The sequence below is a fragment of the Myodes glareolus genome, chromosome 6 (genome assembly GCF_982192425.1).
Source record: "Myodes glareolus chromosome 6, mMyoGla1.1, whole genome shotgun sequence".
NCBI lineage: Eukaryota > Metazoa > Chordata > Mammalia > Rodentia > Cricetidae > Myodes > Myodes glareolus.
The window spans coordinates 63523203-63667381 of record NC_142031.1 but is presented as its reverse complement, the minus strand read 5'-3'; positions in this window follow the sequence as shown (position 1 = coordinate 63667381).

Here is a 144179-nt window from a genome sequence, read left to right as displayed (position 1 = left end):
ATATGTACATAGATTTACAAAGGTTTGCTACGAGTAGCAAACTGTTTACATTTCTATTGTCTTTAGATCAGAGGCCCCTTTCAGACAGAACTTGGGTAGTGCAATGAGGCTGTCTCATCGGTGGAAGAAAAAGGAGATGCTGACCAAAACTGCGATGGTAGACCATTTGGAAACAGGAGACTAAAAGAAGTGATAGCTGGGTCACCGAGAATGGGTTAAGTTATATTTTCAATGAGCAAATACTACGGAGGAGGGGTCAGACAGTCTCAAGAATGGTTTCTATCATATGGATTTCTAGCTACACTTTCTTGCTTAGCAAGTTACCTTTCTTCATTGCCGGAAACATGACTATCTTTGTACCATTTGCATCAGAGAAAGAAGAACCAGAACAGATGTTTTTCTAGCATCTAAGAGCTCAAAGTTGGGTGTTTGGTTTAAGGCAAGTAGTTTTTTTTTTTAAGTTTATTAAATTATAAAAGTTTCCACTTCCGCCCCTCCTCCCAACACCCCCCCACTTCCCCCACTCCCTCTCCTCCTCCCTCTCCATCCCCAAGAGCAGTCAGGGTTTCCTGCCCTGTGGGAAGTTCAAGCTCCTCCCCCCTCCCTCCAGGTCCAGGAAGGTGAGTATCCAAACAGACTGGATCCCAAAAATCCAGTATATGCAGAGGAAACAAGTCCCATTGTCATTGTCAATGGCTTTTCAGAAAGACTCCGGGCCCGCCACATCTAGGGAATCCGGCCACATTCAGAGAATCTGGTTAGATCACGTGCTCATTCAGTTCCAGTCCAGCTGGCCTTGGTGAACTCTCAGTCTCCTTGTATCAGTGGGTGATGGCGCGTGTCGCAGTCCTGATTTCTTTTTTATCGCCATCCAACGTCGGACGAAGGTTTCCTCTGCTCTTGCCCTCCTTGTTCACGTTCTCCTTCCTTCAGCCTCTCGTTTGGACCTAGGGAGCAAAATGTTCATCAGTATGGTTGTGGGCCAAGGCCGGTTCAGGCACCCTCTCCTCTGTCCAGAGAACAATCTGGGGATCTCTCCTTGGACCTGGGATCCCCTTTATACTCAAGTCTCTTGTAAACCGTCAAAATGACTCCCTTAGTTGAGTTATATACTTCCCTGATCCCATATCTATCCATTCACCCTCCCCCCCATCCCAGTCCCCCGATCTTTCCCCATTCCTCCCCTACTCCCTTCTCTCTAACCCTCTCCCCTTCCAAAAGCACCGCCACCCCCCCATGCACCCGAGGTTACCTGGCACTCTTGTCTATTTCCGATCTCCAGGAGGATAGCTACATGATTTTCGTCAGGTTCACCTTCTTATTTAGCTTCTCTAGGATCACGAATAATAGGCTCAAAGACCTTTAATTACGGTTAGAATCCACTTATGAGTGAATACATACCATAATCCTCTTTTTGGGTCTGGCTTACCTCACTCAGTAAAGCGTTTTCTATTTCCATCCATTTGCATGCAAAAGTCAAGATGTCATTGTTTTTTACCGCTGAGTAAAATTCTAATGTATATATGCTACACACCTTTTTTAACCATTCTTCTATTGAGGGGCACCTAGGCTGTTTCCAGGTTCTGGCTATTACAAATAGTGCTGCTATGAACATAGTTGAACAAATGCTTTTGTAGTATGTTAGGGCATCTCTTGGGTATATTCCCAAGAGTGGAATTGCTGGGTCCTGAGGGAGGCTGACTCCCAGTTTCCTGAGAAACCGCCACACTGATTTCCACAGTGGCTGCACAAGTTTGCATTCCCACCAACAATGGATGAGTGTTCCCCTCATTCCACATCCTCTCCAGCATAGGCTATCATTGGTGTTTTTGAGTTTGGCTATTCTGACAGGTGTAAGATGATACCTCAAAGTTGTTTTGATTTGCATTTCCCTGATCGCTAAGGAGGTTGAGCATGACCTTAAGTGCTTTTTAGCCATTCGAAGTTCATCTGTTGTGAATTCTCTGTTCAGTTCAGTACCCCATTTTTTAATTGGGTTAATTAGAGTTTTAGTGTCTAGTTTCTTGAGTTGTTTGTATATTTTGGAGATCAGACCTTTGTCTGTTGAGGGGTTTGTGAAGATCTTCTCCCAGTCAGAAGGTAGCCTTTTTGTCTTACTGACAGTGTCCTTTGCTTTACAGAAGCTTCTCAGTTTCAGTAGGTCTCATTTATTTATTGTTTCTCTTATTGTCTACGCTCCTGGGGATCTGCTTAGGAAGTGGTCTCCTGTGCCATTTGATAAGAACTTTAAGTCTTTGAAGAAAGAAATTGAGGAGGATACCAGAAAATGGAAAGACCTCCCCTGCTCTTGGATTGGGAGAATCAACATAGTAAAAATGGCAATTCTACCAAAAGCAATCTATAGATTCAATGCAATTCCCATCAAAATCCCATCAAACTTCTTCACAGACCTGGAGAGAACAATAATCAAGTTTATATGGAAAAACAAAAAACCCAGGATAGCCAAAACAATCTTATACAATAAAGGAACTTCTGGAGGCATTACCATCCCTGACTTCAAACTCTATTACAGAGCAACAGTATTGAAAACAGCTTGGTATTGGCATAACAACAGAGAAGTAGACCTATGGAATCGAATAGAAGACCCAGGTATTAACCCACAAATGTATGAACACCTGATTTTTGACAAGGGAGCTAAAGCTATACAATGGAAGAAGGATAGCATCTTTAACAAATGGTGCTGGCATAACTGGATGTCAACCTGTAGAAGAATGAAAATAGATCCATATCTATCACTATGCACAAAACTCAGGTCCAAATGGATTAAAGACATTAACGCAAGTAGTTTTATGTATCACCAAATGGAGACTTGCTTCTCAAAGGGAGCCTCATCCAACACAATTCATTTGGAAAGAACAGGGGTTGCCTTCATCTTTACAGTGGTTGCTATTGCATTAATTGATGCTTCAGTTTCAGTTGGTGCATTTGGCATGTGGAACTCAATTATCTTTCTGGGAGCCTGGGGGGCCTTGAAATAATTTGAAAAATTAAATCTATTTAATGTAGACAGAATTAAATAGCTGTTTGGAATAAGATTCCCCCCCAAGGGGCTTTTGAGAAATTTAAAATGATAATTGTAGTCTTCTTCCTCCCGCATTTGGAAAACACAGGGAAATATATTCACTGAATAAATAGTAAACAAACTATGTCAGCATGAATCTAAGAGAGGTGGCTACATAATACTAGAGTTTATTTGAAATGCACTAGACCTCTGTAGAGCAGAATGGACTGTGTCCGTCTGTTGCCTTCCTGCTCTGTATTCCTAACTTAAGAGACTTGGTAGATGCTAAAAGGATGTTATTAAAAAGCAAAGATGAGTCTCCCTTATAGAGTAAGTTGAGAAAAATTTATGTAAACAGCATGAATCTTCTGTACAGTGAGTATTTTCCTACAGAGACATGAGCTATAAAGAAGTTAGAAAACTCATAGATGGGGTCATGCAATGTAGGGATCACTTGGCCCACAAATTAGATCATGGAGCATTGGTCCTCCCGTCAACACTTCTTGGGGACCATGTTCTAAAAGACAATACATTAGGAAACAAAGATGCTGAGGCCACACTGAGGGGAAGCCTGTTCTCAAAGGAGATGGTAAAGCAAAGACTCAAACCCTCTACAAAGGAATTCTACATTTACAAGATTTGGACAAAGTTCTAAGGCTATCTCTCAAGAACATTATTAAGTGTAAGCTTAAATATACTAAGTTGGTCTCTTAAATTTGGACTTTCTTTTTTTTTTATTAAAATGATATCTCAGGGCTGGGTTGCTGCCCAGGTTCTCAAATTGTATCCCCGCACTACCAAGAAAAAAAATTAATACAAAGAAGTTTAAAAACATTTTATAATTATAATCTCATTAGAAACTATCTGTGGAAGAAATTCCCTTCTATATGCCTTCAGATACTGAGGGGTAGAGGGTAACACTTTCTTGAACCGTCTTAGACATGAATCTCTCTCAATGCCTGAGAGTTGTTGTCTGCTCTTGCCAGGTTCCAGAAGTGGAACTCTTACCACGCACAGCAGTCAAAATGTTTAAAAAGCCTTTCCTTTCAATGACACCTGTGGAATAACTGAGGAATGGCAGAGTAAACGATGAGGATGGAGCAGATAAGAGCTCTGACTCTTCTTTGAGAGGGCCTCAGTTCAATTCCCAGAAACCCACATGGTAGCTCACAACCATCTGTAACTATAATCTAAGACAGATGACAGGAGAATGAGCAGAATCCAAGGCAGAAAACAATGAACATTCAGACACATATCCAGTCTGTAACCCTTGCTAATCATGAGCAATTCCCTTTGCTTTTCTTCATTCCCATGGTGTTTGCTTTTCAGTTCACCCGCATCATGCTGGAGTTAGCCATGCATCCATTTCAAGCTTATTTTTAAAGAGAATAATTTATAATCTGACCTTATGCATAGAATCAGGTGTGGATGATGCCCACTTCCCTCACCAAGTCAGAATTCCAATAGCTTTGTTCATCAAGAGACTGAAAATATAAAATTTAAATATCTCATCCACTCCAAGGTCATGCCTCAGTTTCCATGAAAATGTCACTCCTGTTTTTTTTATTAAGTTCAGAATAAAAGGGAAGGAAATAAAATATTTTGACATAGAAAGATTAATAGTATTTTGATGGTAGAAGATACAAAATAACCCTACACTAGTTCAGAATTACATATGATGAAGGTTTATTTATTTAGGGGAGACTTACAGATCTCTGTCCTAGATCAGAATCCTTTGCACGAACATGGAACAGGAACAGTCTAGCAGCTGGAAGGGAGAGCAAGATACAAGAGAGCAAGCGCAGGCTTTCCAGCTGCATTTATAGTGTAAGAGACTATGCCCAAGTGGGCTGGTATCTTAAACACTAATGGCTGAAGAAGCAAAAGGAACTTCCACAGTGGTATTTTAATATTCTCTGTTTTAATTGTGTGTGTTTGCATATGTGTATGTAGGTGTGTATCTATGTGTGTATGTGTGTGGGTCTACGTATGCATGTGTATATGTCTGTGTGTATGTGTGTATGCCTATATGTCTAAATGTGTGTGTGTGTGTGTGTGTGGTGTGTGTGTGTGTGTGTGTGTGTGTACATGCTGCCATATGAGTACAATGATTGTGAATATCTAGACATGGATATTGGGAACTGGGAACTAAACTTGCATCCTCTGGAAAATCAGCAAACATATTTAACTACTTAGCCATCTCTCCAGCCCAGAAGTCTGTATTGAATGTCTTTGTTAAATGAAGTGGGATTATGAATGCCAACTCAAAGCTAATTCTATAGATTCTACCAAAGTATTAATATCTCCACTGGGAATGTGTAACAAAATGATAGCGATATAATGATCATGGGTTAACAGTTCCTTATTCAGTGTTTAACACAAAAATATGCATACTCACGGGCAAACAAAATCCTTTTAAAGATGTCAACCAGATTTTAAATTTTATACCACAGCCAAGAATGTTTTTGTGTTCTCTTAAGTAGCTAAATGCAAATATCAAAACCAAAAATCAATTCTAAAAATCTGGCACACAAAACACAAAAGCTCACCAGTATTCTCAAAGCCATCAGTCCTCAGTCTGCAGTCTCACAGATCGGTCCTTTCACAGAGCCAGGGCCTGCTGTTAATGCAAGGTTGGGGACAAGAAAGGAAATGAATTTAGTCTGCAGTTTTGTGAGACAACCAAGTCCTATCGTCTCCAGAAATTTCAGGGATAATTAGCATTCTGTCGCTGATCCGGGAAAGACACGCCATCGCAGCTTCCTTATCCACATACGTATCTTGTCCCGGAAATATATGTGAGGTCCTTCAAATCTGCCCATGCAATGTTGGCAAACATCCCCCCTTATTTCAGATGTAAGCGTTAATAGAAAATTGAAACAAACTTCAGCTTCGCCATAGGAGATCATTCACCAGCCCCAGTCTCTAATGGTACTTTAGCCTTACCTGCAGGTTTACAATCCCTGTTTCAACCAGGGATTTCACGACCGGATGGCGTCATGTGGCCTGCAACTGTGCAGATGAAAAATCATCCAGAAAAACAACAGACTGGTTGCTTTGTTTTGCTTTCTGCTGTTCAATTCATATGGTTTATATGTAAATATTTAAAGCACTGGACAGAAGTGTGCTCCTAGGCGCATCCCAACTTTATCTATTTTAAGAAGTCGCTTTCTTTTTCCTTTAAAGCTTTGTCAAGCTTTCCTAAAAATTCTTCAGTCTCTCTTCCTCAAGACTGATTCATGTTTAGTGTCTGCTTCTCAAAGCATGTCTGACTGTTAATTGTACCTTCTCACCTTAACGGGACATTCAAAGTCTTACCATCATAACTGTGCACCTTCTAAGCCGCCCACCATGGCTGATACACCCAGGTCTAGGTAAGGACAAATCATTGCCGATTGATTCACTACACACAAATCCCTACCAACAGTGGGGAGCCCCGTGAGTTGGACTCCATCTGCTCTGCAGCCTTTAGTAGCCCGCCATAATATTTACACAGTGCTAATTACTGGCCAGTCAGCATTTCAAGGGCTGCACATCTATTATCTTGTTTATATTCCTCATTATCAGTCTTTGAGGAAGGCAGTGTCACATCTGGGGAAAACTGAAGCACAGAAAGCTGAGCTGTGCTTCTAAAGCACCAATGGCGCCTGACAGAGGGAAAACACCAGAGCCCGGCCCCTAACTACAATTGTGGTTGGAATATAAAGAGTTCCCCAAAGGATCGTGTGTTTGAAAGCTTGTTCCCCAGCTGGTGGTCCTCTTTTGAAAGGCTATGAAGCTATTAGGATTTGAAGCCTTGCTGGAGGAAGTGAGTCACCGAGGCTGGGCCTTGAGATTTGAGAGCCCAGCCCTACATCCTGTCTGCTCTCTGTCTCTTGGCCAGTGATATTAATGTGACCAGCCACCTCAGCTCCTCTGTGGGCTTTTCCCTCCTTGATGGAGCATATCATGTCAAACTGTGAGCCTAAAGAAACCCTTCCACCTTTAAGTTGCTTTTGCTCAAGCATTTGATCACAGCAGTGTGAAAAGTCACTAGCATAAACACACTCTACGAGAAGGGTGGATTGGTGTGATCTGGGAAGGGGAATGCATTATTTAGGGTTTCCATTGCTGTGAAGAGACACCACGACCATGGCAACTCTTATAAAGAAAGCATTGAATTGGGATGGCTCACCTACAGTTTCAGAGGTTCCGTCCATTATCGTCATTGTGGGGAGCATGGCAGCATACAGGCAGATGTGGTGCTGGCTCGAAGGGAACAGGAAGTCAACTGACTCACTGGGTGGTATCCTGAGCATAGGAAACCTCGAATTCCCCACTGTTAGAATTCAGGCATTATGCTGCCCCTGTCACCTGGGCAGTATGTACTCAGGCAGCACCCTGGCCAGCCCAGGGTCCTATTGCTGCTATGACACTAACAAGTCTGTATGCAGATGCAAAAGATCACTTTAAGAGACAAGCTCCGCCCATTCCCACTTTCTTCCTGTTGTTCTTCTGAAGAGGCAAGTAGGTCTCTCTCTCTCTCTCTCTCTCTCTCTCTCTCTCTCTCTCTCTCTTTGCCTATCTCTCACTTTTTTCTCTCTGTCTGTCTCTTTCTCTCTTTCTCTCTTCCTTCCCCCATTTCCTTTGTCTCAATAAATCTCCCAAGTATGCTCTGCCTGCATGGTGTGTTTGTCTCTCACCCGCCATGAGGCCTCTGGCTTTCACCTGCCAAAGTCCCTCTAGCACGGAAATTATTACACCCCCAGTAACACTTTTTCTAATAAGGCCATACCCACACCAAAAAAGCCATACTCCTAACAGTGCCACTCCCTGTGAGCTTATGGGGGCCAAATACTTCAAAAACTACTACAAGGAAGATAGCCATTCATCACCACCTGCATCAAATCATACCTCAACCACACGATGCAGTGTGATCATAGAAAGCTGAGTTGTATTTGTCTGATATGTTTCATTGACCAAGACAAAGACCTGCTCTTCTCACTTGGAAAGCCAAAGCAATGGCTGAGGAGAAAGTGCATGACAGCAGCGGACACAGCGGACTGCTCTGTAGGTAGGGGAGCCGGGAATGTAGGTGCATACAATCATCTTAGGAAGAAGACTTTGAATATTCATGCATCTTTCCTCCAAAGGTTTTAAATATTCATGATATTTCTGCAACAGAGGGCAGACGTTCAGTATACATCTGCCACTGGGTACATGGCTCAAAATGTGCCTAGATTTGTGCCAACTCTCCCTTGGGACATGTCTTTTGCTATGTTAAAAAAGCAAAGGTTTATTTCCAGGCAAGAGTGTCTTCCTGTGTGTTCAAGGTTAGGGGAAGATCGGCGAATCTTAGAGCTCGAAGGTCAGCGGTGGGAGGCTTAGGTAAAAACCCTCTCTCTGTTCTTCATACCCTAGAAACAGATGGATATTTTTAATGCCTCAGGAAGCTGGCGATTGCTATACGCTCAGTCTAGTGATTTAGGTCTCGGTCACTGCTTCTTTTAAACACCACGCTCTCAATTAACCCCAAACACAGTTTACACCCTCCCTGAGTCCTGTGGCTTTGCTTTCTTGACTTCCACAGGCCAGAACCTAACTGAACAGTGCTGGGTTCCTTCTCTTAAGATATAGTTTCAAAATCTACCGAATAGCCCAAATAAAACAGCTGGTCCCGACTGAAGTATGCTGGTTCCTTTCTGCCCATGCCACCAAAGTGTCATCAAGTGAAGACAGTCTTCCAGCTTTCTCATTAGGCCCATCCCCTCTGCTTCCGTAGCTGCTGCCCTGGGGTGGTTGCTCATCATCCGTCATTCACACGGCTATGGCTGAAGCAGCCTCTTTCTTCATCACCACCATCCCACCCCCCAGCCTCAGCTCAACCACTCTGGACCATTCTCCATTAAGCATTAGGAGACCTTTTTAAAATGCAGACCAAACCTTCTAACTCTAGGAAAAGAAAGTACCCAAGTGGCTTTCCAAGACATACAGGAAGAAAATAAAAGGGAAAACGCATTAGCATAGGAGCGCATAGCATAACATCTTTAGTTAGTAAACAGCGTGCTGGCATTTGTACGGTCTGCAAAACATCTTCACAGATATTTCCTCCTTTAATCTTCCCAAGAAAATCTGACGCACCAATAAGCCCTTTAGCCCTTTCCTACATTCTCTTTACTCCAATTGCACCAACATGCTTGGTTTTTCCACCTTTACCCTGCTCTTTCATAGACTACTCTATTTTTCAGTAGCAAATACTTTCTTCTATACTCTACATCTTTCAAAAACTACTGTTTTCCCCCTCGGCTCTGCCCCTTTGTCTTTTTATTTTTACATCAGCCCATAGCAGCAGTCATTCCCCAGCTTTATTGGAGCATCACCACACTCCCTAATTTAAAATTGTCTTCGGCTACCATCACACACTATCAAATCATCAACAGAGTTGGAGAACTATGTCAGAGGGATCACTCTAAAATATTTCATATCTGATCCTTTACAGAAAACACTTGACCGTTTTGCTTCATTTTTAGGTCAACTACATCCTTGAGGCACGCCAAGACACTAGATTATGAGATCTTACTAAGATGCTATGACCAGGCTCTGGTTCCTTGAGAGAATCTTGACAAGCAGGCCGCTGTACAGGTTATAATTCTTTCATGAAATTAAGCTGCTTAAATGTTCCCAAGACACTGGTTCTGGGGTGACTCTCTCACAACAGACAATGACTTCACGGTTCCAAATTAGCACCAGTCCACCCTTTGGGGTGCAGCTATGAGTCAAGTGTGAGCGCCCCACAGCACCTCCCACGTCGCTGCCCAACACTCACACCACCCAGGAGTAGAGATGCTGGGAGTGGCGCTTTCCTTCCTGTATTCAGTGTGTAGGGTCATATTATATGGTCCATATTTCTACATTGTGGTGGCCAGACTTTCAGGCCACAGTTTGCACCTGCCACGCAGGAGGTGGTCACCTAGCCTTTTGAGACAAACTGATGGCATCCTAAACAAGGGGTCAGGATATGCTAATGTCGCTCTGCTCCTTCTTTGTGATTTGGAGGATGCCTGGGAAAGAGATGTTAATTCAATCTATGTGACAGAGCAGGCACAGAGAGCATCCACTGTCGCAGACATGACCTAAGGACCACGGCCCCAGAAAGAGAATGCTAATAAACTTCCTCCTCAGTTTACATTTTGGTATAAAAGCTGTTTGGAGAATAAACACGGGTGAATTTTCAGGACGCGAATTTAGGATTTCATGAGGGATCCTTGAAAACTTCCTCCCAATAAAGCCATGTGAGTTGTGTCTTTATTCCCATGCCTCCCTGCTGGTCCGAGAAATAATTTATAGTCCGGGCTGGTCCCGGACCTTGATACCAGTGTGTCCCCTTTATGTGACAACAGCGGAGTGTACCATTCCCTCCATGGCCTCTGCATCTCATCCTGCGGCGTCCCCTGGGAGTGCCATGTTCAATTCTTCTCAAGAATTTACCCAGCAGTGACTTTTAAACAACTTTGTTTCTTGCCTTAGAATGTTGGAGTTACAGTGTGCTCCCCAAGACTGCTCTTGATTAGTTTCCTAAGCCAGTAAGAGGACTCCTTGTATGAATGGACCCTCTTCTTGTTCTTCCCCCCCACTTGGGTCCCCTTATCTACTTTCTCCGATGGTGTCCATGTGTGGAAGACAAGCAGAGGGACACACTGAAAGAGGGATCATAATCTAGGAGGGCAGTGGTAAGAACACGCATCATTCTACATTTATGCTATGAAATCCTTTATCATGACTACAAAGCAAATGAACAGTCACATTGCTCAACAGTATATGAGAGAGCTCACTACACTGATGACCACTAAGCTTTAAGCCAGCCGGTGGTAGTACAGGCCTTTAATCCCAGCACTTAAGAGGCAGAGGCAGGTGGATCTCTGTGAGTTCAAGGCCAACCTGGTCTACAAAACAAGTTCCAGGACAACCAGGACTGTTACACACAGAAACCTGTCTCAAAGAGAGAGAGAGAGAGAGAGAGAAAGAGAGAGAGAGAGAGAGAGAGAGAGAGAGTCACTGAGAGCCAAGGTTCAGAACAGCACAATGGATACTGTGAGTGATGGTGTTGGCTCATCACTTAATGGGATTAGAAAACCACCATGATAAGAGGCTTCAACATGAGCAGATTGTGAAAAATATCATCACAGTGAGTGACAAGGCTCACCTACTTTTTGCTTGTGGTTAGAAGATGTGAAATTAGCCTGGGATGGCACACCCAACAAAGAACTTAACAAGCTTTCTCCTGAACTGGACCAGAAAGAGGGGTTGCCTGGAAATGAATACAGAATCTTCTAACATGCTGGTTGGAAAATAACAAAACAGCCAGGAGCTCTTCTCTGCCCTGATCTCAAATTTGCAATGATCTGCTTTATCTAGCCTGAGCCCATTAACTTTTTAATATATTTTTTAATCAAGTTGTTTATACACACAAGATCCTTACCTAAAGCATTTGTATGTGTTCATTATTAAACAATCCCCCATGACTGTTTGGCTAGATCACCTGCATTTGGCAACCACTGATCAAATTCAGGGCTTTAAACCTGGCCAGGGCTGCTTGCCAACAGAAGCCTGGGAGTGATTCTGGCCCCTTCCTCTGCCAGCTGTGTCATGCTAAGCAATTCCTCCTCTCGGCATCTGTCATTTCAGGTATTAAATTTTCTACGCTAACAATTTCCTTGCAACGCTGATGCTAGTGTTTAAAGACAGTGTGCAAGAAGGACTAAGCCTAGTTAGCTATGAGGAGTTATAGGAGATTTAAAGGACCCAGAAGTTTATTTTATATTATTTTATTTACTTATTTTGAACAGGCTTCACAATAGCATTTACTACAGAAAGACAATGTGCCAAGCCTATCAATATGTAATATCAATATAAATATTCCCTCATTTAATTAGAAAGCAGAGTCTAATCTGATGAATTAAAAAAATTAAGGCCCACAGGTTTTCGATACTTCATGCAAGGTCACAAGCTAATAAAGCAAACTGTGCCAGGATTCAAACCCATCTTTACTATGCTCTACTGCCTCTTGGGGGGGGGAGGCTGGAGAGAAGCTATTAATATCACTCAGTAAGTGGTAATATTTTATTGTGATTATTATCACAAAGGAGAAAATTGAAACCAAAATAGAAGCAGAGCTAAAAATAAAGCATTATTCTAATGCTTCCCAGCTTCTCATCTTATCCACTCATCTGAACCATACCCTACTGAGAGGAAATTTGTGTGAGAAGTAATACAATTGAGCCTCTTCTGGTAAATGAGAATGTTCATTCGTCCAAAATACCAGGTGTTGGAACTGAAAAGGGGGAACTTTTATCCATAGTAGATTTTCATTGCAAATAAAGCTGACCGGGAAGCCAGCCATCTAGATAAAAATGAGAGACCATCCTACACCCAAACATTAGTTTTGAGAGCTGCTGCATCAGGTTATGCAAATAGCAATTCCATGACTCTTCATCTATAAAGCACATGACCCCGCTGGGTGTCAATGTCTGAGAGGATTGGAAAATGTGCTATGGAGAAGACCCTGCAGGGATGAGAGTTAGGGTTGGTCCTAAACCGTTGAAACTACAGGCAAAATCCCAAGGCAGAGAGTGGATTCCACCTTTTCCTTGAATTCCTCTTATCCCTGTTGTTAAGAAACCTACCTTTCTCTTTTGTGATTTACTGAGACCGTTGCAGAAAAGACCCAGACAGGAGCCAATGGCATGGCTCAGGAGACAAAAGCACTTAGTTCCCAACTGGATGACTTCAGTTCTGTCCTGGAACTCACAAAAAGCTAGATACGCTAGGAGTGATAGCTCACGTCCAGCACTCCTAAGGCAGCATTGGAGGTGAAGATAAGAGGACCACCCAGAAGCTTTAGAGTCAGCTAACTCAGAGTGCAGAGCAGCAGAGACTGTCTGAACAAGGTCAAAGGAGAAAAGTGATTGCTGAGTTACCTTCTGATATACACACAACATGCACACACTAAATAAAGAGGTCAACACAGTGACAGTCACACGCACACACACTCACACGCACACACACTCACACGCACACACAATAAAAAGACCCACATAGTGACAGTCACATAATTACTTTGAGAATTCTGAGGTTGGTCACAATTACTCAGCAGCTACAGTGAACATCCCATGGAACATCGGTGGCTACATCCCAATAAACCTATTCATAAACACAGCCAGAACTCAGTTTGATCTGTTGTCTCTGACCCCTGGAACAAATCCTTCGCCCATGTGGACTCAACCCACTAAAGCCGACACCTCCTCTGCACTCACCAAAGACTTTAGTCTGAGCTCACGATAAGTGTCAGGATCTAGACATTCCTTTTCTGCCGAGCTTGCGATTAACACCTTGATGGGTCCATGTCAATTGCATCATGTCTTTGCATGCTTGGACCTCAAAACCTACTTTCATTTTCAATTCATGTGAGACATTCAGACCCCTCTTGAGGTCAGCCCGATATTTGGTCTCCATCTTCTAAGCCTCTCTATATTTCTAATACCTTCCTTTCTCACTTCCTCTTCCCATTTCCAGAACAATCCTCAGGCCTGCACCTTGTAATACAGTAACCATGGGCCACATATGGCTGTGTGTTCTACGTCTTTAACAATGAACGCGTCTAATGCTTGCCACAGAGCTAGAAGTAAATTTTCAAAGATTATGTAGCATCAAGCCTAAACCCAAGCCATGTCAAATATTTCAGCATAGAGTGATGGTAGAATTAATCGTGAGTTTTTAGTTCCAGGAAAGCACAGTTCTTAAATCGTCTATAGCCAATGATCCATAAAAATAAGTCTGTGATCTCCCAGAGGTTTTGTCATTTCATTTGAGCACGGTAAACAATAAATGGGTAAGAAAACAGAATTTAAAATGAAAAAAACCCTCTGTTTTATTTCCAATAAATAAAGAAGAGTCAAGAAAGAGCAGGGACCTCTGCTCTTGGCAGTTGCTAAACTCAGCAAGCTCTAATCAGCCCACTGCTGCCCATGACCTACAGGCACCCTCTTCTCTCTCTTGGCCAGAGTGGGTGGGGACCCCTAGACAAGTAGACAGGGTGTGCTTCAATCCTGATTGTTCTGCTCACACGCTTCTCCGGACAGGAAGAGCCAAGCTACATGAGAAGCTGAAGACAGACCCAGAAAGGGAGTCCTGGGATGGCATGATAAGGGTTTGAGCTGTTCTAAGTTCCATCTTTTGCTCTCAAAGAAGCTGTGAAAGCAATGCTTGATGCCCAGACAAGTGATAACAGTGTTGTCAGTGAATTTTCTAGAAGTACAAATAATTTGGGGGCCCCATTGCAGACATGCAGAATTCCGAAGTCCAGGGTAGAACCCAGTCATTGTGTTTTAACTACTAACCCATGGGATTCTAAGACTCACTGAAGGCTGAGAGCCACTGACCCCACTCCTCTCAGCATCGACTCTTTCCCTGACAAGTTAACAAAACTTAAAGGCCCTGTGAGGGTTGGCGAGAAGATGAATGGAAAGGACCCTGCAGTAAAGTGTACACAAGGGATCACACACACCACTGTATTCTTCCTCAAAATGTGTTAGGAGAAACAGGAATGTAACTCAGGCGGTAGACGGCTTGCTTAGTGTGAGCAAAGCCCTGTGTTCAGTCCCTAGCACCAAATAAACCAGGGACGGTGGCACAAGATCTGATCTCAGCTCTAGGAGTGCAAGCAGGGGGATCAGAAGTTCAAAGTCACCCTAGCTATGCTATTTCTGATTACATACCCATAGGACTCTATATCCCACTAACTACAGAGATACTTCGGTGCACGGACGTGTTCTGAGGCTCCACTTATAATCGCTAGCAAATGGAATCTGTCTAAACACCCATCAGCTGATGAGTGAGTGAAATGGAAAATGTGGTGCATATACAAATTAAACTTTCAGTCAGCTGTCTTCTGAGATTTAGTAGCCAGTGGTGATACTTATTCTCCAGTGGATGGCTTCACTCCCATGGCCACCTGAGGGGCCCTATTTGAACCCTCTGGCACACAAAGAAAAATACAAGAATAAATGTAAGAAAGTAAGACAGGGGCTTGGCAGAAAGAGGGAAGTTAGTGGACATGGGAGGTAGAGAAGATGTGGGGAAACATTTGACTAGAATGCATAGTGTATATATATGAAATTGTCAAAAATAAATTAATTTTTAAAACTAAAATGAAAAAAAGAAGCACCATGTTATCCTCATACCCTCATCTACTTAGCAAGTGTTGCTGAAATTCTTTCCCAAAGGCAAATGGAAACATCTACCTTCCTTACTAAGGTTCCAGTGACAAAACCAGGTATGTTTCTGTCAAAGTTCAGTCTGGAGAACCAGTGGGTTTATCAGGTTTACTTTCAGAGCAATGGGTAGGGGACTACAGGCTGGAAGGAGACTGCATGGCCTTGAAGCAGCCACATTGGAAGGTCTACACTCATCAGAGACGCTGACTCCCTATGGCTCTGTAGATAGAGCCTCTCCCTGGGGCTTCCCAGCCTATATACTTCTAGGCCCTCCCTGAGACCACATCAGTTAAGACAGAACTGCACATAACTGGTTGGGAGGAGTGGATGGACACTCATGTGAGGGTCTCATGACCCTTTCCATGACTCTCTTCTATGAGGGGATCAACAAGCACAGGTGTGATGATCGTTTGCATAGCCAGCTTCTCATATACAAAACTTTGTCCCTAAAATAAAGAAGTAAATAAAACTTGACACTTTCTATTTGGAATAAGTGTCCTTTCTCTCTTTAATGCATTTCGCTATTACCCTCCAAGAAACAACAGATAAGCATCTGTTTGAGGTGAAAAAAATGATATATTTGACAGAGATTAAGCAAGAGATCACCTTGAGGAATAATGGGGTGCTGTGCCCACACGCCTCTCTTTTCTAGTCGATGTCTTCACTTTGAAATCCCCTATAAACATCCACACATATCCACACATGCACACACAGAGAGACACACAGACACACACATGCATATATGTATACTATATATTATAATATATATCAGCTTATCATGTCACTCAACCTTCCAAATTCTCCCTCACTCAAACCCAGACAATAGGGTATCATTGCCACTATTCACCAGATTCTCCGATTCAGTGGTCAAAACCATAACCAGAGATCCCCACTTTAAGTGGTATTTCACTGCCCTGGGGATGCTTGATGACAGTAACGTGCCACCATAACAGATATAATTGCTCTGCACTGAAAATGCATAAGAACATGTGTTTAGTGAGACTCTGCTGTCCTTGTGACCTGGAAGTCCATCTTCTCTGCACACTTGCTTCCCTGGGCCTCTGGAGGTGGTGGATCAATAACCCATGTTCTGGGGTCAGGAATCTAGAATATGCTCTACCAGACAGAAACCAAGGCACCTACAGTTATGAACCTTATGGAGGCTCCAAAGGAGAATGAATTCTTTGCCTTTTCTAGGGTCCAGACTGTGTCCCTTATGTAGCTTTAGCTGCTCCTACTAAAGTCACACGGTTAGCAGTGGTGTCAGATTTGTCCTCTGCAGCCAAGCTCCCCTCAGTGTCACCCTCATGAAGACACTGTGCGCACAGTTAGGACCTGACTGACTAGTCCAGGACATTCACCCAGCCTTAATAAGCTTAATAAATCACATCTACAGAGATCTTTCACCACGCAGGCAGTATTTACAGATCGCAGCAAGTAGGACTTGGATGGCATTGGAGGCCTGAGTCAACTTGTCATTCAATAAAAGACATCTTTTTCTGTTACTGTGATAAATCTTTTATCCAATACGTGAGAAGTCTTTTGGCATGCTACTTTTCCTAGCACTTGGTTTGTAAAGATGAAAAATAACCCTCCTGAGTTAGCGTGGTGAAGAACATTTCATGGTATCTGAGCAGGTTTGAGTGGGACGGTAGATAGGGTTTCTTCCCATCTGTACCCTCAGGTCTGGGATTCTGCCTGGAGAAACAGGAATAATGAAATCTCCTTGTAAAGACAAAGTGAGTCGGTGTGTGGCAAGGGGTAGTGCTACCTTGTAGAACAATAGCTATCCGTCTCAATTTCTTCCTTAGTCTGTAGTCACTGTCTGCAAGAAACGGGTTGCTGGGGAATAAGTTCAATAGACCCAATGAACCTTGGCATTCTGTCACAGGTACCCTAGGTAAACCAGAGTGCCTCTTCATTCTTCATGCTCCCATGGGCGCCAGTCATCCCTCAGGACTCCTTTGCCAGCCTTCCATCTTCTAGGTCTTTCTTAATGAGCCTAGGATGACAATATTTCCAAGAATACAGGCTGACTTCCAAGTTTCCTGTTTCCACTCTTATTTCTCTCTTTCTCCTTCACACTCAAGTCTTCTAGTTCCTGAAATACGTGAACTAAGAAGAGAAAGGTACTCTATTCCCCTTCTTGTGCGACTGAAAACAAAGCTTCCTTAAAAAGCAAGCAGCTTGCAGAGCTAGATTAGCTGACTGGAAATTTGGGTTTTGCTGTGTCGTTCTCTTTTCTCCCCTTTCTGCTGACACGACTTTGTCTATTCATAGTTTGGAAGCTGACAAGCACATTCGAGGGTTGGAGGGAATGGACAGCTTATATGGTTACACCACAAAGATGCCGCACCCACTCCAGGCATTTCAGTCTCCAGAATACTATGCTGGAATGTCCTTAGAGCACTAAGATACTGAGCGCCTCTGGGCGCTAAGAGGGAATCAGGGTGTTAACCCATAATTCCTGGCATCTTCAATCTTTACTGAACAAATGAAGACCAAGACTTGGGGATAGTCAAAGATTTCTTCAAGACCTTGCAGCTTGATAGATGTGAAGCTACACTCTAGCAGGTTAAAATGCATCCGATGGAGATCACAAGACCAAGGCTTCACTGGGTCAGTGCATGGCTATCAACAAAGCCCTCTCCTTCTGAGGCGCAGTTTCCAAGCGCTGATGCTGACTTGGGCGGAGATGGTGTTCAGGTCTCCTCTGTAATCACCTCCCCACAGCTGGCATTTGATATTGATGCACACATGCAAACACATCCGCATCCTATGGGCATGAAAACCACTGCTCTAGGCACATCTCATCTCTTTGCCAGGGGCCCGTGAGATAAATGATTAGCCAGTATCTTCTTCCTACGCACAAAGGGACACTGGAGATATTTGAAGCCCCATTGGAAAAGAAATCAGGGAAGATGTGGGCTGCCTGTTGAGAACAGATAGAACAAGATGGCTACCAGGGACAAAGAAGGGAACTTACAAAGTGAGGAACCATTAGCAGCACCAATAACTCAGATCTTTCCCCTTGAGAGCACTGTTCTGATCATTGAACCGAAGTCAAAAAGACCCTCTAATGCTTGTGAAACATTTTGTGTGCACATCTGTACATGCATGACTATGAATACACATGTATACACACAGTCACAGAGGCTAGCATTGATCCTTATTAGCAGATGCCGTGTCCTCTCAATGGCAGCATTCCCTACTAGAGGGATGTTCCTTAAGACTCAGGGAGTAAAGAAAACTCACAAGTCTCAGGAGACTACTAAAACTTACAAGATGCAAAAATATCCCATTCCAAGGTTGTATAAGCACTAACAGTCACTGGACAGAGGAGACACTCTGACTGAACATGTCAACTGAAAGTCCTACAGAGAGATCTAAGGATGCAGTTTTTGTAAGATGTTACCCACATTAGGGTGGACTATTCAGAGATGCAATTGCCTTTGACATGCCATGCTCTTAAAGTAGTCTGCAAACAGAGGCTGCTTATTCATTTCCCGACTGCTCAGACCCAAATAATCACACAGAAACTGTATTAATTACAACACGGCTTGGCCTATTAGCTCAGGCTTCTCATTAACTAGCTTTTACATCCTTTTCTTATTTTTATTGAGCTATATATTTTTCTCCACTCCCGTCCCTTCCTCTCTCCTCTCCTTCTATTCTTCCCTGTAATCCCCATACTCCCATTTTACTCACGATATCTTGTCCTTTTTTCTCCTTCCAATGAAGATTAGATCCATTTATGTCTCTGTTAGGGTCTTCATTGTTGTCTGGGTTCTCTGGGATTGTGAATTGTAGGCTGGTTTTCTTTGCTTTATGTCTAAAAGCCACTTATAAGTAAGTACATATGATATTTGTGTTTCTGGGTCTGTGTTACCTCACTCAGCATAATTTTTTCTAAATCCATCCATTTGCCTGCAAATTTCAAGATGTCATTATTATTTTCTGCTGTGTAGTACTCCATTGTGTAAATGTATCACATTTTCCTTATCCATTTTTCGGTCAAGGGACATTTAGGTTGTTTCCAGGTTGTGGTTATGACAAACAATGCTGCTATGAACATAGTTGAGCACATGTCCTTGTGGTACGATCGAGCAACCTTTGGGTATATACTCAAAAGTGGCATTGCTGGGTCTTGAGGTAGGTTGTTTCCTAATTTTCTGAGAGACCACCATACTGATATCCAAAGGGCCTGTACCAGTTTGCACTCCCACCAGCAATGCAGAAGTGTTCCCTTTACCCCACAACCTCTTGAGCATAAGTTTTCATCAGTGGTTTTGATCTTGGCCATTCTTACAGGTAAAAAACAAAATCTCAGAGTTATTTTGATTTTCATTTCTCTGGTGGCTAGGGATGTTGAGCATTTCCTTAAGTGTCTTTCAGCCATTTTAGATTCCTCTGTTGAAAGTTCTCTGTTTAGTTCTGTACCCCATTTTTTATTGGATTGTTTGTTCTTTTGATGAACAATTTCTTGAGTTCTTTGTATATTTTGGAGATCAGCCCTCTATCCAATGTAGGGTTGGAAAATACATTTTCCCATTCTGTAGGCTACCATTTTGTCTTGTTGACCATGTTCTTTGCTTTACAGGGCTTCTCAATTTCAGGAGGTCCCATTTATTAACTGTTTCTCTCAGTGTCTGTGCTACTATGGTTATGTTTAGGAAGTGGTCTCCTGTACCGATGCATTCAAGTGTACTTCCCACTTTCTTTTCTCTGAGGTTCAGTATGGCTGGTTCCATTTGGACTTGAGTATTAGCGAATCAATCCCACACCAGTTATGTTTTAAGGGGTTATTTATTTGGCGGGGGTAAAACTTACATACACCATAAACCGTCAGGAAGGGAGCCTAGTCGCTGGAGCAGGAGCCGGGAGCAGCAGCCGAGACCGAGCACCGGAACCAAGAACCGGAACCAAGAGGGCCTTATCCGGAACTGCTTCTCTTTTTAAAAGAGAAATATACCACGCCCCAGTGGGCTGGTATTTCAGCAGCTATTGGCTGACGGAGTGGAAGTCGCTCCCCGCTGCACTGTGGGCTCCTGCTTCAGTGATTATTGGTTGAGGCAGCGGAAGTTACTCCCACAACACCTCCCCCTTTTGTTTAAGTAAGAGGCCTTTACCCAAAGGCCAGTTCTACCAAGAAGAAAGGCTCCAGGTGGAGTGTCTTTGGTGCTCAACATTCTCTCGGGAATAGATCAGTGTTGCCAGGAAGGATTGTGTCTCCCTACTCTGCTCCGATTGTGTCTCCCTACTAGTTTTGTGAATAGCAAAAGATATGGATCTATTTTCATTCTTCTACATGTTGACATCCAGTTATGCCAGCACTATTTGTTAAATATGTTTTTTCAATTTGATATTTTTTGCTTTTTGTCAAAAATTAGGTGTTTGTAGATTTGTGGATTGATACCTGGGTCTTCTATTTGGTTCCATTGGTCCTCTGTCTGTTTTTATGCCAATATCAGACTGTTTTCAGTACAGTAGCTCTGTAGTAGAGTTTGAAATCAGTGATTGTGATGCCTCCAGAAGTTTCTTTATTGTACAGGAGAGTTTTAGCTATCCTGGGTTTTTTGTTTTTCCATATGAAGTTGAATATTACTCTTTTGATGCCTGTGAAGAATTTTGCTGGGATTTTGATGGGCTTTGGATTGCCATTTTTACTATGTTACCTCTACCTACCGAAAAGCATGGGAGATCTTTCCATTTTCTGGTGTCATCTTTAATTTATTTCTTTAAAGATTTAAAATTCTTGTTATACAGGTCTTCCACTTGGTTTGTTAGAGTTACTCTGAGATATTTTATGCTATTTGTGGCTATTTAAGGATGATGTTTCTCTGATTTCTTTCTTAACTCATTTATCATTTGTGAAGGAGGGCTACTGATTTTTATGCTAACTCTTACATCTTAAATTAACCTATTTCTATTAATATGTCGATTGCTATGAGACCAACTGGTAAGTTTCCTGTGTGTTTTTCTTCTTCAGTAACTACATGGCATCCCTTTGACTCTGCCTAGTCTCTCCCTATCTCTATTTCAGTCTGGCTATATTCTGCACTGTCCTAGGTCAATGCAGCTGTATTCATTAACCAATAAAAAGCAACACATATACAGAAGGACCTCCCACATCAGTAGTCCTTCACTCATCCAACTGTTAGTAAACCCAATAAACTCAAATGTTCACTATGATAGATCTGGGTAGCCATTTCTTTGGTATGTCATTGATTCTTTATCTAGGATAAAAAAGATCTATGCTCATGGTCCCTCAAGAAAAGCAATATAACTGAAGACATATTAAGCATCAACCTAATTTTAGACATGCTTTAAAAGTAATAACAAAGTGTACTTCTGGATCCTCAGACAATCCTCTGTCCCTGGCTGCAACAAAATGAATCAAATTGGTTACCATGGGCATCAGTCATGCAGAGTAGTTCTAGATGTCTGTGTTTTCCGGGCAATGTCATGGAGTGGGGATATGAGAATGGGGGCAGAAGACTCTTATAAACATAGAATGAAAAACATGATCATATCCTGAAAACCCAGAAATGAGTACAAGATGATAGAAACCCTTATGTAAGAATTTTTATAACTGCCCAGCTTCTTTGTCTTTCAAAACATGGGTACAAATAACATAGGATAGGTGTTTCGGTACACTAAAATAAAGAGATACTTTTCACATTTAATTTGTATTAATTTATTGAGTCCATGACTATTCATAGACTAACTTTTACATCCCATGCATGGCAGTTTGGAGAAAAGTTAAAGTTGTCTTTACCCATTAGAAAATTTCTTCCTAATGTACAAGAAAAATATGTTAAATGGTAATTATGTAAGATAGGATGTAACTACTACAGTACATGTTCTGTCCAATAAAATGTGAAACTAAGTTAAAATAGAAAGAATAGTCAAAATAGGGGAATAGTGATATTCTAGTATATGTCTCCCAGAAAGTCAAGTTTTGATAATTAGGTATATGGAGAAAGACATAGCAAATGGACATAAAAAAAAAAAAACAAGGCGTGGATAGCCTTAAGAATGGAAACTGGTGTAGCATGGGAACATTAGCCAACCAAGTTTCCTGAAGTATAGGGAATACCTAGTTGTATGATGATAAGAAAAGCTCTAATCAGATTTCTTGACTACTTGTGATGTTAGTGCCGAATCTGAAGACAACCATTAGCCACAGGAAAGGCTTAAAGACTACAGCAATACCCTAGCAGGATTTGCCACCCTAAAAAGAAAGTATAAGCTGGACAAAGGGAAGGCTGAAAACAGATAAACAAGTGTGAAAGATGACTCTGTTGTGTTGCAGACAAAAAAATGGAGGCACAATGATGGGCCAGGGGCACAGGGACCTGGTGGGCATCTCCTGTCTACGGTAACTTTGGAGTCCAATATTTCTCTCCCCATCTCAGATATTCCCCCATAATCATATGTTCTGTATGAGCAAAGAGAATTGAAGAGAAAACACATCAACAATAACAGGAAAAAGCCAACCACCTAGAAAATGTTTGTAATTAAGATCCTACTGCTTAAGATTCCAATCATAACAAGAAAGCCAGCAACATGCAAAGGGAAGATCAAGGCACACAGACAGAATCATTCATTCCTCACAAATGAAGACTATTTGAGATATGAAAGGACTGCTTGAAATAATATTCTGAAAGAAATTCTACAAATTAAGAGAATGTCATATAAATATGACAGATAAAAAGAAAAGTTCTTCAAAATTAACTATAAAGTCAAGGCTGACAGTATAATGCTTAGTGGCACAGGGCTTGCCTGACATGTTCAAGGCCCCGAGTCTAATATTGATCGTCACTAAACAAATAAACCAACAAACAAAAATAATGTCTAGAAAATATAGCAGAAAAAAAGTGAATTTGAGCAAAATTTAAGAGCCGTAGATGATTTTAGGAGGTTGTTACCACTAAGGGCTTCACTAGATAAAAGGAAGAAATATAGTAAGTTGTGGGATTGAAATCTGTCTTAGGTATTAAATCTTACAGAGTCAGGTCCTGAAGGAAAGGTTTGAAAATCAGAGCAGCCAATATCCAGGCAGGCAACCTGAGGAGCTGTCTATGTTAAGGGTCTACAATGGGACTGCAAAGAGAAGGCTGTTGGAGAGATCTCTCAGGAGCTGGGCCACTTAGAATCTTCTCAGCTCTGCCTGCTCTGATTTGCTGACATGTGGTTGTTGTGTGGTAGTGGGCTTGATTGCTATGGTCAACAGCAATAATAGGGAGAGACCTAGACACATAGTGGAAGACAACAAGGATGGGTTAGAACCCACAGTCGCTCTGATTGTGACTGTCAACACCAGTCAACCACAGCAACACTCAGGGAGCTGTAGTCAACAGTCCACTCTGACCTTCCAGTTTCTCACATCTCTATTGGCCAGACCCAACCCAGCCACAAGGAAGTTCCCACTTAACCATGTGGGTCGAGCACAAATCACCAGAATGGTCCAAAGTCTGGCTGATAAAATCTTGAAAGAACAGAAACAAACACACACACACACACACACACACACACACACACACACACAATGGAGAAAATCATCACCAAAATAAAGTCTTTAGATTAAAACAACACAATAAAGAGTGGATAATAGTTTTATAAACATCCACACTTAACACATCTTGGTGGAATTTCCAAGCATGTGATCATAATTAGATGTTCGTATGTGCTCTCAGAAACAATAAATCACATGAAAACAATGATGGCTGTCTCGAAGCACTTTGTCAGAAGTAATACAGTGGATCCACGCCTTCACAGCTCTCATGCAAAATGACAGAGTAGCTCAATTCTCTACCCCAGTGCAAGGGCAAAATAAAGTCATTTAGAAATGCAAATGGAAAGGTACCTAGAAGCTTGTTTTCAATGTAGGCTTTCAGTAAAAGGCAGAGGAGATTTTCGAATATCATAGAAAGCCTAAAAAACAAACAAGCAAAAAAAAAAGAAATATGTGAGACACTTGAAATGTGCCATCTACCCATGTATCAGAGAAGAATGGCTGCCAGTAGGACTTACTTGACAAATTGGAATGACCTGTTCAGATGTGAACAGGAAGGCAGTGGATACCACAATTCCGTCTTTACAAGGTGCAGGCACACTCTGAGCTGAGAAAAATGGTCAGCAACTGCTGCGGGAGTGCATTCTGCTCCATCAGCCAATAGCCGCTGAAATACCAGCTCACTGGGGCATGGTCTCTTTCTCTTTAAAAAAAGAGCGGCAGTTCTCTGCTCGCTTTCTTGGTTCCGGCTCTTGGTCCAGCGACTAGACTCCTTTCCTTACTGTCGGTATTCTGTAAGTTTTTCCCCTAAAATAAATACCCTTTTGAATCCAAACTGGTGTGGGATTGTTTCACGCATTAAGCAACAGAAGTTAAAAAAAATTATAAATATGTATTCAGAAAATCTTTTAAAAGCCATTGCTAAAACATAAAACCAACTGAAATCAGCAAATGGTAATAAAAGAAGCATTTGATCTAGATGTTGAAAATATTCTGTTAAATAATGAATAGACAAGAAAAATTCAACCCCGGTGTATTATTGAGTCTTCATTGAATAAATTAAGGTTAAAAATATTAGTCCATATTCATTTTTGTTTATTTTCTGCTTTTATTATGTACAGGCACATCAAGTAAAATGACTAAAATAACAATTATCAAAAGTCATGGAGAAAATATGTGTGTGTGTATCATATATATATGTATATATATGTGTGTGTGTATATGTATGTATGTGTGTGTCTGTGTGTGTGTGCTTATTGATACCTTGACAGTTGCATTTCTAAACTATGTATTTTTCCTAGCAAAAGGAAAATAAATATTGCTTAAATAAAATTTATGTATAGTATAAAATCATATACAGACATATTTAATACAGAGCCGGGGCAGACAAAGATAAGCAACTCCACAAATGCTTATCAGAATTAGCGGAAGAAGAAACTTGTTTAGAATTAGGGACAAAACTCATCAAAATGAGGACGAGCAGAAACAATGAATGTTTAATGTCTCTTAGACCTAGGAAGTAGAACTGAGGTGTAGGAGGTTTTGTTTTCATTCTAAGCACTTCTATGTCATCACATTTTCATCACATCTGTGCATTATTTTGATTTTTTAAAATGAAAGCAAATGATCTTGATTACTGTAGCATAGCTGTGCGAGAGAATTATTTAGTTGCTTTTAGGAAACACATTTAATAATTCAGTCACAAAGAAAATCATATCTGTGACTTATTCTTAAATGCTTAAGAAAAATATAGTGTATGAATGTGAAGACAGCTTAAAAAGAGAACCTTAAAGGATTCTGGGTGGAATCTTTTATGCAAGAATGCCTTGTACTGCTCTTGCAACCTCCCACAAACTTGAAATGATTTCTAAGTATATAGTAGTAAATAAAATAAAAGCAAAATTTTAAATCATTCAAAACATATTAACAAGACATAGCGACATCTTAACTTGTCAAGAATATAACTTAGAAAACCATCCACCATCTTTGTATAGTCTTCACTCCTTAACTATAATAAAACCAGGAACTTAAGGCATGATCAGCAACAATTAAAACTGTGACTATAAAGAAGAATGATGAAAGGGAGATCAGAGAGGGAAGGGGGCTGAGAGAAAAAGCATGTGTCCCCTGGGGTATGGAAGAGAAAGAAATAGTGATAATGGGGAAAAGAAACTTAAGTGTGGCATTGGTTCCCACAGTTGTAGAAAGAGTCTAGGATAGGAGGGAGGAAAAAAATGGAAAACATCACTGTGCTGGGCGGTTTTGTAAATTTGGCACAAACCTAGACATAGCAAGGAATCTTAATTGAGAAAATGTCTCCATAATATTATTTTGTAGGCAAAAATATAGGGCATTTTCTTACTTAATGATTGATATTGGAGTACCCAGCCAGATGTGGATGGTGTTAGCTCTGAATCTGTGTGACTCTGACCACTGCAAGAAAGCAAGCTAAGAAAGTCACCAGGAATGAACCAATAAGCACCATTTCCTCCAGCGAGTCTGCTTCAGTTCTTGCCTCTAGATTATTGCCTTGAGTTCTTTCCCTAACTTCCCTTCCTGATGGACTGTGAACTGAAGTACAAGCCAAATAAATAAATCCTTTCCTCCCCAAATTGTTTCTGGCATAGTGTCTTATCACGGAAACAGAAACCCTAACTAACAAAGACCACTACAAAGAGACACAGAATCCCAGAACATAGTAAGGGAAGTTGGTTTTAACAAAGAGAAATCTATAGTCAACGTTTAACTAAAGTGTAAGAGTGGGAGGTTGTCAGCCAGGCTATAAACTAGGAATGAGGAAAGGTAGAGAAGTGACGGTGGGACAGATACAAAAAAATTATTAAAGACAAAGGGACCTTTGTCACTGGCTATTTTTCTCCTCGCTATGACAGAGTACCTGACAAGAAATGACTTCAGGGACTCACAGGTCTGTAGCATGGGAGGTGTGTAGGAGAAGCTTGTAGCAGTGGCCGCAGCAGTTGAAGGCTGCTTGCTCACATTGTGGCAGACCAAGAAGCAGAGACAGAACTGAAATCAGAGCTAACCTTCGAGGTCCACCTCCCATCAATGCACTTCTTCTAGTTAGGCCCCATCACTAAAAGGTTCCAAAACTTCCCCCAAAAAAGCACTACTAGCCAGGGACCATTTGTTCAAACATATGAGCTCATGGGGACTTTCGTACATATGGTAACATGTTCTTTCATGAGAATCCTCCAGAATGGAATGGTTGTATGTGTTTGTTATAGATGAAAAATGAAACCTTGGTTTCTGAACATCCTTCTTAAGTCTCTTCTACTCTAATCCACCTCAGCTGTGGGCCTTATTTGCAACACTGACTATGATGGAGTCAAAGATTTTAAGGCCCATTCTTCTTGTCTTCCCTCCTTTGAAACCAAATCTGCATACACAGCATCAAGGTCTCAACAATGAACCAGGAGACAGAGATTTATATGAAAACTGAACACAATTCTTAGAAGAGATTGTAAGCTTCGTTTAAATCTGTTTCTCCAAATGGAAAACAACTCATTTAATATGGAAAATATTTTCACCAGGATTATTTTCTCTGACCTTCTAGTTAGAGGTCTAACTCATTATTTTGTTTGTCTTTCCTTTTAAAACTCTTGGAACTTTTCTAAGAAGGTTTGGATTATTCACTGCATGAAACAGTAAACAAAAACATAGTCAGTGAAAGATAAAGAAAAATATTGTTGAATTAAAACATGTACGTTACTTTATTCTTAAAGACTGTTCCCAAACAAGTAGAGTTTTCTTATCCATTTTCTAATATAATTCATGACAATGATCTTTGACTTTGGATCTTCAAGGCATAAAAGATAGCAAAAGCAAGAGAAATTTCAAAGCATGCCCAATCAGTAGAAAACGTAATCCCAGTATTGCAAAATACTTCATCAGTTCTATAAATGAGGTCCTAGCCAAGCCACGTTCGTAAGCTGTTCCAAACTGACTTAAGACAATCAATGTTGCTCTTAAGAAAGTCCTGTATAATTTGAATTCTACCCTTAAAAGATCCTTTACTCAATTTCAGAAGGGGTGATAGATATAAAGAATACAACTGACAATCGCTAGACAAAAAAATCATGTCACACATTTCAAGATTTATTTTTTTATCCTAGAGCAAAATATCTCTCTCTCCTTCCCTCTTTCCCTCCCTCTCTTCCCTCCTTCCCCTCCCTCCCTCTCCTCCCTTCTTTCTTCCCTCCCTATCAGCATCTGGCTCAGCAAGAGTCATAGAACAAAATATTCTTTATCAGGATGTCTTCTCAATCTTCTTTTCTATCTCAGGTTTAGTCCTGGGGAAATAAAAGCAAGCTACAGCTATACCATTTCTAAGCCTAGAGCTATTTCATTTTTATTCAAATACTTTAAGCTCCATAAAGTATATGAAGCTATATTTTCAGACTTCAAAAAATATAGCAAGTAGGTCTTTTCTCAGCATCATTTAATATTCGACAACTTGTTCCTAAATGATTTTGCCATCTGAATATACTCTTTATCATAGAGTTTCTCTCCAGTTGGGCGGGGTTCTTTGAGTTTGCTTTCACTACATAATTTTAAACTCATTCTTTGAAGCACAGAAGATGACTTTTTTGTTGCTGACAAGATAGGAAATAATTCTTTCAGATCCATTATGTTCAAGAACCATATATTTGTTCCAATACCCAGGAGTGAAATGCTTTTGAGAAATAGCATGTTTGGTAATAGCACATTTCAGAAGTAATAGGAGAGACAGCACTTGGAATGCTATTACATGACTGCTTATATCTTTTAGTCAAGTACACGTTCACAGTTTGAAAGTCTGTCCTTCCATGACTTCTTCCTCAAACTGACACTTTCCCACTGCCTTTGGTCTATTTTGCTATCTGGCATAGTGTTTTATAATGTTTTCTATGCACTTAGATTATTCCAAGAATATCTAATTCATCCTGATGCTCCCCGAGCCAAGTTCAGTATCTGGATTCTTAAAAACATAGGGAAAATCCTATTTTTTTCCAACACCAGCTCTGGCTAATCTGGGTGCCATTTACGTGAAGGTATGAGAGCATGGGGACAGTGGTTCTCAACATTCTCCAATACCCACCAGGCAGAAAGCAATTGCCAGGCTTACTTCCACCCACATTCCTTGGACACAGATTTGTGTGGCCAACATGACTTACTGTGGAGAATTTAAAATGTAGCGGTACTTCAGATGCAGGCTTCACATCCACTCAACCTTCTCAGTTCAGAAAATCTAGGCTGTAGAGAAAGGAAAGTCAGATCACCCAGCATTCTGTGGTCAAACAAGATGTCATGGCAGGTGTTCTGTTCAGCCTACTAGGTGTGATATATAAAATCAAGGATTTGGTTCACATAAATCAAACTGTTAATATCTAAGACACTTGATGCGACCATTTTTGCAAGGCTTAATTAAGCAGCTTTCTTTATGACGTCAAATTTGTCTCTTGCTATCCATGTTTGTTGGCTTATGTTTTTGAGACAGGGTCTTATATATCCCCGACTGACCTTATTGTTAAGGACCTTGAACCTCCAATTCTTCTGCCTCATTTCTCAGGTGCTGGGATTCTAGGCAGGCACCACCATGTCCATTTTATGGTGTGCTGGGGATAAATTCCAGGTCTTCACGGCGGTTGACAAGCACCCCAGTAACTGAGCTATAGCCGCAGCATTCCCACTTGCTATTTGTATTTGCCTTTAACTGGCATGCTTCTCCGCTAAGGCCTCTTCACTCAAGCTCTCACGAACTAGAAACAGCCTCCTCAGATGAGTTTTGACAGAGGAAGACTTGCCACATCTATCTATTGTTTGAAATTCACTTCCTTTAATCAGTTATAGGCTCATCAGGTTAAATCCGCTCTTTATTTAGCATATATTGAATATCTACTACACACCATGCAAACTGTGCACACTGTGCCTTAGCAAAGATCCGGGAGCTTTCCTGCAGTTCACAGTCCAGCGGTCCTCAACCTACGGGTCATGATCCCTGTGGGAGTCACATATCAAATTTTCTGAATATCAGATATTTACATTACAATTTAAAGCAATAGCAAAATTACAGTTATTAAGTAGCAGTGAAATAACTTTATGATTGGGAAGTGGCCACAACATGAGGAACTGTACTAAAGTGTCAGAGCATCTGGAAGGCTGAGAACTGCGGCTCTCCACCCTTCTCTTGCTTCCTTTCTTTGGCCTCCTTCCAGCTCTTAGTCACCCTCCAAGGCATCAATTCAAGCCTGCTTCCCCCACGATTCTGCCTCACCACCTACCCCAAGACTACGGTGGGTTCTCATCTCCTGATTTCCTGGAATCAGTGTACCCTGCTCGACCAGGGAACCTATAACATCAACTGAATTAAACCAAACTATAAGAAAACATTTTTCATAGGTCAAAACTTAACACAGTAGCCATCATGCATGCTACTCTCAACTAAGGAGGTAGAAAATGAAGCAGTATGGACTTCCTGCTGATGCTTTGGAAATGGCAATGCTGACTTGACTGCCAAAGAAATTTAAAATAGTTAGGTGCCAGTTTTGAAGCAGGTCTCTGGTTATGGTTCATGGGACGCTGCCATTGTTCCTTCAGTAGTCTTCATCAATACCTTAGGAGAAGTCATGGGGGCTGACAGAGTGCAAAGCCACAAAGTTGGAAAATAGGGTGGCAATATTGTATTATCTTGATATTAAAATTAATATTAAAATATCTTGACCAAAATTCCATCTTGTCAGATAGAATTCAAGAAAACATGCATACCACGCTCCAGGTCCATTTAATGGGGTAAGAATAATGGGTTCCAAGGGAAGTAGTAGTTTTGTAAGTTGAGGGTGGTTACTAAAAAGTTTAAAGAATAATTGGAGTAATTCCACTGCTGTTGGGGAAGGCAGGCAACAGGGAAGGTGACCAGACAGGTTTCCAATCCAGCCTGCAGCGCCAACCATGTAGGTGAGATCAAGGAGTAGACTGTGCAGGAGGTGGGCAAGGACCACGCTGCTTCAGTGCCTCCATGTGAGTTCGGTACTGCTGGGACCACTCTGAAAGGGACCCCTGGACTGCAGGCAGTCTTAAGGATTGAGAGCAACATAAATAAATGGTGAGGTTTCTCCCTAGGGTTTTTAAAAAATATATATGAATTGTATAAACAAGCACAAGGAAGGGGATCAATCTCCCAGACTCCAGGGATGGACCTCCTAGTGCTATGCTGCGGAAGCCTGCATCATATCAGACTGCGCTCTAAATGCTTATGTCTCTACCCGTGGATTAGTGCAGCTCTCAGACCTCATCAGAGAAGTGTCTTCAAGCATTGAGCAGTGGTTTACATGGGAACTTGCACCTGATCAAAGGACAGAGAGTGAGTGCCGGTGGAGTGCTCATCCACAAATAGACGTTGAACATCACTCCTACCCTGGGGGACAAAAAGATCATAAGAGCCAGAAGTCGGGAAGGACCAGAGTACTACAGTGCTTTCTGGAAACGCCAGGACAGTGGCATTCGGGAGCTCATAGCAATTATGGTTGCCTGCACCAGACTTGCACAATATAAAGGCAACCAGAGTCCCATCATGAAGCAGGGAGGGTGTTCAGAAGGCCCAGCTCCAGCCAAGAAGCTATTGACAGTTGATGACTTCCAAGAGAGTCAGTTATCTTTATGGGTGTGGTCTCTGGTAGGCTGACCACCATGCTCCAGTTAGTGAGCTCACACACAAAAGTATATGGTTGGTATAACTTGGACTTTATCGGTTATCTAAAAATAAATGCAAATAAATAGGATACAAAGTTTGAAGGGGGTAGAGTATAGATTGTGGCTCTGGGAATAATTAGGGGGAGGATTAGGGGAGTATGATCAAAATACCACATTTTATGGGATAGGTAAAGAACTGATGAAAATGCTATACTAAAAATAAAAAAGAAGGGCGACATATATTGACAGGATTTTAAATGTTGTTTATATTGAGAGTTATGAAAAATTTCAATTATTGACTGACCACAAGCATTATCTTGAGACAGCAGTAGTCTGTGGCTAAACTATAGCTGGCAGAGTCCTTAGGCAATAAAAGAAGTCAAGTGTCAACTCTAGGGAAACCATAGAACCCCGGAATCACCCTGCATGAGACGCCTCGAGAAGCCTTGACAACAGAGCAGTGAGGCATGACGCTCTAAGGACAAGGATGTAGGCTGAAATACTGGAGGATCGGTATCTGCATTATGTGGGGTATGCTTGAAGGAGTTGAGGCTGTTTAATCTGAAGGAAATGAGGCTCAGGGGAGCTGTGGGAGCTTTCTCACCGTGATTGAAGGTCTGTCATGGGCACAAATGGAATTGACTTATTCTCGTGGATAGAAGGCTTATAAAGATCAAAGAACAAAGTCATAAGAGAAAGTAGAATGTAGTACAGAGTAGGGAACTTCTAAAGATAAGAGCTGACCAGAAATAGTGTGAGCCGCTAGACCAATGGTTTTCAACTTGTGGGTCTCATTTGGACTCATAAGAGTAACAAAATTACAGTTATGAAGTAGTAACAAAATAATTTCTGGTTTGGGGTCACCACAACATGAGAAACTATATTAAAAGGATGCAGCATTAGGAAGGTTGAGAACCACTGGACTAGAGAAAGTAAATGTCATGCCTATGAAGGGCCAGTGATCTATCAGTTGCTGCCCCCTAGAGGTGATGTGTGAATTCTTAACTCTAAGGAGAACATTGGGATAGATACCCTTAAGAGTTCTAAGTAGCCCTATTGTTTCTTGATCCTGACAAACTATAAACCTGAGTGATCAGTCTAAAACAAACCATTCTTTCTCAAGCCCCATTTTATGGATGAGAAAACCAAGATGACTATAGATGAGTGGAAAGACTACAGGAATAGTAGAGTCTAGACCAAACCTCAGACCTCCTTGGACATTGCTAATTTTGCTTCCCCTTTGAACTCAATATTTCCAAAACTGATCCTGACCCATTGCCCAACTCTATCTTTTAAAACAGTTGAGTCAATGTGAAAAATAAGTCTACAATGCATTTGAATACATTTCCCATATGCATGATTGAGAAAATACATTCTACTGGAAAATAAAAAGGGTGTGTGTGTGTGTGTGTGTGTGTGTGTGTGTGTGTGTGTGTGAGCTATCCTCTGGCTGCCATTGTTCACATTTCCCAATATCCATGCACCATTCTCTGAACTACCCTTACAACGACAAAAATAAACAAAACACTACCTTGTTCCAGGAGGTTCACTGATCAATTGTCCAGGAGAGAAGCAAAGAATGCCCACAACAATGCAGTGAATGAATGTTTGATAGAGACAAGCTTTATAAAGTGCTGTTTTATAAAAAGAACATGCAGGAAAACTAGAGAAGGAATCACGGAACCTGTGACACTTGACTCTCAACCTGAGGTATGTAAAAAGGAGGCCTGGGAGAATAGGACATACCATGATAGAGATGGGAAAGATTAGATGGGGCTTGGGGAGTCCCATGGGACTGAAACCTTTTCATGGACATGATGGGGGACTAGGACCGTGTTAAAAACCTGTGCGTAAGAGTTCAGAATTGACTGCATACATAAATACTTGGTTACATGCTTGTTTTTAAAGGATCACTGTGAAAGTTCTACTCAAAATGGGCATCATCCTGATCATGTTAGACAAGGCTAACGTGTCTATGACTAACATATGACTAACATGTTAGACAAGGCTAACAGTAGTATGACTGATACTCACTTGCTTATTGGTGGACTGAGTCTCTTTCCCACCTTACTAACAGCATGACATTCATATTTCTTGGAAAAATCATAAAAGGAGAAAAGCAAAAACATCATAAATGTCTAAATCTCCCTTTCTTCCTTATTTCAAATGACAACCAGTATTTCCTTCCAGGGACAATGTCAGTATAACTTTCATGTCCATCACTGGTCTAGGCCATGGGAGACCTCAGCTAAGGTCGAATAAATTTACACTTTTAAAAAAATCATTTTTGAGAACTACAGATGAGCTACTACAAAGGAAGATTATATTTTAACTTTAAAACAATTGGAGAAAAAATTATGTATTGGTAAATGATAATTACACATATACTTATGGACGACAATGTTTATTTGTATGTGTGTGCAAACATGTTACAAGATTATTAAATTAAACCAATTAACGTATTTATCCCCTCTCAAAATCATCTTTCTATGGCATGAATAGTTAAAATCTACTTCCCTAGCAATTTCCAAATCAAAGTTACATCATTATGAATACGATCGCCTTTCTATGATCTCAAGAGCCTCATATATCCATTTGATGGAAACTTTATACCATTACCCAGATTCTCCTCCTTCTCACTCACCTGCCCATCCCTGTCTCCAACTCATCACCACTCCACTATCTATATACATAAGATCATGGGATATTTTAATTTTAGTGTCTGGCTTATTTCGCTTGGCATAATGCCCTAATTTTTCTCTAGCCACTACCCTTAGAAAAATCTTCACCAATGGCTCTTCCTAGGTGAATGTAGTCTGTTCTTTTTTTCCATGCTAACTTGTTTAGATATCTTTGGTGACATATATTGAGTTGTTTCACCTTCTAGCTTAGCTTAGCATGGATATAGTTTGATCAATTTCTACTCTAGATGCTGATCCTTGTTGGCGAGTACTCATCAATACAGTGCATCCCTTTGGTCACAATAAGTTATTTTGAGATAGCTGCCACTCCTAGTGAAGGACACGAGACACTAGGAAATGCTTGCAGAAGAGAGAGCTGCAGCCTCATCCATGGATTTGAAGGGGAAGAAAGGGAGTGCAATGCCAGGAACTCAGGCAGCCTTTCTCTGATCATGAAGCAAAGACTTTGCTAAGAATTAGCCCTTGTCAGAGCCAATCGGTAGAGAAAAGCCACCACCAAAGGCCAGGTGTGAGTCAAGTTCACCAAGGGCACTTCCATCACCTGCTTTAGCCACACACCTTCTCTTACCTCAACTAATCTGAATAAGATTCTCAGTCACCCACAACCCAAATCTCCTAAGAGATGTGACTTCGGGAGAAACTGATAAGATGAAGTTATGACTTTACCCCATATGCCGATGTAAAAGGTATTTGGGAGTTCAATTTTTCCCCCAAAATCACACCTGTATGATACCTTCCTAGATCTGTAAAGAGACCTTCAAAGCCCATTCCCCAGTCTCTGTACTTCCAATTTCCAGTGTACTGTGCAGTGTCTCTGGCATTGGCTGCAGCCCACAGAATAGACATTCGCTCCCTGACTTCGTGTGTTACAGGTTTGTAGGTTTCTGGTAAGCAGCTGTAGTTTCGTGCTTCTCTGTGGGTTTCCCACCGGCCCCACCTCAGGTCCTGTCTCAGAGTAGCTGTCAATTCAACTACTTAACATGTTATCTGAATTGATGAGCATTTGTTCTCTCCGTTCCCGTGAGATACCCTCCCAGGCTGAACATCAAGCTTGCAGTTGTCTGGCTCTGTTGTGCTTCTCAAAACCCAATTTAAAAATCATGAACTTAGTGAGATGTTTTCTTCGGAATCACTCAAACACATGTGATAGGAATGAGGATCCCAGGAGGAGCAGAAACCAGGCACATATTTTGGAGAACAAGGTTAATATTTGTCTAAGTGGTATTTTTAGGAACAAGACAGTATTAAAAAAATCCTTCCGTCTTATTTTTATAGACATACAGAATAATGTCTTGTCAAGAGTGAAATACAAAGGCAAACACAGAAAAACTCAACTGCTAGGGTCAAATTTCTTCATACGTAACAACAATAATTCACTTTCTCTGATTTAAAAGACCAAGGCAAAGACTATTGAATCAATTAACAGACACTATCTCCTTTTGCTCGACAATCATTTTAGCTGTCATCAGAGAAAATCATGTCAATCAATTAGTCTGACTTCACATTGTCATCTTGAAAATGGTTTGCAATGAGGAGAACAGAAGGAGAAGAAAGAAATGAACTTTCTGCAGTGTTTCCTGTGTGGCAATCCATTTTTAAACTCGTTTGCCATTCCACTTAATGGCCACTCTCCATTTATCACTCGGTGGGGGCTCTTCAGTGATGGACCCTGTATAGTGGGAAGCAATATAGGACTACAGAGGGGCAAATGACAAGAAGAATTGATGAGTCTTTGCAGAATATTGGTGGCAGGAAAGTGAGAACTAAAATGCTAAGGTCACTAGGTGAAACTCCTCTAGAGAGGAGCTATTTTAAAGGCTGGACTACGGAAGAGAAGCATCCACGGAGCAAAGATGATGATGTCAGCAGAAAGAAGAATGGTATTGAAGGTGCTGAGGTTGTCATGGGCTGAGATGAGATCCAACAAGGTAGGATATTCTTCATTCCCTTTACAGACAAGGGCATTTAAGAACACAGAGCTTCAGTGAATTATGGTCCCAGAGCTGGAGTGCTCTAGGTGTAAGATTTAAGTTCAGACTTAAGAGTCCATGCTTTTTCCAGTGATAGTTCTACAGTGCTGAAGAGGACAAACTCAAGAGCATAGATCTTCAGCCAAATATTTGACTACCTTGGCATTTATGTTAGTCATCAAAGCAGCACCTGAATAAAGGAAATAACGAAAATAGCAATAAATAATGTAGGGAGCAGTGATCACCTAGTTTTTCTACAGGCTGAGGGAAAGGGGCTGCTAAATTTTAATAGGAAACCAAAAATGTGGGAGCATCAGTAGCAACCTGTTATATCTGCATAGTATTCTTCAGGTTGTAGATTCGGCTCTTTCTCCAAACAACCTGGGTAGGCAGAACAAACAAAACCACCAGATGAACATTTGGGGGTTTTGCTATAAGCGAAAAATTTAAAAACTTGAGGAAGAGGATGCTGTTTGGGGAGGGGCGTTGTTTTTGCTTGTTTGTTTTGTTTTTTGTTTTCTGGTTTTTTTGGCAAAGTTACAAGTCAGGGAGAAACAAAGACTGATCCAGACTGTCCTAGCTCTGAAATCTCTATCCTTTCCTCCCTACCTGTGGATTCGCTGTTCTGAAACAAGAAGCCGAGAATGGTGATCTGTTACTGACAGAGGAGAGAAGAGGAGTAAAGGGGCAGGAGACAGAGGAGGAGAGGAGAGGGTGGAGAGAGAATACAAGGGGAGTGGAAAGGAGAGGAGGGGGAGGAGGAGAGGAGGAAGGGAGGGGAGAGGGGCAGGGAAGGGAGGAGAGGAAAGAGGAGGAGAGGAGAGAAGAGTAAAGAGGAGGGAAGGAGAGGGAAATAGAGAGGATGGCAGAGGAGAGGAGAGGACAGGAGAGGAGAGGACAGGAGAGGAGAGGACAGGAGAGGAGGGCAGAGGAGAGGACAGGAGAGGAGGGCAGAGGAGAGGACAGGAGAGGAGAGGACAGGAGAGGAGGGCAGAGGAGAGGACAGGAGAGGAGGGCAGAGGAGAGGACAGGAGAGGAGGGGAAAGGAGAGGAGAGATGAGAGGACAGGAGAGGAGATGAGAGGACAGGAGAAGAGGGCAGAGGAGAGGAGAGGAGGGCAGAAGAGAGGAGGGCAGAGGAGAGGAGGGCAGAGGAGAGGAGGGCAGAAGAGAGGAAAGGAGGGCAGAGAAGAGGAGAGGAGAGGATGGCAGAGGAGAGGAGAGGAGGGTAGAGGAGGGCAGAGGAGGGGAGAGGAGAGGAGAGGAGAGGAGAGGAGAGGAGAGGAGAGGAGAGGAGAGGAGAGGAGAGGAGAGGAGAGGAGAGGAGAGGAGAGAAGAAGACAGCAGAGGTCTTGTGTCAGAAGAATGGGATCCCCTTTGCAAGGGTGACTGATGATAGTGAGCTGGGGAATGAATAACCAACATCCTGAAGCTCGACTTCCAGAATTGTTAATGCCTGTATAACTCCCAAGTTTTCTATTGGCATAAAACAATAACATTAATGGGGGGTTATCTATTTGGTCTTTAACTTCTAAGGTCTTTCTAAAGCAGATTTGTGTATTCTTATTTTAGGTGTGTGAGTGTCTGCCTGTGTGAACGTCTTTGTATTGTGTGTGCCTGGTGTCCAGGGAGGACAGGAGATAGCGTCCCACTCCTTGGAACTGAGTCACGGATGGTTCAAACCTTTACATGGCTGCTGGACAGCTTCTTCCCTGCCAGAGCAGCAAGCGCTCTTAACCAATGGGCCTTCTCACCAGCGCCACTGCTTAGGCCTCTATCTACCAATTTAAAGAAGTAAGATAATTTCAACTTATTTTTGTTGTTTTGTCAAATGTAAATATTTTCAAACAATGGCAGAGGTTGCCTTTTGTGGTATTGGTGATACGCCTGGAACTGTGTAAGCAATCTTCTCAAATCCTAGCAATATTGCTATCTACACTTTATATATTATAAAGATGTATACAGATGAGAAAACTGAAACTTTATATTAAAAGTACATTTCTGGATACCCAATGGAAAAAGACAAATGAGAAGCCAGTCAAGGTTTTGATGCACTGTCATTTCGGCCTCTGTCAAGGCTCATGCCTCCATGCCAGGATGGCTGGGTTTAGGTTTTGTTTTGTTTTTGGATGGGGGAAGGTATTTTTTTTAAACAGTCCTACACTGTAATCCATGCTGGCCTAAAACTTACTCTGTAACCCAGACTTATTCCATCCTCCTCCTTCACATTAAGTATTGGGATTATAAATGTAACTCAGTGTGCTTAGATATTTCTGGAGAAAGACTAAATCAGGATCTGAGTGTGGTGATGCATACCTATAATCTCAGAACTTTTGAGACCAAGGCAAGAGAATTCAAATTTCAGTGCTACCCTTGGACAACATAGGGAGATTCCATCTCAAAACAGACAACAACAAAAAAAAATTTCAAAATTCACTTTGTCTCTCGGACACAGAAGAAGTCTTTTTTCCCCTCACAAGCACTCATCACAGAAAATTATGTATTTTAAATAAGTGAAAGGAACACTGAAACAGAGTTGTTGACTTCAGAGATCGAGACTCACTTTTGCAAGTTCCATCCTACTCCCTCCATCTTCACCTTCATCCACAGCCCTGCCTGGCCGATCTGGACCACTCCACATCATCACCTTCATCCACAGCCCCGCCTGGCCGATCTGGACCACTCCACATCATCACCTTCATCCACAGCCCCGCCTGGCCGATCTGGACCACTCCACATCATCACCTTCATCCACAGCCCCGCCTGGCCGATCTGGACCACTCCACATCATCACCTTCATCCACAGCCCTGCCTGGACGATCTGGACCACTCCAGCACATTCCCAATGAGTTTCTTGGCCTCTGAGTCTCCTTTTCCTGTCTACATTTAAATCACAACCAGAGTGAAATGTTCAGAGACCTAATTAATCACATCAATCCCCCATTTAAAACCCCACAGTGGTTTTTAATTTTTCCTTTGACAATGACCAAAATTCTTTACATTCAGTTTTCAAGACCCAGTGTGCCTCTGTGTCAGATGGGTACTCATTGACAAGTTCTCTCAGTCTCCCGACACTCTCCCTTGCAACACTTACTAGAGATGTAATTAAATATGTAACTATGAAATTATTTTCCCTGAGTGTCTCAGGTCTATTGAGGCTATGAGTGCTGACCTTCCGTATAGAACAAAGCTTGTAACACTCTTAGCTGTCTGGTCTGTAAATGTCTGGAGGCAGAAGGACGTAAGGCTGCCAGGTTAGGAATCTTAATTTTTCTAGTATTATAAGACTTTGAAGATTTCTAACCAATTTCTCCTGGAAAATTATTGAGAGAATTTAGCTCCAACTTGTCCATTTTTTTCTTCTGAAGGGCTCCAGTATATGTTGGAAGTTTCTAGAATGAAAGCCCCCTAGTGGCCATAAAAGTTCACTGAAAGAGTTAGCTTTACAGGGGCATTTCTAAGAACCCCTATGACGCCAGCTTTCTGAGGCAGAAGTAAAAACAGCTGAGTCATGCACACTCTGTGCCTCCCTAGGCCAAGAAAGATGCAAGGTTTCTAACACTCAAGTTGCAGAAGCTCCAGAATATCAGCTGGGCCTCGGGCCATAGCTCAGAAAGATTTAGCAGCACTGAAGCAAAATCCAGGCAGAGCCTGGGATTTATTTCTAGAGACTGTCACAATACATAACCAGCTAGTGGATTTGCATAAACATCCATTTATAAGTTGTCAATATAAATATAATGGATGGGTACGTGAGAGTCCGTTTGCCCATTCATCTTGAGAAGTCCTAGGCAGCTGCAAGGAACACAGAGAGTGCTGTGTCCGCTCATGGAATTTAGACAGGGAAGAGGGAAAGTAACCAAATTCGGTCCAAAATACTGGTTTTTTTCAAGGCCATCTGTGCACGACACACCCCTAAGGCAGTGTTTTTAAAAAGTGCACGTTCCAATATTGTCCTGAAATACTTCTCTAACTTCAATAAAAGAGCCATGATTTTGTAGATGAAAAAGGGCAAAGTTCCCTGGAATAGTGGACTAACTCACTTTTGAAAAATAAATTAATTTTGTCCATGAATAAACTTGGCTGCATAATTCAACCTTTTATTGTTTACTTGAAGCTAATATTCTAGTCCACTGAGTTCTGCTTCTGAATAAAGCTTTGGTTTCTGTGTTGGACTTACTTGTTGTGTATGTGGGGGGCATGTAGATGGGAGGGTGGGTGAGTGTGGGCGGGTGTGTTCCCGTGGGTGGATGGGTGAAGGTGGAGGCCAGAGGTCACTCACGATTTTGAGGACAGGACCTTTCAGTGCCTAGAGCACACCTCCATGTCTAGACTGGCAGGAGAGGATCTTACTGTTTGCACTTCTCCAACACTGGGATTACATGAACACACCGCTGCACCTGCACTTTCTATGTGGGTGCCGGGGATTAAAGCCATGTCCTCAAGCTTGCATGGCAAACACACTAGCAACTACGCTATTGCTCCAACACCCACACGTGTATGCTTGATAGTTTTTCAAAGTCACATTTGGTTATATTGTGGGAGACTGTTTCCTTCTTTACAAAACAATCTTGGGACTAATTTTCCCCGTGTACACAATACTGTCAAGTAAGTGAAGGGAGGGGGTCATTTGCTTGGCTTTAAGGGTGTTCACACGGCTTGTCCTCCATTAGAGACGAAGTGAGCATACAGCCTCTTTTACAGTTTCACTAAAGCACTACCATTTCTGTCCCTCATGCCAGAGGGCATCATGGGTTAACATTTGTTTTAGTTTGGAATCTAGGTACCCAGTTTCAACTTTGCATAGCTTTGGGGGTGTAGAGAAATCCAAATGTTTAAATTTCCGTCTCTGACACTAACCATAAGGCCCATTTTGATTTTTCATAGACCCGTGTGATAAGGACGAGTGAAAACCACAGAGCCCTGCCTGCTGCAGCCCACCCTTATGTGACAGAAGCTACACCCAGGTTCCTCCAGGCTGACTTTTACTCGCAGAGGGATGTGGATGTGACTGGAGGTCAAGTTATTGGTGGGAAGGGCCACCCTAACAGTCAATCCATTAAGTGAGTTAGAAAGAGGTGGGACTAAGGGGCAATATACCAGAGTTTGTAATCAACTTAGTGAGAGCTCTCTGGGGAGCCATTTGACCTGACTAAGTCCAGAGTTTATTCATTGGGAAATGAACATAGTTTTGCATGCGAAATTGGTTGCCAGTACCATTGAGAAGCATGATGTGCTCACACACGGCACATGACAAAGCTTGATTGTGAAGTTGCAATTATGTGGCTGGGCTACACCAGACCTTGATTCCTTGATCGCAAGGACTTTCACATTCAGCTGGGATCTCCAGTACTCCCCCGAGCCAGCAACCAGCACATGGGAAGCTATAGAGGAGTAGGTGGTAAATACTGTCTCTAGGAATGAGTGACCTCACTGTGTGCTTCAAATTCTAATAGTCTCCCTTCTTCTCCCTTCTTCTTAAGGTATTTGATACCATAAGTTTTCTAGATATATTACTTAAACATATTGTGTAAACATGAAGACCTGAGTTTGATCCCCAGACTTATAGAAAAAGGCTAGTAGCTGAACATCACACCATGTGTTTATAAATCTCAGCCTTAAGAAAACAGATGCTGGAAGATCCCTAGCCTGTCGAACTAGCCCACTTTGTAAGTGAGAGACCCTACCTCACAACATCAATGTTACCAAGAAATGGTATCCATGGTGACCATCTGGCTTAAATGTACCAACATAAATGCACAGACACACACACACACACACACACACACACACACACACACACACATAAAGGCACTAGAGTTCTGCCATTGAGTTAACATGAATGAAATTATTGCGGTTTGTTCTCTTATTCGCCAGTGCACCCCTATATCTCTGGTTTCAATTAGCCCCAAACTAGAAAGTAGAATTCAGAGAAGCAATTGATGGGGAAGGCTTATTGAATCTGGTGATGCAGTTGACCTAGAGGATTGGTTGCCAGGGCCATGTGAGCAGAATAAAGAGAGAGAGTAGAGGCAAGGTGAAGCTATGGAGAATGGTTGTCATGGATGATGAATCCTGGGCTGCAGTTCCCTTACCTAACTAAGATCAACTGTAAAGCACAGCCTCAAAGAGCAGAGGAGAGCAACAAGGGCTTGATGCAAAGAAGAAGGACAAACAAAAGCAAGCAGAATGAACTGTCTTCTTGATGCTACTGCAACTCCAATCATGTCTCCAGAGAAGGACTTGTGTTCATTGGATCCACCAGGATTCATTCCTTGGAGTGTATCTTAGGGTGCTGTGTGTTACTGTGATAGAATGCCTGAGACTGGCTATGTTTAAATGAGCAGAAATTTATTTCTTGAGCCAGCAAGATCGCTTAGTGGATAAAGACACCTGAGTTCAGTCACAAATCGACACAGTGGAAGGAGAGAACCCACCACCCTAGGGAAGTCATGTTTAGATACAGGATAGATAGGTATATGATAAAAGATGATTGATAGATAGATGATAAATAGATAGATAGATAGATAGATAGATAGATAGATAGATAGATAGATAGATAGATAGATAGATGGATGGATGGATGGATGGATGGATGGATGGATGGATGGATGGATGGATGGATAGACAGATAGACAAACAGACAGATAGATAGACATGGACAGACTGATGGACAGATACAGGTGTGCGCCTACTATGGACACAAGCACAAATGTATGCTTAGTAAATTCTGCTGAAGTTTGACTGTAAATCAGACTTTTGGTTCTCTGGGGTTCCATTCTGAGAAGACTCTTCTGGTGCTTCCCACTGCACTGAGAGCAGAACAAAACCTGTCCCCAGCTGTCGTGTTTCCTCTGGTTCAGCCCATCTCAGGCCTCGGCTCAGATCCAGCTTTTTAGATCATTGAGCCTACTTAGTACCTGATCCGCTCCAGAGCTCTTGATACTGCTATGCTTTCTACGCAGCATCTCTTACCCTTGTGAGTTCCCCTCTCATCAATCAGATTTCAAATGAAATGTCACTCCTCTGAGAGGCCCTCACTGACCAGTCTGCTTGAGGTGGTTTCCTCATCGGCACACCTTTTCTCGGTTTCTTGTTTGTTATCTGTGTGGCTCCTTCGCAGGGAGGCTCTCTCACAGCAGCCTACATTGTTCCCTGATCTAGGAGCTCAGAGCAATCGATGCTCTGTGCAGATTTGTCACACACAGCTCATGTAACAATTCATGCAGCCAATCAAATTCTCCCCAGGTCAATGGCTGCGGTTACTACCCAGGACCTCAGGAACCAGGCTACAGTTTACATTAACTCCAGCCCGATAGCAGCTCCCAGTGGAGATGGCTACAAGATTCAAAGCAAGGATGATCACTCCGTGGCTGAGCTGTGATCTTTGGATCACAACAGCTCAGCTGGAATAGCTAATGACCCTGAGCAATATCTGAAATTTTTGACATTTTTGGAGTGCTTACAGAGGTTGCAAAGATGGCTCAGTCAGCAAAGTTCTGCCACCCGGGCATGAAGCCGTGAGTTTCATTCCTGTGCACCCACGTAGCGGTTCTGTATCTGTGATCACAGCATCAACGGGACAGAGGGAGGAAAGCTCCAGGAGCTCACTGGTCTGCCAGCCCTGTCCAATCAGTGAGCTCCAAGTCCATGAGCAATCCTGCCCGCTAAAAAACAAGGCGAGGGTGATGGGGGATGATTCCTGAGATCATTTCTAATCCCCATCACTTGTGAGCCAACACTCACACCTACTCATATGTGTGCACCACAGGCCTGAATACTCATGTATGGATACACAGTAAAGAAATCCTTAAATTATTTTAACTGATGACAACAGCATGTTCAATGCCTAGACAATAGATGTGATCTAGATAGTCCCTTTTCCTGTAATGGCTTCTGCTTTGTTTTGTTTTCCCCGCCTTGATTTCCAAAGTGCTGGAGTTACATCCATGACCTCACTCCCAGGCTGTTTTCTTTGTAATGTGTTGTTAAAAATCAACTCATTTGATATTATGAACCATGATTCATAAATGTGTCCAACCCTGTTCTTAGTTTAGCCTCACAGTCTCCATGAAATTGTCAGTTACTTTGGACATAGTCCCTGACAATAGAACCTGGTTATATGGTCCTAAGACTTTGCTTCTGAGGGTGACTACTTCTGATGCCATGTATAAGATCTTACAACATTTTCCTACACCTAGCTTGTTTCATTTAACATAATACTCCTCAGCTTCCCCTCCACTATTGTAACTTAGGGGATTTCTTTCTTTCTAACCTATATTAATACTTTGCCATATATCTATATGACATTTCTTTATCCATCCTTTAATAGACATTTAGGTTGTGTCTACATGTTGGCTGTTGTAAACAATGCTGCCATTCACAAAAGAAACATACACTTCTTTAAAATCTATATTTCAATTCCTTTGGTCCATGTGCTGCAGCTACCCTGCTGGGTCCTTTCACAGTTCTTTCTTTAAGTTATGAGGACCCTCCATACTGTTCTCTATAGTGCCCATAGACCATCATCAGGCATCCATGTCACAAAATAAAATATTTAAATGAGAACGAAGTACAAGAGCTATATGTTCTTCCCTTGTCCACCCCTCCAGGATTGCATGATCCCATATGATCAGGAGCTCTCATTTGTCCCCAAAGTTTTAGCGTGTATGCCCCACCCCTAGCTTCTTGTCCTAAATGACTAATCACCCTGTGAATCCCTGAGTTTACCAGTCTCCAGCTCTGCCTTGAGCATTCTCCTGGGAGCAAAGCCAGACAGACACATTGGGTATAAGCTAGTGAGGATGCTTGTTGAGCTCTGCGGGATCTCGTTCCCTGCCTGCATAATTGCTAGCAAGGACTTTGCTAGTACCCAGCTACCTTGAGCCTCATCATCTCTAAACAGCATCACTGGAAGAGGTTACCTTGGTTTCTCCCAACAACGGGCAACTTCCAAACACACCAGCTAACCTCAGCTGGGCTGTCATCGGGAAGGAAGTGCATGTGAATTTCCATTCAGGAAATTCAATTTACCTTTACTGAGCCTGTGATGACTTTCACGTAGGAGCCAACGGTACATAAATAGTGGCTCTGATCCTCAAGGAGTTTGCAGTCTGTCAGGAAGAGAAATCCACAGAACCTAACCCTGACATGCACCTAAGAAAAACCTAATGAGAATGTTTCAAACCTATGAAGCTGTCACAGACAGGCAAAATTTGTAAGAGACTGTTGTCCATCTGAATGAAATATACACAAAAAGGTAGAGGTAAATTGTGATGGCTGTAGTGAGCAAAAGAAGAAAGACTATATATATAGCAGGAGAGAAGAGGGAGAGAAACCTGGAAAATGCAGAGGGGACAGAGGAATGGATGGAGGACTAGGACTGAGTTACTGTCAGAACTATACACAGCCATTCATGTGTAGACACAGTCAGTGGGGTGCACAGTCAGAGCTGCACACAGCCATTCATGTGTAGACACAGTCAGTGGGGTGCACAGTCAGAGCTGCACACAGTCACTCAAGTGTAGGCACAGTCGGTGGGGTACACAGCCAGAGTTACACACTGCTGTTCATGTAGGCACAGTTGATGGGGTACATAGCCAGAGTCAGTCACTCAGGTGTAGGCACAGTCAGTGAGGCACACAGTCAGTGATGCACACAGTCACTCAGGTGCAGATACAGTCAGTGAGGTGCACAGTCAGAGCTATACTCAGTGACTCAGGTACAGATACAGTCAGTGGGGTGCACAGTCAGTGATGCACACAGTCACTCAGGTGCAGATACAGTCAGTGGGGTGCACAGTCAGAGCTTCACACAGTCACTTAGCCGCAGGTACAGTCAGATGTGCACACTCAGAGCTGCACACAGTCACTCAGCCGCAGGTACAGTCAGGTTTCAGCTCTGGAGAGTGGGAAAAGTGAGCTAGGAGGAGGAGGTGGATCAGGTGTGGGCTACGGAGACTTTGGGAGCTTTGCTAAAAAGTTTCGTGACTTTGTTGTTGTTGTTGTGGCTGTGATTGAGGCTCATGTTGTTTGGGGCGGTTGTGTCTGACAAAGACCATTGAATGTTCCCAGCTGTTTTAGAAACTGCACTACAGTGGTTAATTGGAAAGAAGCATGTGGAGCCCATGGCAGGGGAAAACGGCGGTTCTGTACTGCTGAGCCTTGGTGAACCCCACTGGAAGGCTCTGTGGACAGGAGAGATGGTTTCCTTAAAGCTACAGGTTTTGTGTGCAGCCAGCCATTCCCTTGGGAATGGGCTACCTGGCAGTTGTCTGAGCCTCCATCTGCATCCCAGTTCGTATGCATAAACACGTCTCTGGGCTGCACACCCCACAGCCACACATCAGTGGGTGTCTCATTCAGGACCCAGCTGAGTTTCTGCATTGCTGCTCCCACCACCCAGTTCCAAGCTGCCCAGCCATCCACAAGCCCTCCTGCCTGTGAGGAGCCCTAGCGCACGGAAGCACCCTCAAGCTGACTTTTATTGGCTGCACAAATATTTGTGTTCACCCCAGTGATTAAATCCTTTCGACAAAGGGAGCAGACTTTACGGTGCTCTTTATTAGTTATTGGATTTTCCATCTCTCACGGTGGGGGAGTGGAAGAAAAGATGCAACGAAGGCAAACAGTCTGAAATGGATTGTTTGCTTCCCTCCAGGGCAATTTCCTGGCAACCGAACAAAATACACGGACTAGGAGAAGCAGTCACCAACTTATTGTAAGATCATTTTCTTTACATTTTTTTTTTAGATCTAAAAGATCTCCAAAGACCCAATTTCCTTACTTTTAAAATGAGAACAGCAGCGCTAACCTCGTAAGACAGGGGTGAGCAGGTGCACCACCATCTGGCAGTGGGCAGCAGCACACTGAAAGAGCTGGGAGAGGGGCTGCCCAAAGACTGCAGTGTGGATGGCACCTGCTTGCGCTTGACAGGGTACCACCTGTGCCACCATATGTGGCAGCGCCAGCGCTGAGAGAGGGCAAGGGAGAGTAGGGAAGGCTCATTCTAAACTATCCAACGTTGCTGCCGCGGCCTCGGCAAAGTCAGGCCTCGACCCCAGAGGTGGTGACTCACCTCTAGCCAGGAGTGTGACTAAGCTGTGAGTGCCTTGAACTGAAATGCACACAACACCAATAAAGATCATTATTGTGAGAATGGGAACTCTGCCCGGCCGTTTGACCTGGAAAGGGAAGTCAATTTAGGAACTACGGAAAGATGGACCACATACTAATAATAGCAGATGTATGCTATGGGTTCATTCCACAAGTCCGTGTGCACATGCAGCCCATGATTATCAACTAGATTATAGTCTAGGCCTCCTTACCACCCTGTGAGGTGACTGCTGATATCATTCCCTTGTTTATATTAGAACATTGTACCCAGGGACATTAGGTACCATGGGAAGATGACAGCTCTTCCAGAGGCCAGGCTTTCTACCACTGGTGCGGGAGAATTGTCTGTATTCTGTCAATCATGTTTTAAATAAACGCTGATTGGCCAGGCAGGAGGTATAGGCGGAAAAACCCAGACAGGATGTGGAAATGATACAAGTAGAGCAGGAGAATTCTGGGGAGGAGGAAGTTGATTCCTCCCACTCCTGCCCAGATCACCGAAGCAGCAGGATGTGAGCTGCCTCACTAAAAAAGGTACCGAGCCACATGGCTAACATAGATTAAAAAAAAAAATGGGTTAATCAAGATATGAGAGTTAGCCAATAAGAGGCTAGACCTAATGGGCCAATCAGCATTATAACTTATAGAAATCTCTGTATGGTTGATTTTCTCTGGGGCCTGCCGGTTGTGGGGTACCAGGTGGGGACAGAAAACACAAACAAGCAGGCTCGGCCCTCATGTTACATACCACCTCCTTAGTGTCAGCAGAGAACAAAGGAACTTATGCAAGTCTGAGCATCACAACTCCCACTGTATCAGAAACCTATAGTACCCACAGCTCGTCAAAGACTGTTCAGTGGATCTGAGGTAGCTGTTCTGTGACCTCCCTGGGTCTCAGAAGGACAGAAAGCATACATGAGCAGGCTATATCCACCAGAGGCATGTACTGAGTCCAGGACAACTCAAGAACAAAAACAACAGAAAAGACAAGGGATAAATCAGGAAGCGCATCAGCCACGTGGACCTGCACAGCGGGGGTACTTAGCAGAAGAGGATAATTCCCAACAGCTCTATCTGAAGGGGCTAGAATCCTACTGGAGTCTTAGATGGGAGATACTGAAAGGAAATGGTAGAGGGAGGTGTCTGTCCACGAATTTCCCTCTTGGGACTAGAGTGGGCATGTAAAAATGAGAGATTGACCTGGTTATGATAACAGAGTTACTACTTGTCAAAGTCAGCTGGAGGGGGTAATATAAATATTCTAGTCGAGGCACCTGCTACAGCTGAAACGTGGGTTTTTCTTGTTTCATCTTACTGCTTCTTTGATGAGGAATATGTGTTATACCATCTTAAAGCAATTAGGACCATGACTTACATTGCATAGCATATGTAACTCCTTTCATGTGCTCATGAAACCCGATAACTTCCAAAGAATTCCTTCTTCCCCAGGAACATTGTGCTACCATTGGGTGCTACAGTCTCCACTCTCTTCTTTCATTCTTGTGGCATGTCTGTGGCCGATGGCACCAGAAGTGTGAGTGTCCTGAAGGACGGCCAGCATGTGGAATGCTGAGGGGAGCAGAAGTCGAGAGCCAAGAAAAAAGTCTATCCACTCAGACAGCGCAAAGAGTGATACCCAAAGTTCCTGGAAGCAAATGTGCAAGACCCAACACTGAGATCAGATATCCGTTGCTGGAGCACAGACATACATCTGCCCTTCTATAACAGGCATTATTATTGAGAGTTTAAAGCCTGGGGTGTTAGTCTTGGTATGTTCAATGCATATAAATTGCAATAGAAGGGACAGGTCAGAACATCCCAGCTGATAAGGAAAGAGATCAATAGGCACAGAGAAGATACTGAACATGAATGCATTTGTTCAAAACATGTGCTTGTGTGTGTGTATGTATTCATGCATGCACATGTGTGTGTAGGTGGTATTGTGTATACATATGTAAAAGGAGTAGAGCACTCATGTCTATACATGTTTGTGTATACATATGTAAAGACAGGTGTGTTTGTGTGTGTGTGTGTGTGTGTGTGTGTGTGTGTGTGTGTGTGTGTAGTCCAGAGGCCAACATTGGGTATCTTCTTTAGTCACTTTTCTCATTATTTTTAAATATTTATTTACTTTACATCCAGAACAAAGTTTCCCTTCCCTCCTCTCCTCCCAGTCCCCCTACCTCTTTTCTGCTCCTCCCCAATCCACTCCTCCTCCTTTTCTATTCAGAAAAGGGCAGACCTCCCGTGGATATTAGCAAAATAAGGTGTATCAAGTTGCAGTAAGAATAAGCATCTCCCCTTATATTAAGGCTGGGTCCACATTAGTTTTAAGGCAGAGTATCTCATTCATCCTGAAGCTCGCCAATTTGGTGAGGTTGGATGAGCAGTAAACTTCTGGAATTGGCCTATCTCTACCACCCCATCCCAACCCTGGGACTATGGAGTCCCACCAAGGCCAGACTTCACATGGAATCTGGCTATCCAAACTCAGGTCTTCCTGATTGCACAACAAACAATTTATCAACTAAGTCACGTACTCAGACCCCCAAAACATTTTTTATAAAACCTTGACTTCAAAATATTACTGCTCACTCAACTTGGATTATTTCTGTCTTTTGAGGAACCATTGGGTGTTTCATAGTGTCCCCAGAAGCAAATAGGAAAGCGAGTGATGATTAACTTGGTTTTTTGTGTGATCCATGGTTCCTTTCCCCCTGCTAAATCACTCCACTCACTTAGGAGAGACAGAAGAAAGAATGTCTTCCTTTAATCATAGGAAGGTTCTTGCCCACAGCTCTTTCTGCCTGCCTTGAAAATAGACTTCACGGTTCTCTGTTCTTATTTAGAACTTCACTCCTGTGGCAATTTGGATGCAATTGGCCCCCACAATCTCATTAGTAGGTGTGGCTTTGTTGGACTGGATGTGGCCTTGTTGGAAGACAGTGTCACTGTGGGGGTGGACTTTGAGGTTTTCTAGACTCAAGATACCACCCAGTGTGTCAGCTGACTTCCTGTTGCTGAAAACCAGGATGTAGGACTCTCAGCTCGGGTACCACATCTGCCTGCACGCCTCCATGCTTCCCATCATGATAATAATGGACCGAACCTCTGAAACCAAAAGCAAGCCACCCCTTATAAGAATGGTCATGGTGTCTCTTCACAGTGACAAAAACTCAAAGACAACTCCTGTCCCATCTCTTGATTTAATAGGCTTCCCAGGCACGATGCTCCCTGTGACTCTGTCTCCTCCTGTGTCCTGGCTTTCTTCCACTTCCTTCCTCACCTGGGTCATGCATTTATGCTTGCAACACTTGGATCCTTCCCAGTCTTTATTCTTGACCCCTTTCTGTCCCATCACTGTCCTTTGCTCCTCCCTTCCTCTAATGTTTTCGGTCATCTCTCACCCACGTTCTGTGCCCCCATCAGGATCTTCTCGTGGCTTCTCCTCTTTCCCATTTCTCCATCCCTTCTGCACCCAATGTACATACTATGACTCATCATTTTAACTCTCCCACTCCCTTCTCCCCCTCACTCAATCCACTTTTTTCTTCTGAAATTAGGGGATGGGTGTCTGGAAAGCCATATACTCTGCCTCTAGTCTTCCTGATTCTGTACAATGGTTGAATGGGATCAGTATGTCCGCTAATCCTGAATTCAGGGTGGAGAAAAGCTCACTGCCCTTCTGACCAGTATCCCTTGGAGTTCAGGTTTACAAATGATTAATTCATGGCCAGCATTTCATACTGCCTGGCAATCTTTCTCACTTCCGCTTATTCTCCCATGCTGCTCAAGAGATCTTTGGTACCTTTGCTCTCGCCTCCTAGCTCCAGCCATTTTTCCAGCTCCACTCTTACCTGATTACTCTGCTTTTTGGTTCACGGAGCAGCAATCAGCACAGGCATGTCACAAGCTCCAATCAGGACGCTTGCACCCATGAGGTCTTCCAGTGACTACAGATTTGTAATCTATGCAATTCCAGAGGCAAAAGGCAAAATGTAAGTCTTGCTCAAAATTCCAATAACCTCAGGTAGAGGTACGTGTGTGTATGCAATGTGTGTAAGCACATGTGCATATGGGTTCATGTGTAAATGCATGCTTGCAGAGGCCAGAGGTTAACGTCAAGTACCTTCCTCAGCTATTCTCCACGTTTATTTTTGTTTTTGAGATGCAGTCTTTCACTGAACCTAGAACTTTCCATTTGGCTGGACTAGCAGGTCAGTGAGCCCTAGGCATCTGCCTGTCTTCACTCCCCAGCTGAGGTTACCGGCACACACTTCTGCACCCAGCTTTAATTTTTTTTAAATATATTTTTATTGGTCTATTGTGTGCACAATATGGCAGTGCAAGGGTAGAGGAAGTCGGCTGTTAGAGGGGCCACAGCATCAAGTGGACGTCAGGGGACAATTGCAGGAATTGGTTCTCTCCTTCCACCACATGGGTACCAGGAATGGAACTTGGTTTATCAGACTTTGTAACGGACACCTTCATCTGCTGAGCACCTCACTACTCTGCTTTTTACATGGTACTCAGGTCCAAATCCAAGGCCTCATGCTTGCAATGCAAGTATTCCCCTGACGGAATCCTCTCTCCAGACTCTTCACTTGGGATTATTTTTTAAGTCCAGAAGTCCTTACTCAGGAATCATGTTTTCTTCAGACTCTTCAGTGTCTCTCACACTTCCTTTTCCTTTGCACTCTCCATTTGCAGAGCTGGCTGGCCTGTTATTCCTGAACCTCTGCTTGTACTTCCCCACCTCAGACCCTTGCAAGTGCCTTCCTGCCTACTGCGCTTCTCTCCCTGATATACTAAAGCTTCCTTCCTCACAACTTATCAAAGAAATCTTTCCTAATCAATCAACATTTGACATAATTCCAGTCTTGATCTTCTTTCCCCTATTTCCCAGTTTTTTGATCCCTACACATGGCTTTGGCCCTTGTTGCCCCTGCTGCTATTTACTAAGTCACGTTGGATGGAAACTCTTTGAGAGTCAGACTTTGTTTCCTTTGGCTCACTGCTGTGCACAAAAGTCCCCAGTACAGTGTGTGGCATTTGATGGGTGCTCGAGAAACATTTGAACAAATGAGCTAATTTGGCTTACAACTTTGGCTTTCGCATAAGGTTTCATTCCAATCGAAAGTGTCTCTCCTAAAAATAAAGTCCAAAACCACTGCTCTAGATTACAAAAGCTATTACTTGGACAATCCATTCTGCTGTTTCAAAACATTTTGAAATAATAGCCCTATTTTAGGCATCCCAGGCTCTGAACTTGTCAGAGATGGGATTAAACCCCAAACGGAGACCCTGATTCGGAGAGTGAGCCATCACAACTCTTGTTTCTGCCATTTGGGGTTTTAAATTCTCCTTTTCTGCAACCCAGACTCTAAGTTCTCACTGTAGGACTGAGACACAATGATAAGGACCTCCCCGTGCAGGACTGTCAACATGACAGGATTGTGTGGTCATGCTCCTGACATCGTGACAGCAGCCACAGAGTGGTGCCCCGAAATGAAGAACCCTGGGTCCGTTGCCCACTTGTGAAAGGCTCTCAGTGTAGTCTCCCTGTCTGATTAGTTTTAAGCCAGCCTGGCTGCCTTTGGTTGATTCATCCTGCCAGCACCTGGGGAAGCTGCTCTGGGATGATAAAGCCAGGGAGATGCATTAGCGACTTGCCGAGAGCTTTGATTTATTTTTTTCAAATCCTCTCTGGGCACCAATTTCCTAACCCATTCATTCTTACCCGGGAGAATGCGAGTGGAAAGAGAATGGGGATTGAATGGGTCTGAGCCACTGCAGGGCCGCACCATCTTCAACAGTACCTCGCATGTATCTGACACTCAAAATTAGTTGTTGGGCAAGGAAATTAATCTACACACTGTCGTAGTTAGGGTTTCTGTGGCTGTGAAGGGACACCATGACCCTGACAACTCTTATAAAGGAAAGCATTTAATTGGGGTTAGCTTATAGTTCAAAGGTTTAGTTCATGATCATCATGGCAGAAGCATGGTTGCAGGCATACACAGTGTAGGAGAAGGAACCGAGAGTTCTACATCTTGAGCTACAGGCAGCAGGAAGAAACTGAATCACACTGGGCCTGGCTTGAGCTTCTGAGACCTCACACCCTGCCCTCAGGTGACACACTTCCTCCAACAAACCACACCTGCTACGACAAGGCCACAACTCCCAACAATGTCACTCCCAATGAGCCTATGGGGATCATTCCCCCTTCAAATTGCCACATACACTTCTACTGACAATTTAGGATTGTTAGTGACCATGTGTCAGGCAGGGGGTCTAAAAAGATGAGTTTTATAGTCTTTACGCTGGAGGCATCAATAATTTGGGTACCATTAGTGAAAAGAAGGGAGACAGTAACAGTACCTCTAGCGTCTCAGTTGGATATGGGGTGAAGTCACTCATACAGATATCATATGCAAAGCAGAATGAAACTATGAAGCTAGCGATGTTAGCTAAAGCTGTGGGAAATATAGGAATGCCAAGAAAGGATCAATTAAATCTCACAGGAGTCTGTGAAAGTGAGTTGAAGCTGTGACCTGAAGGCTAAGAATGAAACCATCAATCAACAATACAAGAAATAACAAGAAGAAACAGGGTGGTCCCCACCTCACACATTCCTCCAAAACAATCAGATGCATGCCAAAGATACCCTCTGCATCTCAGGAACATTTTCAAGCTAGATAAGTCATTGTAGACTATTGTAGAGTTATTTTGAAAATACACTTAAGATATCGGGGGGGGGGACCATCAGTTTGCTTATGGTCATATTATAACCTTATCTGGTTTTAAACCAAAAACTACTTCAAGAGTCACTGTCCTACACTCAAATTCATGGTGTCCAAGGAAAAGATGGGCACCACCGTGATCATTTGGAAACATATAAAAATTTGTCAGGTCTTAGAGGCAGTTTGAAAATGGACAATGATCAGCAACAGATTAACACAGTATTGAACTACAAACGGCAACCTTGAACCCTTCAACTTATAGCTTCTACCTTCCAGTAAAAGCCTGAGACTTCTACAAAGAATGTGGGGCTATGGCAGAACTAGAGGTTAGGTGAGACATTTAACACTGACGGTCTATTAATTCCATTTTATCCCATGTCCTAAGAAATCAGGTAGCTGTGTTAAACTTTTATTCATGCTGGCATTGCAGAACAAACATTGGCAGACGTTATCCGAGCCCTCTCATTGCATATGCAACATTCCGAGTTAGGAACCTCAAAAATGCCATAGAAGGGGGAAAAGCTCTGCACCTGTGTGGTAAAACAGCTGTTTTTAAAGTTATTGTTTTTTTAAGGAAATTCCCAAAGTATTCAAATATAAACTCATATTCAAGTTAAATGGTATAGACCTGCCATGCCTTCAGAAACAAAAGCAGCCCTGAGTTGGTGTAGATGGCCGGTTATGCCATAAGCCTATATTCCAAGGACCACTTCTTCAAGTCACATTTCCACAGGTCTAAGAGGGAGAGAGTCCATTAGCTGCGGTCTCAAAGGAAAGAACTCTTTTCTGCACAGCTCTGGTGGCACGAACAGGAATGAGTCGAGGGAAAAAAAAAAACCCTCTGTGAAGCCTTCTACTTATTGCTGCACTGGAAATCCTAGCCAGCGCCTGAAGCTAACAAAGGAAAGAAGTTTAAAAGCCAGAGGAAACAGACAGAACCTCGTCTTTGCAAGTCACAGGTTTTCTAGCTCCAAATGCATGATGGTCTATCAGCTCATTATGAAAATCACTTAGAGACTACACTTGCTAGCTTTAAAAATCAGTTCTATCCCTACCAGTGAACAATAAGTATCTACAAATTTAGATTTTAGAAAGTATACCTTTAGGAGAACAATAACAGCAAAGAAAATGCTGAGACTATCTCAGTCCAAATATAAAAACTGATGTGAGATCCTGAATGTTACTGCATGAGACAGAAAATAAACAACAAAAGATAATTGAAAGAGTTGCATAATGTCCTTGGAAAAGACAATTTCATATTCTTGCCAAATTCTCCCCAAATAAATGCAAGAATTTGGTGCATCGGCCATAAGAATCCAGATAGAATTTTGTGGCATACTTAAAAATCTGACTCTAAATCATATGCAAATGAGAGAATACTGGGGTGGCCTACCCTACCAGATGATAGAATTTAGTCTTCAAAGGGAAAATGAGAAAGAGAAAATCATAGGAATTAAGAAGAAACAGTAATTGTTTATGGTCATAATAAAAGGTCACACATTTGTTTAGTGGCAAAGTTAGAATTGGGAGTCAGTAGAGAATCAAAAGCCAGCTCAACACTGTATCCTAGAGAATTTGATTCTCTAGATAGACAAATAATTGAAATGTCATCCTTAATTCACATTATAGGCAAAATCTGTTTCTGATTAATGAATTCTTAGTTGTAAAAGATTTAGAAGGCACTGTCAGATAATTGTATTTTAGTCTTACCATAGCAAGAATTTTTTTAAAAAAATGAATTAAGTATAAGGGGAAACATAATAAATGTACCTAAGATAAAATAAATAAACTTGTACTCATCAAACGGCATTACCAAAGAAGTTATATCTGACTTCAAACTAGAATATAGAACTGATAAAGGTTAATATGTGAGTTATGTAAATAACATAGAAAATAGTAAGGAAAAGCTTATAAAAACAATAGAATATACACTTCCCAGGCACCCTGTAAAAGTATGAAAATTATTCAGTTTCCTCAGTCGTTGGGCAAAAGGAAGATAAAACCACTTCAAATTTAACACATCTACAAAATCCAAACGTTGGCCAAAGAACTAGAATAATTTGAATAACAGAATAGCATTGAATTAGAACCTGCAATGTAAAATAAACATCCATGAATCCATACTAATATAAGCAAATGATTATATCAATTAATAAATGACAAGAAAAACACAGCTGAAAGACTGCAAATAAACCATGTAAAGACTGCATGTTTTTGGAGGTATGGTGCTTAATCTTGGTTGTCAACTTGACAGTACATTTAGGAGATGCACTTTGTGGGTGTTTCCAGTGATATTTAACCAAAGGAAGACCCATCCTGAATGTAGACAACACATGTCCATTGACTTAACAAAAAGAAGAAAATGAACTCAGCATCAGCATTCATCTCTCATTCCTTATTGACGCAGTGGGACCAACAGACTCATACCTTTGCCACCATGTCTTCTGTCATGATGGAGTGTGCCTTAAAACTATAAGACAAAATAAGCCCTTCCTATCTTAACTCGTTTTGTGACCAAAAAAGAATTGGGGACATTAACTAATACAGGAAGAAAAACAAAATGTGTCAAGTATGGTGCAGCATGCCTATAATCTCAGCACATGGGAGACAGAAGCAGGAGGCTCGGAAGTTCAAGGCTAACCTTAGGATATGCTATCTTGTCTAAGTGAAAGCAAAAGAGCTGGGAGAGGAGAGAAGGAAAAGTAAACAAGAAAAAGAAAACCACTCGGCAGTCCTGTAGTAAGAGGCCACTTGTTTGTTCCTCACTGCTCAGCCCCGAAATAATCACACAGAAACCATATTATTTGCAATATTGTTTGGCCAATAGCTTAAGTGTATTTCTGGCTAACTAATATCTTAAATTAACCCATCCCCATTAATCTGTTTATTGCCACGAGGTTGTGGCTTACCGGGTAAAAATCGGGTGTCTGTTTCCAATGGGGTTACATGGCTTCTCCTGACTCTGCCTTCTTTCTCCCAGCATTCAGTTTAATTTTTCCCATCAAACTCTACTCTTTTGGCCTATCACAAGCCAAAAGACAGTTTCTTTATTCATTAAACCAATAAAAGCAATACAGAGATAGAAGGATTTTCCACACCCCAGTCCTTAAAAGTGTCTTATGCATAGTGATGACTTCCTTCCCTGGTACACAGAACAGAATGAGTGAAAGAAAGAAGAGGAGGAGGACAATGACAAATAAGAAGATGACAAGGAGGAGGAGGAGGAGGAAGACAAAAAAGAAGAAGAGGAGAAATGAGGAGAAATGAGGAGAAAGAGGAAGAGGAACTCTACCATGGAGAAACTTGGCAGATGCTACTTCAGAGAGATGATCCAAGTCAAGACCATCTGTCATAAATCATGCAGTCACTATGTACTCATGATACAGGCGCATGATAGTGGCATTCTTTCTCTGTAATCTTCCTGCCAAATGCTTATAACAAAGGCTAACCATGAGAAAAATGTCGGAGACATTCCAATACAGGGTCATCTTCTCAATGAGCTTCCTCAGCACTTAAGAAGATTGACAAGGTCTGCAAACTACCACTGTGGGCCAGCTCTAGGCTGCCATCTGCTTCTGCAAATAAAATTATACTGGAACATCGGCATTCTCTTCCATCTGTATACTGTCTCTGGCTGCATTGTGACAGCAGAGTAATAAATGGCCGACACAAGATGTCTTCCAAAGGGGAAAAATGTGCTTGCTATCTAGTCTGCTTTGTGTTGGGGGAGTGGGGGTGGTGTGCTTATGTGAATGCATTTAGACATCAGAGGATAACTTTGAATGCCCTTCCTCAGGTACCATCTACTATTTGTTAGGGACAGGGTCTCTCATTGGCCAGGAACTTTGTCGAGTAAATTGGGCTAGTTGGCTAGAAAGCTCCAGACAGTCTATCTCTGTCTACCATCTTACTGCGACTACTAGTGTGAACCCACTACCTCTAGCTTTCATTTATATGGGATCAGGGGTGGGGATAAACTTAGGACCTTATGCATATAAAGCAAGCACTTTACTGACTGAGCCAATTGCCCAGCCCCAACCTAGTTCTTTACAGAAAAAAATATGGACCCCTTTCATTCTCAGAGTTATCAAGGACACACTTTCAATTTCCATAGCTTTTTCTTATGCCTTGTCTTATTCCAGCCTGAAAGAACTCTGTGGTTTTAAAGGCTTATGTAATTAGCCCATATGGATGATCTAGAATAATCTCCCTATATTAACCCCTGCTGTCTACATTATCATGGCAAAATCCTTTTACTGTACAATAAAACATCTTCACAGGTGGTGTAGGTTTCCCTTCTGTATGCTGTGAATATGTTTTATTGCCATTGGTGAAAGAAGCTGCTTGGGCCTATGACAGGGCATGATATAGTCAGGCTGGAAGAGATATAGCGAGAGAATTGGTGGAATCAAAGAGATGCCATGTAGCCACTATAGGAGACAGATGCATCAGGACCTTGCCAGTAAGCCACGAGCCTCGTGGTAAAATATAAGACAGTAGAAATAGGCTAATTTAAGATATAAGAGCTAGCTAGCAATATGGTTAAGTGATTGGTCAAGCAGTGTTTTAATATAGTTTCTGTGTGATTATTTCTGGTCTGGGTGGCCAGGAATGAATGAGTAGCCTCCAACTACACACAGGCTACAGAGACTTAAGGATACCTGGTAATGTTGCTCTGTCTCTGTTGCCAGTTGAGTACCCACCGAGTACAAATATGATGGGTACACTTGGCAAGAGCCCCTGCTCTCTGTCACAGCCCCCAGCAGACAAAGTTGATTTCCTGTATGTACTCTGGTATCCTTCCTTCCATGTACTACCTGTCAGTTGACTTTGATCTGTAAAGTAAAACATACTTTTACATGCTATGAATTAGTAGACAGTCACAGGGCCAGAATTTGAAAAGTATCATCTTTAGTCTAGTCTATCTGTCATTACGAAAATCACTTACTGTGATCATGAATAGGCTATGACGGCATCGGCCATCCCAGGAATTGATCCAGATTCTTGTCCTTCATTGCTTATCTGAATTCTTACACCAGCTTGGAAGCAGGAACTTTACCTATTAACAAGTGAGGGAGTGTTTTATCATAGCCATTAAAGAACACCTTGGAAACAGCACAGGTAGTAGTAAATGACCAAGCAAGGGTCTAATCTCTCACTGACTCAGAATTGAATTGGTTTCCTGAACAACTCAGCTCCCTGTGACCTGATACACTACAAGAGGTGACAAAAAGTCAAGAGCCACTCTCCCTGACCCCATGATCAGTCAGGCACAGAACTGTTGGCTTTGTCTGCCGCCTTGCCACATTATTGCTTACCTTAAGGCTAAAGTCCTTGAAGTCCATGATAACACACCAGTCTGGTTAGTTCCTTTGCCCATTAAGTCTCATTGGAGACTCATTCCATTCAACAAATGTCCAGAGTCAGGCTTTCCAACATTAATCTCCTCCATGCTTTTGAACTCCATTTAGTCTTCCTGGCTTTCTGGCTTTCCCCTCTTTAAGTCATCTCCGTCTAGAGGACTTGTCTCCCATCTAGAGAACTTGTTTCCACTTGACATTCCCTATTCAATGCTGGATGAGGCAACTCAGGATTTTAGCACTGTGAGGGCTCTCATGAGACAGCATGGTGCCACATGTTGCCTCTGTGTGCTGTTATCTGTAGTCTAACAGAACCCCCTAACAATGCTGAAACCTAAAGACTGCTGTGCCCATCTTATAGGTGAGCAATCAGTGAAGGTAAGTACCATGAACTATGTCACATGCTTAATAAACTGCCTGACATCAGGAGTTCCCAGCCCAAAACTCTACTAATTTTGATTTCTGGGTAAAGTTTATCCTACACATTTTAATGTCTTTCCATAATCTAGAAGAATCACGAGTGCCAAGGCGACCCTTCTTTTCATTTAGATCTTTCCTTGGAAGCCAAACTACAGATCATCATAAGACTCCCAGAGTCCAAAGAAACTTCACAGCCCCTGTTCCAGCATTCACCAATTTTCATCAAAGTTCTCACCTCTTTATTTCTCAGCGCCTTCATCTGTAAGCGGAAGTCATAGTACACTTGCAGAACACCCATGGGTCTCAGACTGTGGGCCTCCTCAACCCCAGCCCCAGTATTCTTCAGGATTGAGTTAGAAATGCATATGCATAGACTCCAACCCCAGATCCCTGAATCACAAATTCTGGGGCTGGATCAAACCCTCTGAACTCCCAAACCTTGTAGCAATTATGGTGGCTATGGGAAGCTGACAATCGCTGCCTCCGATGGCTATTTTGAACAATAGATGGAGTGATATCTAAACTGCTAAGCTTGGCACCTAAATGCAGAAACTCTGAGAGATTTAGCATTTCTGATTCCTTTAAAAAATGGGGTGGGGATGAAGAACTGATGACTCACTAATACCTTAGTGTAAACTAGTTTGACGTATTTCCTAACAATTATTTGGACCTATCAAATGCTCTGATTTACTAGATATTTTAGAACCACTTGACACACAAGCAGCAGAAATGGGACTGAAAAATGTGACCACTTTCCCCAAAGTTACCTGAAACAACAGAACAGAGTTCAGACTACTCACTCTGTGTTTAGTTTATTTGCCTGTCCGTACCCACTCCTATTTAGCATCAAACCCAACACACTAAAGAGGGTGAACCTGATCAAGAATTTCCAAGGCTCTCAGGCTGGCAGTGCCAGGGACTCACTGCTATGTAGTGAGGATCTCAAGCCTCCTGCCTGGGGACCTGACTAATTGACCTACTCCACTTACTGATGAAGGCAGGGGATTGTGACTCTGATCTTGGAGGAAGGCATCCATCCCTCATTCCTGCTAATAAATAAATAAATAAATAGCCCCTCTAGCCAATACTCACTCAACGGCTGTTTTAAGCAGATCTAAATGAGCCATTCGCTGTAATTTGCTCCCTGTATTTGACACCAAGTCCCATAAGGTAACTCCTGGTGTGCTGTGAGTCAGAACTCCCAAAATGTCCTGGTGTAGTGATGCTGTGTCACATCAGAAGACCCCGTGGTCATGCGCAGTGGTTCTCACAGCCACTGGAAGGCTGAGCTGTGTCTGCACCCCATTACAGACAAGGAGTGGGGGTGCCTGTGAAAGAAAGATGGAGCTATGGACCCTGATGGCTCACCCAGCTGATAACTGCTGCGGAAAGGGCCCATGCTGACAGAGGCAGGAGTGCATCAGGAGGCTGGAGCATTTCCTTTACCTTGCCCTCAAATGAGAAGCACCCAGCTGTGGTGGGTAATCTTGGTTGTCATTTTGCCTAATTCTGGAAGCAGCTTGGAGGCCAGCCCAAGTATGCCTACAAGGTGTTTTCTTGATTAGGTCAATGGAAGCCGAAGACTTGCTCTAAACGTGGGTGGCATCTTTGCCAATGGCACGGTTATAAGGATGTCCACTGGAAGGACTTTGGCTTTTGCCCTGCTTGACTTTTAAACTTCTGAGTGACTTTATCTATGCTGCTTCAAATTCATTTACCCTGCAGCTGTCACCCCCACTGCCACTATTGCTGCTGCTTCTGCTGCTGCTCCTGCTGCCGTAAGGACGCAGCATCCCCTGCCTTGCAATGTGGAATGAAGAACAGTGGCTGTCCAGAAGTCCTCCACGCCAGTGATTCTCAACTTTCCTAATGCTGCGACCCTCTAAGGCAGTTCTTTGTATTGTGGTGCACCTCTCTCCTGCCTTAAAATTATTTTTGTTGCTACTTCATAACTGTTGCAACCCCCAAAAGACCATCATAAAACACAGCTATTTACATTATGATTCGTAACAGTAGTGAAATTACAGCTACGAAATAGAAACAAAATAATTTTGTGGTTGGGGGTCACCAAAACCCAAGGAACTGTATTAAAGGGTCACAGCATTTTGGAGGAGGAGAACCGCTGCTGCAGAGAACCCTGACTAAGACGATAGGTATCCACAACTCTTTTGTCTCATAGCGTTCTGGCATCTGGGAATGGGGCTAGCCGTTCTAAATAAGAACCTAGAACATACACCAGGGAGACGGCTAACAAATGATGACAGCATCATCTGGCAGCCATGGCTTAGCGGTGCTTTAAGAACCTTACATTTGTGTTTTAGGCTTTCTGTTTAGTTCACTACAATCCACTGAAAGGACTGTAAATCCTTTCCATTGGAACCAAAAGGAGGATCCTGTATCTTCACTGGTGCTTCTATATTCTAAACGCCACTTGGAGGGACCTCAGGAGTCAGAACAATGCTTAGGCAGGAAGGAACCTCAGGAGAAGTACTGAGGTTTAAAGTTCTGCTGGAATTTTACCTAGGAGAGTGGGCTCTCCTCCACAGCAAAACTTCTAAACCTAGTTAAGTAGGACCAATCTCCATATTCTTTGATGGTTGATCACTTGCTCTTACTATCTCTCTCTGTCTCTCTGTCTCTGTCTCTCTCTGTCTCTGTCTCTCTCTCTGTCTCTGTCTCTCTCTCTCTCTCTCTGTCTCTCTCTCTCTCTCTCTCTCTCTCTCTCTCTCTCTCTCTCTCTCTCTCTCTCTCTCTCTCTCTCTCTCTCCCTCATCTGTGTATGTGTGCTCCTGTGTGCAAATGCACATACATTGGGATGGGTATTCAGGCCTGAGCTCAACCTCAGTGTCATGCCTCATAAGTCATCCATCTTGTTTTTAAAGACAGGGTCTTTCACTGTCCCTGAGGCTTGCCACACAGCTGGTTTGGATGGCCACTGAGCCCCAGGGATCTGCCTGTCTCCTCGCTGGTGCTGGAGAGACTCAGTATCAAACTCAGGTCTACGCCCTGCCTGTCTTGTGTGCTTCACCAACAAAACTATCTCTCCAGCCCTGTGATGGTTAATCTTGACTCTCAACTTAACTGGATTTAGAATCATTTAGGAGACACAGTCTGAGCACGTCTTTGGGGCTGTTTCCAAAGATGATTGATTGAGGTGGGACGACTCATTCTACATAAGGGTGGCACTATCCCATGAACAGGGGTCCTGGACTGAATAAAAAGGGAAAAGTGAATTGAACATCAGTAGTTATCGCTCCTGGCTTCCTGACTGAGGATGTAATGTCACCATTCACCTGCAGCGCCTACACCCACACCTTCCCTGCCACAAAGGACTGTGCCCTCAGGCCTGGAGCTGGAACAAAGTCTCTCTTAAATTGATTTTGTCAGGTATTGTATCAGGACAAAAAGAAAAATAACTAACACATTTGTTAACTCCAGCGCTTAACTTGTGTTAGAGTATAGCTGAATTTGTAAGCCTGTAGCCCAGATATTTTCCCATATTTTGTCTTCCTGCATCCAGCACCCTGGGAAACCCTCATATAAAACCAACAACGTAGCTGACAATAATTCTTAAAAACAGAGCCCTTCTGTTCATAAGCATCTTGTCTCCTCTTGGTCACAGGATCTGAGTGGGCACAAAAGAGTTTTCTTTCTCGAACATCTGGATTCCCCTGTTTTTTTTCAAGAACCTGAGTATCTCATACACAGGGGAGGAAGACACGCTGGAAGCCTTCAGCCTTCCAGACCACAGACAGAGTGAGATATTCTAGGCTTGGTCACCCGAGGCTGAGAAAGGCTTCAGGTGAGGCTGAAGTAAGAGCACTTCTCAACAGGCGGTCCTCAGCCGACTATGCCTGCTCTAAGAATGGGGTCCTACTCTCCAGACCAGAGCATGTGGTCATAATAACCCTTCCCCTTCTCCATCAAGGTGGGAGAGGATGACAAAAGACAGGAAAATAAGTGACAGGGGGCAGGACAGAGGACAAACACACTGAGAAGTGCTGGCCTGCAACCTACCCTGCCCATTGCACCACTGTCTCTACTCAACTATGGTGGGATGTCCACAATAAGCCCAAGGAGGTCCTGTCATCTCAAGAAGCCTTCGTTCCCTCATCTTTATAAAGGACTAAGGTGTCTCTTCTACCTTTCCCTGGGTATTTCTGCTCTTGATGACTCCATCACCCTGATGCCTCTGTGTGTGTGTGTGTGTGTGTGTGGCCCACTGTGGTGCTCAACTCTGCCTTTACCAGTTTTGAATGGGGCTATCCCTTCTTCACCAACAGGACCGAGTGCCCCTGTTCACAAGAGCCACTCCTAGTATTTTCTACAGCTACAATTTTCTGCTCAAAAGAGTTACAAATGTTCATTGTTTCCCAACTCCATTTATGTCCCGAGAGTGCTGAGTCAGGCCAGTTTTGTGACATGGTACAAGTTAATAGCCTCCGTTTCAACACACACACAAAATGAATTGATAGTAAATGTTTTAGTTACAGGGCTGCAGTAGGGATCTATAAGAAAATACATGTGCAAATGCCTACCTGTGACTGGCACTAGGTCAGAAGAGCTTTTGATGGTTATTATTGAAAAATATTAACCTTTTCCTTGTCTGGTAAGAAACCAATCTTGGTTCTGTATGCAACATACATTTTGTTACCTTTGGCAAACATTACTTTCAGAAGCTTAGCCAGCAGTTACAGCTTACATTCTGGCTTTTCACTTGGAGAAGCAACATTAAGGGCTCCCATTCAAATAGATCATTTTTAGGAATGTCTAGGCACATCACTGCCTGGGGACACAGAGCGCAGGTCACAGGACAGAGTTCAGAGGTACCCATGGCCAGGACACCCCACTGTGATGTGTTCTCAGAGTATAGACTGGGGACCATTTGTCCCACAATTCCAGATGTCAAAATGACCTATCAGAAGAGACCTTGAAAACAGGGGACCCCTGACTTCGCACGAGTTCAATTTAAAATCATTCATCTTCACAATGGCGTGAAAACATCCCACACAATCATTCTGCCTTTCACCTTCAGTACAATATGAGTAAGCTCCATCAGAGAGCCAACACGTGATAGCAAAACAAACTTCTGAATGTGTTCCATGGTTCTCTCTGACTGTAAGCTAATTCAAGTATTCAGATCACATTAACTGACTTTCTATACGTGGTGAAGGAAATAAGTGTTCAGCTTGCAGTATTTCCAATTTATGGATTTGCTAATGTCTAAATGTGCACACTTCTGTTCGCAGAGGTGTTGTGCACAGGAACCAAGAGATTCAGCAACTCGGGTATCTGCTGACAGGTGAATGAGAAAGCAAAATGTGAAAGACAGGCGCAATTGGATGTTATCAGCCTTAAGAGGGAAAGCGCTAAATGATATAAACAAGACACCAAAGGACAAACACCCTATGGTTGGACTAGTAAGATTTATAGACACAGGAAATAGAATGGTGGTGGCCAAAAAACAGGGAGAGTGGGAGCAGGAGGTTAATGTCTAATGGGTAATTGGTTTCTGCCATGGGTTGAGGATGTAACTCGGTGGTAGGTAGACCATTTTCCTAGCACAATAAGGCCCTAGCTTCAATCTGTGGCACTGCAACTGTATGAATATTCAGAGTTATAACATGGAATGATGGTATTAATAGTTTTATATTTAGAAATGTTTAAGGTGGGGCCAGCAAGATAGCTCAGGGGATAAAGGTACTTGCTATGCAATTTAGCATCCTGAGCTAGACCTCTGGAACTCACATGGTAGGAGAGAAGCGACTCCCATAAGTTGCCCTCTGACCTCTACATATGCTGATACATGCAACATGCACGCTCACAATAAACAAATCAAATAAAAGAAACGCTAGTCTTAAAAAAAAGTCAAGATAGCAAATTGCATGTTATATATTTCTAATAAATTGTAAATATTTGTGTATGTGTGATATGTGTTCTTGTTTGTGTGTTTCAGGTGCACGTAGAGAGCTGAAACTGACTTTAGCCATCTATCTATCTTGTTTGTTCTTGACAAACAAGTCAAGTTTTTGAAGCATGGTCTCTCACTGGACCTGAACTTTGCCTATTCAGCTATGCCAGCTAACCAGTGAGCTTCAGGAATCTTCTGAGGTCACGGATGCAGAATGTTGTGCTCGGCTTTTGTGTGCATTCTGTGGATCTGAATTCAGATCTTCATATGTTTTATTGACGGAGGTATCTTCCCAGTTCCATAAGTTAGGCATCCTGTAATAGAGTTACCTACAATAATAACAAAAATGCTGATTTCTAAGCCATACTGGGTACTCAAAAGTGGTTTCTGACAGCAGCTTTAAGAACTCTTGACTGACTCTGGCCAAAATGCATCACCCCTGCTCTGCAGTCGCTTATGAGAAACAGTGGTACAGTGGTACATGTACCCGTGCATGGACTGGACCCCATTTGAAACTCAAAATACCACCAAGAAGATATCATCATTCCCTACTAACCAGAAGGGTGCAACTCAATTTTCTTTTGCTTAGACTGAGTAAATTAGGCTAGGTGCCTTTCAGCCTCCAGACTTGGCAGTCTCCAGATGGGTATAGAATTTCTGGGCACACACACTGGCTCCCTCCTCATCTGGACAGCATCCTCGCCTGAGGAAATGAAGCCTTTCTTGCTCTATGTACTAATTAAAACCTCTTTGCCGGATAAGCACTCAGAAAGAGAGAAGCCTGCAACTGAACTAGGAGAAAGGGGAACTGCAGCCACCGCTGCAAGATGCAACCAGCACAGTCTTCACTCTTCACTTAGCTCAACCTCCTAACCCATCAGCCTCTCCTTCCCTAATACTCCCAGTGCCAGCATGGACAAAGAAGAGCAGCAAATGGGGAGGAGTCAAGACTTTATGTAAGATGACCAGTTCAGTGCTTTTCAGGGGGGCCTAGGTGAAACTGAGGTGTTTTGTAGGCGATAGGAAGAAAAAGTGGATGTGTTGGTTAATTTTCTCTACTGTGAAAAAAAGATATGAGAAAAATTAACGTAAAATGCCAATGGTTTATTTCAGTTCTTTGTTTTGGAGGTTTTACTCGATGGTTACATGGAGATAAGGTGAGAACATGATGGAAGCAAGAGCATGTGACAGAGGAACACCGTTGCCTCCTGGAAGCTGGGGAGAGGGTGGGTGGCAGGAGTGAGGTCTCAGTACCAGTGACCTAACTCCCTCCATGTAGGACCCTCTTCTTAATGCTTCTGCCACCTGCCCACATCACCATAGCTGGTACCAAACCTTAATCCAGGAGATTTTGAGGGACATTCCTGATCAAAAACTGTAACTGTGGATCTGGGATGGATTCAGAATAGACAACTGTCAGACGCCAGGTCTTGGTTGGATATTAGCTCCAGAAGAGCACAACTGAAATGGAAACCTCTGCCTTCCTAGGGTACATAGATATTTGTCATCGACTAAGTGTGGACCACATGGGATGGGGGAGCAAATGTGATAGTTCACACCTGTATTCCATCACTCCTACTGTGTGAAGGGAGGCAGAGCAGGACAACGGAAAAGCTGACAGGCCAGCTAGCCTGGAGCGAGCACCCTCATAGAAACAAGAGAACACTGCCTTAATGAGGTGGAAGTGGATTACCTCCTGAAAGTTATATTCTGACATGCATGCATATATACATACATACATGCATGCATCCAGGCAGGCAGGCAGATAGATAAATAGGTAGAGGGGTGTGTGTGTGTGTGTGTGTGTGTGTGATATGTGTATCCACACAACAAATAAAATAAAATTATACATTAAGAAAAATGTGTGAAAATTTCCTGTGAATTTTAAGAATAGTCTCATTTTCCAAGGCTGGACTATATAGCCAAGAATGACCTTGAATTTTCAGTTCTTTCACCTCTCCCTTCCAACTGCTGGAATTATAAGTCTGCACCTCCACAAACCATTGTACCTGATGCTGAGGCTTAAACCCAGGGCTTCAAGCATGCTATGCAAACTCTCTGCCAACTAGGCTACAGCCTCAGTCCCCCTTTGAAATATATATTTTCTGATAATAAGCATCTTTAAAATAAGATGCTAACGCTTTGACTGGACTTGGCAACTGGGTAGAAAGATTAAGAAGGACTGAGTGCCTCCCCAGTACATGCTACAGACTTGAGTCGCCTTTCTTGAGGAGAAGGGGAAAGTTGACGGTAAGATGAATTGGAATTTTCCTAATTTCTAAGGTCTGGCACTCCTAAGTCTGAATAAAAGTGGGAGTGACTGCAGCTTCCACAAGTTAGGAAACAAGAGCACTCAGGAGAGTCACACTGCTCCCCCCCCAAACAAACCAAGAGTACCTGTTCCTACGATTGAGAGCTTCAAATTCTACTTATACTAATTTGTGTGGGTTGGCAGGTGGATGTGGGGGTTTTATGAGAGCCTTGAACTCCCTGTATAACTGAGGATGACTTTGGACTCCTAATTCTCCTTAATCTGTCTCTTTTTTAATAGAAAAGGTATTTTTATACAATATATTCTAGTTATAGTTTCTCTTCCCCCAACCCCTTCCAGTCCCTCCTTCCCTCCCTCTCTTTCTTCTCTTTCTCTCTTTCTCTCTCTCTCTCTCTCTCTCTCTCTCTCTCTCTCTCTCTCTCTCTCTCTTTCACACACACACACACACACACACACATTAGAAAATGGGCAAGAATCTGAAAAAATAGTAAGATAAAATGAAAACAAACAAACCAAAATAGAATTTTAAAAAAAGCAAACAAACATTTAAAAGGAGTCAAAGAAAATGTACAGGAAATACATACCCTCAGAAATCCCAGAAAACACAAAACTGGGAACCATAATATGTAAGCAAAAGACCTGTAAAATTTTTAAGTGTGCCAAAAAAGGCCCTATAAGAAAAAAAAACTCCAAAAATACTGCTGAGTTTGTTTTGCATTGGGTATGTACTACAGGGCACGGACATGCCTGCGCTTGAGTGTGGTTTGTATACACTGACATTCTGGTGGAGGAAACTAGTCTTCCCTTTTCAATCAGGTGTCACTTGAAGACAGTTTCTGGGCTAGACATAGCAGATTTCATTTACTTGCCCTTCTAAGTACTGGAACCCCATCTAGCTTGAACCTGTGCAGGCCCTGTGCATGCTACAACCGTCTCTTTGAGTTCGTGTGTACATCTCCCTCTTAAGGCAGCAATTATAGGCATGTGCCACCATGAAAGAAGTAATTTAAAAGCTGTGTTTTAAAGAGATCACTGGAAAGAAAATGAAGGGTACATGAGCTACAGCAAGGGCAGGCATTAAATTATCACTGGATTACTTGCACAGTCATTTGTCTGAGGACGTTGACATGCTGAAAGATGCTGTAGCAGTGGGAATAGTAAGAGACATCTAATTATACACGTATATACACATGGCATAATAGGGGAAAGCAGAATAAAGGATGCCATCTATACTCATGGCTAGCACAATGCAGGGCATGGTTTTGGTAAAGATGACCAGCCAAGGAAGAAGTTTATCAACAGAAGCATTTTCATATTGAATATAAGTTGCCTTGTTAAATATGTAAGCCAGTTGTGCAGCTGGTTGTAACTGAACCGTCAGACCCACGTGGACCAATCTGACTGAGTTTTTTTCCTGCTAGGTATCATGATCAAAGTCATGAGACTGGATGCGAAACACAGGCTGAGAAGATAAAGCAGTCGGGCAAGGATAGCTAAGGGCTAAGGACAGAAGGACAATTGTGTAGATGAGAAACAGAGCAGCCTCATCACAGGAGCCTAGGGGACAGTGTTCAGTCTACCTGGCCGCCACTGAGAAGCCCAAGAAATGAGACAGTATAGGATCCCGAGAAGCCAGAGAAACGTGAAAGTGGAGCTTGGCTTTAAGCACAGCAAGGCAGGGCTCCTCCGTGACTTTGAAGGTCACCATTAGATGAAGTGGCGTCAGAAAACTTGGAAAGCATTGAGAGTGGAGCAGGAAGTGAGAGAATGCAAAAGGTGAGCATAGAGACGCCTTTTGAGCAGTTTTGTTCCTTAGAGGCTAAAGGTTAAATGAGGCTTGTTTTTAATGGATGGGACACAGGGATAGAAAATCAGACACACAGATCTAAGTCACCATAAGGATTTAGTGCTAGCCACTGCCCAGTGGCAGGTATCTCATTAAAAGCATGAGTGCTGGCTAGTTTATGTCAACTTGACACAAGCTAGAGTCACCTAAGAGGGAACCTCAGTTGGAGAAAATGCTTCCATACAATGGATTGGGCTCTAGGCAAGTTTATTAGGCATTTTCTTAATAAGCCATAGGGGAGGGCCAAATCTGTTGTGGGTGGTGCAATCCAAGGGCTGGTGGCCCTGGGTTCTGTTAGAAAGTAGGCTGGGGAATCCAGGGGAATAATCCAGTAAGCAGTACCAATCTGTGGCCCCTGCATCAGCCACTGTCTTCAGGTTCCTACAGTGTTTGAGTTCCGTTCCAATTTTTTAATGATGAGCTGTGATATGGAAGCATAAGTCAAACAAACCCATTCATCCCCAATTTGCTTTTCGGTCATGTTGTTTCTTCGAGCAATAGAAACCCTAAGCCAGCACAGATGACCACAGTGAGTCAGCAAACGAGGTTCCGGTGTTGGCATAAGTGAAAGAAACTGTGTGGGCTGCAGACTGAATTAGAAGTAAGGAGACGGGAGCAATGAACTTAGTTCCTTCTCCAGAGAAAACATCTGGGACCAGGAAAGAGGATTATGTACATGACTGAGGCAATGTAGTAGATGCCCAGACTGTTTGTTTTCATGAACAGAAGGACTGGCTAAGTAGACTCCTAAGTGAGATGTTTCCAAGGACTACTGTATAGTGTTAAAATGAGGAACGCTTGGGCACATGGAAATATTGATGGAAATGGTTCACCCAAGAAGGAAGGGGGAGTATACAGAAGATGGCCCAGGGGGGCGCTTTACAAACCTGAAGGTTTGAGCTGCAGAGCAGCAGAGGGGTGGATGCCGGGAGAGCAGAAGGGGACTTCTGTTATGAGAGCTCAGGGATATAGGGCAAGCAGGTAGGTTTCTAGGTTTGATGAAGGGAGTTAAGTGCATGCTTTATAACGGCTTCTCCTTCCATTGTGAGTGGACAGAAAGGGGTTTAAAGTGAGAAGAACGGAAAGGAGAGACTGGAGAAAGTCACGTTCTGTAGTTAAGAGCAGCTGAAAGGAGGTATGTCAAAATAGGGTGAGAACCGGAGAATAAAGAAAACACAGAAGAAGAAAGGGGTGAAGAGTAGAATTCTGTCAGTCTGCCCAGACATCCATCTGGATATTCACCGAAAGAGTCCCCATTAGAAGATGTGAAGAAACCATGTGGTCCCAATGGAGAATGTGGTCAGAAGACCATGGGACTTCGGTAATGGAAGGGACTTCAGTGATTTCCTAGTTTGATATCCTTGCTGTATAACCAGGAAAATACATGTACAGATCGGTGACACCTCAGTTTATTTGCTGCAAAACCAAGATACTGTCTTCTTCCCAGGCTACACTGGAGCCAGCCCCCACAGCCAGGATCCAGAAAAGCAGAGTCATTTTAACCCACCGAACAGCTGACTGAAGTGTTGAATATTGGAGAGCAAGCATCTCTGCATACACACAGAGCCCCTAGCCATGCCTGAAGGGCTGTTCCTCTAATCTATGCAAAAATTATCAGTATATCTCTAAGCTTTTTTCTGTAGGAGTTTCTGACTCATTGTTAGACCCATCAAGTTCTTAGTGATTTAGCAGAATTCAGGAAGCCCACACAAGTAGGACTAGACCACATTCCTGCTTTAATGGATTTAACTCCACAAGGATGAAATAACTGCTAACTTGCAAGGAAGCCCAAGTTCTCTTCTGTATGTCTCTACTACTTTGTTGGGAAATGTCAGCCAAGCCAGGCTTCTCTATGCTAATATATTATCATCTCTAGGTATACATGGTATTGTCTATGGTTTCAGAACACCCCAGGAATGCTTTCAAAGTTGGTGCTTGTGAGTGTCCTCAGCATGGAAAGGAAAACTCCCCAGGACCCAAGGCTTCGCTATTTCTATGCATCACATCTTTTGTCCCCACATCATAAAGGCTCTGGTTTCATTTTACAGAAGGAAGAATTAAGCAAAGGTGACACACAGGCCAAGGAACACCAAAGCAACTCTATAATCCCCTAGAGGCTGCTGGTAATAGAGCAGGGTTTCAAACTCAGCCATACAATGTGTTTTCCTATTTCACATAATGATACGAAGGTGTTCTTGAACAAAATAAAATATCAACTTATGTTCACAGGATTTGGGGGATTTGTCATTTCTTTTTCATGGAGCATAACTGCAGTAACCCAGGCTCCCATGGAAGGTGTTGTCTCAATAGTGATAATATCTGCTTATAAATTCAGCACACTCAAGAAGCAAGGTACCACCACTGACTCAAGGCAGCTCATAGACAAAGGCCTAGGTCATTGATACCAGAACATAATGGAGATTCTACCTTTCTGTGAGAATGGAACATTTTGATGTCTTCTGTGCAGTGATGCTTATAGTCACATGTTCTTGAGAATAGCAGGCCTCTGATACAGGACTAGAAGAGGACAAAAGAAAACTAAGACATCATTAAGATGCTTGGAGGAACGTTCCTTTGGCAACTGCAAATGTGTTATCCTGGACCAATGTGAAAATGGGAATCAACTTAATTAGTTGTAAATCATTTTGCATATTGACAAAATTGAGGACTGAAGACATTGAAACCTAGTTGGAATAGACTCTGTAGACAGAACTGTAAAGAAGCCAGCAAGATAGAATTTTTTTGAGCTCTCAATACCCTGCAACTGGTCCTAGGGATACTTGTTAGTCCTACAAATTTTAATAATAATGAGTTTTTTTTAAGACTTAGTTTCAAAACTTTCCCCTGAAACTTGTGTGTTTGGCAACTTGAGCCATTAATTAACATTCTCAAGCCATAGTCTATAATAGATGGAGAACATCTGGAGTGGCCATTAAGATACTATACTAGACTTTCCAAATCTCTGCTCTGAAATTCTCTTCTTCTATTATCCATTTACATGTAGTGTAGTCTGGCTTTTTTCATTATCTGTTCACTCATACAACCCCATTGTACTGATCCCAATGACTTTGAGTATGTAGAAGAGATGTTGGCCCCTCACACACTGTCCATTTGTCCAGCTGTGCACGTGAATATGAGGTCCAAAGAAAGGATAAGGTTGGATTTATGGCCTCTTGGACTTCTTGGCAGTGTTGCGATGAAAGGCACACACCTACAGGAAATTGGGCACCACATACAACCATCTGCATTCCGTGCCCTGCAACACATATTGGTGTTGGAAATCATCAGAAACCAAGGGCAAAGGAGACTGCTTTAAAGAGAAAGATAATCTAGAAAGAGGGAAAGAACTCAGAATGTCCCCTATTTGTTATATTGGAAGACAAAAAATAAAAAAGACAGAAAGGATTCATACCTCCATCTCAAAGCCCAGCATATAACCAGTGTCTCATTCCCCCAAGCAGATTCTACTTCTACTGAATTCTTAAAGACAGTGCCAAGCCTCCCCATCACAAAAGAGGAAAAATAATAGCTCAGCTGCCTGTGGAAGAAAGATCTTCATGTTGGAAAAATTCACCCCAACACCCATGCCACATTCCAAAAGCCACATTCAATAAGTTTGATTATGATTATGTCAGTGTTTCCTATACATCAAGGTATGCGGAAACCTAGGGCTCTGGGGCCCAAGAAGTAAATAATTCAAAACAATGCAGTAGACATTTCATAATCCCTTATGTTTAGCAAAAGAGAATTAATGGGAAAGGATCATTAAGGTGTGGTCCTTGATATTAAGGAGATCATAGGCCAGAAACATGAGTCAGATACCTATCTCTATTCTTTTTTTTATAAAATTTATTTTCTTTTTTATTGATTTCATTGAGCTTTACATTTTTCTCTCCTCCCCTTCCTGTCTCTCCCCTCCCCTTCAATACCTTCCCATGGTCCCCATGCTCCCAATTTTCTCAAGAGATCTTGTCTTTTTCTATTTCCCATGTAGATTAGATCCATGTATGTCTCTCTGAGGGTCCTCATTGTTATCTAGATTCTCTGGGATTGTGAATTGTAGGCTGATTTTCTTTGCTTTATGTCTAAAAGCCACTTATTGGTGAGTACATATGATAATTGTCTTTCTGGGTCTAGGTTACCTCACTCAATCTGACGTTTTTCTAGATTCATCCATTTGCCTGCAAATTTCAAGATGACATTATTTTTTTTCTGCGATGTAGTACTCCATTGTGTAAATGTATCATGTTTTCCTTATCCATTCTTCTGTCGAGGGGCATTTAGGTTGCTTCCAGGTTCTGGCTATGACAAACAATGCTGCTCGGAACAGAGATAAGCACAATTGAGCATCCTTTGGATATATACCCAAAAGTGGTATTGCTGGATCTTGAGCAAGGTTGTTTCCTAATTTTCTGAGAAATTGCTATACTGATATCCAAAGGGGCTGTACCAGCTTGCACTCCCACCAGCAATGCAGAAGTGTTCCCTTTTTCCCCACATCCTCTCCAACATAAATTGTCATCAGTGTTTTTGATCTTGGCCATTCTTACAGGTGTAAGATGGAATCTCAGTATTGTTTTGATTTGCATTTCTCTGATGACTAAGGATGTTGAACATTTTCTTAAGTGTCTTTCAGCCATTTTAGATTTCTCTGTTGAAAGCTCTCTGTTTAGGTCTGTATTTTATTTTTTATTGGATTATTCATTCTTTTGATGACCAATTTCTTGGGTTCTTTGCATATTTTGAAGATCAGCCCTCTGTCTGCTGTGGGGTTGGTAATTCTGTAGGCTGTCGTTTTGTCTTGTTGACCATGTCCTTTGCTTTTCAGTTTCAGAAGGTCCCATTTATTAGTTGTTTCTTTCAGCAGACACCTATCTTTAGAGCTAAAAGACCATATGATTTAACAGACAGACAGGAAGATGCATGCACTGTTAAAGATCAAAAAAAAGAAACAAGTGCCTGAGAAAAGAGACTAGAAGAGGTATCTTGAGAAACCAGACATGGTATCGCTATTCTATTTCTTTGTCTATGAACTGAAGATAATTGTCACACCTATGTCAGAGCATTGTAACATCACAGCTGTTTCTTACTCGTTAGCTTCCTTCTGCTACGGAGAATGGCCTTAAAGGGTGGGAAACATCACATGGGTGATGGATGAGAGCAATTTGGAATCACAGGGAAAGGCAATGTCTGATTTCACAGGGTTGCTTATCACATAGCCAAGAAGAAAATCTCCAGAGATCTGAAGGTGGCAGAGCTAAGAGTATGCCCAGGGAACAGGAACCATTCTCTGGGTAGGGAAACAGAAACATCACATAGATGAGGCTTTCCAAAAAGTTTGAAAAGGGCCTTGAATGTCAGTCTGGAGATTGGACTGCGAGTCTTGGCATTTACCCAAGCTTCCATTATAAGAAATAAGGCAATCATCCAGATCATCTTAACCTGGCAAGGCTCACAGATGGACCAGTTCTGAGAGTGGTATCCCCACTCTGCTATTAGACTGAATACAGTCTTCGAAGCATCAAAATTGCAAGTTTTCAATAGAAGCAGGCAAAGCTATTGATCAGCACTTCCTTTTGTACCTTATGACTACCAGACAGGACAAATGTCAGCTGCATTTGTCTGAGAACCTCTGTCTTGGACTCACTCAGCAGGATAAACATCAGACAGACTGAGCAATTCAAGCGCCAGAGAAAGACTTTAGCCGTTGGTGCAGAGTACTTTGGAACAAGTACAAAACACACTTCCAGGCTGACTTTTCTTTGCTGGGGAAAAATAATAATTAGGAGACCCAACATCATCATGAAAGAGTCAAGAAATGAGTGGTGAGTGACAATGAGGGTGAGTCAGTTCCCATGCTATCTGAGGAAGAAAGGGTCAGGAAAATCAAGAAGGTTTAAAATCGCTGAAGAAGGGTTTGCATAGACGAACAACAGGAGATGGAAGGACATCAACAAAGTGAGAAACCCCACTCATGTATTAATGAGTGTGTATCGAACACTTGCTATGCTCTGGATACTGCCCAGAGCTTAATAGCAGACATGGCGAAGTCCCCATCACACTATTGCATTTAAAAATAAATAAGGGAGACATGAAACAAATGCAAAAGAAAAGAGTGAGTATATGATATACAATGTTACACAGTAAGTACTTCAGAGGAAAATGATGTCAGGTCAAAGGAATAAAAATATACTATAGATTGAACAGTCAGGATGTCACTATTAATCTGCCAGGGATTCCCCCAACCAAATAAAACTTGCTTGGTGGCTTGAACAACAGAAATTTATGTTCTCACAGTTCAGAAAGTTGGAAATCCAGCATTAAATCCTTTACTTCCAAATATAATCTCATTTTTAGCTTCGGCGGCTGCAGTTTCAACATATGAATTTAGAGAAGAAGGACTAGGTCTAGTCATAGCTGTCGGGTTTGTTTGTCTGTTTGTTTGTTCTCGGTGGTGGTGGGGATATTTGAACAGAGACCTAAATGCCATGGTGGGATAAGCCATGGAGCTGTGAGAACACCCAGAGCAAAACCCCACTCATTGTGTTCCGGATTGTGGGGTGGCTAGGAAAGTGAAGGCAGCTAGCAGGAGGCAACACTGGGAGGTAATCAGAGGTCCAACAATGCATGACTTAGAAGCCACATCAAGTCAAAGTTTGGGGACGTGGGCAGAGAAAGATTGAGATGGCTTTGAGCAGGTCAGTCATGGTCTAACCCATATCTAAAACTGGTGTTCTGGAATCTAAGTGAGAGTATGAACGAAGAGTGGTACCAGCTTGGCAACTGTAGTAGATCAAGTATGGTGGTCAACCCAAGTGTAGAGAGCAGTAGGAATATTTATAGTCTACATTCTCTCCTCAGCATCCAAGCAAGTATTAAATGGTCCATCTCAGATAGAATTAGAATCATCTCCACCATCCTTCCCTTCAAGAAGAGAGGGCCAGGGGCAGGAGACATGGATCAATAGTTCAGTGTGTTGGGTGCTCTTGCAGAAGTCCCAGCATCCACAGGAAGGTTCACAACTAACTGTAGTTCAAGGTCTATGGAATCCTGTGTTCTCTTCTGAGCTCCGCTGGGCATCAGACATGCATGTGGTATGCTTATATACATTCAGATAAAGCACTCAGAACATGTACAGTAGAAAATATGTAAATCTTATTTTTAAAAAAAATCAAGTCAACAACTGACTCACCAAAGAACTACACTGCAGACATTCTGTGTGAACTCCAATCGTAAATCACCTCAATTCTTAAATCTTAAATCAATTCTTTAGATGTGCACTGCTACGAACTGAGTATGTGTCGCATTCCCCTCAAAAGAATCTGTTGAAACTTCCAATCCCAAAGTGATGGGATCTGAAAATAGAACTTTTGTTATGTGTTCTAGTGTCCTTTCTATGGTGACAAAAAGAAAAAAAACACCCTGGCCCAAAGCAACTAAGGAAAGGAAAGGGTTTGTCTGGATTTTACTTCTAGGTCATGATCCACCACTGAGGGACACCAGAGCATGAATTCAAGCAGAGCTGGCTGCCTCTCTCAGGTTCTTGCCTAACTAGCTTCCTTAAGTAGCCCATAACTACCTGCCCAGGGAATGGTGCCGCCCACAGAGAGCTAGGCACTCCCCCATTAATTAACTGTTGAGGCAACTTCCCCAAAGGCACACCCATCCAGGTCACTCTGATCCAGGGCAATCCCTCAATTTATGACTCCCTTCTCAGGTGACTCTCATCTGTGTAAAACTGACCATTAGCACTAACTAGGTCAATAGGAATATAAGCTATTATTATTCTCATTATTATGATCAAATACCCAATGAAAAGCAAGTTAGAGGCAAATGGATTTACTGTATCTTATAATTCAATGGGATACAGTCCATCATGGTGGAAGGGACTAGCAGTAAAGAATTTGGAAAGTGAAATGGAAATTGGATCATGACCCACTGCCTTCAGTGAGTATCCACTTCTTAAAGGTTGTACAGGTTACTAAGACAGAACTATCAGTCGAAAACAACATGTCCCATACATCAGACTATGAAGGGCGTTTCACACTCAAACCACAGTATTCCTATTTATCCCTGGTCCCCGCTGACTCAAGTCTATCTCATAGTGCAAAATACATTCATTCCAACTTCAAACGTCCCCACAATTTTTGGTAATGTCAACACTTTTCAAAAGTTCAAAATCCTTCTTGAGACTCAAGGCAAGCTCTTGACTGTGAGACCCTGCAAAGCCAAAAAAATTACATGATTCTAATATTAAATGTCACAAATTAAACATTTCTATACCAAAGTAGAATAAAGGGGCCACAGCGGGAATGACCAGATTAAAGCAAGGTCAAAATGCAGCAGTGCAAACACCAAATCCACAGTTCCATGTACTGCATTTGGAGCTTGTGATAGGATCATCTGGGGCCCAGAAGGCTTGGGTATCCCTGTTCTTTCAGCTCTGATGTATATAGCACACCATATATAGGCTTTTCTTGGGGACCACCGGCTCCCCAGTAAATGACACAGAGGCTTATTACTAATTATAAATGCTCAGTTTATAGTTTAGGCTTATTACTAAGTAGCTATTACAATTCAAATTAACCCATATTTCTCATCTATGTACTACCACATGACTCCATAACTTTTTTCAGCATCTCCTTCTTCCTCTGCCTCTCCTAGAGTCTCCCATCTCCCTTCTTCCCAGCATTCTCTTAGTCTGCTTTCCCGCCTAATGTCTTCCTCTCTAGCTATTGGCCAGTTGACTCTTTATTAAGCCAATGAGAGCAAAACATCTTCACAGTGTACTAAAGGATTATTCCACAGCAGCACACAAAGCCTCCCTTTGAGGCCAGTTCCACTGTAATCCCTCGGCTTTCCTAGGCAGATGTCTCATGGTCTTGGCATTCTTAATATCTTCAGGAATCTGCTATAACTTCATCTTTGCAATTTCACACAACAGTCTCTTGATGTCTCTTTGCCGAAAATTCAATATTGCCATGCACTATCCAGCCTCAGTAGCTCTCTGAAACTTCATGTGTTGGTTGATGAATCTGAAAATGCTTTCCTAATCAATGTATTCTGAATAGGGAGCCCCTTCACCCTTCTTCTCATTTCAGAGTCTCTCCTTTCAAGCAAATTTGTATTTTAACAAATTAGAGGCATTGGTGATTAAGGGGTCCTACCTTCGTGGCATCTTTTCTCTCTGTCCTATACAGAACAAATTTCTCTTTAACTGTTATAACCTTTTTCTCAAAATGCTTTTTGGCTGCAACTTTAAGCTTTTATGAACTACAACAAACTACAGTTTTTTCCAACAAGCTACAGGTTTTTTTTACATTTTCTGTTCCAACTTCATCTTCTCTATGGTATACCTGAATCAAAATAGTAAGCAATAACCATTCCATAGCCTGATTGCAACCCTCCCTTAAAATCTCCCCCCACTCCACACACTAGTCCATTATTTTAAATTCAACATCATTCAAGCTCTCGCGACATTGGTTTCTTGAATAAATCAGACACGGATTCTTTGCTAGGATATATACTGAATGACCTCTAGTTTATTTCCCAATAGAGTTCTTGTTCCTATGAAATCTCAAGAGCCTGGCCAACACCGTCTGAATTCCTTCAGTTTCCTAGTATTCCAGACTCCCATCTAAATAGTCCACTGACCTCTGCTTATAGCATTTGATGGTCTAGCCAAAATTCCAAACTCTTCCATGTTCTCTCTTTAAATCAGTCCCAAAGACCTAAGAACTACATGGGGAGAGGGTGGTTATTAAGCAATAGGCCGCTTTCCAGCACCAAGTTTCTGCAGTAGATTCTAAGTGCTGTGGCCAGATTCTGACAAGAAGCAAATTAAAGGCATGATGGTTCATTCTGGCTTGCAGTTTGGCAGGATTCATTGCAAGATGGTAGGAGATAATGCAGACAAGAGTCAGCTGGTTGCCTTTTATCAGAAGTCAGGAAGCAGTGATGAACAAGAGATGAGCAGGGTTATACATCTCAAAGTCCACCCTCAGTGACCCACTTCTTTCAGTGAGCCTCCACCTCTTAACGGTTCCACAACCATCCCAGTATCGCCATCTGGGGATCAAGTGCTCAGATGCATAAGTCTATGGAGGATATTTTACCTTCAAAACACAACAGTAGGTAATTACGTCATGAGGGTAGGCTCCCATGATTGGAATCAGAGCTGTAGAAGGAGGCTTGAGAACAATTTGAGAAATATTCATTGTAATTCTCTCTCTCTCTCTCCCTCTGTGTGTGTGTGTGTGTGTGTGTGTGTGTGTGAGAGAGAGAGAGAGAGAGAGAGAGAGAGAGAGAGAGAGAGAGAGAATACATTAAGATGACAATCATTCCAAACAAGTAATAGAATCCTCAGCACCTTAATTTTAAATTTCACAGCTTCGGGAGTCCTTCTTCACATGTTTATTGTTAAATCCACCAGAAATATTCTGTTTTTATTATGGGAATCCAAACTGAGCAGGACACCTATCAACTTCACTCAGTTAATGGTAAGATAGACAAGGGGTGTATATGGGCTTCCCCTTAATTTGAAGCAACCTCTGTTTAAAAGCAGAGCAAAGCAAACATTTCCACTGTCAGCTCTTAATTAGACACTATTAGAGCAGAAAATTTTGGGGTAATTCAAATACCTAATTTTTTTTCTATTGCATTAAACAGACTTCCCCATCCTTTCAATGTATTTATCTCTCTTGACCTATTTTATGTCAATATGTTAAAATTGTCATTCAAGCATAAGGAACAGGAAATGTCTCTTGCCAATAAATAATTCAACCTGAATAATCCCCTGACAGATTTCTAGCACTTGGCATTCTTTAGACACAATAATCAACATAATTCTCAGTTGGTTAGAACTTCCTAATTTTTAGCTTACCCATCATTTTTCCTATTTACTGCCCAGCACTGTTCAAGGGATTCATAATGGCCTCTCTGCCTCTTTGTGCTAATGGGATTCCTGTTGGTGACAGAAGGTTCAGTCTTTAACAAAATGGTTCATCTCCACAGTGACGCTCATACCTCTCTCCTAGCTGAAGTTAGCGTTTAAGAGCAAACAGCACCTATGTTTGGGCTCAACCTCTCTTCCGGTTCTGAAATCTATTCATTGTGAACCAGTTGAGCCACATGGCTATTTCAACCTCTGTCTCTGCTGAGGCATCCTAAGGTATTCTGTGGGCGTGAGGGGCAGCCAGCTGAAGGAAGCCATGATACTCGAGCCAGTTTCCCCAGTGGCTTGTCTACCTACCTAGCTACTGTTGTTTTTATGTTACATTCAATACCAGTGAAATGACTTTAGAATTTGGAATTGATAGTTACATTATATAAACAAAAATCTTTAAAATCCAAGCAAAAATAATTTTAATATCCAGAAAGAAATTAGCCAATTGGCTCTAACACAATTAAGAAAAGATGCAAATAATTATAATTGGGTCATATTAGAAGTGCTTTCTTTTTAGATTTTTTTTTATGTGTACCTGTATGTGCCTGTATGAGTTTCTGTTCACCAAAGGCATACAGTTGCCTTCAGAGGTCAGAAAAGGACATTGCATCCTCTGGAACTAGAGGGAGAGGCACTTGTGAGACACCCAGCGTGCATGCTGGGAAGAGAACCAGGGTCTTCTGCAATGCTGTATGTGGTTTTAGCCACTAAGTCATCACTCCAGGCCCTGGGATTGTTTCAGAATTTGACTATAAGATGTTTAAATTCTTTTTTTTTTAATTAAAAAAATGCACAGTCTCAACCAAATACGGTTAAAGATTTTCTTAAGTGCCCAGGGTTAACTTGAACATACCTTATCCTAAATGATTAAGGTTTTATGACTATCGTCCTTAGAGCATGGCAATTATGACACAGACCGATCTCCACTGAGAGAATTTTGTTGTTAATAAAAATCTAGTCAATTTGGGGACCAAAACAGTTTATTATAAAAATTTAAATGACTGGAAAATGTCTCTACTCAATTAGTTTATGGTGCTATGACTATTTGCCTAGTAGATAAGCGTCTTTATGACAGTTATTTACACTGACGTTTATAATGTATTAAAAAAAATCACACTGTTTCTATATTTGATCATCATGGAAAGGAAGTTTCGGGAAACTGTAGGGAAGTTTTCCACACACAGAATGATCAATAGGCTTATATACAGGATGTAGGGATATAGCAAATAGACTTGGCAACCTATAAGTTTTAATAGTTCTGTTTAAACTCAAAATAAAATTTATGGGCTGGGAGCCGATCTGCAATGTCCGAAAAGGCATCTAGGAGTAATTGGAACCTAGAGGAAATGGCAGACATTTGGTCAGTTCACCTTGTAAGGCAATTTGGACTCTGGTGAATTTTGTAACATAGAACTTTAAAAATTTGAGCTTTAGAGAACAGGGGAGGAAATGCCATTTTGAAATGACTTCTACTTCAGTGTTTCCACTAGGGCTTTGTTCTCTTCAACCTTCATTTGCTTAATGAATGTTTCGGTGGTTCTGTGCGTTAGGCATGTCTCCTGCCTTCACAGCCTAACTTTTTGATTTGACAAAATCAGGCCAGTCAGTAAGAAAATCACGCACATGTTAAAGTAAAATGGCAACCTCTGCACACGACCAGGGGTTAGTAGACCCATACTGCATTAGCCCACTAGTCTATTCCATGTTATGGGTTGAGCCTCGGAGTTTCAGGTAAGAAGGACCGGATTTTGTAGGGGGGACAGATACAGAGATTCGGGGAACAGAGGGTGCAATGTGGTATCCTGAAGAGTAACAATCTCAAGTATGTTCATACCCTAGCCTTGTCTACATTATTCTAAATGGCAAAACAGAATGTACAGCAGAGGCTAAGATTGTAAACCATGAGGCTGTGGAGGCTATCATGGGCTATCTGGTGGACCCAATCTAATTACAGAAGTCCTTGAAGGGAGTGCACCTCTTCCAGGGATGCTCAGATCAAGAGGGAGGCAGATCTGAGAGATGCAGTGAAGAAGCAGCAGCCACAAGCCAAGGAATTTGACAGCCTTTGGAAGCTAGAAAACAAGAGCCTACCCCGGTAGGACAGGATTCAAGGTGTCAACAGTCTCCAGAAATGGAACTCAGTGGGTCCACACTGTGATGTGAGCCCGATCAGGTGCATTCTGGACGTCCGAGCTACAAAATCGTTTATTAATAAGTGTGTTATTTAAGCCATAGAACCACTAATACATCAGGCTGGGAGACTAAAGGAAATATCAGTTTTTCTCACCTATAAAATGAAGATAAAGGTATTGACAGGATTGCCAATAATCGGTCGTTACGATGACTGCCGTCTTGTCTTCAGTTCTGTGGCTGTCAATAGGCTACTTAAGCATAGGCTTCCTTGTTTTGTTGTTTCGGTTTGTTTTATGTTCTTTAATGGATTCACTAAAGAACTTTTTAAAGGAGATAGAAGGAACACTTCTTTCCCCAGTCCATAGAAGGCCCGAGCTTTTGTCCTAGGCCTGGTACCAACAAGCTATCTCTGAGCTCAGGCAACACCTGCCCCCTCTTTGGGCTGCAGGTTTTCAAAATGAGGGATGTGAGCTAGAAGATTCATTGCTGAGGGCACCTCCTTCCCTGACACAGCTGAACAATATAAATGAAAACCATAAAACTTTTGCATTCAAGTATGAAGAAGAAAGGTATGATAACGAGGATTCAATTCAATATTCAGAACTGAACAGCTTTCTGAGAAAACAGCAGGCTTGTGCTGGCCGCTTCCACAGCAGCTGCCCCCGGTCTGTGAGGAGTGTGGGAGATGTACCTACCTTCAAAAACCTCCCGGACCCAAACTGCCTGGCATTCAGATCTCACAGGAAGCCCTAGCAAGTAATCCCGCCCTGATCCCAAGGATAACCCCAGATGTCAATCAGGACACTTAGAGAATAACACAGAGATAAAAGCCCCCATCTGCAACACAGGGCAACAACAAGGTATCCAAGAGGAGACCCAGGGAGGGCCCACCAGCAATAGTGTAACAGAAACAGTGGCCTCGAACCAGAACAATGACTCTTTGCAATGAGCACTTGCAAGTAAAGATACATGGACAAAGGGTTTAATGCATGACTCGGTGTGTCTACTACAGCTTCCAGAAGGAGATTTTTCCTTTTTTTCTCTCTTAAATTTATTTTATGTGGTGGGGGGGGGGGGCACGGTGCACGGACAGAGGGAGGATATGAAGGGACAGAGAATGAATCAGAAGGAGATGCATGACATGAAAGACACAAAGAATAAATGAAAAGAAAGGTTTTTTTAAGGCCCCACTTTGAAGCAGCTGCCAAGTGGCCAAACATCTGGAGCTATTCTCTGCTGCCGTCTAAGTGTAACTGGGGGATATGGGTGGGAAAACCATGAGAGGAGAAAAGGAGTCTGGACTCACTGAGTGGAAAAAAACAAATGTGGCTGCAGTGGAATATTTCTTTCCAGTTTATCAAAGGATAAACATTTCCCCCTTGGGAATCTATGTCAGTCCCAAGCTCTGATGTAATGTGATCAGGTTCAAGCAAAAGTAACTTACTCACTGTGAGCCCGGATAGCGGAAGGGGTCCTGACGCTTTCGAGGGAAGGTCTTTTCCACCTAAGTTTTCTCCCCAGTCCGCTCACAACATTTTAACGTTGTTCTGTTGTTGCTTTTGTAAAAAAAGACACCGCTAGAGCTCAGTTGTGCTATGGAGCAACAACATGGATCACGAGATGAGGATTAGGATGGTGGGATAGAGTGGAGCCTTTGCTCATTTATCACCACTTTGCCTACCCTGGAAAGGCATGCCCTTCCACATCCCCATTGTACTTAAATCTCTGAGCATCTTTCAAAGGAATCATAACTTTAATGAGCTGACCCTGGAGGGAGTTATAAACTAAGTCATTTTTATTCATGAGCAAAAGAAAATTATTTCATAATGATATTAGTAAAAATGGATAACATGGATTTTTATTTTTTATTGATTTTTATTGAGCTCTACATTTTTCTCTGCTCTTCTCCCTGCCTCTCCTCTACCCTTCAACCTTCCCGCAAAGTCCCCATGCTCTGAATTTACTCAGGAGATCTTGTCTTTTTCTACTTCCCATGTAGATTAGATCTATGTAAGTCTTTCTTAGTGTGTTCATATTGTCTAAGTTCTCTGGGATTGTGATTTGTGGGCTGGTTTTCTTTGCTTTATATTTGAAAACCACCTATGAGTGAGTACATATGATAATTGTCTTTCTGGATCTGGGTTACCTCACTCAAAATGATGTTTTCTAGCTCCATCCATTTTTCTACAAATTTAAGATGTTATTTTTTTCTGCTGTGTGAATGTACCACATTTTTCTTATCCATTCTTTGATCGAAGGGCATTTAGGCTGTTTCCAGGTTCTGGCTATGACAAGCAATGCTGCTCAGAACAGAGTTGAGCACATGTCCTTGTGGTACAATTGAGCATCGTTTGGATATATACCCAAGAGTGGTATTACTGGGTCTTGAGGAAGGTTGTTTCCTAATTTTCTGAGAAATCACCATACTGATATCCAAAGGGGTTATACCAGCTTTCACTCCCACCAGGAATGCAGGAGTGTTTCCTTTACCCCACAATCTCTCCAGCATAAGTTGTCATCAGTGTTTTTGATCTTGGCCATTCTTGCAGGTATAAGATGGAATCTCAGAGTTGTTTTGATATGCATTTCTCTGATGACTAAGACCTCAACATAAAGCCAGCCACACTGAACCTCATAGAAGAGAAAATGGGAAGTACACTTGAATGCATTGGCACAGGAGACCACTTCCTAAATATAACCCCAGTAGCACAGACACTGAGAGAAACAGTTAACAAATGGGACCTCCTGAAACTGAGATACTTCTGTGAAGCAAAGGACACAGTCAACAAGATAAAATGACAGCCTACAGAATGGGAAAACATCTTTACTAACCCGACATCAGACAGAGGTTTGATCTCCAAAATATATAAAGAACTCAAGAAATTGATCATCAAAATAACAAAAAATCCTGAAAAATGGAGTACAGACCTAAGCAGAGAACTCTCCACAGAGGAATCTGAAATGGCTGAAAGACACTTAAGGAAATGTTCGACATCCTTAGTCATCAGAAAAATGCAAATCAAAACAACTCTGGGTAACATGTTTTTAATCATACAATTGTTTGTTTGGCGTTTCGAGACAGGATTTCTCTCTAGCTTTGGAGCCTGTCCTGGAACTAGCTCTTGTAGACCAGAACTCACAGAGATCTGCCTGCCTCTGCCTCCCAGGTTCTGGAATTAAAGGCATGAGCCACCACTGCCCAGCTACTTATTTATTTTCCGATATGTACCTAGTGAGTTCCAGGCATTTCCACCCATTATTTTCTCTCACCCCCACTCCCTCTTCTGCTGAGCCCTTTCTTCTCAATAAGTCCCCTCCACATTTCATTTGTATTTTTATAACTATCAGATTCGTTCTTTGACAATTGAACCTGTACATCATGCACTCTGTTACTCTAACCGCCCAGCCACTCCAAACATCCTCCCACCCACATTTGGAAAATATTTCTTCATGACGTTCAGTGGAACAGGATTGGAGTGGGCAATAGTATCGCCCGAACCTCAGAGAAGTTGAGTGACTTGTCCAAGCTCATAGAACCATCAAACTGCAGACCCAGACTTCAACTTCAGGTTTGAGTAATGACAAATCCTGTAACCGTTAGCTATATTCCTCTCAACCTACTTGTCTAATTTCTTTTTGTTTTCTTGACCAGGCCATCCAAATGAGAAATAAGTTGCTTCCACATCTGTATCTTGGTTTTCTCGTGTATAAAACTGAACAATGCTTTTCTCACAATGTATTCACAAGGCATAAATAAGACAGTTCGGAAGTCTGTAGACACGAATCCTAGTGTTTCAAGAGCAGTTAATGGGAACTAGTCCCGGTGACAGTGACCACAGCCCTGATGGCTGTGAGCTAGTGACCACTTCAACCTCAAAAGGCAGGAGATCTTGGTCAAGCTGTACCCACTACTGATGGAAGGGCACATTTCAGTCCTTGACTTTGACTCATAATTCAGCTCTTTGCTAGGTTCCCAATGTGGTTGCTTCATCCTGGAAACCACCAGGATCCATAGAAGCCCTTTGAGAAGGAAGAAACAGAGAGAAAGACCAGGGAATCACTCCTAGGGCAGCTAACAGATCCGTGGCTGGGTCTTACCAGCCCTCATCAGCAAGCTGCAGGATCTAAATCAGTGGCTCCTGGAAGGCTGGAGCAGACATGGCGCTTCCTGCAGAGTTAAAGCCTTCAGGGTTCTGTTGGTCATCACTGAGTCCCAAAGTCGTACTTTGGATCTCATCTGCTCACTTCCAGCCAGTTTTCCATTTGTGATATTTGACTGAGCAGTTCCAGAGTTTCAGAGTTTCAGAGACTGGAATGTGCATATTATTATAATGCCTTTAGACCCAGAAGCATTTCTTAACGGGAGACTGAAGGCTGGCAGTTGCTAAGAGGTGTACATGGCTCCCATAGGCCTGCTTTGGATTAGTAACCTGTGTGCTTTAAGTATCATCAATATGTCCTGCAGTTGATAATTTGACTGGCATGATCTGGAAAGGCTTGGAACATTAATACTCTCCATCCAAAAAAAAAAAAAAAAAGAAAGAAAGAAAGAAAGAAAGTTTACGTAAGGTCTTTGGGAAACAGAAGCATACCGCTCCCCATTTTCTAAAATACCATGCTTTCTTTACAGCAACTCCTTGTTTTTGTAAAATTTAGATCATAAAATCACCCAAAGTCTTGGGTGCCAGAAGCTTAATTCTCAGAGCGGCACTTATAGGAAATGGCGGGGCCTTTAACAGCTATCTCTAAAGGAACACAAACATTGTGTGTTCTCGCTCTTCTGAGGCTTCCAGCTCCAAATCTTCAGATGGGAATGCACACCCTTGAGTAACTGCAGAACCAGGAAAGTACAAAAGCACCGCTGCCAAGGGGAAGCAATAGACAAGAGAGCACCAGGGCACAGTGATCTATAGGGGGGCATGGGGAAGTCTAGGGGCTCAAATAAAGGAAGGGAAAACAAAATAATGCTAACAATGTCTGAAAAGGTTATAGGAATCATACTATTAACTATCTAAAAAGACATATAATATGTAAATCAGTATATAAACATACAGTTTAAATGAAATTTTACCATAAGGGCTGACAATGCTCCCTCCAAGAGCCAAAGACCATGTAAACAAAAGCCACAAGACCAAGCATGCAAAACCCTGTTTTTTAATCGGAGTTATCTAGGAGGCAGACTGTTAAAACATTACAAGTTACTGCTATTACCCTTGGTTGCCTCCTCCCTCAGAGGTGAAAGGTAAGTCCCTATTGTTCTGGTGGAAGTCTCACCCTAGCCCTTGGCATCCATATACCCAAAGAGTCTGAAATGTTCTGGTGGAAACTTCACCTTAAGACCCCTCCACTAGAGATGCTCAAGACCACTCCCACAGGGTACTTAAACTGCCCCCCAGAAAACAGACGTGTGGTTTTCCAGTCTCTCTTTCCCTTTTTCTCTATGGGGGGCTGGAAAATCATCCAGGAGCATTTTATCCATTAAACCTGGGTTTCTTCTAATTTGGTTTGATTTGATCTGATCTGGACTGCTACGTCGGCAGAGAGGCTTATGGTGTACAGAAACTTTTCAGCTATTGCTGAGTACACCATGTACTTTAGACACAGGGTCAGAGTCCCCAGAGCTGGAACTGACCTAAATGCCCCTCTTAGAGGACTAGCTGTCATGATACCAGAGGTAACAAGCAAGCTTCCCAATGAGGAAAGCAACCAACAGTCCTACTCAGCTGTGATGCCTGTAAACCACAACAATAGCCAGCATAGCCTGATTAGTTTCAGGGTGCAGTAGTGGCATACACACATTGGCGGTAACCATCAGCTCTCTGATTGGATTTAAGACATTCTCAACAAGAGAGAAATCATGTCTGGTACTGGAAACATAGCCAACTCCCCAGAGCGAGTGAAGTCATATATCTTGGAGGATAACCTACAACCACCACTTTACTAAACCAGTATAATCCCTGTATACATTTTAAATATGTGTCCTGAGAATCACAGATAAATGTAGTCCTTACACCTCATCAAGGAACTTCCCTTGGCAACAGAAGGAGACTATTATAGAAAACCACAACCAATCAAAAGGCAGAGTTGTGGAACTCAGTCGCAACTGATATATTTACAATACGACTCCTATACCTAAGCTCAGGGAATATTGTTGAAAATGGGGTGAAAGGCTGTAAGAGGAACAGGATGCTCTCTGTGCGATTGGGTCCCCTAGGAATGTCAGAAACTACATTCATAAGGTCTCATTCAACATGACTTCCTCGTATTCCTATACAAGGATAGCAACAATAGACATGCTGACATGAGCGGAGGGAAACTCACAAAGCCTCAACCCTCCACAAAGAACAGGCAACAAGGGGATGCTGAGAGTAGGAGAAATAGACTTCCCAGGGAACAGCATAGCCGTTGGTTATCCAGTACCAAATGGTCTGACCTGAAAACATATATACACAGCTAGCATTATACAGACTGGGCAGATTGTTTTGCGTATTTAAAGTGTGTGTATGTGTGTGTGTGTGTGTGTGTGTGTAAAACATTTGATGAAAAAATAGGCCATGAATTTTAAAATAGGACAAATGGGAGGGTAATCTGGGAAGGTCTGGATTGAGGAAAGAAAAGGGGGTAATGATACAATTGTATACATTATATATAATATATAGAAACTAAATTTTAAAAAGAGGTTGGATCCATTGAGAGGCATTTGGGTCATTAAAGGCTTCTTCTTGAAGAAAACTGTAGAACCTCAGACTTTTCCTCTTTCTCCTTTGCATCCTGGTCATGACGTGAGCAATTTCCCTCTCTTATGGAGTCCTTTTATGATAGACTGTGCTGCCATTGTACCCAAAACAGGCCAACTGAGCATGGACTTGGATCTCCAAAAGTGTGAACCAGCATAAACCTTTCTCTTTGTTTGTGCGTGCATATGTTCACACATGTTTATGTACAGACACATGTGCGTGAGGCCAAAGGACAACCTTGACTATCATTCCTCAGGTTTCATCCATCTTGTAGAAAATAGTGCAAATTATAGAAACAATAAACTCAGGACAAAAATTCATTTGTGTAAATGTATGTTTGTACGAAAATGTCCTTACATGCGACAGTACCATGTACAATGACTATACACAATGAAAATTAAAACAAATAAGAGAAATTAAGGATCTCACTCTTCAAAACTCCTCCTGGCAAATGTTTTATCTGGGATTTTACATTGGTCAAATTAGTATGAAATCCTTACCTCCCACCAATGTCTTATGCAAGGAATAAAGTTTTCTCTCAGTTATACCTTCTCACACCTCTCTAACCCAGGTATATTAGAATTTGCTAGAAGAGTGGTTTACAACCTGTGGGTCAACTCCATTGGAAAACCTCTATCTCCAAAAATATTTCCATTAAGATTCATAACTGTAGCAAAATTACAGTTATGAAGTACCAACAAAAATAATTTTATGGTTGGAAGTCACCACAACATGAGGAACTGCATTAAAGAGTCACAGCATTAGGAAGGTCGAGAACCACTGCTTTAGAAGAACAGGTCCAACTCACAGCTGCTTCAGTGGTAAGACTGGCAAACCCAATCTGACACTGGAAGCCTAGAGGATTCCTGGTGTTTGATACATGCTGCAAGTGGAAAGAAGCTGGGCTCTGGTGTTGGTGAAAGACGGCTGGCAGAAGCAACAACTGAATAGATGAACATCCTGTGAGACACAAAGGCAAGCAGGAAAACCAGAGGAAACTTTTTTCCTGTGGCCTTCTTTATATCTGAGGCAATACATAAGGTACCATCCACATGTAGTGGGAAACTTTCCCCCTTTAAATATTTTAATGATGAAAAGCTTCCGTGCGTGTGTCTGAAGGGTTGTTTCTTCATTGATTCCAGATCTAGTCAGCTTGATAACCAAGCTTCATTAATCATCACACCATGGAATCAAAAATACACACTTGTCTATGCAGGTGTTTCTGAGCACAGGTCCTCCTCTTAGAGAGAAGAATTCTAATGTCCTAAGTGTCAGTCAGTGCAAAGAGAAGCTGCACTGTGAATGGAAGAAGCTGTGAACTAGAGATTGGAAGGTTTAAATTTGAATCCTGGACCTGCTCTTTCCCGGGAGATTTTTGTTGTTATTTTGTTGGTGTGAGTGATGGTGGTGGTTATTTGCTTTGTTTAGTTTTTGTGGTGTTTAGGATGGGCCTAGGGCTTTACACAGTCTAGGCATGAGTTTAGGAACCACAATACCAGCTCTGTGTTCTGGTTCATGACTCACTGGATTTTCTTGAGCATGCCCCTTTCTCAGAAAGACGTGTGTGTGTGTGTGTGTGTGTGTGTGTGTGTGTGTGTGTGTGTGTTTCAAGAGATCAAACCCAGGTCCTTATGCTTACAAGGAAACCCTTTCTCTCTAGAAGATAATTATTTCAAAAATGGTTACAGTAATGTAAAGCTGGATGGCACATTCATCAAATGTAGGAAGAGCTATTGGAACCCAAACATCTATTAGAGCCACCTTGATCTGGGAGTTCTAAATCAAGTTGTGTGTAGAGGTCTTCCTCAGGCTTAACACAGAGCAAGCAAGACTACGAATATGGATGCTAAATCATGGTGATAACCCAAAACCCATTGTGATGTGCCAGAGTTGTACAATGCTTTTCACCAAGATATACATCCTAAACGGAAGCACCTTAAGACTCAGGAAGTAGACAACTCAACAGCTTCAAAAAGTCCCTGAAGCTGACCAAATTCACTAACTCCCCCCCTTCCCCAAGCTTATATAAATAGTAAAGATATCTGAGAGACTTTCAGACAAGACAAGCTGCCTGGAAGGAGCAGAGACCAGTCACACAGGCTGCGTGGAACCACAAACATGGCACACACTCTTCCATGGATTTCAGATGGTCGTGGTCTTGTTTACGAGAAAAAAAGATTCAGCCAGGCTCCAGGTGGCCTGGAGGCCACAAGGGGTGAATTCCCATGGGCAGCAAAAGGCTACTGGATGCTCAGGAATGAGTAGTGACTGCAATTGGTCTTTAGAAGGTCTAATGACTTTAACAAAAAAAAAATCATTTGAAAGCAAGGTATAAGATGAAAGGGGAGACCCAAGTTCTGGTTCTCAGATTAACTCAAGATATAAGTAGTACTCTTTAAACTTGAAATTCAAACTTAGTTTGAAAATCAGATACAACTTTATACCCTGTACATGGAACATGCTGCCCTGAGTTTCAAGAGGCTCAATGAATTTCTTCATCCGTTCAATTTTAAAATTTTGTTCCTTTGCTGATTTGACTCCTAGTGTCACCCCTTTGTGTCTGAAAGGATGTGTGGTGCCCACATGGATAACTGCATCCACAGAAAGCCTGAGAAAGTTTGGGAAAGACTAGAGTAAAGCATTTCAGTTTTCAGCCATAGTAGGAAAAAAGCTGTGCTGTTTTAAAATGCTGGCTTTTTGGGCCGTCCTGCCAGGGAGAACTCTGACTCTTTCAAGCAGGAGGTCCCAACTATGGAGCTATGGACACAATGTTGCAGCTTGCTTCCTGGCAAGGACCTTGAAATACCATAGGAGCTTTTGAATATTATTTATGGAAACACTGTTGCAGCTTGCTTCCTGGCATGGACCTTAAACCGCCATAGAGTTGTGACAAAAAAACTATCCATATTCCTTAGCAAATTATAGGCCCATGTGGTCAGAAAAAGAGAGATATACAGTAAAGAGAGATTCAAAGAGTAAGAAAACCTCTAAATGGTTTACAGTGTGTTAAAAATGTATACAGGCTAAAGGTTAACATTCTCAAAGTAAGAAAGAAAGAAAGAAAGAAAGAAAGAAAGAAAGAAAGAAAGAAAGGAAGAAAGGAAGAAAGGAAGAAAGGAAGAAAGGAAAGAAAGAAAGAAAGAAAGAAAGAAAGAAAGAAAGAAAGAAAGAAAGAGAGTAGCCAGTTGTGGTGTCACATGCTGGTAGGATTTGCCTGGGAGGCAGAGACAGATAGATCTCTGTGAGTTCAAGAACAGATTGATCTACAGAGTTATTGCAGGACAAAGATATACAGAAAAACTGTCTCAAAAAGTAAAAGTAAAAATAAAAGAAATAGAGGTTAAAACAAAGCCACGTAAAGATGGAAAATACACAGAGAATCTTGATACTGTATGCTATTATGCTCTCTTTGAATTGTTTGAATGCTGAGGAAGGAGCAACAGCTGCTAAAAGATATTTACTTATAAATGCTGCAGAATTAATCCAAGATAAGTATTTGATACCTTTACTTCAAAATTAAAGTCAAAAGGTATGTTACTTTGGAGAAGAGATTTTGCTTTTGTTTCCACAGAAAACGAGAGGTTCTATATTTATTCAGAGTTAAGAAAACTTAGCTTTGATCAAGGAAGACCACCTGAAAAATCTCCAGCAGGAATATATGGCCCAGATGCCTGAGATGATCAAGATTCACAGGATATTTCAGTCAGGACTTGATCATAACTCTAAATTTTCTTTAGGTCCCCATAAGATTATCAGCGCCCACAACCAGCTGGAAGTAGCCTAGAATACTATGCCCACATTCCCAAAAAATGGACTATGGATATTTTCCTTTTTTTAAAAAAAAATGGAGGAAGTGGTGTGGGAGAACTGTCTGTATTCTGTCAATCATGTTTTAAATAAACGCTGATTGGCCAGGCAAAAGGTGTAGGCCAGAAAACCAGACAGGATGTGGAAATGACGCAAGGAGAACAGGAGAATTCTGGGAAGGAGGAAGCTGATTCCTTCTACTCCTGCCCAGATCACTGAAGTAGCAGGATGTGATCTGCTGCACTGAAAAAGGTGCTAAGCCACATGGCCAGAATAGATAAGAACAATGGGTTAATATAAGCTACAAGAGCAAATAAGTAGCCTGACCTAATGGGCCAATCAGCTTTATAACTTGCGGAGTCCACTGGGTGATTTTCTTTGGGACCTAAACAGCTGTGGGAACAGGGCAGGACAGAAAACCCAAACAAGCAGACCTCATGTTACAGATGTGTCTGCATTGATTTTTCCTGGATTCTTTCTATGTATAGGTCATAATGATACTTTATGCAATCCAAAAAATGTGAGCTCTGCCTCTGGTCCAGCTTCAGAACTAATTAAGGGAACAAAGAAAGTCTGAGGGTATAACTCAGTAGATACAAGGCTTTCCTAAAATTCATGACGCCCTGGGTTCAATCCCCAACAACTCACACAACACAGCATGAAGGCATATGCTTATGACCATAGCACTCAGGTAGTAGAAGGATCCAAAGTCCAAAGTCATCCTTATCTACACAGCAAGTTCAAGGACATTCTGAGCTGTTTGACACCCTGCTTGGAAAAATAAAGTTCAACTGAGGATGGAAATAAGCCATAGATAAAGATCAGTGTGACATCTTTATGAGTGATAAAGCTATCTGGGGCGATGTGACTTGCATTGTATCAGTCATGAAGATCCTAGTACTCCCTGCCCCCGTATTGGACCATGAGCCGGTACACAGAAGAAAAACACAAAGCCTGTAGAACACACCCTCTCAATCAAGATCAGAGCTGTGCAAGAGGAGAGACTGCCTGAGGGGTTTCCACCTGCTTAGGACTTTTGATACATCCTCTCTACCTGAACAAGAGTATGTACAATAATACCCCACCTCTCTCAATAAGGAACTTCCTTGGCTTCTCAATGGAAAAAAGATCCTGGAGCAAAAGAGCAAGACTATTTGTAGTAAATCCTTCCTTCCTAGAGGAGTCAGGCATAGAAGCATTTACTCTAAGGAAGCTCTTTCTATTTTCCATTCACTTGGTCAATTATGCAACAGATAGACACTGGGCTCCTAATATGGTGTCAATTGCTATGCTGACTGGAGGGATGGAATAGCGGCGTGGATCCTGAAATATCTGTCAGAAGAATGAGAGAGACACAGGGCCATTAACCCCACTAATGCTGCATGGCCCACACTGCCCTAAGCAATGGATGAAGGCTGTCTGATACAATGAACATATAGAGCAGGTGAAAATCAGTAAAAGAAGCATTCCCAGGTAGTACCCTAGAAAACAGGAAGGGTCTAGGCTTATAAATCAACTCTCTTATTCCTCACTTTATCATGTAGAATAGCCATTCAGTCTGAGAGTTTGATAATATCTGCCTTCTGCTTCATCTCCACACCAATGACTTCTTAAATCTCAAACATCGGATCTGACACGCTGACCTTTTATGGAATATTTATGAGGTGTGATGAGTGACTAACCCACAGTGGACTCCTAAAAATGCTCCGCCAATGTTGTGTAACAAGGAGGTGGTAGGAGTCTGCTACAACCATTGAATTATGCAGGTCATGGAGAGATCTTCATTCCATAGACCAACCAGAATATAAGCCCAGAGAAGCACCACATTGACAAATAATATTGAGAGGCATGTGTATTTAATAAATAAATAACACAGATGGTAATGAGTTATGACTGGCTATTGAATAATCCATGATTATAAAATTGAATAACATAGGAAATTGAAGACGGACGCTAAAAAGAAATCCCACACTAGCTCAGAATTGAGGATAATTAAGGGTTATTTATTAGGGGTAGATTCATAGATCACAGTCCTCTGCTCAAACAGAGAACAGCAACTGAATCCAGCAGCCGGAAGAGAGAGCGAGCACTCACTTTATGTTGGCATTTATAGTATAAGAAGCCATGCCCAAGTGGGCACGTAACTTAAAGGCTACTGGCTGAAGGATTTCCTACAGCAAAAAATAATTGGGAATATCTATAATTTGGATCTTGGAATGTTCCACCAAATGGCTGAATATAAAAAACTTCATCTCCAGGGTAGACTCTTGAGGTGTGGTACAGCATTCAGATTAAGGAGCCTTGAGAAGTGCTCTGAGTCTTTGGAGGACGCTGAGTATTTACATAGGATTCTGAGACTCTTCCCCTTTCTCTCTTTTTAGTTTTCTGGACATGCAATGAACAGTTTGTTCCAGCTTGAGCTCCCTACTATTGCCATCCAGTACCTCACCAAAAACCAGAACATAATGGTCCCACCTAATCATGGACTAAAACTTCTAAAACCATGACTCAAATTAAACATGTGGTTTCTCTTTCTCTGGTGCTTTCTTATGGTGACCGAAATTGGACCCAAATGATTTTATGCCAATAGATCAATACAATTTAGAATTGTAAACCCATAGGCAGTATAAATAAGAAGCTAAATCGATGCATGAAAATACCAACTGATTTTGAAATTCATCGATAATATTGTTAATCATAATTCTAAAAGTGATGCATCTTTGAACATATAAAAGAAATTCAAACTAGCTCCCCCACACCTCCTGTGAATAACAAAATCAAAGCTGGCAGAGAATCAAGAGCAAGAAGCCTTTCCCAATTTGGGCTGAATGGCAGAAATGAGCAATCCCATAATTTGTAACCAGAAAAAGGCAAAAGCAGCAAGCAGGTTGGATGGCTGTGATGTCAAGTTATGTGTATTAGAATTCAGAGTGGGACCATGGCACTCAGAGTGGCAATCATGTTAGTGGTGGCATTGATCCAAAAGGAAATTCTAGGGAGAAAGGGGATCCATGGAACAGACTAGGTTTGGAAACTGACTTGTCTACATGGGCAGCTCCGTTTGATGGACGGAGCTTGCTGTGACACAGACTCTTGTCTGAATGCTTGGCCTCCAGTTGGTGGCACTGTTTGGGAAGGTGTGTAACCTTCCAAAGGCTGGAGCCCTGTTAGGATAGTGGTTCTCTCAGCCTGTGGGTCTTGACCCCTGGGCAGTCAAATGTCCCCTTCACAGTGATCGCATATCAGATATTTCCATTACGATTCCTAACAGTAGCAAAATTACAGTTATGAAGTAGCAACAAAAATAATTTATGGTTGGGGGGTCGCCATACCATGAGAAACTGTCTTAAAGGGTGACAGCATCCGGAAGGTTGAGAACCACTGAGTTAGAAGCAGTGGGTTCCTTGAAGCTTTATAGTCCAGCCCCATTTCCTGCTCACTTTCTGCTTTTTGAGGACAGACTCAGTGTGACAACCCATATTTCTATGATCATGCCTGCCTACTGTTATGTGATACACCCTCGCCATCATGATCTATATCCCGTTGGGATGGTAAAACAACATAAGTCCTTTTTTCACTCAAGTGTGTATTTTACCCCAGCAATGAGAAAGTAATCTAGAAACGGTGTTAATTGCAGGGCCCTTCCAGAAACCCTTGGTGTCTACATTCCCACCACCGCATCTATAATAGTTTCAAAAGAAAAGCTCAAGGGTGTCAGGTTGCACATATAATCTGATGAGATAGTGGGAAAGGCCACGATTTGTCAAGGATGAAGCACATATATGCAAACAAACCTCGGGCAGCAATAGAGGGAAAAAATAGAGAAATGGCACATGTTAAACACACTTCAGTACTCACAACTGGATCCTAAGCAATAAGACATTGCCTTTTCTCTTTACCTTTTAGTATGAAAAATGCAGATACATATGAAGTGGTGCAGAGGATAGTCAGGGTAAGGGCTAGAAATGAAATCTGGTCAAAATCACAAAGGATTAGCTGCAAACTTATTTTAGGCCAGTAGTTGAGGGAAATAGAGAATTCCAAACTGCATGCCCTTTGCTACCAAGTCCCTGCTCTTATTGCTTTCATCATTTATTTAGATTTCCTACTGTAGATCCATATGACAAGTTCTAAGCTTGGGGACTGGCCAAGAGAATATGGTTTATAGCATCCCCGATACCACTAACGCAGCCGTTATTCAGAAGTAACAGTTGGGATATATTCTACTCTTATGATATAATAGGTTTTGAAAACAGAGTAATGCCTGATGATCAAACAGTTGGACTATTTTACAACCAGGGGATAAAAATATCTCGTAGATCCCTCCAAGAGGCTCCAAGAGTATATGTATTACTATATATTCTTTGTATCGTAACTTGAAACTGTTTTACTATCTGAAAACATCAGAGGGGTTTAGTTTATCTATCATAGAACTAACAGGGCTTCTGTGACCATGGACACTCTCCATCAAATTCGTACAGTTTAGAAGGCAAAGAAATTCACTGATGTATGTATGTAGACTTTGGCAGTCCATGGAGCTGTAGATCTCCACAGAATTTATAGAAAAAATATTACATTTTAGGGACAAGCACAGTTTCTTTGAATGACACAAAGACAAGGCCCTAGAGTATCCATTTTCTCCCTTTTGTGCAATCCACTTACATTCTTTAAGACTTCCTTCACCTGGCCTCCAATTTATTCTTATACTAAACAATTATCATCAAGGTGCTTTGTTCACATCTACCTGGCAACTAAACGCTGTCTTTCCATGCGGGTCAGGGCTTGGTAAACCTAAGACCTGTGTTCTCTTGCTACAGTGTAGTTTGTCGTGAGCCACTCCTTGGTCCTAAGACAGAGTCTTTGTGCTTTTGATTTCCAATTCAGAAACTCCTCTGGATCAAGAGAGCAATTGGTTTGGAAATTTAGAGGATTAAGTATGCGGTGTGTTGGATATATCTGAAAACAATGTCCTCAATACTCCACTTTTAGACACATTTTTGCCTTAAAAAGCAGCAGGCTAGAGAGCAGACAGAAGTAAACAAAGTTGCTGAATAAGGAATGATGGACACACGAAAAGGAGGAAGCGAAAGAAAGCAAAGAAAACAAATACAAATCAAGAGCAAAATCAAGACCAGCCGGCAATGAAAATGAACTCTAATGGGAACCAGTCTTTGGAAATCAACAATTTAAAACTGAATTCGCTGCAGATTAAATTAAAATCATAGAAATTTCTGAAAAGAATTCAGGATGCTTGAATTCGTGCATTAATGTCTTTGTTATCAGAAGCTTACTCTTCAGGGAGGGAGGGAGCAGCTGGGAAGGAGACATGGAGAAGGAGGAGGGGGAAGAAGAAAAGGGAAAGAAGAGCTAGAGCCCGGGCTGTGTGCACCCTGTGACTGGATGTCTTCCTCCTGACTCTCACCCAGATGAGGAATTAGCAGGAGTCCTACAGCCCAGGGGCCAGTGTCTGGGTGGTTAGCTGCAGCAGCCAGCAGATGTTCCAGAAGCTTAGAAATGATGTGTCATCATTCCATCTGCACATAGAAAATTTTGCATCCAAGAAGAAACACTCTTCCAAGAAACTTGAGGCAGTTTTTGAAACTGAGTTCTAATCCATGACTAGGACGGGCATAGGACCAGACTGCTGGTAGAGAATAGTCTGAGTTGGCAGGCAGGAATTTTTTGAGAGCTTTGGGAATATGTTTCCTCCTCTTTCCATGATCTTCTACAGAAAATCCCTCGTTAAGATTTGAGGGTATGGAGTAAACAATAAGATAGAAAACCATGAAAGCTTTTTATGAACAACAACAAAATAGAGGAACAGGACTTTCTTGTTTTCTTTCTACTCATAGTCTTTGAGTTTTCAGAAATCTTAGTTACAACAAAAAGTATCGAATGTGAACTTGCACAAAATGAGGGAGAAAGGTCTGAAAAGGAGTAAGCACTAGTTATATTCTACAAGCATAGGTTCCCTGAATCATGGACCATTGTAGGAGGCTGCTTGTTTGTCCCAGCTGCCCAGAGCTGAAATAGGCTAACTCTTACATCTTAATTCAACCCATTGCTAGTAATCTGTATATCACCACATGACTGTGGCTTACCACGTAAAGTTCTGACATCTGTCTCCAGCAGGCTATGTGGCTTCCTCTGACTCCGCCTTCTTTCTCCCAGCATTCAGTTTAGTTTCCTCCACCTAGCGAAGTTCTGTCTTGCTATAGGTACAAAGCAGTTTCTCTATCAATCAATGGTCATCACAGCATACAGAAAGGAATCCCACATCATTGGACCAAAAAGGCTCTTAATTGTCTGCATTAAACATGTTTATATGTTCTCTTGTCATCGTTCCTTAAATAATAAAGAGGATGACAACTCTCTACATAAACTTTGCACTGTCTTAGATCCTATGGAAAACCTAGAGATGTTTAGCAAAGTGTTCAGGAGAATGGGCATGGGCTAAATGTAACTACTATGTCATTTTACGGATGGGAGAGGGTTGACTATCCATTGTACTTTGGTCTCCTACATTGAAGTCTGTCCAAGTTAGCTTTAGTTGTCAACTTGACTCAGCCTAGAACTACCAAAGAGGAGAAAAAGGAGTCTCATCTGAGTGATCATATCAGATTGGCCTGTGAACTTGTAGGGGAGGAGATTGTCTTGATTTTCTTAATCCATGTAGGAGAGCCAAACACTCTGTGGGTAGCACTCATATCTGGGTATGGTCCTGAGTTACATAAGAAAGCTAGATAAGCATGAGACTATTAGTGACTAATATAACCATTATAATGAATATAATATGCATATATATTTTGATGACTAATATAAGAATATAGCAAATAATACAACCTTTATTTCTCCATGGTTTCTGCCTTAAAGTTCCTGTTTGACTTCCTGCCCTAACTTCCCTTCATGATGGACTGTGACCTGGAAGTATAAGTCAAACAAACCCTTTCCTCTCCAAGTTGTTTTTGGCCAGAGAGTTTTATCACAGAAGAAAATCTTTCAGAAAAGCACCAAGGAAGACCTGTGTGCCGGTGAGTCTCCATCCCCTAATCCACAGACCACCCTCTCCCTCTGCTCTCTGGGCCATCCGGACTTCATTGCCTGCTAGCTGTCTGCAGTATTCAGAGAGAACAAAGGGCTAGAGAGGTGAAGGGTTTCTCCCCCAGCTCTTGCCACATTGGGCTGCAGTCTTTGTCTTGCTAACCCTGTGTAGTTGTGATAGTTTTTGTCTTTTTGCCTGGGTGACACAGTGTTGCAAATACCTCAGTGCTCATTATCCCCCAGTACCACCCTTAAGACCAGTCAGCTCTCTATAAACATTCTAGCCATTAATCACTCAGGTAGCACCAAGTAGCTCTCTGGTTTTTGTCCTGACTCAGAAAGTGTGGCTTGACTATGTCTAAGTCTTGGGTTACCTAACAAAAATGTCATAGACTACGTAGGTGACTTGCAAACAATGGAAATTTATTTCTCGTGGTTCTAGAACAGGTTGTGCTAAGACCAAGGCAAAGAAATATTTATTATCTGCTGAAGGTTCATTCTTGGTTAATGATTTTCTCTGTGTGTGTCTTCACCTATTGGAAGAAGCAAGGGAGTGTTCTGGTGCCCCCTTCATAGACCCTGTTACAGTTGAATGGAGAATATTCCTGGCAGGTTTACACATTTGAACAGTTTTCCTAGTTGGTAAAACTGTTTTCAAAGGTTGTAGAACCTTAAGGAGTTCAGTCTCACTGGAACACATGGGTTATGGGAGAAGGACTGGGGGGTTCACAGCTTGTCCCTATTTAACCTGTTTTCTATTTCCTGCTCTGTTGAAGAGTGAGCAGGTAAGGAGTCCTAGGTGCACTCCTACATCTTCTCTGTCATGATAGACAGTAACCCCTCAAACCCCGAGCCCAGACAATCACTTCCTCCCTAAAGTTACTTCTTATATTTGGTTACACAGTGACGAGAAAACTACAGACACTAATCCCATTCCTGAGGTCTTGCCCCCATGACCTAGTAACCACCTAATATAGGGAGCACAAAATTCAGCCTACAGCACTGTGCTTTAAACTTGTTATCAGACTTGGAACAATGGGTTACAATGGCTACCCTATAAGGTTCCTCTGCCAGAGACCAAAGGAGGGAAGCACTCTCATGGTGCAGAAAACAACAATGAAGGTTGTAACATGAGGGGGCCGGCTTGTTGGGGTTTCCATCCTCCAAGTACCCCAACAGCTAGCAAGCAACAAAGAAAATCACACACAAGACTCCATAAGGTTATAAACTGATTGGCGCATTAGGTCAGGCTTCTTGTTAATTCTTATAACTTATATTAACCCATTATTCTCATCTATGTTAGCCATAATGGCTCCGTACCTTTCTCAGCTGGGCAAGTTACATGCTGCCTCTTCAGTGGTCTGCGCAGGAGTGGCGGAGGGAGTTTCCTCCTCCCTAGTCTTATCCTATTCTCATTGCCCCGCCTCTACTTCCTGTCTGGTTGACCCACCTATACTTCCTGCCCGGCCAATCAGCGTTTTATTAAAATACATGATTGACAGAATACAGACAATTCTCCCGCACCAGAAGGTATCTGCTCTAGAAAATGCTGCATTCAGTCTCACAATCTGTGTGTGACTTTAATAAGATATGGAAAGAAAACAGGGAAGGGGACAGAGTCATGAGAGTCACTATGAAATTCTTGGAATAGGGGAGCAAGAAAAAGAAATGAAAACAAGATAATCAGCAAGTCTGGGGAAGCCATACCAGGAGTTGATAAGGACGAAGAGCAAAACCCTACAAACCTTTCTGCAACCATAGCCACCAGACAGCCTACACGTCCCACCGTGTGTTAGCAGAGCCACAGAGCTGTGCCTGAGGTGAGCGTTAATTCATTCAGAAACATCACTGGAGACATGTCGGGTTCACCTGAGAAGCCTAAAGCAGGGTGAGGTGAGCTTGGAAAGTTCCCTTTGGCTGAAGAACAGATAATCGTCCCTTAGGGATGAAAAGGACCAATTTGAACTCAACCCAACCTTGCAGAGTTCACCTACAGGCGAAATGTCAAACGTCCATAATTAGTAGGGTAATTCAATTAAAGTGTTCAGCAAATCTAGTTAGAATGTGATCTGTAGCATCCTGAGTAAGACCTTCTCATGCTGGCCAACTGATCTTAAAACATTTCCTTTTAGGAACTAAAGAAACTACTTTTTATATCTGAAAATGTCTGATGATAGATATACCTGTCCAATCATCTGTTTACTTAACATGTACCAGGTGGATAGACAACCTGCATAGACTACTTGGCACAGAGAAGTTAAGAGATGTAAAATTTATCTCAGAAACAGAATTACTGGAAGGGAAGAAGCAAAGAAGGGAGTGAGGAGAGAGGAAAAAATAAAAAAGGTGAAAATAGAGCAAAAAGTCATAAATGCCCCCTGTGCCAATTTCTTTCATTTTTCTAATTTTACAGAAGAATAAATTAAGATCTCAACAGAATTAGAAACTCCTGATGTCTCACAGATTCAGAATCAGAAACCCAAAACTTGTATCCATTTCCCAAATGTCTAGATAATATAGCCTTTTAAGCTTACATCTGTGGTGGTTTGAATAACAATGTCCCCCAGGGATCATATACATATATTTGAATGCTTTGTCACAGGGAATGGCAGCACTTGGGAAGGATTAGGAGGTATGGCTTCATTGGATTAGGTGTGGCATTGTTGGAGAAAGTGTGTTACTGGAGGTGGACATTGGGGTTTCAAAAGCCCATGCCAAATAACTTGATGTTAACAGTAGAAGAATGTAAATAGATCTATATCTATCATCATACACAAAACTCAAGTCCAACTGGATCAAAGACCTCAATGTTCAACCACACTGAACCTCACAAAAGAGAAAGTGGGAAGTACACTTGAATTCATTGGCAAAGGAGACCACTTCCTAAATAAACCTCCAGTAGCACAGACACTAAGAGAAACAATTAATGAGTGAGACCTCCTGAAACTGAGAAGCTTCTGTAAAGCAAAGGAAATGGCCAACAAGACAAAATAACAGCCTACAAATTGAGAAAATATCTTTACCAACCCCACATTAGACAGAGGACTGATCTCCAAATTATACAAAGAACTCAAGAAAATTGACACCAAAAGAACAAATAATCCAATAAAAAAAAAAAATGGGATAAAGACCTAAACAGAGAACTCTGAAAGACACTTAAGGAAATGCTCAACATCCTTAACCATCAGAGAAATGCAAATGAAAACAACTCTGAGATTCCATCTCACACCTGTCAGAAAGGCCAAAATCAAAAACGCTGACGACAGTTTACACTGGAGAGGATGTGGGGTAAAGGGAACACTCCTCCATTGCTGTAGGAGTGCAAACTGGTACAGCTGCTTTGGAAATCAGTATGGTGATTTCTCAGAAAGTTAGGAAACAACCTACCTCAAGACCCAACAATACAGCCATTAGAAAAGGACCGAAAAGACGCTCAATCATACCACAAGGACTTGTGCTCAACTATTTTTATAGCAGCATTATTTGTATTAGCAAGAACCTGAAAACAACCTAGATGCCCCTCCACCCAAGAATGAATAAAGAAAATGAGGTACATTTACACAATGGAGTACTACACAGCAGTAAAAAGTAATGTCATCTTGAAATTTGCAGGCAAAAATGGATGGATCTAGAAAAGAAAACATATTGAGTGAGGTAACCTAGACCCAGAAAGACAAATATAATATGTATTCACTTATAAGTGGCTTTTAGACATAAAGCAAAGAAAAACCAGTCTACAGGCTACAGCCCCAGAGAGCCTAGACAACAAAGAGAACCCTAAAAGAGACATACATGGATTTAATCTACATGGGAAGTATAAAAAGACAAAATCTCCTAAGTAAATTGGGAGCGTGGGAGTCATGGGAGAGGGCAGAAGGGGAGAGGGGAGGAAGAGAGGGGAATGGAGAAAAATGCATAGCTCAATAAAAACAATTCTAAAACAAACAAACAAAAAAGGTCCATGCCAGGCCTGGGCTTGCACCTCCTCCCCTTCTTTCTGCCTACAGATCAGTATGTAGCCCTCAACTATTGCTCCAGCACCTGCTACCATGCTCCCCTGCCAGAGTAACATGACCTAAACCTCTGAAATTGTCCCCAGCTAAATGCTTTCTTTTGTAAGAGTTGCCTTGATCATGCTTTGTCTTCACAGCAATAGAACAGTGACTTTTTTAAAAGATTGATTATATATATAGAGAGAGAGAATGCTGTATGCAGTATTCTGCCTGCAAGCCAGAAGAGGGCACCAGATCTCATTATAGTCGGTTTTAAGCCACCATGTGGTTGCTGGGAATTGAACTCAAGACCTATGAAAGAGCAGTCAGTGCTCTTAGCCTCTGAGCCATCTCTCCAGCACCAAACAGTTACTCTTAAAACTATGTACATATTGAAGGGACGTTCACATTCACTTGGTTGGTATTGCACATTGTTAACAGTTCTTGAGAGTGTGCTGAAAGAAAAATGACCCCATGGGTCATCATGAAAAGTCACACATTCATTACAAAGTTATCAGTACAGTTTCTTTTGAACTTCTATCCATGGAAAAACATCAGAATCTTACCCCAAACAAGGTCCCTTCCTTGAAATGACTTAAACCACATGTTTATTATAAGAGGAGTGATTATTCCGTGAGTCAGGATAACATTTAGTAGGTCATCTTCACATGTTATGGAAATAGTTCCAAAGAAGCCATGAAGAAAGGAAGTCATTCTCTCTGGACCATGTACATGATAGTTTTCATTCTATTTTTTTAAATTTTTTTTATTAATTTATAAAAATTTCCACTTCTGCCCCTCCTCCCATTACCCTCCCACTCCTCCCACTCCCTCTCCTCCTCCCTCTCCAGTCCTAAGAGAAGTCAGGGTTTCCTGCCCTGTGGGAAGTTCAAGTTCCTTCCCTCTCCCTCCAGGACTAGGAAGGTGAGCATCCAAACAGACTAGGATCCCAAAAGCCAGTATATGCAGACGAAACAAGTCCCAGTGCCATTATCAATGGCTTCTCAGACAGTCTCCATGTCAGTCACATTCAGAGAATCCAGTTTGATCACATGCTCATTCAGTCCCAGTCCAGCAGGCCTTGGTGAGCTCTCATTAGATCAGTCCCCTTTTATCAGTGGGTGAACGCACCCCTCACGGTCCTGACTTCCTTGTTCATGTTCTCCCTCCTTCTGCTCCTCATTTGGACCTTGGGGGCTCAGTCCAGTGCTCCAATGTGCGTCTCTGTCTCTATCTCCATCCATCGTCAGATGAAGGTTCCCCCGATCCTGACTTCCTTGCTCACGTTCTCCCTCCTTCTGCTTCTCATTTGGACCTAGGGAGTTAAGTCCAGTGTTCCAATGTGGGTCTCTGTCTCTATCTCCATCCATCACCAGATGAAGGTTCTATGGTGATATACAAAATATTCATCAGTGTGGTTATGGGCCAAGGTCAGTTCAGTCACCCTCCCCTCTGCTGTCCAGGGAACAATCTGGGGACCTCTCCTTGGACCTGGGAACCCCTCTAGAATCAAGTCTCTTACAAACCCTAAAATGGCTCCCTTAGTTGAGATATATACTTCCCTGCTCCCATATCCATTCTTCCTCCCCCTCAATGCCACTCCCCCAAGCTTTCCCCAATCCTCCTGTACTGCCTTCTCTCTAACCATCTCCCCTTCCTTCCACCGCCCTCCCCTTGCACCCAAGGTTGCCTGGCAATCTTGTCTACTTCCAATATCCAGGAGGATAACTATATGATTTTCTTCAGGTTCACCTTCTTATTTAGCTTCTCTAGGATCATGCATTATAGGCTCAAAGACCTTTAATTATGGTTAGCAGACATCCATCAGAGGGGTGAGTTTGCTCCTGACCCACAGCAAAAGCCCGGCAAGGAGGAGCTCAGACATTCCCCGACCCCCCTGACCCCCTGGTCACTCTGCAGGGGCATCTCCACCCTGCTAAGCCCTCTCGCCTCCTATCCCATCCCAGCCTTCACCCAGGAACCCCTTCCTTTATTCCTCCCTTCATCCTTGGGGCCATAAAATCCCCCAGCTCGACCGCCTTGTGTGCTGGGACTGGGCTGTAAGTGCAACCCGGCAGGAGGGAGTTCCTGTGTTTCAATAGCCTGCCTGTGGAAAGGTAGGCCTTCTGTCAGTGAGGTCCCTGCCTAGCAAGCGAACCTGACCCGGTATCAGAAGACCCAATAGATAGCATTTGAAGGAAGAGATGGGCAGACACCAAGGCAAGAATTCCTACAACAATCTGAAAAACAACATGAAAACACCAGATCCCAGCGACCTTACAACAGAAGAACTTGAACACCCTAATCCAGAAGAAGTGGAAAAAAGTGCCATTATGAAAGAAATAGAGTTCCTTAAGCAGGATTGCTGTGGGAGTTCCTTCAGCTCCTTCAGCCAATCGCCGCTGAGTTATCAGCCCATTGGGGCGTGGTCTCTCCCTTTAAAAAAAGCAGCGGCTGTCCTCCTCTTTCTCTTTGTCTTTCGGCTCCGTTTCCGGCCCCTGGACTCCTTTCCTGTTCGCGCGGAGGGGCGGTTGTCTGGGACGGTAATCTGTAAGTTTTTTCCCCTTTGAATAAATAACCATTATATTAATCATAATTCCAAACTGGTGTGGGATTGTCTGTGACTTACGCCTTCATTCAGCCTATGGGTCCGCTACAATCTGGAATTCCTTTGCCTTCTCTATTACCAAGAGGATGGCCTCTTATAGTTATTGATTTGAAAGATTGTTTTTTCACTATACCTTTGCAAAAAAAGGATAGAGAAAAATTTGCCTTCACAATGCCTACTTATAATAATTCTCAGCCTACTAGGAGATATCAATGGACTGTCCTCCCACAGGGGATGCTCAATAGTCCCACATTGTGTCAATATTTTGTTAATAAGCCACTGGAAATAATTCGTAAGCAATTTCCCAAGTCCATAATTTATCATTACATGGATGACATTTTATTATCTGATTCAAATAAAGATACTTTGGAAAGTATGTTTGAAGAAGTAAAGAAAGTTTTGCCTAGGTGGGGATTACAAATTGCCCCTGAAAAGATTCAAAGAGGAGATTCTATTAATTACCTAGGCTACAGAATAGGGTTAGAGAAAATTCGAACACAAAAGGCACAAATTAGGAGAGACCGGTTACGGACTCTTAATGACTTCCAAAGATTGTTAGGAGATATTTCCAGTCTACGACCAGCTGTTGGGATAACACCTGATCTAATAGTTCATTTAAACAAAACCTTAGATGGTGATAAGGATTTGAATAGTCCCAGAAAATTGACAGTTGAAGCAGAAAAGGAACTGACAATGATTGAGGAAAAATTACAGGAGGCACATGTGGATAGGGTCAACCCGAATCTTAGTTCCATCCTAGTCATACTGCCTTCCAGAATTTCTCCTACAGGGATTTTAATGCAGAGGGAAGATATTATTTTAGATTGGATATTTATACCTCATAAACCAAGTAAAAAATTAAAAACTTATGTAGAAAAGGTTTCAGAATTAATTATAAAAGGTAAACTGAGACTTCGTCAACTAGCAGGTATAGACCCAGCAGAAATTATAGTGCCTTTTACTACTGAGGAAATAAGAAAGTTATGGGAAGATAATGAACCATGGCAAAGAGCTTGTGCTAATTTTTTGGGAGAAATTAGCAGCAACTATCCCAAAATTGATAGACTTAACCTCATAAAGAGAACTTCTTGGATTCTTCCTAGAATTGTACGTGATGCTCCAATAACTGGAGCTCGGACATTTTATACCGATGCAAATAAATCAGGGAAAGCAGGTTATAAATCGGAAGAATTGAGTAAGGTGGAACAAAGCCCTTATAATTCTGTCCAGAAGGCAGAATTATATGCCATTCTTATGATGCTAAGGGATTTTAAAGAACCTCTTAATATAGTTACAGATTCACAATATGCAGAAAGAGTTATCTTGCATATTGAAACCGCTGAATTCATACCAGATGACACAGAGTTGACTTCATTGTTTATCGAGGTACAGGACATAATTAGGAATAGGCTTTGTCCAATGTACATAACACACATCCGGTCCCATACCGGTCTGCCTGGGCCTCTAGCACAAGGTAACGCTGAAATTGACCAATTATTGATTGGAAGCGTTCTGCAGGCCTCAGAATTTCATAAAAAACATCATGTCAATAGTAAAGGCTTAAAGAAAGAGTTTTCCATTACATGGCAACAAGCTAAGGACATTATAAAGAGATGTCCTACTTGTTCTTTCTATAATCAAACACCGTTGCCTGCAGGGAATAACCCAAAGGGTACTCAAAGGAATGAAATCTGGCAGATGGATGTGTTCCACTTTATGGAATTTGGTAAATTAAAATATGTACACCACACCATAGACACGTATTCAGGTTTTCAATGGGCAACTGCCCTGAGCTCAGAAAAGGCTGATTCGGTAATCACACATTTATTGGAAGTTATGGCCATCATGGGTATACCTGCACAAATAAAGACAGACAATGGTCCAGCATATATATCTAAGAAAATGAAACGCTTCTTTGCTTATTATAATATAAAACACGTTACAGGTATACCAAATAATCCTACAGGTCAGGCAGTTATAGAAAGATCAAATCGTACTATAAAGGATATGCTAAACAAACAGAAAGGGACGAAAGATACCCCCAGAAATAGATTGCATAATGCTTTATTAACCTTGAATTTTCTTAATGCTAATGAGAAAGGAACAACAGCAGCAGAGAGGCATTGGATAATGGAAAAAACTTCTGAACTAAACCAACCTGTTTATTTCAAAGACGTGCTGACCTCTCAATGGAAGCCAGGAGATGTGCTACGTTGGGGAAGGGGTTTTGCTCTTGTTTCCACAGGAGAAGAAAAATTGTGGATACCATCAAAATTAATAAAGGTTCGATTTGAAGAGGAGAAACCTCTTGGAAAGGAGAAATGACAGCATCTACAATGATGATAACCGTACAGGTGGTAAGAAAAGCATATAGAATGGGGGCAGGGTTCTGTTCTTATCTCCACAGGAAAACACTGATCTTTGAAAAGTTCAAGGGACCCTGGATATTTGAATACTGACAGATGGAAAATAACGGCCCAATAGGGACTATCAAGAAAACTAAATAGGTTCTGTAAGTACCATATACTAAATCATATTTCTAAATTTATAGAGCTGGTTTTAGAGTTGGACTCTGGCTCAGTCCCTCTCTAATTCCAAGCCTGTTGTTTAAAGAAAAACCCAGAGTTTCTGGAGTTTCTGTCTCATGTCAAGAGCCATGATATGGGACAGAAAGAAATATGAGTTTAGAAAACATCTTTACTTTTCTTCATATCTATCATACCTTCATTAAATATATCTATCATGTCTCTCATTGAATATAGGTATTCATGTATATGTCTATATAATTAATGTTTAAGTTTTCCACAATGAACAATGAGTTTTTCCTACAATTACATTTGAAGTTTCCAGGAATAAGATGGGGCCCCATAACAACAACTCCACCTGGTTGATATGGCGTCATGATACTGATAGCGCTACTACAAGACCTGTTTTGGGTACCAGCTGCACAAGACGGTTCCAACGTGCTGAAATGGTGCACATCTTGTACAACATTCTGGCCAGACCTCCACAAAATACTCAGAGACTATTTACAATTTTAAAAGACATTGATCTTGAAATTTAACCATCATTTTACTTTCACAGGATCCCCCAGAAAGAACGTCGCCCCCATGACAGCTGGAAGTAATTCTAGAGAACGACGTCCCCTCTCCCAATAAAGTTTGTCCTTGGGTTTAGGGACATCATTTAGGGGTTGGTTATAATTAGTATACGGTTGAGGGTTGGGGGAGGAATTTTATAAGCACAGGAATTCAAAAAAAAAAAAAAAAAAAGGAGGGATAATTGGATTATGGGATAAATAGATTTGTACTTGTGAGTTATTGCTTTTAGACAAACATATTGGTATCAATTCTTATATATTGATACAAAGTTAAATTATGTTGACTATTTTATGCATGCATGCTTCATGCTTCTACCTCTGTTTAAAACATTTTTATGTATTTGTATATATATATATTGTATTGATATATGTATATTTACCATATTGCATTGTACACTTCTACCTCTGATTAAGATACTTATATATTGTTTATGTATTGATATATATTTACCATATTGCAATGTATACTTGCACATTGTTTATATTTGGAGGTCTCATTGTCCCCATTTATTGCACACTTGTTTATTATCTCAGTCTTTAAGTTAGATAGATATTGAGAATTATATAGATCAACAGTCATCTAAGTTTGTCATTTATAATTAGACTAATCAGGTTCTTTAGATATATAGAGATTATATTCAGTATAGATAGATAATCTTCAACCTCTTCAAAGAGCTGTAGAAAATGGCCTTTAATCTAATTCAGAGTTCTATGGTAGGGAGACACAATCACTCCTGGCAACACTGATCTATGCCCGAGAGAATGTTGAGCACCAAAGACACTCCACCTGGAGCCTTTCTTCTTGGCAGAACTGGCCTTTGGGTAAAGAAATGCTCATACCTCAACTACTGACAGAGTTACAGAATATCCGTAAATGGATAAAACAAGACTGTCATATCCTGCCAAGACAGGGTAAGATAGTTTTGAAGTTTCTTGCCTTTGAAAATGGTATGTCAGTTACATCAGGCCTTAGCCAAAGTTGGTTGCTTCAACGCTGCAAATGTGACTTTGGGTGTTTGTCCAGGTAGCCAGTTGTCTCTGCGATTTGTTACATGTTCTGGAAGTTGTTTGATTGCACTTCCTAATTACTCAGATAACATTATTTCCCTTCTCAGATCTTCGATGGGATTGAAGATTATATAAATGTAGTTACTTTCCTTTCATGACTTGGCCAAGTTATTTGTTATACAAGACTTAAGCTAGTTAGAATAGGATATTTGTATTTATTGTATATAATTTCGTAGGTTTGTACTTATTGTATATAATTGCGTAGTAGGCTTAGAACTCTCTTACTTAAACAAAAGGGGGAGATGCTGTGGGAGTTCCTTCAGCTCCTTCAGCCAATCGCCGCTGAGTTACCAGCCCATTGGGGCGTGGTCTCTCCCTTTAAAAAAAGCAGCGGCTGTCCTCCTCTTTCTCTTTGTCTTCCGGCTCCGTTTCCGGCCCCTGGACTCCTTTCCTGTTCGCGCGGAGGGGCGGTTGTCTGGGACGGTAATCTGTAAGTTTTTTCCCCTTTGAATAAATAACCATTATATTAATCATAATTCCAAACTGGTGTGGGATTGTCTGTGACTTACGCCTTCACAGGATATGAATAACTCCCTTAAAGAATTGGATGAGAAGTATAACAAAAAGTTTGAAGAAATTAGTAAATCCATAAATGATACCCTGGGAAACCAAGAAAAAGCAATCAAACAGGTAATGGAAACAGTTCAAGAATTGAAAACTGAAATGGAGGCAATGAAGAAAATACAAACCGAGGGCCGGCTAGATATGGAAAATCTAGGTAAATGATCAGAGACTACAGAATCAAGAATAACCAATAGAATACAAGAGATAGAAGAACGAATCTCAGATTCTGAAGACACCATAGAGAAAATAAACGCTCTGATCAAAGAAAACAGCAAATCCAACAAATTCTCATCACAAAACATTCAAGAAATCTGGGACACAATAAAAAAACCAAATCTAAGATAGTTTTCATCTGGACCATCTTCCAAAGGCCTATGTGATCAAGGGCTGGTCCCCAGAGAGTCATATGGGGAGGTAGTAGAACGGTCGAGAGGTTGGACTTGCTGGAAGGTCTTTCAGTTCATTGAGAGTGGGGCCTTGGAATGGCTCATGGTCCCTAGCTTATTCTTCCTCTCATTTGCTCAGCAGCTGTGAAGTGAGGATTTTCCTCTGCCCTGTGCTCTCACTATGATGCAATACCACAGGTATAAAGCCATGGAGCCAACCCATCAGAGACTGAAACACTAACAACGCTCCGAGAAACCTTGCCGGATATAAGTTGACTATCATAGGTATCTGCTATACTAAGGGAAATGCCAGCTAACCTAACTCACAAATTGATTTCCCCGTGGTCCCTTCATTGAATCGCCAGTGTTATTGGTTGCATGCCCCATCTGCAGGGACTCTTTCACTTTCGCATCTCAGAAGGGAAGGTAGTTGCTCCATGTGTTTTAACTGCATTCTACGACCACTGAGACAGTAGATAGGCTGAATTGTTCTTATTGACAGAACTGATAACCTTCACACTGTAGGTACTTGGGCTTTCCTCAGACACAAAGAAATCCTTTGGTGAGAGATAAATCTCTTTACACATATCAACACAGCAGTTAATCTCAGGCTTGGAATACTAGTAACTACTTTGCAAAAAAATAAAAATAAAAATCAGATAATTGAACTCTCCCTCCCTTCCTCTCCTTGCCCCTCAGAAGTCACAGTTGGTGATTATTAAAAATACACAAAAATATGAGTAACCTTATAGAAGATGAAAGCAAGTATGAGAAAAATCAGTCCTGGGAAAGAAAGTTCTACAGGCCACACACCTCTGTCAGGGAGAGGATGGCTGAGCAACGTGAACTGCCTGTCATAATTTAGCTTTCTCAAACTGTTTCAGTGGGGCTGAGGTCATTCTAAAAGGCACTGCTTAATGGATTCCATACATTGGGGAATGAAGTCCAAAGGGCAAGGCGAGGTTTTATAAACACCTAACTACAGAAAGAAGGAGCCTACGACAAGAAACTTCTACAAAGTTGCCCTTATTCTTTTGAATGGGTTAACACTTTATCTCCGCAATATAAAGCAGAGCTAATTATAACTATTTAATAACGTCACAGCAAAAATCAGATCAGATGAAATGGTGCTCATAAACAATAAAGCACTGATTTATGCAAATGGCGGGAATGATTATGTTTCCTTCATTGCCGTGGCTTCCCAGAAGCCTTGACTAAGCAAAACTAAACAGGTCAAGCGAGTGCGAAAGCTTTCAGTCAATACTTCCTTATATGGCACAGACATTCTGACTTACGCCGCTGGCTCCAAAATAAGTACACTTCCACTTCCCTTCCACTTCAAAATAACACCAAAGTAAATAAATATAAAAACGCATGACAAAACCTACTACACAGAGCCACACCATACAGACCCAGGCCATCTGACTTAATGTTATAAATGGTTGCCCCATTCTTTTTTCTTTTTCAAATATGCTAGTAAATTTAATATTTTTCATCATTTTTTATTGATTTTACATGCTAATCAAGGCATCCCACCATTAGGGAGTAAGTTCCAAAGAGTCAGCTCATGCATCAGGGGCAGGTCCTGGTCCCCCTACTAGGGGCCCCACGAAAGATCAAGCTACGCAACTGTCACCCAGAAGCAGAAGGTCTAGGTAAGTCCCATGTAGGCTCCCTAGCTGTCCATCCAGAGTCCGTGAGCTCCCACAAGCTCAGGTCAGCTATCTCTAGGCTTCCCTGTCCACCCCCCCCCCCCACACACACACACATAATCCCTCCACCCTCCCATCAACTGGACTTGTAGAGCTCGGTCCTGGCTTGAGTTGCCCCCATTTTAACGAACAGGCAGGATATAGTGGCTACAGAACACTCTGCCAGCAATGCACGGTTTTATCTCCACAGAAAGCTGACCCTGGTGTCTCCAAATGCCTTTGCCTGGTGAGAAGCAGCCTTTTTAGATATTCCCAGGCTCTAGTTAGAGATTCCCTGGACCACTCATCACACTAGGATCTATGACATGGCCCATCGAGGTGGCAGAGTTATCTGTCAAATTTCAAAAGACCTAAACAGGGCTTTAAGTACCTCATAAATCAAAAGCTTAGCAGGCGCTACTGCTTGTGGTGGCCTCAAGTTACATTATCACCGCCTGCACTGTTAATCACAGCATCGTACTGAAATGAGCTTTTTCCTCCTTAAGGAGCTTACAGACTTCTGGTCCTCAGGGAACAGAAAACAAAGGGCACTTCTGCTGTCCCTCTAATTTGCTTATAAAGCTGGCTTTGCTGCTGCCTGAGGAGTCAGGAGCGAGTCCACCTACGTTTTCAAGCAACACTAAACACTCACATAAGAACCAATCTTAGGAGTTTAAAGAAATTACTGACTGCCGCATCCAGACGAAGGAAGAGAGCTAAAAGACATGTATGTCAGTTGCCCACTGTGTTTATTGCTCCAACTGGAAACATGAGTTAGAGGATAGCAATAGAAGCTCATGACAGCATAGTTGTGACTCCCAGCAGTGAGACTCCGTGGCTTCTGTACACTAAACCCCACACACACACACATACGTGCACACACAAGTATGCATGCGTGCCAAGTGAAGCCATAAGGGATCCACCTATAGTCACATGTGGTGCCTCCATTGCATTGGTGTTACTTCAAATACTGTCCCCAGAACTATTTTCTGTCAAGGCTCAGGAAGGGAGGAAAATCTGATCAGGACTGCTTATGTCACTTCCTCTTACCTGAGACAGTTTCCTCTTAGTTCATCTATAATAGAAAACATCCCCCGCCATCATAAAATTATCTCCAATTTATTGTATATTGTAAACCAAAAAGACTTGGGTAATAACCCTAAGCAAAAGCAATATTATTTTCTTCCAAAGGGAGATAATCCTAATAGAAAAAAATTTCATAAACAGGCCGAAAAGTATTTTACCTTTCCTCCACCAACCCCCACCTCACCTTATGAGATAGTAATCAACAGAATTTTCTACAATTCTCTCAAACAGCAGGGGAAAAAAAATGTTAGTCATTATTCCTGACCTAAGAAAGCAAACAAAACAATGTGCTCAATTAAGCAAATCCTCGGCTTTGCTGTGGGTCTGGATAAGTAATCAGATCGATCCTGGCTGCCAGGTCTCAGAGCCCAGCAAAAGACAAACACCTCAGCAAGGACAAACAAAGGGAAGAATTGGGGCTCAGGGAGTCATACTAGGGGCTTCTCCACTGGAAATAAAGTCTGAGGGGATAGGATGGCACAGTGACTCAGGCTATTCTCTTAGGGACACTCAGCCAAGGAATAACCGAGCTAAAAACAAGACAGAACTGTTTTACCCTGAGTTCAGAAAAGAGTGACTTTTCAAACTCACCCAAAGCCCCATTCTCTCTCATCAAAACTCTTGTCCACAAGCTATCCGTGTGCCTTCATTTAAAACAGGGCATCACACCTGACAGAAAAGGCAAGGAGCGCCCAGCCTTCCTACCTGGCAGGCACTGTTTGGCTCAGCCCAGCTGCAATCAGACCAGGCTGTCCAGTTTTCTGCAGTGGGACACCTTGTCCTTCATTGGTGTGTCTACATACAACTACAGGCTAAAAAGGATGTCTGCCATGGTGATCAGTGCCACGGATGATCAGCTCGGTATCCCCAATACACACACACACACACACACACACACACACACACACACGAACGCATGGTTTCCTATCCTCTTGCCCACAGAATCAGTGAGACATCTCAACCAATGAGAAATCTATACCAGTGAGGAGCTCTGGAGGCTTATCCTGTTCCCTGTCTACAGGAAGTATTTGTAAGTGGACCGTCGCGCCTGTTCTTCGGGGAGTAACATCAATTGTTGAGTGTTTGTTTGGCCTACGAAACCTTGTCTGCCTGCCATAGCCAGGCTAGCTCATAAGCTTTGCACATTAACATTCTCTGTATCGCCTTGGCTCTCGGGTACCGCTCAGATGCCCTTCAGCTGAGCAGTTCCCATGGTAAGCGTTAACTCTGGCATCTCCATAATGGATTCCAAGCGCAATGCTCCTCTCCACTGCTACACACCTCTGGGACCATGAACTACGTACCCAGCTCTGACTCCCAGTGCTCTGCACAGTGCCCAGCAACCTTGGTGTTCTGTGAACATATATCTATGACAAGCAAGTTCCATTTACAATGAAATTCGGTGGTAGCCACAAGGAAATGACATTAAGGATGTGTCTGTCTTTATTTCTTCCTTCTTTCCTGCTCCCCCTCCCTTTCTTTCTTTTTTCCCTCTTGTTGCTTTCTTTAAACTTTGAATAAGAAATTTCAAAATTGGCAAGTGTAAATCTGCTAACATTTGTTGTGGTTTGAATGTGAACTCTTCCTCCACAGGCTGGGTATTAAAGATTGTAGTAGGGCCTGGCTGGAAGAAGTGGCTCACTGAGGGGTGGGTCTTAAGGTTCTATGACCTAGCACTACGGCCTGCTTCCTCTCTGCTTCCAGAGTATAGATGCAATGTGACTAACAAGCTTCCTGTCCTTCTGTACCACTTTCCCCATTCCAACGGACTGTCTTCCTCTGGAAACGTAAGCAAAACAGAACTTTTGTTTAAGTGGCTTTCTTCAGGGTCTTTTATCACCAGAGGGAAGCACTTAAGACAAGACTGGATAAAAGAAAGAATTAAATACGTGAAAACCTGGATTAAAAAATGCATTTCGATGGGGAGCAAGCCAGTAAGCAGCACCCCTCCATGGTCTCTACATCAGCTCCTACCTTCAGGTTCATGCCCTGTTTGAGTTCCTCTCCTGACTTCCTTTTATGAAAAACTTGGTATATGGAATCATAAGATGAACAAAGAAAGTGGGCTGGAAATAGAAAATTAAAGACTAGCACATAATAGATTGCTTCACTTTTCTTGAAGGAAGCAAAGGACAGTCTATTGACGCTAAAGGGGACAAAAAATGCTTTAAAAAACATGCAAATTGAGGATCCTGGTACAGTTGCCTATCAACTCAGAACAGAATGGATAGATGAGGAAAGAAAGACAAACTGGGGTTCAAAGAACTGGAGGCCATGGAGGCAGGGGAATGGATGTTCAGAGAGATCACGTCTCTGGGAGGGTGGGAGGCTGTGAGGACTCTAACATGACCGAGTTGGAGGACACCTGCTGAATGGTAAGCGGTCAACTGAGTAGAGGGAGAGAAAGAACTGCATAGCCAAGGCCTATGGTGCCTAGTGTGTGAGGATTCTACACTCAGCAGGTCTGAGTTTTAGGGAGCAGCCCCTGGCATCTACAGATGAAGCCCTATTGTCACCGCAGAGTTGGTTATTTGCTCAAATCACAGGACAGCTGAGCACCAGACTCGGAGTGCTCTCTGCCCTCCTGATGCTCTCACACACCCTCTCCATGATTGTGTGGTACCTTCAGGAAAATAAGATGCTGTCCTGGAGAAACGCCTTTTTCTCCCAAGTCATTTAGCAGCGGTGATGGTTTCCATTATTATTAGATATGAATACTGCTCCCAGAGCTCCCTCGGCTGTTGCCATGAAGACTTAACTCAGGGCCTTGCGTATTAGTCTGTGTTAAAGTGCTGTGGAAAAATCTAGACTATTCTGAGAACGTCTTGTAGAAGATATTTCATACACTTATAATAGCTACATTGTCTCAATTCACCAGGACCATAATATCTCCGTTTCCCAAACATTACATCTCTGTATTTTATATCAATTTCTGAGTAACTATTTTCTGTCCATACTAATGATCTCTTAAAATGATTGCTAGGCGCATTTAACTTTATAATGTCACAAGACTTTTCAAATAAACCAATTCACAAATCAAGGAAATTTGACTGTGAATTCTAATTTGCGAGTTAGGAAAAATACCGTAGGAGAATGTTTTTCTCCTCTCCTTCCACCGCATTTAAGTCTTCTCTTCACAGATTCATAACTGTATCCTTAAAAATCTAAGAAAAAAGAAAATTATGTGAACATCTAAGTTTCTGGGGGGAAGTGAGTGATATTCATCTATGTTTTGATTTTTGAGTGGCAGCAGATGTAGAAAGAAGAGAAAATCCAGGAAGAACTCTCCAGGCCTCTCTGCTTCTCATTCCAAGCAGAGACACACAAAAGCTGGCAATACTGAGGTGTAGTGCACGGAGCTTTTAACTATGCTTTTCAATCTGCATCATGTTTCAATATTCTTCAAATCACATCCTGCAGCAACTGAGTAAAAGCAGCTGCACAAAAATAATAGAAACTTCAGATATACACATATGGACATACACACACATGCACACGCACAAACTCACAGACTCATATACACTCACATGCACATACAAACATGCATATATACACAGACATGCGCACACACATACATACACACATGTATACACAATAACAGTTGCTTAAGCTAATAAAGCAATTACCTTAAGCAAAGCAATATTGATTCAACCAACTGCAATTACAGAAATTAAGAACTGGTTATTCTGTAAAGAATGCTGGCAGATAAACAATATATAAATGAAAATATATAAGATTCAGAGAGCATAATTAAAAAGTACATTCTAATAACATATTTAGAATCTTATTAATGTCTGCGGCATACGCATTTGTTGCAAATGCCAAGGGACCTTATTAAAGTCGGCGGTGTCATAAGCCACAAAACAAGCCCCAGCAACTTCAAAGATGGATATTATTCTGTATACGACGTGAGAGAGGTGGGGTATATATCAATAACGATCATGACACAGCAGTACACGCCTATAATCTCCACATTCAGAAAGCAAGAACAGTTGGACTGTGGGGGCACGATGAGTTCAAGGTCGTCTTCGCCTATGAAGCAAGGCTCTGCCTCAAAAATCGGGGAGTCGGGGGCTGGGATATGGTAAACTGTGGATAATGAGAAAAAAGCTGTTGGTTTAGTTTCCAGCACAAGAGAGAGTGGAGGCAGGGGAATAAAGAGGAGGTGGCAAGAAAGAAAGAAAAGAAGCAAGGAAGGAGGAAGGAAGGAAGGGAGGGCAAACAAGATAAATTAGTAAAAAAAAAATAGAAAAAACTTCTAAAAGTTAAAATATTTATTAACAACATACTTTAAGTAGGCCATGGATCAAAAAATTCAAAAAAACCATAAAATTATTTTGTGTCTAATTATAATAAAATAAAAATACCGAGAGACTTATCTCCATAGGTCTGTCAGAATCGACAGCCTTAACTATATCTATTGAAAGAAAGAAAATTAATTATCCATCTCCAAAAGTTAGAGAAAAAGACATAAAACAAAATCAAAACACAGTAGATAGTAAGAGATAACAAAGATGGCAGATATTACTAAAATAAAAACAAAAAAAAACAGAGAAAATTGACAAATTCAAAGGTTCTTTTCAGAAACTAACACAATATATAATCCCTTAACAAAATGATCAGGAAAAAATGAAAGAATAAAAACAACCAACATGGGAAGTTTTTAACACTAATCTAGTTTGTACAGGAAGAAATTTAATATGCAAGAAAAATGTACCAAAAGTGGTTATATAGAAATAAATCTGAAATTTTGGAAGAAATGGAGAAATTCCTTGAAAAATAAACTGACCATGTCTTAGTTTGGGTTGATTTTGCTGGTGAAAGACCACGACCAAAAGCAAGTGGAGGGGGAGAGAGTATATTTGACTTAGGCTTCCACATCACAGTCTACCACTGAAGGAAGTCAGGACAGGAACCTGGAGGCAGGAGCTGATGGAAGGGCATTGTTCATTGGTTTGTTCCACATGACTTTCTCAGCCTGTTTTCTTATAGAACCCAGGACCACTGGGGATTTTCCACCCACAATGGGCTGGGTCCTCCCCCATCAATCACTAAGAAAATACTCTACAGGCTTGCCTATAGTCCAGTCTTGTGGAAGCATTTTCCCATTTGGGGTTCCCTCCTCTCAGAAGATCTAGCCTGTGTCAAGTTGTTATAAAATTATCTAGTACAGACCACATTATTGTAAGAAGAAATGGGACATCTCAGTGATATAGATTTATTTATTTTATACCTGAGAAGTTAATGTAAGATATTCTTCTATAATATCTTAAATTTTAGAACAAGATGGCTTCCCTGGTGCTTTTATTTCCAAGAACTTCAGGGGGAAATGGGTAACCATAATACTACTCACCATTCATCAGAGGAGGACATAAAGAGATTTCATCAAACCTCATAACACTAGCACACAAAAGTCACTCAAAAGTTTTTCAAGGAAAACTGGCCCATTGCAGGAGCTTCCCTTTAGCTAATGTATCTAAATGCATCAAACAGCACCTGGAGTAGGAAATACTGACAGTTTTTCTCCTAAGGCTGGGACTGAAGCAAGGATTCCCACTGCCACCATTTCCACGGAGTTTTGGATGGCTGTCTCAACTGTACACAGTAAGGATAGGGAAAGAAGCTGGAGCCAGAAGACTTGAGAAAAGGGGCAACTGAAGTCACTGTTCTGTGTTCACTTGTGTCCATGAAGAACTACTGAAATTATTAGTATATAGCACACCTTCATATTAGCAATGATTAGAAATTTGAATTTTTAAAAACACATTACAAAAGCATCCTAAATGGAAAAAAATCCTAAGGATATACAGAGCAACACTCATGTAAAAATGTCTACGTTTAAAACTGTAACATAAAGTTAAGACTAAAGGGGATTGGAGAGCTGGTTTCATGTTTATTAAAACATGGTGCTCTTGCAAGGACGAAATTTGGGTCTCAGCATCTGTGGTGAGTGCCCTCTCCTGGCTTCTTTTGGAATGCACATACGTGTATGTACACCACACACAGACACCCACTCATACACACTAATGAAACAAGTTTTTCTTTAAAGACTAAAGAATGGGTAAATACTAACGTGGATAAATACACCTTGGTAATTGGAAGATTCAGTTGTAAAGATCTCAAGTCTCTCCCAAATTAATAAAGTAAAGCTGCTGTTTATGAGACAGTAAGTGAACACGAAGAATATTTGTAGAATAAAATTAACTGAACATAGAAAGACATCTGGTGAACTTGCTCAGATCTTAAAATGTTAATCTCATGCAACTAGACAGAATGGTGGTTATTGGAGGCTGAGATGGGTGGGAAGTGGCCAGAGAAGGTTGCCACATGCTGCAAAAATGAGCTCCTATGTTCTGCTGTACAACTGAGTGCTGTAGGCACAATAGTGTGTATCTCAGCATAGTTTGAAGATTTCTAATGCTCTCATCACAAAAAAAATGATTAATGAGGTGATTGATGTCCTAATTTTCCTGATTTAATCATTTTCCATGTAATAATATTTCAGAATATTACTTATACCCTATAAAATGTATGATTATTAAATGTCAATTTACCATAGAAAGTTATTACATACCAATCCCAGCACATTTCAGGAGGAACTAAAAGACAGTGAATCTATGCTCAACCATGATTGTACTTAAGCACATATGATTCAGCCATGTGATCTATATGAAGATTTGCAATGGAAACTGGTACATGTATTCCTGAAACACATATACAAACATGTTCATACAAGCACAATAATGAAAGATAAACAAAAAATCAACCTTAACAATACAGTGAGTGCTATTGTTAAAGAACAAAATTGAAAACCATATTCTTTAAAACTGCCATTAGATACCATAAAACAGAAGAGTCTAAATAAAGTTAGAACATGTGATTTAATTATAATGCTTACAAACAACGTAATGCCAGTGTCAGGAGCCAAGGTTGCAGTTTGGTAGCTTTGTCAACTATTTCCACAGAGGAGATGTATAAGGAGCTCCCCTGATGCTGGCATCAGAGATCTAGTTTCTCTGATACAGAGTCTTTAGCTCATGAATATTGGTCCAGACACACTCTTGTAAGCTCTGTACCTTTATACTTCAATAAAAATGTTTGTGAAAAGAATACATGTATAAAAATGGACCATACGTGTTAGCGTTAAATGCTAAAAAAGAACTGGAAAGATGCATCAATGGTTAAAAATGCTTCCTGCTCTTTCAGAAGATCCGAGTTCAATTCCCAACACCCATGCTGGGGAACTCACAACCACCTGAAACTCCCACTCAGGAGATCGAACTCCACCTTCTGGCCTCCATGGACACTGTTTTTGGTCATAGACTCCTACACAGACACAGCCTACACACAAGTAAAAACAAAGCTATTTTTTTAAAAAGCAAACATATAGCCCTTATGTGACTACAGAGAGTGTGTACACAGGAATAGACGGAAATCAATTCGACATCAGTGCTCTACCCAAGAATACCGATCTATAGAGACTCAAAGCTTGGTTGGGATATGAGGGTCTACACCGGTGAGGCAGAGACTTAACCAGGAGTGTAAGAATTCAGCTGCAACAATGAACCCTGTGCACGGGCAGGCCCTCTTTTCCCCAGAACAGCTATGGCGGCTGAGTATTTGAACTGAAATCAGCTGGTTCTCCCCAACAACGTCTGCAGGAGCACTGTGTGTGTTAGGTGGGGGTAATGTTGACTTCTACTCAGACAAGATTCTGCAGTCGAGGCCCCAACACACTCATGAGAGCACTTCCTGTTGGATACAGCTGAAGTCCCTGGAAGCTTAGGGACTTGAAAGTCCCAGATCTTGGAAGGCTTTAGAGGTCATTTTATCCATACCCTGAGCTTCCAGATAATGGGGGAGCTGACGCCAGGGCTGGAAAAAAAAACTTAATGAGGGTCACAGCTCATCACTAGCACCACTGTCACCTTATAAAGATAGCGAGCAACGGGGCGTTCCATCTGGCTCATGTCTGTGGTTAAAAGAAATGGCCCATTTGATGTTTTACATTCAATTTTCTGAGTCCTAATAAAAGTGCCTAACTTCCAAGAGTCTGCTACTGTATGTGGGCATGATATCAGTTTACAATCTGTGAGGTAAATACCAAGAGTCCCTGGAACAGAAAAATCCAGGAATTAAAACAGCATCATGAAAACCACACCAAGAATGGGAACTTCCGGATTTTTTGCCCATTCAAACTGAAACTGAAAGAGTTTGTGGCTCCCTTTTTTTCTGGTTGCTTAATACAGGGATTTAGGGATATGGAACCTGTGGTCCATCTGAATGGCACAACAGGTAAAGATGTGTCCAATCAAGTCTGACACCCCAAATTCACTACCCAGGACCCATGTGGCGGAACAAGAAAACCAGTTCCCTCTAGCTCTTCTCTTAGCTGACTTCCTTACGCATGCTGTGTCGTATATACATTTTATCTCTCTCTCCTTCTGGCTGCCCTCTATCTCCAACACACACACCACACACATACACACGTACATACACACTTGAGCAAAAAAATAATAATAATAAACAAAATGCAAAAGCTATTTTTTTTAAGTTGTGTGATTCTATTTCCTGCTCTCACTCCTCAGTCTTCTGCAGGGGTTGAGAGCATCAGGGTTGCTGAATAGATGGGGCACTGGAACGTTCTCTGCTGTGGGAACTGTCCAATGTATTGTAGGATGCTTACCAGAATTCTCTATTTCTAGATACCAACAGAACCTCATCTCTGGTTGTGACAACCAAAACTGTCCCCAGATGCTGTCCGGTACCTGCTATGAGACAAAGTCACCCTGAACTGAGACTATTGGTTCAAAGTATATAGTTAAAATGTAACATTCACTTCTCAGGTACACAAGAGAAGTTAGCCAAAACAAAGAAACAAACAAACAAAAAACAAGTCACAAAATGACCAGAAAGAGCTACCCTTGGTCTCAAGCCACTTTGTAAAAAGCCCTGTGTAACATGAGGGGCCTGCTTGTTGGGGTTTATGTCCTGCCCAGTTCCCCATAGCCAGAAAGCCCCAAAGAAAATCACACAGAGGTCTCCATAAGTTATAAGCTGATTGGCCAATTAGCTCAAGCTATTTATTAGCTCTTGTAGCTTATATTAACCCATTGTTCTTATCTATTTTTGTCATATGGCTCGATACCTTTTTCAGCTGTCAAGTCACATCCTGCTGCTTCGGTGATCTGGGCAGGAGAGGGAGGAATCAGCTTCCTCCTTCCCAGAATTCTCCTGTTCTCATTGCATCACCTCTACTTCCTGTCTGGTTTTCCCACCTATACTTCCAACCTGACCAATCAGTGTTTATTTAAAATATGATTGACAGATTACAGACAATTCTCCCACACCACTTCCCCCTCTTTTAAAAAAAAAAGGAAAATATCCATAGTCCATTTTTTGGGAATGTAAGCATAGTATTCCAGGCTACTTCCAGCTGGTTGGGGGCACTGATAATCTTATGGGGACCTAAAGAAAATTTAGAGTTATGATCAAGTCCTGACTGAAGTATCCTGTGAGTCTTGATCATCTCAGGCAGCAGTCTTGAACCTGTTCTGGATGAAGAACTCAGACATCTGGGCCAGCTATTCCAGATTTCTCAGGAGATCTTCCTTGATCAAAGCTGAGTTTTCTTAACTCTGAATAAATCCAGAGCTTCTCGTTTTCTGTGGAAACAAAAACAAAATCTCTTCTCCAAAGTAACATACCTTTTGACTTCAATTTTGAAGTCACGATATTTTTAAAATACTTACCTTGAATTAGTTCTGCAACATTTATAAGCAAATATCTTTTAGCAGCTGTTGCTCCTTCTTCAGCATTCAAATAATTAGAAGAGAGCATAATAGCATACAGTATCAAGATTCTCTGTGTATTTTTCCATCTTTATGTGGCTTTATTTTAACCTCAATTTCTTTCATTTTTACTTTTACTTTTTGAGACAGGTTCTCTGTACATCTTTGTGCTGGAATAACTCTGTAGACCAGGCTGTCCTTGAACTCACAGAGATCTGTCTGTCTCTGCCTCCCAGGCAAATCCTACTGGCATGTTCCACCACAACCAGCTTCTTTCTTTCTTTCTTTCTTTCTTTCTTTCTTTCTTTCTTTCTTTCTTTCTTCCTTTCTTCCTTTCTAACTTTGAGAACTTTAACCTTTAGCCTGTATATATTTTTAACACACTGTAAACCATTTAGAGGTTTTCTTCCTCTTTGAATCTCTCTTTATTGTATATCTCTCTTTTTCTGACCATAAGGGTCTTTAATTTACTAAGGAATATGGAGAAGATTAAAGCTGTGGTTTTGACTACTAGATCCAGCCCATCTTTTAGCTTTATGAAATTCTACCCTCATGGTGGAGGTACCAGTTGTAGCCACGTTTTTTGCCATAACTCTATTGTGTTTTAAGGTCCTTGCCAGGAAGCAAGCTGCAACAGTGTGTCCATAGTTGGGACCACCTGCTTGAAAGAGTCAGAGTTTTTTCTGGCAGGATGACCCAGAAAGCCGGCATTTTAAAACAGCACAGTTTTTTTCCTGCTACAGCTGAAAACCAAAATGCTTTACTCTAGTCTTTCCCAAGCTTTCTCAGGCTTTCTGTGGATGTAGTTATCCACGTGGGTGCCATTTTGTAACATGAGGGCCTGCTTGTTGGGGGGTTCTGTCCTGCCCAGTTCCCATAGCTGTTTAGCTCCAAAGAAAATCACACAGAGATCTCCATAAGTTATAAAGCTGATTGGCCCATTAGCTCAGGTTTCTTATTGGTTCTTGTAACTTATATTAACCCATTATTCTGATCTATTTTAGCCATATGGCTTGGTACCTTTTTCAGCTGGCAGGTCACATCTTGCTTCTTTGGTGATCTGGGCAGGAGAGGGAGGAATCAGCTTCCTCCTTCCCAGAATTCTCCTGTTCTCATTGCATCACCTCTACTTCCTGTCTGGTTTTCCCACCTATAGTTCCTGCCTGGCCAATCAGTGTTTATTTAAAATATGATTGACAGATTACAGACAATTCTCCCGCACCAGCCCTGTGTCAGGCCCTTATGCACAATGCCTCATTTTACCATCACGATGCTCTAGTTCATCAGATCCACCAATTCTCTCAATTGTTCAACAGCCTTCATTTTAGATGGCATAAGCAAAAATGAGACTCACAAAAAAATAAAAAAAAAATGAGACTCAAGTCATGGTGTATAACAGTACACACCTCTCTGTATGCCCAGCTCATCAGAAAGTTGGGTCAGAGCTTGGCACCTGAGAACAATGCCCAAGGAACTTTTCATAGCCCCCAACAACACAGATGCCCAGTACCCATAGTGCACTTGACCTGTCCTACTGATGCTGGCTACAAACACAATTGTGTAGCCCCCAAGACCTGCTGCCTCTGTTACTGCCATCTCCAGAACATTCATCTCTCCCGTTGTCGGCCTGAATAGACACCCTAAATGCAGCACTGGACACCAGCCCTTTGCTGAGCAGAGCCGTACCAGACCCAAAGCAGCAGAAGAGGCTGGGGTCACAAGCTTCTCCATGAATCATAGAAATTCTTCAAAATGAGCAAGTGCCTTTAGCACATCCTAAATTAATGAAGCATGATAAACAATCACACTGTCAAGGCTTGTGGAACACGCATATAATCCCAGCACTCAACAGGCTGAGACAAGACAACCGCAGGGACAAGGCCATTCTAGCCTACATAACAATATATTCTCAAAAACAACCTAACACAATGACATTTATTATTCATGGGTCTATAGAAGAGTGATATTTATGCATAGTCATGTGTGTGTGTATGCCCGCATGCACATGCACACACGCACACAACAGAGGCAAAAAAAATGGACATTGGGACCATGGAGCTGGAGTTATAGGTAGTTGTGGGCCCCTCAACATAGGTGTTGAGAACCAAACTCAGGTCCTTTGGAAGAGTGGTAATCCCTTTTCATGACTGACCCATCTCAACAGTTCCAAGAAAGTCTCTCACATCCACACTGGGATTTTGTATTTGGGTGCCAAGGTACAGCTTGTTAAAATCTCACAGGTTTTGTTTTTTTTTAATGTTTTCATTTCCTTAACAGAAATATTTGGAGTGAAAAGACCTGTCACTATCTAAGTGGGTCACACCCAAGGGCCCACAAGTCCTCTAATTTTCAGTCTCCTTGATTTTAGAGTCAGGAGATGCCTATGTAAAGGATAGTTGTGAACGGCGCATGTGTAGAAGAAATGCCTCCTGGGTAGGTGCTTTCCAAGCACACTTGGCTAGGTGACAAGGAGCATCCATTTAAGGACTATCCCTCAGGTAGGGCTCAGGATCCTGTATTTCTTCCTCAGTCACTCTTACCCAGTATTCTCCCAGTCTCTGCTAGAAGTGACCACAATATCTGTAAGTTCCTGCATCACAGGCTATAATGTGTTTCTTCCTCCCAATACCCCCACCATTGTGAGCCCTGCACTTCAGAGAGTAGCTCTAGTGGCTGACACTCATGTATTCATTCAACAAGTACTCATGGTGTGCCCACTACCTTCCCAACTGCTAGGCACACAAACAAGACAGAAGTTCACATCCACAGTGTGAGCCATCTCGTAGGAGCTGGCATTGCAAATGCCCAGTGTTTGCTGAAGGATTGGTTGACCCCATGTTGAACTGGTCTATAGGACACATGGGTGGATTATTATAGCTGCAGAGAGGGTATAATGTGGCATCTTATGTGGTGGAATGAATACAGTTTGACCCTCCTGTGCAATTGGTATTTGTGAGCTTCTGTAAGTGAATGATGTAAGCTGTTGATTTTTGTGTCAATTTGTTTACTATCAATAGTCAGTACAGCATTGTCAAGGTTCAAATCACGCCCCCCTCATCCATATGTTGAAGACTTAACACATCAGAATGCGTCTGAAGAAAGCGTATTCTATTTGTTTATATATGTACTGTGTTTGTGCGTGTGTTCCATAAAAACATGTAAGTATACACATGCCTGCATATGCATGTGAAAGCCACGGGTTGATGTCTGCCATTCTTCATTATCTCTCTCCACCTTTTATTTTGAGATGGGATTTCGCAAAGAACATGGCTCTTACTATTTCAGGCAGCAAATCCTGGAAACCACCTGATCCCCCTACCTCCCACCCATGATTGTAGGTGCCATGTCGTATTTCTCTTTAGCATGAGTGCTGGGGGATCTGAACTCATGCCATCAGGCCCAGCCAGCAAACACTTCACTCACTCAACTGGGTGGAGCCTATTCCAGTGTGACTCATACCCTGTTGGAGAATGCAAGGACCCAGGCCCACAGAGAGGAGACTACATGAAGGCCCAGGAGAAAGCAGCCATTAGAGCCAAGAGGAAAGATTTCAGAGAAACCAGCCCTGCCAATAGCATTATCTTGGACTCTAGTCTCCAGAAAGAAGGGGAAATGAATGCCAGTTTTTATGAGCCATCTGGTCTATGGTACTTAGTTATGGCAGACAAAGCAGACCAATCTAGCTCATAATAGGGTTTCTTCAAAATCTTTCTAGCCTTAGACTTATTTCTAGAGAATACTTACATTCGCTTCCTGTTTCTTCATACAAAAACAACATATTTTTTAAAGTTTGGGAAATGCATGGGTTGTGTACATTTTTACAATGATTGCTCGCAAATGTGAATCCTAGAAAAACCAGAATTATGCCCAGTAGTGAGAACTCGGCAACAAGCTCTGTTGATACACTAAAGCAACGAGCTTACACCCAGGAGGACTTTAGAGGTCTCCTTGCATCGTTTACAGAAATGCTGGAGAAAGAAGAGGAGGACGAGGAGAAAGCTTCAGTGGTGGCGGCAGGATGATGCTGAGTCAAGATGGTGAAGCCAGAGAGAGTGGAGGGCTCTAGGCCAAGATGACTAAGCCAGAGACAGTGGGGATTTAACGAAGCCCAGGGGATGGTGATGTCCAGCATTAATCTTGCACTGAGCCCAGGCTGATACAGTATCATTGAAGTGGAAAGGGTAAGTTTTCAGAGGGGATGTTATCAGCATGGGGTGCTGACCCCTAGAGAGCAAAGATGGCTTGAGGCTGACAGGAGATGGAGGGGTTTAAAGTGGCATGGCAGTTTGAGGCATCAGAGGGGCTAGGATGCACCCTTTGGCACATTACTTAACCCTGAACCTTTGTTTCCTCTTTTGGAAAAAGAGTTCCGGTTTTGCATGTCACGTGAGGCTTCTGAAACAATTGAGCAGGGATTAGAAGAGGAACTTCAAGACCACTGGAATCTACACCTTTAGGCCAGCACTCCATCTAGTTCAAAGGATGTATTAGTTATCCTAAACTTCATCATCCTTCGCAGGTGGTTCCACAGCCCATCAAGCTGATGATGGACTTTAACTGTCACAGAAGGCTGAGTCAATCCCAGCATAGCCACAGTTGCCTTTAAATCTGAAAGTCTTTAACTTGTTGCCTTTGTTTTTGTTTTGCTTTTCAAGACAGGGTTTAGCTGTAACTTTGGAGCCTGTCCTGGAACTAGCTCTTGTAGACCAGGCTGACCTCAAAGTCACAGAGATCTGCCTGCCTCTTGCCTCCCGAGTGCTGGAATTAAAGGCGTGTGCCACCACCACTCAGCTAAGTCTTTAACTTTTTAAAAACTAACTGCACTAGTATTTAATCATCTTTAACTTAGCAATTGATTTCTCGAAAGTCATCTCCCCTTTCTGGGCTCAGAGAAGAAAGTAAAAAGTACAAGCCTTCGATCTGTGGTGGAAGAAGGCCCATCCAGCCAGGCAACCCAGGGATGCCATTCCATTGTAACTGTCCCCCAGGCCACACACTGTCCCTTCTGGGATCCCAGCCCCAGGCACTCTGAAGAGCCACACCCTACCTGTCTTGCCCATAAACATAACCCATACAAATGCCAACCCATTCATTCCTCCACTTTGATGACAGAAGTGTCTCTTCACTTTTCTCTTCCTTCCTATTCTCAAAGCCACTGCCATCCTACAACCTGCCTCATTCCCTCTCTTTCATTCTCTGATAGTGTCTATAGGGACATTGCAAGAACTGAAATTTAATTACATTAATTCTTTGCTTATAAGCATCACATAAATAAGCATGAACTATTGGATCAAGACCAAGCATGCATCCATAGCCCTCTCCAGCCTCAGATACTCCAGCCTGACCTAGGTTCTGCTTGTTATATCTTCTGCTCTGGCAGTCTTCAGCCTTCATTGTTTTCAATCAAGTGGGAACATATATCTTTTTGGCTCAAGCTCTAATAAACCTTGGACAGAGTCAACTGCTCTCTTTCTGTGTCCCTTGAGTCCAGAAGTCAAATGCTAAAGGCTGTCTTGATGCTAGAGACCCCAGAATAGTTTCAGTGTTCCTTTCATCATCACTGACCAATACATGTACTGAGTGTCCTCTGATACCCACAGTTAGCATCAGAAGTCTCTTGAAATATGCCTACAGGGCAACTGGGATTTAATGTCAATGAAAATCATGTATTTCTTGGTGGTAACCTTCATTAGTGATGAGACAGTAAGAGACAGTAGAGATGGGGTCATTGTCACAGATAAAACAACTTGGTGTTAGAACAGAAATAGCAACCATTACAACATACATACTCAAATACCATTTGATTCCATCCTAGGCCACCCAGACAAAACTAGAGAAGAAGGGAGGGACACTATGCAAAGTCACATGGTCATACCCTGCCTCCTAACCCTAAAGACAAACCTGTGGCACCTTCTTAAAGCTTTCAAAATCTAACATTCTGATGGAAATTCCAGAAGAAGAGGCCTAGTGCTCCTCGTGGACAAGAACGAGGCAAGACATCTACTGAAAGTCAATTCTAGTTACCCACCCAATGGGCATCCTAAAATGGCTCACCTATTGCTTTGTTGGGGCTTCTATTGCTTTGATGAAGCACCATGATCAAAAGTCAAGTTGATGAGGAAAGGCTTTATTTGGCTTAAACTTTCACATCACTGTTCATCATCAGACAGGAACTCAAACAAGGCAGGAAGCTTAAGTTAGGAACTGATGCAGAGGCCACAGAGGGGTAACACTTACTGACTTACTTCTTGTGGCTTGCTTAACCTGTTTTCTTATAGAATCCAGGACTACTACCCCAAGGATGGCACCACCCATAATGGACTATGTCCTCCTCCATCAAGCACCAATTAAGAAAATGCCCTGTAGGAGCTCACCAAATCTGGCTGGACAGGGAAGGAACCAGCATAGGACCAAACTAGACCCTCTGAATGTGGTTGACAGTTGCACAGATGGGACAGATGTCAGGGCCACTGGAAGTGGCACCAGGATTTATCTCCACTGTTTGTATTGGCTTTTTGGAACCCATTCTCTTTGAATGAATTCCTTGTTCAGCTTAGATATAATAGGGAGGGCCTTGGACTTTCCTCAAAGTAATGTGCCTTACCCTCTCTGAGGAGTGGATGGGGGTGGGGTGGGGGGAAGGTGAGGAAATGGGAGGAGGGGAGGGAGTGGGAACTGGGATTGGTATATAAAATGAAAAAAAAGATAGTCTGTTTTCTTTTTTAAAAAGTAAAATAAAAATGTTTGGATGTCAAAGAAAAAAAGAAAAGAAAATGCCCTGTAGACATGCCTACAGCCTGATCTTATGGAGGCATTCCCTCAATTGATGCCTCTAGTTTGTGCCAAGTTGACATAAAACTAGCCAGTACACCTGATCTTTACGTTAGTTCTACCAAACACAAATCCCCTGTAGTCCATTTCCAAAATGAGAATGCTGAAGGTCAGAGCCAATGAGGAACTCATGTTAGCCCCTCCTCCAGGACACTGCCTCCCTGACTGGCATGCTCTCAGACATACTCCATTGACCCATCACCACTCTCCTCCTAGTGAATACCAGACTATCAGGAAGCACTGGGCAACTCAGGCTCCACCCACTCCATCTTTTCCCATCTTCATCTTTCAAAGCTCTGAGTTTCAAAATCAGAAGATAGCATGAAGCCATCCCCACCAGAACTATGTGTAGCTCTCTCCATACCTGTGTTTAGGGAACAGTCATGTCGGCCTCAAAGATGACTGAGATCATGAAATGAGGTCAGAAACAGGACCCAGCATCCTAAAAATTTAGCAGATGGAAGTTTTTGTCTAAATCAGTGACTTTCCGTGCATTCCAATCTTTTCTAGATGATGCCAACTTTTCTCGTGACTTCCAGTAAATAATAAGACTAAACAAGACCTCCAACAGGTCAGGTCTGGACATGGGGCTCAAACTAGTCCTGCAAGGACAAGGGACTGGCCAGAGAGAGCCCATAGGTCTAGAGAAGGAAGATTTTCCCCACTTCAGAAACCCATTCTCCGAAGAACCCTTCCTCATGTGTCCGTTCCTGCTCAGCTGACAGCAGAGAGGGGCCATCAGTCTCCTATGGTAGCGCAGAGAGCAGACAAAATAGGCCTTGAGATCTTCCATTGCAAGTCTCCGCCCACTATGCTATGTTCCTCTGACACCAAGAGTTATCACTGAGATGGCCTTACTGGTGTCTCCTCGGACTACTAGTCGACCCCAGCATCTTGCCAGGTTCGGATGTCAGATGACAGCTAAGTATGCAGGTCTTGATTTAGCACATTGTGTATCTACCCTACTGCTACAAGATCTGAAAGACAGAGGCCAATCCAGGTCAGTCGTTTGTCCACTATAGCACCTGACACACAATCAGAAGTCAATAAACCATTATCTTGCTCATTAATCATAGAACACGATTCAAATGCAGCTATGGCAAAATCCATTATTTCTGGACCTTTGTGTTTGGATGAAATTTGATCTTTGGAGAATGAATCTACAAGACTCAAAGTCCACACATCTTTCATAATAATTATTCTCTTTCTTTACAGAAAGGTAGGTCAACACTCTATGGTGAATTTTTCCAAAGTCTGACTTGGCTCATTGTGTATACTACAAATGGTTTCCCTCCTAACCACTGTTGTTTTTAACAGAATTATTTGAAATATATTATGAAAAAATATTTCACAGTCAAGTCATTGTCTCATGGGGCCCTGTAAGAAAAATGGTGAGCAATTTCAGAGATTGCACTTAACCTCTGAAATGCTGACCTGTGTGAGCATCTGACCCAGGAAAGAAAAGCGTTGGCTACATTTTCAAGAAAAGCCATTTCCAGTGGGCCCCACCCCTACTGCTAACTTTGCCATTTTGCCCAAATTCTCTCAGCAACATGTCAAAGCACATTGCAGACAAAGCTGTTCTGCCAAGTCAGGACCTGAGCCACAAAAGCCACGATGATGGAGGCTGCTTCTCATGTAGGTAACAGGCTGAGCACCATGGGCTGAGCATCCTGTCTCCAGAAACTCCAGACTGATACATCCCTGGCCAGGTACTAGGCCCAAGAGAACATAGTTTACCTGGTGCATATGTTCCCAGGATGGCAGAGGGTCTTAGAAAGCTGAGAATTCAAGTTATATTAACAATGTAGACAAGACTGTGAAACCAAATCTCCTTTAATTTGGGGCCATTTAATGTCTTTCATCAATTCCCGTTGTCTTAGTTTAACAAATGGAATCATAAATTATGCAATCGACAGCAATTGCACTTATTTGCAATTAGAATTTGTCAGCGTTCTCCTTATAAATAATTAATATTAGGATAACCTTGATGGAGCAGATACAGTTTTGGAGAGGTATTGTTGAATACTTAGGAATTCTCCGTTTTGGATTAAAATCACGAGCCAGTGAGTAGCTCCAAATAACTTTCAACTCCGAAAGTCCACAGTGTTTTTTATTAAAACCAAGAAGCAAAGCACAACATTCTACAGGATTTTGAGGCAGAAAGGATGGCCAACAGAAGCCTTGTATCATGTGACTTCCCATGGAATGACAGCTCCTCCAGGGACTCTGGACCAGTTTGTGGGAACTGCCTTTGAGATCCTGTTTTCTCCATCTTCAGAGTGAATGTATAGAGAACTGAAACTCTCAAAAAAAAAATTTTTTTTTAGTTTTTCAGCTGCTCTCAGGATTTATGGCTGCAGAACACGGGTCCCTGAGGGATCCACACACAAAACCATATCTCCATAGAATGATGCTCAATCAGTCCAATACCTTCTGCTATGCATTTAAAAACATTATTTTCTAAAAAATCCGTCCCCTTCACCCAGAGTACCAAAGAGTTTTTAACACATACTCAACGCACAAATGAACGCACATGGGCAAGCAAGCAGGCAGACAGACATAGAGTTGACTCACAGATAGAATAAGGTCAGCACATATGTAGCAAACACCAAAATTCTAATCCTTATGCAAATTTAAAAATGTAGGAGACAAGAAATCCTCAAGAAGCAAATCTGGAAAGGATATTTTCTGTCATCTTCCTCAAGAGCTGCCTCATGAGTATAGGGAGGAGCTGTTAATCCATAGGACAATCCAATATTCTCCTCTCCAGTGCAGGAATTCCTCCTAGGGAACCTGGAAGTATAGGAAGCCCAAGATAACCACCTCCATTGATCTCACAACACTTGCTGTGAAGTGGAGAATATCTCATCTCAACCTTGAGGGAAAGGGATCTTGACATGGTGGGTGACTTGTCCACAGATGTATGCTTGGAGTTAAAACTTAACACTTTGCCTGGCAGTTATCAGCCCTGGATACAAAGTGAAGTAGATGTTATCAATAAAGTCTAGAAATGTGATTTTGCATAGTACAAAAATTAAAATCAATCTGAATATCCTATTGTGTAAGAAATGTTGAATGACCACTTTCTTGGGAAAATAGACCCAAATGGCCCATTTTCTAGGCTGAGGACAGAAATTTCCAGAGCCACTCGGTGGACTTCTTCCAAGGTGGCACTTCTTTCTCTGACATAGACTGGGGCCCCCTAAACAAAAATCAGGTTTGCAGCTTTACTTTCTGTCTCTGCATGTCTGTGCTGTATTTCTAAAATGAAATCTTGATCAAAACACTGAGCTTACGAGGAAACTCATTTCTTGTGCCCCACTCACAATAAGAGCTTCCCCATGAATGCAGAGGGTAGCTAGCACATTAATGCACAGGACAACCCAACTCAAGGCAAAACTCTGCAGTTGTTTAGGCTTGACAAGCAAGCATTTGCCAGGTTCTGAGCTCAGAGCCCATAAAGGACATGAATAAGATATAAAGCCAGAAGGTTAAACTCATAAAATTAATAAAGGTAGGCACTGCTGAGGAGCTCTTCCCAGAGAGATCCTTCATCTGGCAATGGATGGAGATAGAGACGGGGACCCACGTTGGAACACTGGACTTAACTCCCTAGGTCCAAGCGAGAAGCAGAAGGAAGAAGAACGTGAGCAGGGAGGGCAAGATCAGAGGGAACCTTCATCCGGCGATGGATGGCGATGCAGACGGAGACCCACATTGGAGCACCGGACTGAGCCCACCAAGGTCCAAAGGAGGAGCAGAAGGAGGAAGAACATGAAAAAGGAAATCAGAACCGCAAGGAGAGCGATCACCCACTGATACAAGGGGACTGATCTAATGAGAGTTCACCAAGGCCAGTTGACTGAGACTGAAGGACTGCTTGATCCAACCAGATTCTCTGGAGGAGGCTGGATTCCCTGAATGTGGCTGACCCGAAGTCTTTCTAAAAAGCCATTGACAATGACTCTGGGACTTGTTTCCTCTGCATATTCTGGATTTTTGGGGATCCAGTCTGTTTGGATACTCACCTTCCTGGACCTGGAGGGAGCAGGGAGGAACTTGAACTACCCACAGGGCAGGAAACCCGGACTGCTCTTAGGGATGGAGAGGGAAGAGGAGAGGGAGTGGGGGGAGTGGGAGGGTGTTGGGAGGAGGGGCGAAAATGGAAACTTTTATATTTTAATAAACTTTAAAAAAATAGAAAATAAAAAAATTAATAAAGGTAATACAAGACGATATAATAAGCAATAGTACAAGAACACACCAAAAGAACAGAGGAAATGTATGATGGGAACATGAAGAGATAAATTAAGGATCTGGGAAGTTATCATTCACTGATCCCTTTTCTTCTATCTCTACCATCAGATAGGGTATGCAGGTCAGGTCCTTAGGGAAAGGTTGAAATGTAATCCAAGGAATGTGGGGATATAAAGCAATGGAAATACTTGTAAACAGTTCTAAAGAGATTACCCAAGGTGGGCACAAAGCCCTGTATATGTCTGCTGGCCCTTCCCGAATATCTTGGACCAGGATGGCTGGGCCTGGTTAGTACTAATAGGGAAGACTTGGAAAGCAAAAAGAAGGGGGAGGAAGGAGAGCGAGGAGAGAAGAAGAAGGAGGAGGAGGAGGGAGAGGAGGAGGAGGAGGAAGAAGAAGAAGAAGAAGAAGAAGAAGAAGAAGAAGAAGAAGAAGAAGAAGAAGAAGAAGAAGAAGAAGAAGAAGAAGAAGAAGAAGAAGTTGTTGTTGTTTGAAGTTGGGCATAAATCATTGTTAAGTAGAAGATCTACCAAACTCTACTTCTGTTTTAAAAAAAAAGTCACTCTTCCAGAGCAGAGCTGATGAAGGGGCTGTGTGGGAACTGAAGAATTAGAAACAGAGTTGCAAAGCTTCTAGAAAAGTCTGGCATTCAGCAACATCAGGGAAACAGTTACAGAATTGTTATATTAAGTTTAAAGCTTGTCCTAGTAACTTTAATGAAGGACTTTGCTTCCCAGAATTTCATTCAATCAGCAAACCGCTAAACTTACATATTATTAGGTTACACCTGAGACTTCCTAGACAGAATGCTTGATGTGGAACAAATATATAAACCATGAAGGAGGGGGTCAAATCAGTCATCTGAAAAGCGAGTGTAGCAACACTAGCTCTGCTTTACACTGAAAAGAGATGTTAGCCTGATATTCACCTACATGTCTGTCCCTCGGTGGAACCCACCTGACTCATTGTCCTGTGCAATTACTGGGAGGTCATGGCATCTGGCCTTTGATTTGCCAAGAGCGAGATGAAGGAGAGGAAGCACTGAAGAGGACGATAAAGTGAAGGTATAGCAGAAGCCATCTCAGGGAGACAAGTGACGAAGAAGCTGTGGGCTGGGAGGGAGTGACCCACAGAATATGCCAAGGTTGTGGGATCTTCAAGGCTTCTTGCAGCAGCATCTGCACCCCACTTTGCTCTCAGCTTGGCTGAAGAAGAGCTAGAAGATCAGAAGAAATTCTTCCCACTGTTGTTGACCCTACTTGAGAGAATTACAAGTTCAGCAACATGGGGGTCCATAGCATTGTGAAAAGTAATAAGACAGCTTCAAGTCACCGCCTGCAACACAATATTCTACTTATTCCACCCTCTCCCTTTCCAGTCACGTCAAAAAACATATTAGTGTGATATATGTGTCTTAGATATAGTAACAGCCTCTGGGCATAAAAATGACTGAACAGATTGATGAATGGACAAACGCGTGGAAGAATTAATTAATGAGTTGGTGTGCTGGATAGTTTTATGTCAACTTAACACAAGCTAAAGTCATCAGAGAAGCAGGAGCCACAACTGAGAAAATGCCTCTTTAACATCATGCTACAGGCAAGCCTGTAGGGCATTTTCTTTAGTAGTGATTGATGCGAAAAGCCGGGCTCATTGTGGGTGGTGTCATTCCTGAGTTGGGGGTTCTGGGTTCTATAAAGAAGCAGACTGAAATCCATGAGGAGCAAGACAGTGAGCAGCGCCCCTCCATGACCTCTGCATCAGATCCTGCTTTGAGGTCTCTGCCCTGTTTGAGTTCTTGTCCTGAAGTCCCTGGGTGATGCACTGTGGATGTGGAAGCATAAGCCAAATAAACCCTTTCCTCCCCCAAGTTGCTTTGGTCGTGCTGGCTGTACATTCCAGAAGGATGTCAGCTCAAATACAGAGGTCGGAGATAATGATCAGCTGGGTGGTCAGTTCAGAGATAGCTGGAGACAATTTGTCTCTAGACTTGCAACATTCCAGCTCTTCACAACTGCAGAAGTTAGGATCAATCTATCATCTTCATAGACTATTTAACATAACTGCAACCACCCCCCACCCCAGACGCTTCAGTTCATACCGTATCATAAAACTGAAATAAATCTCTGACGAGCCATCAAGAGCAGATGGATTGAGTGATCTCTTGCTGTGTGGCCTCAAAGAAGTAATCTCCTACTTCAGAGTCCCCATTCCCTCCTCCGTGCAACGCAAATAAAACTTTCCAGTTCATCTCATAAGGTTATTAGGAAGACAAAATGAGATGATTATGCACTTGCTAAACACAGCATATGATATTATAATAAGAAAAACACTTTCAAGTTTAATTTGCTTGTGACCATGAATGTAATTTAAACTGGAGACTCGATGTTCACCTTGCGTTCTTTGAAGTGTCAGTCAGTTAAATTAATAATGTAAACAGGATGAAGGAGGGGGAGCAGGCATTTAAGCCACTTAATTTTTTTCTAACCACAATTGGTGTGCTAATTATGGATCGTAGCTGGCTACACACCAAAGCAAGATCCTTAAGGACAGTGTTATTCATTGTATTCCTGAGGGTTTGTATACCTGAAGGAAATAAAATGAATTTTCTCTTAAAAAATAGATTACAATTTCATTTTTGGTGGCTGCATTAACCCAAAACACTATATCTTCTGTTTTCATGAGGGTAACTATTGAACACTGGCAGAGAGAACTTCAGGAGTGAAGGCAAATAACCAGCGATGTGGTGATGTTTTTACAGAGCAAGTTGTTCTGAGCTTGGAGAACCCAAGCGGGGGTTCCAGAGCATGAACTCTTAGACTGATTAAGAATTGCACCTGTGAAGGGATGGGGCTACAGTACAGCTGGTAGAACCCTTGCCTGGGCCTGGGTTCCAACCCCACCGTGGTGTACGCAGGGCTTTTCGGTACAGAGAAAATTACCCTCGAGAGCAGATGGTAGAGTCAAAATGGCAAGACCCTCTCTTAAGGAGACACAAGAAAACACTCATCCTATTGTGTGATGCCCTACCACTAAGGCCATCTTTCAACTCACATCTAGTCCTGGCATCTGACATCCTGGCAATCAAAGTCACCAGGGTGAAATGGGGCAAGGCAGGAGGTGCTCATCTTTGTGCTAGGCGGGTCCTTGCTGATACAAGCTAGGAGCAGAAAGCAGGCCTGTCTTCCATGCCAGCCCTGACTTCCCTCGACAATGGACGTTTAAGGCACGTTTTAAGGCAAGCAAATCCCTTCTTCTCCTACATGATTTAATCAGCCGCAGAAAGGAAACCAACCCCCGTCTCTCTTTCTCCCTTCCTCACTCCCTCTTGAGCAAAGCTGGAGCTTATTTTATATATAAAAAATTAATAAAATGTTAAGATGAGCAATATGATAGAAACCTGCTCAGGTAAAGGACACTACACACCCCAGATGTGAGAGATAATCATCATGGCTTTGCTCTGCACCCTTCTTCCCCATTCAGTTCACTAAGACAAACAGCTCCAGTCCTCTTTGCAAGATGGGAAGAAGAGTCATAACACAGGCATGCCATATCATTTGGTCTTTCTGCCTTTATTTCATTTCCGAGATCAATACACAGGTTTAATGTTCAGGTCTAGACGTTGGGAAGGAGAGTTTGCAACTCTTGAGCCTGCAACTCCAAACCAGCCAATGGTTTGACCACCTAGATACCTTCCCTTCTCCAGACCATGTCAGATTTCAGTAAGCCGATTAGAAAGATCATTCCTCTGTGTACCATGGTTAGTTAACGATAGCCAAGGATGCCTAAGCATAGGCTAGACCACAGTGTTTATTTCCAGAACCAAGCCTGCCCCAAATGGGGAAGAACAGCCTTGCCACGTGGCCCTTGTCTCCAGAGGAGCACACCACACCTTCTGGGAGGTGATTTGATGCAAGGCTTCGCTGCAGTGCTTGCCTTGGAACCCAGAGTGTTGCCCATGCTGGGCGTGTGCTCTACCACTGATCAACATCCCAGCCTGTGGCACTGAAACTAGGAAGGTCAGATCTTTCACCACTGTGCCTGGCGAAGAGAGCTGCTCCAGATCTCTGCTTCTTCATGTTGCTGTCTGATGGGAAATTTCACACCATGCTGGGCCGTGTATTTACTCATATCCACTACTTTTCCAGAGAGAGTGAAGCCGTTTTGCCACCACCACAGGTCAAAGATACCCAATAATAACAATACTGGACAAAGAAATTAGGGTAACAACAAACACAGTAGTCACAATTTAGCTGCAGCTGAACGAAATAAGCTCTTCTATGTATGTGTGTCTTCTGTGGAGACTTGTCTGTTAGCTTGGTTTTTTAGATCCATTTATTTCCTTTTGTTCTGACTCTTTTTAAAGCCCTTGTCTACAAATTCAATTATATATGCTATTTCAAGACTTTTTTTAAAATTGGTTCTTCTCCTACCATTCTGAAATGTAGCTTCTAACTTCTTCATCTGGCAATTTTTAATTGGATATAAAGTATTGAGACATTGACCTTTTTGGATACTGGCTATTCATTAATTTCAAAATTCTTCATGTACTTCATTTGAGATGAAAGTATTTGGCAACAATTTGATCCTTTGAGACTTGCTGTTAAGCTTTAATACTCAGGGGCAAAGCAGTCTTCAGTTGAGGACAGTGGTTCTCAACACACAGGCTGCAATCCCTTTGGAGGATCACATATCAGATATTTACATTGCAATTCATAACAGTATCAAAATTACAATTACGAAGTAGCAATAAAATACTCTTATGGTTGGGGGTCACCACAATGTGAGGAACTGTATGAAAGGGTCACAGCAATAGGAAGGTTGAAGACCACTGGTATAGGACCACACACATCCAAAGCATATAGGCCTGAACATTTACACAGCTTTGAAAATTGAGGTTTTCACTGGTTGCTGAAGTTGTCACCTCTTCCCAGCTCTGGGTGAGCTTTGAGAATCCTTTACCTTTCCTACTGGATCATCCTACTTCTGCCTCTTATGGTCGCCTCACCAGTACCTGCCAATCATCCTGCACTTCTAACATCCCCAGGGCACTCCTTTGCATAGATGGATGTGTGTGCTTAGTCTGTGTACTCTGGTGTCTCCAGACTCCCAGCTCTGATCTGGTCCCCAGGAGACAAGTGTCTTTGGAGCCCATCCTCATGTGCGGCAAGTAGAGCCTCAAGCTGGACAGTCCTCACAAGTCTCACGTCTCTCCTGTACCTCAGCCATGGCTCTCCTGTACCGCCTGATGCCCCGTGTCCGATCACTGCACAATGCACATTCCCAGGTTCTGCTTTGTCTGCTGCTTCAAATGGAAAGGTAAATCCTATCTCATCCCTCTAGCTTGGCCTGAAGCAGGAGTGTGCATCGATTTTCTTAGGTACATGTCTTTTTGATTTATTTTTCTGGTTGCCTTAGATATTGCAACATAGATCTTTAAGTTGTTGCTGTTAACGGTCAAGAAAAATTATACTTTGAAATGAATGTTAAGGAGCCTTACAACTATGTATTTTTTTTCCACTCCTCTGCTTCTCAGTGTTCTTATTGTATATATCTTCTCTGTATGTCGCATGCCACAATATATTACTATGAGTATTTTTAAACTGTTGATACTTACTAAATCATTTTAAGATAAATTTTTTAAAGAGACTTTTATATTTGTTTAGATTTGGGGGGCTTTTATTCTATTTTTATATGCATTGGTGTTTGAGGGAGTTAGATCCACTGGAACTTGAGTTACAGACAGTTTTGAGCTGCCATGTGGGTGCTGGGAAGAGCAGTCAGTGCTCTTAACCACTGAGCTGTCTCTTCAACCCCTCTTTAATCTTTTTTTAAAGTTTATTTATTTATGTGTAGGTCTGTATGCCTGAATGTATGTGCATCATTTCCATGCAGAGGCCCGGGTGATCAGAGAGGCATACCATCCCTTGAAATGAGGGTTACAAATGTTGTGAGTCAGTTGGATGCTGGAAAACCAACCCCAGCCCTCCACAAGAGCAGTAAGTGCTCTCAACCATTGAGCCATCTCTCCAAATCAAGCTTTTTATTCTTAAATTTAGTTCTAGGGTTTTATCTTATCATTTTGAGGCAATTTATCTGTTTTTTTAAGGTTGTTTTGTTTTAAACTTAGGAATTTTTGGAAGCCTGTTTGTCCCCATTTCAGAAGATGCTCTCCTGGGGTATGGGCTGAGAGGATTTTCCTCCTGTTAAGAACTACTGCCTGGTACTTTGGGTGTGAAATCTTCCTGATGAAAAGACGAAGTCAGTCCTGTCATGGTTCTTTGCTGCTTTAATTACATTGGACATTTTTATTTTCCTGTAATTTCCCATGTTTTCAAGTACTGATTTCTTCGTATTTAACTAGCTTAGGGTTGACTTTTTTGGTATTTTTTTATTTCTTTCTTTTTGTTTTCTCTTCCGTCCATTCCAATCACACTTCTCCTTCCACCACTATTCCCACCCACCTCTACCCCGCCACCTCCCCTCTCCCCAAGATACCCTTCTCGTCCACTTCCCTCAGAAAAGAGCAAACTTCTGAGGGCTAGCACCTGAACACAGAGTAACAAGATACAGTAAGACCAGACACAAACCCTCATATCACAGCTGGGCAAGGAAACCCAGTAGGAGGAAAGGGGTCCCAAGAACAGACAAAAGAGTCAGAGACACCCCCACTTCCTCTGTTAGGAGTACCACAGAAACACTAAGCTAACAACCATAAGGCATATCCAGAGGACCTAGTGCAGATCCGGCAGGCCCTGTGATTGCCGCTTCAGTCTCTGTGAGCCCCTATGAACCCTGATTAGTTGATTCTGTGGGCTGTGTTTTCCTGCTCTTTTCAATCTGTCAGATGGCTGAGAGAGCTGTGTTTAGAGTTGACTTTTTGAAGGACATTGAGCACCAACGTCCTTCATAATTTACCTTTAAGTTCTAGACCATTCGCCTTCACAATATTTTTTCTGCATTATTCTTTATCTTTTTCTGGGATTCCAATCCCTATGCAGTAAACCTTTTTCTACTTCCCAACAGATTTCAATCGGTCTAGTCTTTATTTTTAATATTAGATTAATTATTTGAGAATTTCATACATGCAGCATCTATGTAGATCATATTAATCCTGCTTTTAATTCTGGTCTTTAAATCTCATTTTGGCTACTTTAAATTTGTCTGTCTTCAAGTTCACTGGTCTTTTTCTCTGTTTGGCCTGTTTTGCTCTTAGAAACAACTATCAGATCCCTTACTGTTTACATTGTTTCTTTTGTTCCTGGCAACCCCACTTGGCTTAAAACTATCCTTTATAATTCTAAGTTGTTGCAGTCACATAAAGCAGTTTGTGTGCTTTACTACTGGACATTTAGTCTTTTTATCCTCTGATGTGGGATTCCCCTCCACATGCTGTGAATACTATTGGTTAATAAAGAAACTGACTTGGGCCTGTGCAGAGCAGAACAGAGCTAGGTGGGGAAAACTAAACTTAATGCTAGGGGAAAGAAAGGTGGAGTCAAAGAGACACCTTGTAGCCACAGCCAGAACAGACATGCCAGAACCTTGCTGGTAAGCCACAGCCACATGGCAGTACACAGATTAATAGAAATGGCTTAAATTTAATATGTAAAAGTTAGCCAATAAGAAGCTAGAACAAGCAAGGCCAAGCAATGATTTAATTAATACAGTTTCTGTGTGGTTATTTCAAGGCTCAGCAGCTGGGAACAAACAAGCGGTCTTCCTACAACAATCATCGATATCTTTGAGACTTAGTCTGGCATTTAATCATCTGTCCTATTGCCTTTTCTGCCTTTGCTGGCTGTGATATTTTCTTGCTTCTTCATGTATCTTGCAACCTTTGGTCATGTGGCAGGCATTTTATCTGACGTCATCAGCACTTTGCTCCAGTGGAGAACACACCTTTTCTTCTGTATGTTTTTACAGTGAAGGCCTGAGTCAATGCCATTTTTGTTTCCTATATGAACGTTGACTTTGTTCCAGTCTCAGTACGATCTGGCTCACTCCCTACGGCATCGGTTATTCTGAGAAGTGACTTCAGACTCTGCCTTTTTCTGGACTTGGGTTTTGAAGTTGACACAATTCTAGAGGGCTTTTTAAGATTTATCATTGAGTAGACAGATTCCAAACTGCGTGGAAACTCTTTTTGCTGTGTAGTGTGTTCACCAGATTTATGAGTTCTGAGGGGGTTCTCTTTGCTCTTCAGCCCTTGTTTTCTGCGGATTAAGGGTTTGTTTATCCCTGCTGGCCCTGCTCAGGTCTTTAGAAAACAGCTTCACTGCATCCTGTGAAATCCAGTGATGCCTTACGTTTGGTTTACAT